This window comes from Motacilla alba, chromosome 7 (genome assembly GCF_015832195.1).
Source record: "Motacilla alba alba isolate MOTALB_02 chromosome 7, Motacilla_alba_V1.0_pri, whole genome shotgun sequence".
Classification (NCBI taxonomy): domain Eukaryota; kingdom Metazoa; phylum Chordata; class Aves; order Passeriformes; family Motacillidae; genus Motacilla; species Motacilla alba.
In genome coordinates this window covers 23,879,710-24,023,888 of record NC_052022.1, presented here as the reverse complement: position 1 = coordinate 24,023,888, position 144,179 = coordinate 23,879,710, and the positions used below count along the sequence as shown (strand labels likewise).

Sequence of the window (144,179 nt, the reverse complement as noted above, 5' to 3'; positions counted from 1 at the left end):
GAGGGCAAAGGGTTGCAAATAACAGGCACAGCTCACTGCTGGAACTGCATTAACCCTCTGCAGGTACATTTCTGGACGCAGCAAGCAGGCAAACCCAGCCCACAGCAGTACCCAGAAGAAGACTACATTTCTACATTCATTAACATTTGTGGAGTCACTCATTAAATCCTGAGTCAAGTGGTGTGAACCAGTCTCATGCTTCAGCAGACAGATGATCTGTCAGCTCCTGTTCACTGGGATCCTAACACCACACAGAAAGCAAGCCTCAGGTTTTATATTCAATAAAGGACTTCTTTCCTCACCTTGCCAATTCCAGCTTTGCACTAGAAAAGGAGCCATCATCCAGACTCCTCTAATGCAAATACAGCACAGCCTGGGACTCTGTGCAGCTGTCTCTAACTGGCATCGTGCAGGCCAATTCAGCTCCAAGGCCAAAGAATCCTGCTAAGTTTTCTATTAACAATTTAATTAGCATTACTGAGTGTGCTTCTCAGGGAAACGTTCTATCAGAAAGTTACTCTGCCTTGATATAGCTGGGGGGGAATGCCACATTCTTAATTGGTAGAGCCATATCAATCACATCTCAGTGTATTCAGTCCAGATACTATTATACTAGCTACATAGAACCTGGTTTGATCAGAGAACAGATTAAAATTGTTCTGAGATAATATTCTTGAGACTGACTCAAGAGAAGCTTTAGTAACATCCAGTGAATAAAAATCATCCTAGGCCGTAGCATTCCTTTTATTTACAGGCATTGTGTTATGAGACTGAGAGAGCCAGAAACCAACAGGTTTGGCACAAAAGAAATGTTATGCCTTAACCACAGAAGAGAGGATAGGGAAGGCTCTTTGCAGCTCCTTGTTCAGCAGTGAGAGCGCTCACACAGGAAATCCAGAGTCAAAAAAATTCTTCCAGATTCAGAAAGGACCCTGTCCCTCTCTCCAGGGAGAGCACACTGCAGGAAGGTACCCGAAAGCACATTGCCTCAGTCTGCATGTGCTCCCTCGCAGATGCTTTCATCCATCAGCCAGGGACTCAGGTTCCTGGGCAGGTTGCACACAAAGGTGGTTTCTAATCCCACATGAATCAGATCATCTCATCCTCGCCAATTCTTTTCGTTTTTTGAAACAGCAACCAAAAATAAGTCCTACCAGACCCTTTCCTAAATCCCTGTTTCCCCACCTATAATCACTTACTCAGAAGAGTACACTAGTGACAGCTCTTTGGCAACTCAAAGGATGGTTGAGTTGAAGAATTACAGTTTCTAACTTCCCCCTTTTCTACTGCAGACCCAAAGTCCTCATTGTTTTAATTTAGAGGAGAGATTAGTACCAACTGTGTTTTGCCTCTTATCTTTGCTAAACAAAAAGGTTATATAATGTTTCAGGAAATGAGTTCAAGCGAATACAACCATCTTTTTCACAGTACTAAATGCTTAAAAAAGAATCTGGTTTGTCCATTCTGGCAGCTTATGTTTATTCAAGACAGACAAGGCACAGGCAGTAAAAAAGCAAAAAAATCCCTGAGCTGTAATACAAAAAGACTAAGTACAAAGTTAAAAGTAATTTTCTGGTCTAAAATTCCTGTAGCTCTGTAAAACTGCAAAAGCATGTGTCACTTAGGCTAGTGACAATTTTTGTGATAGTGCTAGTCTATTGGCATATCTGAGGAGATGCTCACAAATTCAAATTTTAGAGACAGAATTATTATTTCACAGGCATATTAAAAACAATATTAAGAACACAAGTAACCTAAAAAGAGTACTGATACACGACACAAATAGATCCTGCCATAGGGAAGATCTCGGGGTGTTTCAGGATGTATGACTAAGAGGCAAGATAGAAGAAAAGGCAGCTAAAGGCAGCACAATGAGAGCATTCCATACCATTGTTTTGAAATTAGTGTTTATCACTTTTCCATGAATCACCAACTGCACTTTGAATATCAGTGCTTGTATTTTTCAAGAGCCTATAAATACACCCAGTTTTATTTGCCTGTTCCAGAGAAAGCTGTGAAAAGTGTGACTTCTGTTCCTAATATATAGCAATGATGGAGAGTTGCTACAGGACTGCAAGAACGGGTTTTGCTTTTTTGAGATGTGAATGACAAAATAACTGCTGTATATTGTCACCTGCGTTTCTGATGGACAAGAGCCTTCTCAATCTGTTTGATAATAACTCTCTTGATGTTTTGTTTTTTTTTTTAACTAGTCTTCTTTCCCTCTAATGACTCCAGTTCTACAAAACATCACTGGTTATATTGGTTTGTGTTTTGCAATACTTGGTTACCTTGGAAGTTTAAATCTGCCTGACTCCATTTCAGCTGGTGGAGCTTTAAACCCTTTTGTTGGCTTTTAACAACCTCAGCTGCCTTGTGCTTAGAGCTGCACTCAGGTGTTTCCTCCAAGTGAGCAGAGTCAGAGTTGAGCAGCTTGTGCATGGTCACACAGCAGAACCAAGCAAGCGACTGATCCTTTCCTACACAATTTCTCACAGGAGGAAGAAGTGGGAAATCAAACTACTGAAAGCATAAACACACAGAGGAGCTGCTAAACAGCAGATTTCTGTCTTAAACACCAGGACCACTCACTTCCAGGCTTCAAAGAAAACACAAAAACCTACGGTTTGGTCTTCACTAAGAAGCCCTTTCCTTGCAGCGTGATGAACCTGGAATCCACACATCAACTATCTTATTCAAAGTTATCCAAGGATTTGGACTAAGGTTTCTTAGTCAAACTTTTAAGCAGAAAGCAAACAATTCTGTGCACAAAAGAGCACAGTTAAGGAACCTTCACATCCCAGTCCTAACAACAGGAAAAATTAACAGCAGGGGAAATAAACATGGGGCTACATTTCTGGTGTTATCTGAGGCCTGCTGATACATTTGTCTATTTTCTAAGCACTGTGAAGTGACCCTTAATATGTTTCCCTGGTCAACCTGGCACACTGTAGAGCAAATCAATAATATCACTGCACTGCAATTGTTTGATGCAGGTGAGATCTTTAAAAACCTGGAGGATACTTTGGACAGCGATGAAACAATACTGTGCCGGCCTGTGCTGAGTACAGGCACTGGACTCTAGGTGGAAATGAGAACGGAATTACAAGAAAACCCTACTGAATTGCAGATGTTTCTCTTCCATGGGTCAATACAATTTCCAAGGAATCAAAGATTTTGAAGAAAAAGCAACATACTGTATGCATACCTCTGAAAAGAGTGAGGTGGTAGTTGTATAATGCACATATTTAAAAGGCCTAAAGGAGAAAAAAGCTTCAAAGGAAGTATTTGTGCATTTTCTTTTAGATTACTTTGTAGGGAAAATAGGTTATTAAATATTTTATAGTTGTGTTCTGTACCAAACTCTATCTGTTTAGAGTTGTATTATGCCTAAAGTTTTTTGAAGAGTGGTTGTATGTATAATAAGAATGGCAACTTGACAGTATAACTGCTTTTCATGGAGACCTGTGTGGATTAAGGTGGACTTTCTGAGCACAGACCAAATGCCAACACTTTCAGGCTGCAGCTATCCCTGTTCCAGGAGATAAAGTACATGGATACCTTTCCTTCCCACTGTGGCTGCTGGAGAGTTGTGGGGTTTCTGCATTAGTCAGCACAAGTAGAACTTGTTTTTCTCATTAATTGCACCAGCAGGGTATATAATAAACAGCTGCCTCAGAGGAAATAGGAATGAGAAGGGATAATACAAAAGGAGAGTCCAGTGTAATGAGTACTGTGGTTCTGTTCCACCATGTTCAGTCTCTTGCTGGCATTTGTGAACAGAAATAAAATCTCAGTATGCATACAGCCACTAACAGACTGGTGGGCTCTAGTATTCCCGAGGCACATTATTTAGCCCACAGATGAATACTGAATGCGTGTTCCTGTCCCAAAACTTTGCAGTCTCAGTGTAAAATCTGAGGCTGTTGTTCAAGCACAGCCTTTGAGGAGGAGTTTCTAAGCTTAAGACAAGGACACAGATTCTGCCCAGAGAGATGCTTGAGTAGGGGTGTGCAGTCATGGTCCCTAAAGAAAAACACCCAAATACAGACACAGGGTAGAGGGAAATATCTTCTTTCAGGGTTACCTGCTTTAACAGGAATAAGGTTTTCCCATTTCAGAAAAGAGAAAATTTAGTATCTAGAACAGCTTAGTGGCTAAGTAAACTGAAATGCCCTTCTACCTTTGTTGTTTGTTTTCTCCCCTTTCCTTCAGCTGCCCTACTGTAAGAACTGCAGGAAATGGCAGGTTCTGCTTCATATGCATATATACTTCTCTAAACACTGATTTAAAATCCAGGCCACTCACCCTACATGCAAGGAACTTTTCCTTTATTTGAAATGAAAACTTTTAAAAGAAATGTTAATGGGGAAAAAAAACCCCATAACTTTCTCCTGGGAACCACAGGGTCTACTTACATATGAGAGTCAAACACTAAATGCATTTTGTTGATGGTATTAACCTGAAAGTTTGAAAGAGAAGTATCCAAATTAATTCAAGTGCATTAGACATCCAAATTCTAATGCAAGCCAAGTGTGCTTTAGCTGTTTCAAATAACACAGCATAAGTATACAATTCAAGACCTAAAGTACAAACTTTGTACCCATAAAGAAAGGGAATTTACTTAGGAAACCAAATTGTGTAGCTGTTCTCTGCCTTGCCATTTCTTTCCAAAATGTTGGAGAAGTTTAACTTTCCTCCTTGGTAGGGCTGTGGACAGTGCAGAGACAGAAAACCATTCAGGGCTGAGAGCAGCATTCCACAGCATCACCTAAGAAAGGAGCAATGATCTCTGGCTGTGCTTAAATAGGGCCCAGGCAGAGGGTGTGGGGTCAGAGATGTGGCTGGGCAAGGTTTTTAAGCTGGAGCAAGGCCTCTGACAGACACGCACAATTTGTGTTTGAAAAATTACATTCCATCTTTCCAGTTTTTCAGGGCATTTTCCTTGCTAATGTAGATGAAGATACTGCTTTCGTTACCATGGCAATAAAAGTCACTAAGAGGGAAATTTTCAAATAGGCTTATCAGTGAAAGTTATATTCTTTAATATATCACTTGTGCACTTCCATAAATCTCATCCAGAGTGGAAAAGTTTTCTGGAAAGGGAGATGAGAGGAAGGAACCTTAAGGACGGAACCTTATTTCTTTTCCCAGTGAAATCCCTCTGTCCTCTCTTGAGAACTTCCAAATCCCATGCCAGTTAAATGAACCAAGCTGAGCGCATATGAACAGGGCATCAGTGTGGCCACGGCAGCCAGAAAGAGTGACAGTGAAATGGTAGAAGAATTGGGAGGGAGTAATTTAAAGCAGGGAGGAAGAGGCCTTTCCCCTTGGGCAGTGATTGTGCACTACAGAACAGCCTTGTGCCCCCTCACTGTTGGTTTTGTCCTGCAGTTGGGCCACAGTGGCCAGTGGCTTTGCTGGGCGTGCTCTGGGCACAGTGCAGGGCTCGTGTGAGCAGGAGAGTCCCTGGGCTGCCTCGTGTGGTGCGTGGCAGTCCTGGCCATAATGTCCTTTGCACTGCTAAAATAAGCTATGCTGTCTCTTTTTAAAACTGTCCCTCTCTCAGTGTGTTATTAAAATTGTACCACTGTCCCTTCAGTCCATGGGTCAGTGGGTAAATCTGCTGTCAATTACCAAAGTGTGAATGAAATGAAGAACAAATGGTCTAACTTCATCAGCGTTGTTTTCTCTTCTTCCCCCAGATAATAATACCTTAAAATAGAATGCCTTATTAACCACAGACCTGAAGGTTAATAAGTACATCAACAAAACAAATGTAGTAAATTAAAACAATGCATTAACATTCATTAGTATTTCACTGTTGATTCCCAAACATGCTGCTATTGCTATTGTGCTATTATCAGGCAATAATTGTTATGTCAAAAGATAGGACCCATATGGTTCAACGAGACCCTCTGGGAGCTTCTGCCGTATGAAAGTCAATCAAAAATACAATTCTATAAGGAAAGATGTGGACACGGGAGAGTTGCTGTCAGTATATGCAACCCATATGAGAGGCCCAAGTGGCTGTTTTAAATACAAGTTTTTAAATCTAGGGGAAAAGAAGTGAGAGTTAGAAAACTAGCAGTAAAATCAATAGGTTTGTTCAGAGCATCTAAAACTCAAATGCCAGTATTTGCCACACTGGATCCTGTTATCCCATCAATAGAAAATACCCTCTAACACCTCAGGAAAATTCAAACTTTATATATATATTTTTCTGCACATAATAACAGATCCAGATGAGCTAAACCAGGCTGCTTTGAACAGCACTTATCCTCTGAAATACCCACAATTTTTAGGTGAGACCTGAATAAATAGAAGGTGGTGAACATAATGCACGGAAGATCCCAGCTGAAGTTGTCTGCCATCCAACATTAAATCCCTTCTTATGGCTCAGGTCCTTGTGGTAAACAATTAATCCACATAATTAATTTCTAACATGTCATAACATAGGAGATGGGCAAATATCTGGGCTGCCTCTTCTCCTTCAGCTGCCCTCATCCTCACGTATCTCCTGGCCATCCTTCTGGAAGAAGTCAGGACAAGCCGAAGGTGTTGTGCCTTGTCTTTCAGTGCCATCTGATGTCCACCTGGGACCAGCGTGTGCAAAAGTGCTTTTGTGGCTTGTTCCCTGCACAGCGCTGTGGCACCTGGCTGTGGCAGTCCCATCTTCACAGTTATTTGCCTCATGCTCTCTGCAGCCTCACCATCCTCCTCCTCACCCACAGCTTTGCCTCCTCACCTTTCCTGCTGTGGCTTTTCCCTGTGCCCAGAAGCAGAGCCAGGTGGTGGCTGTCCTGCTCTCTCTTCCCGTGCCTCCAGCTGAGCCTCACCCTGTGCAGCTTCCAGCAGCCCCCACTGTTACCTCTGGCTGACTTGTGCTCCCACAGAGGGCTTGTTCATACCACTGGTGGTGATTCATGGGGTTTGGGGGGCCCTACAAATGAACAGAAGCCATAACTGTAGCGTCTTGGAGCAGCCCTCAGATTACATCACCGTGTTTGCACTTTTATGTCTCCTTCAGCAGTTCATTATGAGTTTCTGTGTGCTGCTGGGGTCAGTGTTTTAAGAGCCCGGGCTGTTGTGCCCAGCTCTATCTGGCTGTTCTATCTGGCAGTTTGTATTTACCAGGCACACAGGGGCTGGGAAGGGTTGCGTAAGCTGGTTGCTATGGCAGGTTTCTATTCACCATCTGCTTGACTGAAAAAATATCTTTTTCAGTTAGCACGCTGGGTCTGGTGTTTGCATCTTTTGTTTCCTTCCAGATGCAATCTCAGAAACACAGGAGGGGCTGTGAGGCTTTGGAGGGGAGGAAAGGCCTTTTGAAACAGCTCTTTTACCCAGCTAAAAAACACATTGTCCCCACTTGGACACTGCAGGAAACTTAACGTCCTGAAAAGCCACTTTCCCTGTACCCAGCTACTTTCCATGGCACTGCTTTATCATAAAGGAGATAAAACTGCAAGCCTCTTTCTATATATACACCTTCATCCTGTTTCTGGGCTGTTTTCCTAAGGAAACCAGGATCTGTGCTCACCATCATTTTTTCTCCTTCTTCCCAAGCTGCTCTTGAGCCTCTGACTTATTTCTACCTTGTTTAGAAGAGAAGACGTAAAATTAAGTTCCTGCATTTCATAGGAAAAGGGAGAGGCCTGTTGATGACCTCAACAAGAGATGTGATTTAAGAGTCCACTCCTTGCTAGAAGCTCAGGAGGCCACTCTGGAGAGGGATGTTCTGAACGCCCTATTCACGAAAAATTGTTTTAATTGGAACTTGCAGCTCAGCACACACAAATACACACAAGTAAATCCATAGGAAACTGCTCGTGGAACTGTCCTTTTCCAGAAAGTGTCTCTGGCTAAGAATACCAAGCAGAAGCAGAGACTGGACAAGCAGAACCTCCTTAGAAGGGCCAGGATCGGCAGCAGCAACAGCAGCCCAGGTGATGTGTGGTGAGATATGTATTTCTGGAGGACACAAACCCAGAGTCCTCGGGGGTAAAGCTTCTGTTTTGCACAGCAGCTCGAGGAAAGGCATGCTGGAAAATCACAGGTTAACAGCCAGAGAAGCTGAGGTCAGGCACACATCATGTAAGTCCCCGAAGCAGCCCCAGAACTAGGATTCATCCAACACCACCGACCCTGAGCACACAGGGGAGCAGCAGAAGCAAGGGCTGCTGATTGACTCCAGTGAGAGCTCCTGAGAGCAGCCTCCTGATGGCCAGGCTGCATGAGACAGGGTGTGCACACTGCCACAGCCCCCTGCTCCAGCAGCACTGGGTGTTCCCCACACACCACCTCTTCCTTCCATTCAGCCTGGGGAAGGCATTGCCATGCGCTGGTGCCTGGCAGCCCGCTGCTGGCTCAAGGGACTTGGCAGCTTTGCCGGCCCAGCCCCTGGAGGATGAAGTTAAACCGGGCCCTAGATGTGTTTTCTGGGAGAGAATGGGACAGCTGTGGGGAGGAGAGATGCACTAGTCACAATTCCCCAAGGTGGCCCAGGTGTTGGCCCAGCAGATGTCACTGGAAGGTGACCACCAAGGTGATGCACAAAACGCTTCTGAGACCCAGGTTATGCTCTACATGAAAGAACCTGGGTGCCCCTATGCCCTTTGGCTGCTCACAGGGTGTAAGGCAGCCTCAGCTGTTCTTGAGCACATCCCACTGGCAGCTGTAATTCACTGCCATAAGTCCATAGGAACAGATCAAATTGTGTTTGCTTCTCATATGCTGTTCCCTCAGCCATGGCTCACTGTTATCTCATTTTGCTGGGAGAAATGTTGCATGCTTCAAGCACAGCACAGATAAAAGACTGAGTTTTATTTCTAAGCTATAATAAACTAAATGTTTAGAGGAGGAAAACCAAAGGTAGCATCCACTCTCGCAGCGTATGGTTTTAAAGCAGAGCAGCCATACACCTCCTGCAGGATGCATAACCCAAAATTTGCTTTGAGGGTTGTATCTTGTTTACAAGGTTCAGCCAGAGCACAAAGCACAAAGAAAGCATCTGGCCACGATCCCTTTGTGCACTTTAGCAGCCTGAAAATGAGATCTAGCATTTATATGTATTTATAAAGCAAAAATAATCAAAACAGCTTTCAAAGCAAAGTTTTCTCTCAAAAGCTTCTGGCAGCTCATCAGCAGCACTCAGACTGTGCTCTGTGTCTCACACTTACTGAAGCTGTAATATCACCTACTTCAGGAAGTTAGGTTTTAGGTTATAGGTACACAGGTAAGACAAAAGAAAGCTTGTTGGTTTTTTTTTTTTTTAAGTGAAATGGGAAAATAAAGGTGTTGCAGTTAATAGAATAATGCTCTGTAGAGATTCCCATCTGCCTTGGCACGGTCTGGAGGAGGCAAACACTGTAATCTGAGCCATACCTACTTTAGTCAAGTAAATTGCTTTACTTCCAGCCCTGGTTAGGAGCATTGTATTCAAGTAAGAGCGAAGTCTTGAGGAGCAGGACATTTTAACACCACATTTCTCCTATTTATGTGGAATAGTTTATTAAAATCAGTTCAGTCATTGATATGTGCTGAGGTTGTTGACCACGGTATGAACCATGGGGCTAGGCCAGAAATTACCTTTAAAGGAAAAAACCCCAATAACAACCAGCAACATGAAAAAAGACCTTATATCCCACAGGTATTCATTTTGCAGGAGTAAGAGGCTAGACCTTCAATCACAGTGAGGGTCTGTCAGTCAGCAGCTTCCAGAGCTGCTCCAACAGCTGAGGGTATCTCTTACACACCCATACAGGCACAGGACCTCCTACAGCATTTTCTTACATCTTTCATGGAAAGCTTGGAATGAAGTGGAATCTTAAATGTTGTGCTTTGGCAGGGGAATCACAACCTAGAGAGATGTCTGGGGGCCACAGTACCCAGGTATGCAGAAGTTCTAGAAGGGAGGATTTGGATGTAGCTAAGCTTCCTGGGAGGATCATCTGCCAGCCAGCAAAGCTTCCTCAGGGAGTGTTCATTTTGGCTCAGAATGGGATTTATCCAATTCCCACTGTCTCCTTAATACAGTGTATATATTAGAACATCTGACATGGAAGAAGATTTAGTTCTTCATTGTCAGTTTCTGCTTTGTGAGTTAGCTGGTGCTAAAACCTTCTATTCTTTTAGTTCTGCAAGAAGACTTGCACCACAATAATACTAAAATTATTTGTGTATAGATTATTACCGTGGTGTTCATGCTGAGGTCCTTCTCAAACTCCTTCTTGGTCATCTTTATTTAAAGCTGAGTGCATACATTTTCTAGTCAGTAACTACTAAGTGCTGGTTTAAGGCAAGTTTTTCTTCATTCACAATGAATCACACATTTTCATATCCAGGTCTCATTCAAAATAGGTTGAATCATTTTGGTTTTGCTATCCCAAGTCTTTGTTATCCAATAAAGATATATTTTAATATGGTTTTCACCTTATCAAATCTAAAAGCATGCAATCTTTCCCAAAGATTACTTTCTTCCCCAATATTTTTAATAATTAATTCAGTGGTATGAGCAGCAGTGTGTGCAAAACAAGGTAAACACACAATCTGCCTGCACCCAAACCCAGGTGGAGGTGCTAGCTGTCTCCAGAGCATCCCCAACCAAGACAGAGAGTAACAGCACCAGGAAAATGCAGAAGAACCTTGGCCATCTCAGGGCTCTTGCTGAGCAAGATCCTGGCAACATCCGCTTTTATTGTCTGCTGAGTTGCTTGATTTGGGATAAGATAGGTATGCACAGGGTACATGGTGTACAAATAACTATTGCTTGCTTTTCTTCATGATATTTGTGGCTTTGGTTTCCTTTGCAAGGTCCAGCTTGCATCCAACACCATGAGAGAAAAACTGCCCTGAGAACAGGGAGTGTCTCTATCAAATCCACTGGGAAGACTAAATAAGACAATCCTGAAAATGAGAAAGAAATACCTACCTGTGCCTAACAGGTATATATCTCTCTGTGAATAAAAGTAGAAGGCAAATTAAAAAAAAAACAAAACAACAAAACAAACAAAAAACCCCAAACAAACAAAAAAACTAAACAACCCAAATACTTCTTCCTGAGAAAAGTACTGGAATTAATTCTGAAAATGTATTCTTAGAGAATAGTGGTCAAATCCTCCTAGAGTTTTCCCATGACATGGTAAGGGAGTTTCAGCAGGAGTAACAGGATATCCAAATGCATCTGTAAACATGCATCTGTAAATTAATGACCTACAAGTTACTAGGTACACTGTGAACCGAAATAAGAGCTCAGGCAATGTTTGATGTTGGTTTTAAAGCAGATTTAAAATAAAAAATGGGGCACAGTTCTGAAGAAGAGTTCAGCAAAACCATTTCAGTATGTCAGACAGGCTACATTTTACTCTGTCTGTTCCCAGAAGAGTGAGGGTTTCTCTATAATTTCCAGGGGAAAATCACACGTAATATAATCCCTTGGTAAAAAGGAGAGACCTCATAGTGCAAAAGAAAACAAACTTTATTCCCCAGGAGAAGATTAAACAATTTTTTTTTCTCTTAGAAAACATATCCAGTCTTCAAGTATTAAGAAAAATGGAGAATAATAGCTACAATAAAAATAAACCAAGAAAACAAATAAAGGTACAAACATATTTTTCTTCTGGGGAAGAAAAAAAAAAGTTAAATTCTGTTCAAATTATGAAGGGAATTTCCAGCCTTTTTTCTTCCCTTTTTTTTTTTTGAGAGCTTAAGTATATGGTATATGGTGGTATATGGCATATATTCCAATTTCTCCATTCATAACTTGATAATCGCACTTTTTTTTTTTCTTTTCTTTTTTTTTTCTCTCTTTTGGTGCATAATTCCCTCTTCCTGCCCCAAATCCAAAGTCAGCACATAAAAAGAGCCTTTGTGAAGCAGCAGGTTGTGACAAGCAGCTCACTTTTACCTATCAAGACCAATGATGTATGAAGCTCACATAAAAAGCATTAAAATGTGTCCAAAACTGATCCCATACATTTTGAGGCTTTCAGCACACAGAACCACCAAGTAAGAACATATTTTCCTGCCTAAGCAGACAATTTTTTCCACATCAGCTTAGTGTCTCTGTTGTTTCAGCAGGAGCACATTCATTGTGCTCTTATTTCTTCCATCCGTGTGTGTTCACTGCAGTTTGTCTGTACAGAGTTGGCTTTTTGGAGCCTGAAACCTGAGCACTTCCCAGGAAGCCTGTAATAGCAGTCAGGCTCTAGGTCATGCTTATCATGTGTGGACCACCATTGCTTTGGGTCTTTAATACTGATTAACCAACCAAATAATAAATTAGATTGAGAGGGAAATCTTCGGGGAGGAAAGAACAGATTCAATTTAATTACAACAACATATCTTGATTATTTCTTATATTAATACTAAGATTCTGCACTTAAACAAGTAATCTTTGTCCTAATAATTAAGGTCATTTGTCCCTATGGGTTATTTTCTGTCTGAAACAGAGTCTGGAGCTGTGCAAAGGTGGTGGGCTGAGCCTGTGGCGGTGGGAGCAGAGACAGCTTTTCATCACAGCCATGCAGGAATGTACCTCCTTCCCAACAGAAAAACCTTGCTGGGATCATGCCAGGATCCTGCAGTGCCTTCCTTAATGCCATCAACACCTGTGAGGATTCTCAGGGGGAAGAGCAGTGGGCATGCCAAGCTTCTGGGGTGTCAGGAGGAAAACCTGGAGAGTCTCAGATCAAAGCAATGGAGTCCTGCAGCTCCTCTGGCCTCCACGGACTTACAGATGAACTCCACAGAAATGCTGGAACAAGCCAAAATCCCAGTTGCACTGTCCACTGGCATGTATGGGTATTTCTGGCCTCTCAGGCTGAAGCACCCAAATGCCATATGCCTCGCCTCTGCCTTCGCTCAGGAGGATCCCACGTGGGCCACGTGCGTGTAGAACACAGCAAAGCATTTGAGGTGTTCCCATAAAGCCTGCCCTGCTATTCCATAGAAAGCTGGGCAGACCTCCAGCCATCCTTGCTCCTTCACGAAGAGGATGGACTCCGTGATCTCTCGAGGTCATTTTTGGAGCTTCCCCTCTGTGCCGATGCTTATAATAACAGGACCTTGCCTGTGTTCGCTCTTCTTCCCTTGAATGATGCTTATGCATTTGGAAAGGAAACTGCACCATAAATGCAGCTGAGGTGTTATTCCCATTCTTATTATTAACTTAAGAACTGCTGAAAAATGAGTCGTAGTTCTTCAGGAATGTGAATAAAGTTTTTTCTCTGGGACCTCGACGGTGGCCCAAGCATGTCGGCAAATGGAGGAGAGGAGTAAACGCGTCACAGCAGAGAAACAGCAGCAGAACAATATGAACCTGTTAGCTGCAGCACCACCAAGTGTCAGCATTGAAAACACCACATGCCGGGAAAATATCCAATTTCTACAGGAATTGCAGGGGCAAATATTTTTAACCAGCTCATTGGCATCTAAATGAAAACAGTTTCATTTTGAAAATTTTTGAAAATAAATTTTGAAGATTTTCAGTGTCAAAGAAACCTCTAAGGCTTCTTCCAAGTGCCCAGATCCATTATGTTCTGCCAAGGTAGCATCAGTATTTTCAGAAAATAAAATACATTTCCAATTCACAAGGGAATCAATGAAATAGAAATTTAGATTTAAAACTTCTCAACAGTTTAAATGGGTTCGTGTTTGTTAACTATAGAGGCACAAGCACACCCCCAAGTACTCAGCTGCTGCCATAAGCTGCAAGGTGTGCAGGAGTCACTGCCTTCAGCACGGTGGGGACCTGCTTTGTGGTACAGGGACAGACACAGCACATGGCAACTGCCAATGGAGGCTTCTTCAGAGAAAATCTTTCTCTTTTCTGAGAGCGTTATGTTATTATGCATGTGTCAGAGATGCAGCTTGTAAATGTTGCTCCCTTCTCTGTATGAGAGAACCCAAATGCACCTGCTACGAGAGTCCATCCTCTGGCCACACGCTGTCGTGCCAGGGTGTTCCCTCCGGGCTCTGGGTCGCAGGAGATGGAGTGTGGCCAGTGGCTCCAAAGAGGAGGAACCTGCCTCTGCCTTGTCAGCAGCTGCCAGGGACTGCATATCGGTGACAGCACTGCTTTTATTTTTCAGGGTACGGCAAGCAAAAAATATAACTGATGACTTTTTTTTGTTTCCAAGCATTGTTAAATTGTCAGTCCCTTACTGCTGGCATTTATCTAAGGTGCCTTTACAGACTTCCCAAACAAACCAAAGAAGTATCCTTCTACTCCTTTGAGCTTGTTTTTCTGATCCAAAATTAAAATCTTCAGCAGGAATGAACAGCCATGGCACTTACAGCTAAAACAAAGCAACTCTCACAGCCTGTCTATTTCCATGGCACATTTTGACATGAAAGCACTGTCTATTGTTTCATGATTTTCATTTCCTAATTTGTCTTGCCTGGCTGCAGCTTCACACTGATGTTCATGCCAGTGCCAGTACTGCACGCTCCCCTGCTGAGCATCTCTTACTTGGCAGAGTGGGAGAAGGCAGAGCATCATGTTACCACGGCTTCCCAGCCAGTGCTGGGCTGGGGACTGCTCTGCCTGCCACAGGAGGCCATCCCTGTCCTTCTGATTAATTATGTCACCTTCTGAAAAGGGACATGGTCTCCCAAGTCTCTTGTGCAAGTCTGAAAACATTATCGTAGCTCATGGCAATGGAAAGGAGAGCATTGAGGTCAAACTCCCATCTCAAAAGGCTATGGCCAAGCAAGATGAGCTGGAAACCACTGTAGTCAGCACTTTTCTTGGGGTGTCCACCCCATGGATGTCCACAGGAGCCTGGAAATCCCCAGCACCCGCTGATCTTTGTGTGTGTGTGTGTGTGTGTGTGTGCTTTCTGGATGTGGATTCCCCATCCTGCTTTTCAGAGACAGGTTCAGGCTGGATGTGCCAGCAGCTTCCTGGCTGTGTGAGGCAGGGGGAGAGTTCTCTCTCCTTTATCTTCTGGTATTCCTTATCATCATCATCCTGGTCGTGATTTGCTTCTAACGCAACCACATTCACGTTCCCTCCTCCAACAAATGCCAGTTTTCCTGGTGATGTGCACAAGGACAACCCCTATAGTCACAGTCACAGTCACAGTGCTGCGGAGAGCCCCTGGTGAGCAGCGCCAGCCCCACCGCGGGGCGCGGAGTCACAGCGAGCCCTGCGGCTCACGGCCACTGCGGCATCCTGGTCACCAGGCACCGCCTGCTGCCCAAATATTTCAACTCTTTAAATCCATCATTACAGATCCCCAGCTAACTGCAACAGGCAGAATCTAATCGTCTGAAGCAACCTGCAAATCTTAACTTGCTTCTGCAGAATTTCTAACCTTAACACTAGCCCTTACCAAAGGCCAGAAACTCATGGCTACTTTGCAGTACATCACATCTATCAGCACTAGCCCTGTGTGCACTTTGAAATGCTCTCTACTTTGTAACTAGAGTCCTCAAATAGATAAGATAAACTGTTGCTAAAATGACTCCAAAATTAAAAATACCGCATTAGCTTCTTCTAACTTCAGCTTGGTATTTATTTGTATGGCTACCCAAAACCAAATCTTGACCCTAACTTCCAGGAGGGTATACAAAACTCCAGGTGAAACCTTCATTTTGTACCACACTCCCGGCCTTTGGTTCCTCTCTGAAGAGACCTTGCAAGAAGGCACAAACCTGATCCTGCAGTCCTAGTTGTCTCATATTCCCCTAAAGGCTTCACAAAAGCAGAGTAACACCACTCCTGCCTGAAAATTAAGAATAAGGCCCCAGATTCATGAGGCCAGTGCCCAATGATCTCGTGCATCTTTGCCAAACATTGCAGGGGAGATCCATCTGCAAACTCTGCTGTCCTAACTCCTTGTGCTATGCTTACTCTTGGACTTCTGAAAAGCTCAAGATCGCCTAGAATTCCTGTAAAATAGAAATACAACATTCAAACCCAGCCTTGAACTTGCTCCAGAGTATCCTGAAGATAGGAGAGAGATATGTGCTGGTCAGTATTCCATGTCCCCTTAATTCTGCCTGTAAGTGTAAGCCCATAAGAGGGAACATAAGACTTAAGTGGAAATTAGGAATAAAGGTATTCAATTATTTTCCTATGTGACTGTTTGGGAGGACATCTCAAGTCACCACAGGAAACCGCTGCTAAGATCTGATTTTCCATAAGTTGAACTGCCCTGTTGCTCAGGTAATTTGAATGTGACCACTACGTATTTCCAGACCTACTTTCCCCTTACCTCAGGCAGCCTTACCTTACATATAACCGGTAAGATGTCTCCAAAATACATTTCCCTAAACCTAAACTGAGTGTTAACTGCCAGCCTACGGGTATGACACGTATGGCTGCTCCGAGTTTGACAAGGCATTAACACAGGGCTATATCAATCCCATGGCTTTGCAAATCCAGCAGAAATCCTGCTGCTGCAACACTTGTTTTCCCAGATCCTAAACTGAATTTTAACCTCAAACCCTCCTTTTGCTTTATGAAACCTCAACTTTTACGAATAAATTGGTTCTCAGGGCCAGTTTCCTGCTTAATTCCGAGAAAGTTGCTGATAGCGGGAGGGAAAAGACCCTCCCGTCCCAAACTTGAGCTTTCCAATTCTCTCCGTGGTCAGATTTACAGGTTAAACCCGCCCCAAACCCAGTTTTTCAGATTTTCTGGAACGTTGTCCAGCCGCCAGGCAGTGAGCTGGCAGTCAGGGAGTGGCTGAGACCCCAAGGCGGAGGGGGCCGGCCGGAGGAGCCTCCCCCGGGGCGGCGAGGGCGAGTCCCCCCTGCCCGGGAGGGGGAGCTGCGCGCCCGCTGCTGCCCGGCTGCTCTCCCGTTCTGCCCCGGCTCCTCTCCCGTTCTGCCCCGGCTCCTCTCCCGTTCTGCCCCGGCTCCTCTCCCGGCTCTGCCCCGGCTCCTCTCCCGTTTTGCCCCGGCTCCTCTCCCGTTCTACTCCGGCTCCTCTCCCGTTTTGCCCCGGCTCCTATCCCGTTCTGCCTCGGCTCCTCTCCCACTGCTGCCCCGGCTCTTCGCCCATCCCTCTCCCGGCTCCTCTCCTGTCCTTTCCCCGGCTCCTCTCCCGTCCCTGTCCCGGCTCCTCTCCCACTCCGCTCCCGGCTCCTCTCCCGGCGGCCCCGCATCGCTCCCGAGAGGTGGCTGCACCATCCAGCAGCCCCAGTTTAAACACACCGCAATTATCTAAATCCTAATCTGACCGCTCTGTGTCGGTTCATGACTCTGCACTAATTAGCTGTGGTGCACGAAGCGCTGCGGGCCGGGAGTTAAAAAAAAGCAGCCTGTCCCTGTCCCTTCAGCCAGTGGCAGAGCTGAGAGCGACCAGAAGTAAAGCAGCAGATGAATAATACCGAAAAAAAAAAAAATCAGTTTAGAATTACCCGAAAAGTAAAGGGAAATACAGCGAGGGAAACGGAAACCTATGCAAGTTGCACACAATGATAGCAAGGAAACAAACTGTGATATTGAAATTTGAGGAAAACAGCCCAAATTCATCTAAAAATGTGACACTGATGGTTTTCAAGATGCACGCTATATGGAATACAAGATGCCAAAGTGGTTTGCTAAGCTATACATTCAGGTGCAACGCCAGAAATAAATACTAAAACCACAGGCAAAAATAATATTGTAAAAATCTCTAGAAAATAAAAGCTAAATTTGAAATGTGTTTAAGTATTTCATCAAGGCATAAATAAATTAACATATTTTAAATAAAACCAAGAAGAAAGCTGGATTACATCTTCCTGGAGCACAGAGAAAACCCCAAACAATAATAGGTAGCACATAAAAAATGAGTAACAGATGGACCAACTGGAGGATTGTGCTTAATGTAATTAACATTAGCACTTACTGGTAACGGTTAATGGTCCTATACCATCACACCTCCCAAAACAAAGCCTGATCAGGGACGCATCAAGAGACATGAAGTGAACCCTGAGGCATAAGTGCCATTTAGATCGTGTTGAAGACATTTTCATCAATCTTCACGAGAAGTAACAGCTATTGGAGAGAAAGAAATGTGAGCAAGTTTCCATCTTGTATTCTCTATATTTTCTTAAGTAACTAGACTTTTCCCCAGAAATATTATATATGGCTAATTTCTTCTCATGCCTGTGCTGCTAAATCTGAAAGATTTTCATCCCTTCAGCTGTCATTCAATAGTGGGAACCTATCTGAAATCACCGTTCTGCATTTTGAGACAGAGGTATGAATTTACTGAAATTCTTCAGGAATCCAAAGAAAGATTTGGTATATACCAGATACGTGTTTAAAAGGTGGAAATGTTCATTTCACTAGAAAATCCTTTGCATTTTTAACTAAAGTCTGAAGAAAGTTTCCACATGAAGTTGATAAAGCACCTTTTATTCAGTCATAATTATAGCTCTATTCAAAATAACTTTGAATGAACTGATTGTTCATTCAGAAAACTGGTGTTATAAATAATAATTATATGAGAAAGACCCTTTTTGCTCATAAGATCTTGTATTTGAAAGCTTATCAGTGTCGTAGGACTTACTTGAGAAAGCTACAATATGCTTTGCCAGGCAAACCCAGATGGCATTCACTAGGTACTGGGGTTGGTTTCCTTTTAGCCTCTTCTTCATCACGTTTGAGAACAAAATGAAAAAAACCTGAAGCCTTAAGTCCTTCCTAAAAACAAATACTACGGAGGAGAGATGCCTTTCGAATGATTTCGTATTCACGAGCGCAGAGCCGGTTTGTGAGTGTGCGTTTTGCCTTCTCGGGTCTGTCTGTAGGACAGGTTCTTCAGTGCCATCTTCTGGTGGCCGCGACCGGCAGGACAGCGGCTGCGGCGCCGAGCCGCATGCAGGGTGGTCTCAAGAAGAGGAAATGTCTATAGAGATATTTATTTCTGCCAATTTATTAAACAGAATGACACAATCTAGCGGCAGGTAATTTGTGTGTGTGTGTGTGTGTGTGTGTGTGTGTGTGTGTGTGTGAATTGTATCATTTGTACCATGCATTGCAATCCTCCAGTACACACATATATACATATATATTTATATATATTATTTATATATAAATATATATGAAATTACTTATATGGAAATAAATGGAGCACACAGAGCATTACTGCTTCATGTCTAGAATATGGGAGAAAGACTTTTTTTTAAATAAATGCAAATGTGAAGATAGGTTTTTGTTTTTGTTTTTGTTTTTTTTTGTTTGGTTGTTTGTTTTGGGGTTTGAGTTTTGTTTTGTTTTGTTTTGTTTGTTTTTTGAGGGGAGTGAGCTTTCTTATTTTCATCATCTAGTAACAATTTGCTCTAATGAGCACACAATAAAAGAACATCCCCATCTTCTCTGCCACAAAAACCAGGCAATTTTTGCAAAGGAGAAGAGGGTCACTGTCATTATCATCACTTTATTGCTGACTTCACAGCAACCCCTCTGTGCCATTTTCAATCATATATGTGCGAGCTGGACTGAGGACAGAGGTGGAGAAAAACAAATTTGTGCTCAGACATTAGTGCAATTCCAGAGCAGGACAGAGCACCCACAGACAGAATCCTGCAGCTGTGTGAGCATGGCATTGTCCTGGATGACAGGCAGAGGGGCCTGTTGAGGATGCAGCAGTAACTGCTGTCAGCTTCCATGGCCCCTGCAGATCACGGAGCACAGCAGTACCTCTCTGCCCATTTTAATTGTGCGAGGCAACTGGCAGCTGATGTGAGTTGGAGATATTCTTCATCTTCTCTAATTTATTTTGGAAGTTGATTGGGAATGCAGGAGGCAAATGAGCACAGAAATGGCTCTAAGTTACCTTGTTTCACGTCCTCCCCCACTCCTCCCACTCATCTGCACAGCACTGCCCCCATGGCCATCCATCTCTCGACCACAGCAGTAATACACAAAAATGAACTTCAAGCAGGTGCTCCATTTCTTCTCTGTTGGGTGTAGGAAGCAAAATATCTGATCATTTTTTTTTTGCTTCCTTTAATATTCTAATGTCTCTACATCACTAAAGGCTTGTTTTCAGTCTCTTGTAAACTACTTCACCATAATGGTCAAGAACATTTTGCATCTCTGATTTGCATCTCAATGCAAAGAAATGAAGATAAGTTCTCTTGCACTTAACTGGAAACAAAACAAAGCAAAGCCTTGCTTAAGTTGCCTTTAGCATAAAGTCCATTTAACAATTTCAATCCTTTGTAAAAAGAATTCATAGAAAATACTACATCTTTTTCTCAAATAAATGTTAGCCCTAAGGTTGTTAGAAGCAACTTCTGATGGTTGATGAAGTCCTGTGCCACTAGAGGTAGACACTGAATGCCTCCTTCTCTGAGTCTGATGTGGACTCTTGTCTGTTTCTTCCCAAATATTGCTGTGAATCCTTTTACAGAATTCCCTCCAACCTGGTCTTAGAGAACATCAGAATTTGGCTGGATATTTTCTTGCTAGTTGGTTGCTGACTAAAACAATTCTATTGGCCAGATAAATCAAAGCTCTCATCTCTTCAAACTGAAAATGTAGATCTAAGCAGGACTGTGTGTCTGTTCTTCAGAGTGATGAGCACAGGTGACACATTGGGGCTAACTTGGAGTGAGAATGAAACACATTGCAGATGAACAATGCAATGGGTACAATGACATGGGTGTAAGCCATCCAGGGAGACTTCAGCTTCACTGAAAACCTCTCAGGGATCATTTTTTTCAGAGATCCAAACTAGGATAGGCAGGACTTCCCTTCTGCCATTCCTACAAAGCTAAGAATGAAGAAAATGACAAAATACTGTAAATGTAATATGATCCTCTACTGGACCAGATCAAAGATTCATCTAGCCTGGTAATGGCGTTTTCAGCAGATCCATCCCAGATAGTTTAACAAGGAGCAGAAAATGGTGCAGTGCCACCAGTCATGATGGCTCAATGCAGAACCACATGGCAGCAGAAAAAGTGAGGGTCTCCATCTATTCCTTTCCCCCCTCTCTCCCTGTCCTTATTCTCTCCTGGCTGTGTGCTTCTGCTTCTTATCCTGCATGTGTGAAGGTGTTTGTCAGGTCAATGTAGCCAGTTCAGTGACAAAAGAGTTTTCTAAACTGAGTCCCAGAGACACCAGATCTATATCAGAGGATAGAGCAGATTACACCAACAAGAGCAAAGGGAAGAGAGAAATAGAACACTAGGCAGAGGCAGTGAGCCTCCCCCCCTGAGCAGCACCAAGCTGTTACATTTCTCCAGCTGCACAGGTGACAAACTGCCCTGCAGTATTCACACGGCTTTTACCGAGCCCTTAAGGGCTACGCGCACCTGCATTGTCACACTCATTTCCTCTGTCCTTAATCCAAGGGTGGGAATACAGCAGTGCTGCCAACCACTGGCCAGGCTGACTCCTCACGACTGCTCCCTCCTGTTCGCAGCTCCCACACGTCTGTTCGCAGCACCTACTGAATGAGCTGCCCCGAACTCTCAACAGAAAATTTGAAACCAAGGTGAGCCAAGAAACTTGTAACTGCTTGTGGACCTATAGCAGAAGAAATGGACTGTAGATTACTTGAGATAGAGTAAACCTGACTCCACCTGAAATTGCCAAACCTTTTCAATAATAAATAATTTTAGAAGTACAAATCTATCGGAGGTAGAGATGATATGAACCTTGACCCCTGCAGTTTAAAAGAAAACCGAACAAAAACAAACAACCTGCTGACAGTTGCTTTTCAATTCTGTACAACTGCAACCTTTAAATTAATTTTGGAAAGAATATGTAGTCATTCTCTTTTACTGATAGTTTTACAGAGCATCAGTAGAGATGACCTGGATACAGAACTACAGATGATAGTTTGAAATAGATCTTTAAAAAATACATCTTAATGTTATAGTCTGTATTTCTGCTTCCACCAATGCTTTTTAAAAGTCAGTTTTAAAAATGCTAGATCTCATTCTTCATTGTCTTGTCATTGGTTTTGAGGTTTTTGTGTTGTCAAAAAGATTCTGTAAATAACACAGCATGAAGTCTGAGGACAAACATACAGAAATACAAAAATCATAGATTTCTTCTCCACTGCTTCACATGGGAAATTGTCAACTACAGATCTGCAAGACACCTGAAGAGTGACCAGGTGAGAATTCCCCACTCCTGTTGGAAGGAGAGGTTTAACACCCCCTTTCAGCAGTGACCCCACTCTGCAAAGCAGGGTTATTTCTCTTGCTCAAGTGAACATAAACAACTGGATGCTCTAGCAAACTGACAATAGATTACTAAGAAAGAGACAGATGCTCTTATCCATTTGCAAGGGTGAAGAGGGACAAAATGAGTAAATATTTATATTCTCATAGTGGCATGTAACTGGAGCTCAGTTGTAGAGAAAACAGTGATTTACGAGCATGTTCCCCCTCTCTTGGGAATCCACATAAACCAAGCAAAGGTTCAGCACGGAGAAAAAAACTGACAGAAGGACTAAGCCAGATGAGAGAGCTACAGGTTTTTAGGACATACTGGGCATACATCTCTGGGCTCAGATGATGATTTGCAAAGAGAAATGTTTTCCTGGGAACAACTCATCACAAATTAACAGGAAGGATCTACCTGGTTCAGAAGAGAAGTGAGTGTGCGTTGTGGCACACAACTTCAGTCCCAGCACCCCAGAAATAGTGCCACCCAGAGCTTTGGGCTGAAACTCAGCATTAAGGGTGTCTCTCTGCAAGATTACTCCAGCCAGAGCATCCTTAACTGTTGCATCACTGCCTGCCCATGCCAGAACTCCACTACAGCCAGCCTTTTCCCAAAGGGTGCCTGACAGGCTACAATGTGGAGACCATTCCTCATCTACTGCTTTCTTCAAGCTTGTCCACACTTCTCCCACAGCCACTGAGAGCCACAGCCATCAGTTCTCCAACACTGAGCATCTCAACAAGACTTGCATCTTCCCTCTTGAAAGATCACAGAAAGTTAATTTTGCACAAGAACTTACAAGAAACTATTTTGGGGTTTGGACATATTTTTGACCCTCATGGACATTTGCCTTTGCAAGTCCTTGGAACATGATTGCAGTTTATTTATGTCTAGGTTGTGCTTGGTTTCAGCCCTAGGGCCTTGATATATCCATACCTCCTGTAGGTGAATTTTAAGATTTCCCTCAGACAATGAAGGGCAATAAAATCACACTCCGCAGGAAGCGATATAAGAACAAAAATGCTTTTTTGGATGACAAGACACCATCTTTTCTGTGAATCTTTGCAGTGAAAGAGGGCAAAGCAACAAAGTGCACTATCTAACGCTTATCCTGTCCTTTGTGGATTAGAGGTTGAGAGACCTCCTCAAGAAACAGAGAAGAAGAACATCATGTCAGTGTAGTTTTGGGATAATCACACTCATAGCTGGGATAGTTAATGTCCCAGGAGCATCTCTGAAAAGCAGTCACGTGTGGTGACACACACTCCTAGGCATTTGACACAATGTTGTGAGCTAACAGTGATAGTCATGGGGGTAAAAAGGGAGTGGTAACAGGAATGGCAGAGGAAGGCAATCTCTTAAAATGCGGTGATGTGTATAACTGAGAATATCCTCATATACACTTAAAGTGCTTAGCAAGACTTTCAGCTGTGGAAGTTACACTGTACTGTGATGGGAAATGATTCTCCACTGTGCTCAGCTCACTGTGGAGCACTTAAAGCACAGATCCAGGTGTGAACTCACTCCGAGAGGTAAAAACAAAGCCGCATTATGTAATAAGATTTAATGATTATTTGAATCTCTTTTTCCATCCCTGTAGATCATTGATTTAACCTTTCTTGTTTTGTTCTCAGGATATTGCTTAAACAAGTAACCATGTTCTGAGATTAATCAGGACCATTTTTGTGTACAACCCTTTAAGAGCTTTTTGACTTTAACTTTCTTCAATAAAGGAACACTAACAGAAGGAATATCTTTGCTAGGAAGTGCAAAATGTTGGCAAAATGTTCAGATTGGATGGCCATACAACAAACTCATAAGCTTTTATGTGCACAGCCTGGGGTTCAAACACTATTTTCTCTCAGAGGAAAACAAAAGCAGACCTTTTAAAGCCACCACTAAGGAGATTTCTATTTAGAGAATATGCAATAACTCATATTGAGACAAGATTTTAATCTCAGCAAAGCTTTGGATAATCTGCTGGCACCTGTGTTTGATGCTCTTCCACCTCATTGCACTGCTTAGGCTGAGGCCAAAGGCCAGATCCTGCAAGTGTGTTTGTGGCAACAGTACTGCTTATAGGGAGAGTTTTAGCAGAAAAGAAACAAAGACTGGTCAGGATCTGCCCTTGAAAGTATCACCTGTTAGGAAATGACCGGTGCCATCATCTTTTATATTCCTTTGGAGCCTCATATTCTTTTTAACAAGCACTGCACCAACTGGCATTGTTTGTTGTGGTAAATATCATACCAAAACCTTGTGCTGCCTTGCTTGAGGACACAGCGTGAAGTATAGGCCACTCAATCTGAGGGAACCAGGGGAAAGGTAATATTTAGGATGATTTTAGAAAGAATTGGGAAAAAATTTTCACATGTAGATCTCAGCTGCTGGAGGCTGTGCATCAGCCTGTGTATGATCTAGAGAGATTTTTATAGAGGTTTCATGATACAAGCAAGCAGGGATGGGTTTGATACTGTGTAGATAGCATTAGAGATTCTGTGGAGTCTTGTTGCTGCTGAGGCCTCTGTATCCTACTGAGATGTGAGCTCCAGTTAACAAGTGTGATGTTTGTACAAATTCAGCCTCCGCAGCTCAAGGAAAGAGAAATGTACAAAATAAAAATGGGCTTGGGTTTGATAATTTGGGCGCACAGTGGATGATGCTGTAAAAGGAAATAATGTGGCCGGGCATAGGAAAGAAAAGAAAAAAAAATCTACATTGATGTATCTTACATAGATCCCTGTATCTTTCATCCCCTTAAAAAATCAGCATTATTCATTTGAAAGGGTTAAAAATAACATCAGATTTCTCTCCTTCTTTGATTCTGTGATTCATGTGTCCCATTTTAAAGTCTACACCCTGTGAAGAGGAGTGCATTATCAAGGAAAGAGGCTTGCCAGGGACAGAAGGTAATTTCCCGTAGCAGGTGCGTACAGCAGGTGGTACACAGTGTACCTGCAACCAAAAGGTAGATTTAGGCTAAGATTTTATTTAATATGGAAAACTTATTGCATCCTGAGCCACTACTGGGGATGTGCCAAAAATCGTGTCTGCAGCATGATTTATTACGTGAAAATACCACCGAACTAATCAGTGGAGTTACTAATTAATACAAATCTGCATTTTTGCATAAGCAATTAGTGCAAAGAGAGTGCAATGAAAGAGGAAGTTTGACTCATTTAATCTCAGTGTCTATTCAAGCGGAAAGACCCACTAGGGCAAGGCACTAGGATCTACATTTGGATTTTTTTTTCCTTTTGATTAGTTAAAGGAACTAAAAGGTCAAATTATCAATATTTAATTCAAATGGAAATGCATTTGTTCAAGAGGAAAGAAAACACTTTATTTAAACAAGGTGGGACTCTGGGGGTAAATGCCTGGATCAAAAATAATTAGGTTTTGCAGTTACAACAGCATCTAAATCCCTTCTGATAAGAATCCTTTTTCCTAATAACAGAGGTGGTTTGACACCGATTGCAAAGAGTGCTGATGCTATTTAAACTGTAGCTCAGGAGGTAGCCAGCCTACCAATACAATTTAGACATTTGCTTTAATGGTACGTACTTCTCTGATTTGTTTTTTTTTAATCAATTTGAATTGTATTTTAAATCTATTGTGATTTCATAATTGTGTGCACTTGACTAAAAGAGTAATTTTAAAAGCTGATAATTAAACCTTGGTGGTGATGTATTTTCCATTAACTAAATAGAAGTTTACATTTATAGAATTAAAATAACAACAGCATTTATCTAGCAGGGAAAGGCTCAATAAAATTAATACACTGAGTTTTATGGGGGGAAAGAGCAGAAAAGGCACCTTAATCAGCCGTACCAATTTTGGAGCACAGATGTGTAATGTATCCTGGAGAGACGCTACGAAGTGCGAAGCGGTCTCACCCCGCACCGAACCGGTACCGGCGCGGCTCTTCAGGGCCGCGGGTGATTCCCGAGCCACGGCGGCCGGAGCAGGCTGGCCACGGCTCGGGGTGATCCGGGCGATGGGGCTGCCCTCTCCTCCCGTCCCCTCTCGCCGCAGCGTTTGGAAACGGGCGAGCGGGGGAGCACCGCGGGCAAACCCAAGCCGGCTCTTGCCGAGCCCGATCCCCGCGCCGGCGGCGGCTCCGGCCCCACGGTGCGGGGACAGGGGGACCTGCGGTGCGCTGGGACAGGGGGACAGGGACAGCAGGGAGAGACGTTTTCCCTTCTCTGTTTTTTTATTCAGGATAACCTTCTTGTTTTGTGTGGGTGCCTCTCTGGAGAGGGAGAAAGGGAAAGCTGGCAGCGAAAGGAGAGAGCCCGGGCAGCCCGGGCAGTAAATCACTCGCTCAATTATAAGCGCGGCTTCCTCTCTCCAATAGCTCCAAGCTATTTGGGGAGGCATCTTTTCCCCGCACTCTCGCAGGTGCAATATGAATCAATTATCTTAATTAAGATAATGCCGCAAACCCAAGAGATTTCATCGGGAGCGGATTTCGCGCTCCGGACAACTGTAAGGCGTTTCCACAGCGCTGCCTCCCCCGCAGCGAACCCTCCTCCGGCCGGCTGGGACGGGGCTCGGCCCCAGCGGCGACCCGCGGAGGGGCCGCGCTGGCCGCCGCAGCGGGCCCCAGGCGGCCCCGGGCCCGCCTCCTGCCGGGGCCGGGGGCAGCAGCTGAGGCGGGAGCGGGGGGCGGCCGGGCCGCACGGAGCTTTGTTGGGACGCGTGCGGTTCGCGTGCCGCGCCGCGGGAGGAGGGGAGGGGGGCGGGAAGCTAGGGAGGGAGGGCAGAAAGGAAAAAGAAAAGGAAAAGAGAAGGGGAAAAAAAAAAAAACCAACCAAAAAAAGCAAAATAAAGAAAAAGAAAGGGGAAAAGGAAAAGAAAAGACAAAAGGGAAAAAATGAAATAATTAAAAAAAAATAGAGAGAGAAAAGAAAACCAAAGGATTCCGGAGGAAAAAATAAACAGAAGCCGAATTAGAAGCCAGATGGAGAAGGAGGAGTCTGTAGGTCAGGGAGAAAAAAATAGGCACGCTTGGAGCGATAAAATCAAGCGGCTGGGGGAAGAGGAGAAGTAGGGAAGGTGGGAAACTGGAGCCGTTGAGCCAGGGGACGGCCCGAGTAGGGGAGGCAGAGCCGACTGCCTGCGAGACCGGTAGGAGAAGCAGTGCCGAAGCAGCGGGAAGAGTGGGAAGGATGAAGGCGGAACGGCAGAGAGCCCCGGCGCCCCCGCAGCGCAGCGCTCGTCCCGGCCCCGACGGGCGGCACGGAGCAGCGACTCGTACCTGTCGGCCCGGCTCCCCCACGGCCCCCGGGTACCCTCGCCAATCACCCACTGGGACGGGACGAGCAGGGCTCGGCGGGTTTAAGCCCCTCTGTCCGACTGCCTGCTTCTTTATTTGTCTCCCTAGTTACCTGCCAATCGACAACGTGTTGATTTTATCTTGCTCCCAGGGAAGACGACTGTGTTCATCACACTCAGAAACACACGAGCACCCCAAAGTTCTCACCGCTCCCCGAAACCCAGTTTTCTGCCAGTACCCTCCTCCCAGTATTCTTGCCTAGTGTTTCCCCAGCGCCCCACATTCCCGGGTGTATTCCCAGACAGACCCATTCAACGGGATATTTCCCAGCAACCGAGGCAGGGCTGGACCAGACCCATCTCTCTCCTGCGCTCTCCAAAGCTGTTCCGACCTCCCCGCCTCCAAAACGTGTCCGGTCCCAGCAGCGCGGCTGCCCCAGCAGCTCCCGTTAACGGGGTCGCGCTCTCTCGGGAGCTGTCGGCCCGGCGGGAGGCCCGGTCCAGCAGCCCAGGGTACGGGCATGCTCCCGGACCCCGGGCCGGGGGCGCCTCTGCGGCCAGAGAAGGCTCGCCACGGGCAGGGGACATCCATCGGTGGGTCGGCGCCGGCGCTTCCCTCCCCTCTGTGCCCCAGGGAAGGGCCGCAGCCGCCGGCGACCCGAGGGTGCCCCGTTCCAGCCCCACCCGCCGGACCCGGTGGCACACACCGCGCTGCTGGCCCTCGCTTCCCACAGAGAACCGGCCAGCTTCGGCGTAACAAAAAGTAGCCGGTTGCCCTCTGTATTTGATTACCGAGGAGGCGAACATCCCCGGAGTCTCCTCCTGCTGCCCCGGGCTATGTAGGTCACCAACAGGAGAGAAACATTTTAGAAATAACCCGACCTGGAAAATTATCTTCCAAATCCATCTCCTCAGGGCGGAATGATTTGTTTCGCATTTAAAACCTCAAGAGGTGAAAATAATTTTATTTTTATTGAATAAATATCCGGATAATGCGTGCCTCGCATGATAGATAGCACATCTATCATGCGAGGGGGCTATCTCCCTCCTTAAAGCGCATCCCTAAGGTTTGGTGGCGTTTGCAAACTCCGCCGAGGCGTTTAAAGACTCTAAAGCCGCCCCACTCGGCGTCTTTCTTCCAAACTTTCCGTTAACCGGCAGTATTCCCACCGAAAACCCGGGAAAAGCCGGCGTTTACTCCAGGCGTTAGGACAGAGCGGCAGGTGTGTGTGTGTGTGTGCGCGTGTGTCACAACAGCCCCGGGACGTCCGTTTTCCCCAGTACGGTCGAAAACTGGGGAAAGAGGAGGGGGCTTGTGGCGGCGACAGGTACACAAGGGCTGGGACCGGGAGTCTCGGGGGGTTAGAGGCGCGCGTTGGGAGATGTGGGGGGGCGGCGGGGACCCTCGGTGGCCGCACCCCAGAACAATGGGAACAATGCGGCCCGGCGGTGCGGTGGCGGTGGCGGTGCGGTGGCAGCGGCCGGCGGTGCGGTGCGTGGCGGTGCCGGTGCCGGTGGCGGTGTGGCTGGCGGTGACAGATGGCGCGGCCCGCGGGTCAGCGCGGGCGTGGCGGCTCCGCGGGCGGGCGCGCGGCCGCATACAAATAAGGGGCGTCACGTGGGGGGGGGCGCCGCGCGCCTGACGTGGGCGGCCATATGGCGCGTGCCACCGGGCGGGGCGGGGCGCGGGGCGGGGCGCAGGCGCGCGGGGCGCGGCGGCCGCGCGGGGCCCGGGTCCCGGTGCCGGCCCCCCGCCGCGCATCCTCCGTCCCGCTATATAACGGGGGGAGCCCGGCGCTGGGCAACCTCGCGGAAAAAACGCCACACGCACACACGCGCGGCGCCCTCGCACGGACAGCTGTGCCGGGGTTATGAGACCGTCACCGCGCCGGAGAGGCTGAGCGACGGAGGTAACGGGAAAGCGTGTTTTACCCCCGCGGGAAAAGGGTTCGCGGCGGCTGCCCGGGTGGGAGAGGACCCTGCGACGTCGGGGCGGACGGGATATGCCTCTGCCGGAACGGCTTCAGATTTTATTGTCACTTGCGGTCGTTCCTGCTGGTGGGTGCGGGCACACCTGTATCCGTCCATGCACACCTACGTGTGTGTATACATATATATATATGTAAATGTGTATGCGCGTCCGTACGCGCATTGAAATATGTATATGCGCGTCCGTTTGTACAGACGCATATTACATATGTTAACGTGCTTCCACCGAACTTCGGCTCCCTTTCCTCCGCGGAGCGCGATCGCCGCGGTCCCAGCGCAGGCTGTGCCTCGGCGGCCGTGCGGCATTGTTTCTTCCCGGTGTGCCCGACGCTACCGGGGAGCGGTCGCAACCCCACACGGGAAGCGGGGAACCGATGCTCGTTTGCAACAGAGGGGACGACGGAGACGGGCAGCCGGGGCCAGTCCCGCACCTGTTACCACGGGCAGGGGCCGCGCAGCCCCGCCGCGGGCACCCAGTGACAGTCCTGTGGACGAAGGCGGGACCGGGGAGCAGGTGCTCGGCGCCCGCTGGGGCGGCACAAGCCCCACGCGAGGAGGCGGCGAGGGGGAACCGCGGAGAGCGGCGGGGACAGGCGTCACAGGCGCCATCCGTCCCTGCAGGTGCCCTATGTGTGCGTGTGTCCTCTTCCCCTACTCGGTAAAAATGTTTGAGGATTTTTTCCGAAGCGAAACAAAACAAAACAGCCCACGCTTGGTCCTCTTGCGTCGTGCCGCTCGGGCTGGCTCCCGCACGCATAATCTGCTTATATTCCCTGCTAATATCGGCGAGTTACATAATGGTATTTGAACATATGTCAACTTAATTGCGAGGCAGAAACGCGGAGACAATTAAAAGTTTGCCCCGGCACGGTGGGGAATCCAGGGCTTCCCTCGGGAGGGGGCGGCGGGACCGGGGAGCGAAGCGCGGGCAACTTCTCCCCGCGGGCGGTGGCGCGGGGCCTCGGCCGCTGCTCCCGGTGCTGACACGTCTCTTTTCTGTCTCCTCCGCCATGCAGAGGCTCACCATGACCAAGTCGTACAGCGAGAGCGGGCTGATGGGCGAGCCCCAGCCGCAGGGCCCCCCGAGCTGGACGGACGAGTGCCTCAGCTCCCAGGACGAGGAGCACGAGGTGGACAAGAAGGAGGAGGACCTGGAGGCTCTGCACGCCGAGGCCGAGGAGGACTCCCTGCGGAACGGAGAGGAGGAGGACGAGGAGGACGACTTGGACGAAGAGGAGGAGGAAGAGGAAGAGGAGGAAGACGACGACCAGAAGCCCAAGAGGCGGGGCCCCAAGAAGAAGAAGATGACCAAGGCGCGCATGGAGCGGTTCAAGCTGCGGCGCATGAAGGCCAACGCCCGGGAGCGCAACCGCATGCACGGGCTGAACGCGGCCCTGGACAACCTGCGCAAGGTGGTGCCCTGCTACTCCAAGACGCAGAAGCTCTCCAAGATCGAGACCCTGCGCCTGGCCAAGAACTACATCTGGGCGCTCTCCGAGATCCTCCGCTCGGGCAAGAGCCCGGACCTGGTGTCCTTCGTGCAGACCCTCTGCAAGGGCCTGTCGCAGCCCACCACCAACTTGGTGGCCGGCTGCCTGCAGCTCAACCCGCGGACTTTCCTCCCCGAGCAGAGCCAGGAGGTGCCGCCGCACGTGGCGGCGGCGGCGGCGGCGGCGGGCGCGCCCTTCCCGGCGCATCCCTACCCCTACCAGTCGCCGGGCTTGCCCAGCCCGCCCTACGGCACCATGGACAGCTCCCACCTCTTCCACCTCAAGCCGCCGCACGCCTACGGCGCCGCGCTGGAGCCCTTCTTCGAGAGCGGGCTGGCGGAGGGCGCCAGCCCCGCCTTCGACGGGCCGCTCAGCCCGCCCCTCAGCGTGAACGGCAACTTCTCCTTCAAGCACGAGCCGGCCGCCGACTTCGACAAGAGCTACGCCTTCTCCATGCACTATCCCGCCGCCGCCGCCGCCGCCGCGCTGGCCGCCGCGCCCGCCCACGCCGCCATCTTCCCGCCCGCCGCCTCCCGCTGCGAGATCCCGGTGGACGGGCTGGCGCCGTACGAGGGCCACCCGCACCACGAGCGCGTCCTCAGCGCCCAGCTCAACGCCATCTTCCACGACTGAGCCTCCCCGCGCCGCAGGGAGGGCCGGGGCGGCCGCGCCCCGCCACCGCCTTGTTTACAGGGGGCGGCCCGGCGGGCCCCGCCGCCGCCTCGGGGCCCCGCGGCCCCCGCTCACCCGCTGTCTTTGCTGCCGCTCCTCGGAGCGACGCTGTAAATTGGGGTAGGGGCATTGGGATCGCGTCAATTACCTGATCGGGATAACAAAATCACAAGCAATAATTAGGATCTATGCAATTTTTAAACTAGCGATGGGCCAATTACAAAATATATATGAAATCTATATTTTTCAACCAACGTTTTACTACTTGTTACCTTTCCCATGCTGAATTATTTTGTTGTGATTTTGTACAGAATTTTTAATGACTTTTTATAACGTGAATTTCCTATTTTAAACCATGCAGCTTCATCAATTTTTATACATATTGGAAAGGTAGAATTATATCTAATTTATACAAAATGATTTAACTAATTTAAACCAGCAGAAAAGTGCTTAGAGAAGTTATGTTGCCTTAGCACTTCTTTCCTTTTCAAATAGATGAAGATGAAAAAAAAATGCACAATCCGGGCAATTTCTTTCCCATCCAAGTCTCTTTTTTCATTCTTTTCCTTTTTTCTTTATTTCTTTTTTCCTTTACCCCGTACAATAAGAACCAGATCCCCTAGGTCTTGAGAAGATATAAGAACGATAGACTTATTTTCTATTAAAACATATCATTTCAACACATTACTTGCACAAACTTGTATATAAAGATTATAAGCAAATGCCAACACCCTTTTTAAATCGAAAGCTGCTTGACTATCACATACAATTTGCACTGTTTCTTTTTAGTCTTTGAACCCCTTGGCATTACGTGGTTTTGGTTTGTTGGATTTTTTTTGTTTGTTTTGGGTTTGGGTTTTTTTTTTTTTAAAGATAACTTGAAGATGTTAATGTTTCCAGGCGCTATAAATGCATGATTTTATACATGTTCACACAATCCGTGGTTGTCATATGCTCATCTTATAAATCTGAACCGAAATCTAATCAGGTTGTTAAAGTCGGGCTATATACCTATTGTAGTCGATTAGTACGGTAGCTTGAAACAAATTCAAACCATTTAATCCGTAATTAGAACAATAGCTATTGCATGTACAATGCAGTCCAGAATAAGTGCTGTTTGAAATGTAACGCTGGTTCAACTGGAATCAATCTGTACTGTAATTTTGTTTGTAATCCTGTATATTATGGTGTAATGCACACTGGGATTTTAGAAAAAAAAAAAAACCATCCATCCTTTGGCAACAACATAGTATTGAACATTTGGTCGAATGTTGCATTTTTCCTTAAATGTGATTTTTTTTTTCTTAGTGTAAGTAATTCCTATGGGATTATTGTTTTATTCGGATAGCTCATGAAAGGTGCAACACTTATTATTTGTAGAATAAAATTGGTCTAAAAAAAGGACACGGATTCTTTACTTACCTTGAGAAGTACTCGGGGCGGGGGGGGGGGGGGGGGGGCGGTGGCGTTCGTTCGTTTCCAGCGAACGGTGCTATTTGCAATGCTGATTTCTTGAATGAGGGGGACGGGGCCGAAGCGCAGTTCGCCTGGGAGCTGCGGGCTGCGCCGGGCTCCCGCACCCGCCCGGGCACCTCGGCCCGCCCCTGCCGGCCCGCGGGGTGTCCGCAGCCAGCCCCGGCCCCCGGCTCTCCGCAGCCAGCCCCGGCTCTCCGCTGCCGGCCCCGGCCCGTGGGGGGACCCGCGCCCCGGGAGCGGGCGCTTCGGCCCCGGCGTGGCGGCAGCAGGTGCGCCTTCCTCCCGGCAAGGCGGACCTGGATCCGCGCTATCTATACATCGTCCCTTCTTCTTCCCAGACGGGAAACGTATTCCTTTAATCTTCACTGATTATTCTGAGGCTTAAGAAACCCGGAGACACAACCTGCGGGAGAGCAATTCCCCTAATGACCAGGAACAATTATCAACAGGTCTTTGCCTCCGACCATCAGAAACACATTTAAGACGTTACCTGAAATACTTTATATGAAGCCTGTCACAAAGCGGAGGTATTTCATAAATATTTCAGCTAAAACCAGCAGAAAGTAAACAAGCTTTCCTATGGATGAGGGCATTTTTCCCCCCCAGGAGAAATCAAGCTTCTGGCATGTATTTTAAAGGTGTTTGCATCTACGGAAATCCAACGTGTGAGCATGGCAAACCTGTCCTAGCAGTTCAGCAGCCCCTGCTGCCAGGCTTCCCCGTTAAAAACATGCTAAAATTTAATTGTGATGCCGACTGATGCATTTTGCAGCATCTCCCCGCATTTTGCCAGAGCCTGCAGCTCCACACTCAAAAACTGTTGCTGAATCTGAAATGAAAGAACGCAAAAGGCAACTTTTCAAGCACCCATTAACCTTTCCCAGTCAGTGGCAATACAGCTAAGTGTGCCCTAGATAACCGGAGGGGATAAATGAATTATGATTTTCCAGATAAAATTGAAAAAGCTGACCCAGGCTTGCTTGCCTTTTGGTTATGCGCCTTCTTCCTAAATACAAGGATTCTTCTAGTCAGTCAAGGGGCAACTCACATGCCACCATCTTTTATTCAAAGGCAGGCACAGATGTTCCTTCTGCAGGGGAGGTTTTAATTTATGAAAATGATATTGTTTATGCATGAATGCACTCTGCATAACACACAGTACTTCCATCTGATGAGAGAAATACCACAGAACCAGTGCCAATGTCAGGAACATATTCTGCAAATTTAGTCGCTTAAATGTTTAATGAATATTTGGAAGGCATTTCCAAAGCACAAGAAACCTTTTCAATTACCTTTTCTTTTTCCACTGTTGATAACAAAATTCAACTCTTCCAGCCAATGCAACCTACTTAAAAGATCTATCTGGGCTATCTCAATATTTGCTACTGTGATACTTCAGAGAAAGTAATGTTTTAAAGTTATGAGCAATCTAATAAAGAAAATTAATTAGGCATTTTGGTAACTAGAGGCCCTAATTTACAAATCACTTGCGAGTTTTCTTATTTCAATTAGTTTTGGATGTTTTTTCCCCTATCACCATCCTTATAAAATACTGGAGACCTTCCCCCCTCCCCCACTTTGCTGATGCTTCTGACGTCTCCATGAAATTTCTTTCATATTATTAACATCAAGCCAAATGTTGAAATTTCTGCTCATGACTCCCACAGGAAGGTCTATCAAGGTCTCTTTTAATGGAAAGAATTACTCACACTGTTCCTGTCCTATGAACATATCGCTAATTAACTAAGGCTGTAGTGGGATTATCCAACTTCCACATGCAGAGAAAACTCTGGGGTTGATTTGTACCCACACACACACTGGGTCAGCCAGCACAGGCCTAAAACTCTATTTTTAGGGCTAGTTGAGACCAATGGCCTTTCCCTTCTTCTTTATGACGAACTTCTGACAGCAGAAATTGCTCTGCCAGCGGTGCGTGCTTGAGGTTAACTCTACAGGTACCGTACACAAAAAACAGTCACGACTTGCAGCTGTTCCCTTCTTGCTGTTCTGGAACTACAGAAGAGGATCTGTGGAGGTTGTGGACCCATTGTTGGCTGTGACAGTCACAGCTGAGGAGTCTGAAATGGTGGAATTCCAGGTTACATCCACAAGATGCCTGGGAGACGGAGCCCTCTGGTTTTACCTGGCCCAAATGAACAATGTGCCTGAACAACGTCAGACCTTGGCCCAGTGCACTCAGAAGGAGTCTCCAGGTGAAGGGAAGTCGATTCAAGGAGAACCAAGATTCCTGAATTCACCAGAAGAAAACAGAGAGCCACTTTCTCCTAAAGATACTGTTACAGAATATTAATAAACTAACATGGAAAAGCAACATGCAATTCCAGAGGTAATAAGGATTAATAGAAATAATTCTAAACTATGTACTGAGAGCAAATAAAACAATTCTTTTCTATCTTCTGTAACAGTAAAGAAATCTTGAAATTATTTCAATATTGTAACTGATTAAATCTAGGTCTACCGTAACCTTATCAATTGCTTTTGACATATTAAAAACATGAGTCTCTTATTTTAAAAAATACAATTTTTCTGGTCAGAGAACCATGCTTTCAAATAGTTTTAAAAATTACAGAGTTACATTTCATTCTCTTTTATATATATAAAAGGTATCTTAACATTAAAAAATCAGACAAACCCACTCATTTCTCACTCATTTCTATTGAGGAAGAACAGAAATGAAACTTGGAGTTCTGCCTGGTGCTGTATCAGAGAAAATATGCAGAAATTGGTCTTTGTTTTTATTGAGCAAGATGGGTTGTATGGTAATTATTTCAGAAATTATAAATGGTCTACACTCTTAGCTGAAAATCCCATACTTTTAAATATCCTTGAAAAACATAGTACATAAATACATACTGCAACAGTGAGGTGAAGATCTACAAATACATTAATATCTACGTAAGTGCTTTTTAAATAATTCATATATGTATTTAACAAACTGTTAGAAGCTATGCAATATAAAATTAAAACTGACAATGCTCTCAAAGCATTCTCTTAAGTATTTAGGTTGCCTACAGGGTATGTAAAACATAGAATATCAGCCCTAGTTTTCAGTTCCCTAGCTTGTAGTAGTTTGCAGCATAGAGTTCACTGCATTTTACATGAAATAAAAATAGGAACACCTAATATTTACATGTTTACCAACACTGTGGCAGAGCAATAGAAAATAAGATTCAGACGGAAAAAAATACCTTAAAAAGATAGCATACCAACCTTAATGCAAAGAAAATACAATATATTCTGATCAATACAGTCTCATTTTATATTCTTCCTATTACCACATTTTTGTCTATTGTTCTGATTACGATCAATTTCAATTCATGGGAGTATCAGGGAGTGTCAACTTCAGGCTGCATTCTGCAGCTTCTTATACCTGCATAATAATTTCACTTGTTCTCTTTGCAAAGGTTTGTCCATTTCCTTACCTACTTTTCTTTCTCTGTTCTTTAAAGCTTTCTTTCTTCTGAAAATTTGAAGATGTATAGCAACAGTAATGCTCTCTTCTATAGACCATTTATACCATTTTCCTTCAGAATAATTTATGGCTTTGCTTATCATGCAAAAAATTTGGTGTTCTGCTTAATGTCACTTCTTCGTGGTAAACCAATCCAACAGAGCTGAATTAATTTTAGGAGTTACAAAAGACTATTTTCCTAAAGTAGAAATGTAAAAAGGGAGCATACTTAGGAGAGCTAATATCTGTGAATGAACAGCTGAAACATAACTGCCCATACACGAAACCCTCATTGTATAAACACACACTGTAGCCAGAAAAACATGCAAGCCAAGGGTATACTGCCAACTTCAAAATTCAGGTTTCTCCAGAAGGAAATCTCCATTAGCTACAGAAAACAAGTCACCTACCAGAAATGTTCGGTCAAAAGCTCTGGAATGGGGATAAGGTATTTTCCCCAGAGTGCCCCCTCATCGCTTCTTGTCTAAATTCCTGTTCCTTAACTTGAACATCACGCTTCTTATGAATCCAACACTGGCCTAGTTACCTCATTGCATTTTTACAGACACTTCTTTTGAGGTGGGAGGACATATATTCCGATAGCAAGCTTTACCTGCTTGCAGTCCTTCAGTTAACACTACCTGTACTTCCCTCACTCACTATTTCTGTCTCAGGTTGTTCTACCTCTTTCTGCACTTCACAAGGTTCTTCTGGAAAAGACCTCTGAGGCTCTCACTACTTAGCATCTAGAGAGGAAGGGATGATTTCCAGAAAGAGACACTGTCAGTTAAGGAGAGCTTAGCTCCTCTCCTTGTTTCCTACTACCTCTTGGTCCATAGGATGCTTCCCTCTCCTAGGCCATCTGGTTGTGCTCAAGGCCAGCACCCTGACCTGGGACAAAACCTCCCCTGGGTCCAGACTGCTGAGAACAAACTCTAAGACACCACAGGGGAGATGCCCCTTCTCTCATGCAAGATCTGTGATTTGGAAGAGGCTCTTAAGCGTGGTGTCTGCCTTCATCCTATTGCAGCCCTGTCTGTGCCATATCCAGGTCCTGACCCACAAACTTGATATTCTTGTCTGACTTCAGACCTGCCTTGATAACACAAGCTTCCCTGGTGGCTGCTGGGCTAGCACTGTCACTGGCTACTGTCACCTGACCTGACCTTATGACTCTGCTTTTCCGCTTGATGCTGGACCTACCTTGATACAAGGGTTTTGCCTGGCTGTCTGGGCTCTTGTTGAACTTAGCTACACACAGTTGTGTTTACCTTGGTCAGGTATATGGGATCCTACCTGACTTGTAATCACTCTAAACCCCATTTCATTTTTGAAGCAGCCTGCTCCTGCTGTTCCTCAGAATTCCTCCTCTTGATCTTCTGGCTGCAAAGCCCATGAAGCCACTACTGAGCCTGAAAACCGCTGAGTATCCCCACCTGCAACCCCCTCACTGACCCTACATGTGAGCCTGGAGCTCTATTCAAGTTCTGTCTGGGACTACAACTTTTTCAGTTCCAGATGCTGTGTGATGCTGGTCTGCAGCTCAGCCACAATCCAAATCCGGCTCTGAACCCTGCTGATCCAGACCTGCCTCATCATTGTAAACCTGGCTGATGATCTGGGTCTTTGATGGAGTCTAACACCCTCCCCAGACTTCCTTGCTCAGGTACTGGTGCAGGTAGGCTCAGTGCTCCATGCTGCTTCAATGCCTACTATACAATTCCTATTGATTGTCTTGCATCTTCTTTCCCTGATACAAAAACATCACAGAAGATACCACTGATTCCATCACATCAATACACACAACCATTTCTTACAAGAAACTTAAAGGGAGTTTTATGTGTGAGAGTTCCAGACATAGCCTAGAAAAATTGATAAAATTATATTGCTGGATTATTCCATGGATTGCCAAATTCAATGTGCAAATCTGAAATTTGTGATAACAAGAAAAAAAAAAATCTGTTAGAATAGACTTGTTTGGAACTTTCCCCCCCAGGAAAAATGTGTCTGTCTCAGATTTATAAAGAATTGTCGCATTGAGGATTTGTGAACAGCAGCAAAACACAATGAACAGATTTTTATGGTTTTTGTTATTACGTAGAGTTCTCTTACTATTTAATGTTTTTATCTAATACATTTAGTACCTTAACTGTTACTAATTTAATAGACTTTTCAAGTAATGCCTATAAGAAGGTGTTAGAAGTTTTAATTACATCAGTCGAAGGATATTACAAGTCTCTTAGGAGCTGCAGCAGTTTCCCACTGGTGATACTGAAAACACTATTATTTTAGGGTTCTAAGCCAGTTATTAGTTTACCCTTTCCTCTACCTTAGGAGAAAATATCTGGTGATAATATATAATATACACTAGGTGGTATAGGCTAATAAATTGTCCCAGAAACAAATACAAATGACTGCAGGGAATTACACAGGGCATATGGCCTCAAAAGAGATTTGACTACATCTAGCTTCATATTATGCTTTATCTTCCAGTTAATGATTTACCTTTCCTTTTTAATGACATCAGTGCAAACACATTAAAGATCACGGACACCAAATAATAGGCGCAAATTGAATTGGTTCGTCTACTGCTGTATCAGAATGATAAATGTTAAGGCAAGCTTGTTTGGCTCACAATTTTTCCTGCCTCATCACTTTTTTTTTTTTTTTTTTTTTTTCTTAAAGATATTTTGCACAAAACTTCTACACTCTACACATAATTTCAATTATTTATACCTTATTCTATCTGATTACTTTGCAGTTGAGATATTTATATCCCAACAAAGAAGACCTAAGGGACAAAACAAAAATTGAGATAATTACTAAAAGCTTTAAGCAAACATAAACCTTATGGGGTCATGCGGTCATGTGTTTCAGAAAGGCAAATTGGTGATAGCTGCAGTTCAGTAAAAGCTGTGTTAATGGCCCAATGCAAATTGAAAACAGGTTGCATATTTAACAAATATTTGCAATATACTTTAAACATGGCAAAGTAATAGATGGAAATAAGTATCAAAAAGTTGTATCATGATGATTTTTAAAACATGTCTTAAACCTGTCTTCTCAGCTACATAATAAGTAGCTTGCTACTGGCTTTTATGGAATTATGAAAGAAGGCAATATGCCTTGAGAACATGAATCATCTTGTGAGCTCTTGGCTGGCTTGACTGCAATCAACATTTCTCTTCTACAAGGCTAAACATCACAGGACACTCTAACATGTGGCTTAAACTGTATCTTGTATCCATCAGCAAAGGGCAATGTTTTCAATTTATTGCTTTATTTCTCAGGACATTTATGTTTGTATTGTTACAAACATTAAGATTAAATGACTGAACTTCTTGTTTAAGAATACCTTTTTCATGCCCTAGCAAGCCATCATGACATTATAAAACTTTATAAATGTACAAGTGTAGCCGTTACAGGCTCAGAAGCATCTTACAAATGCGAGTTGGCCCTGCACTCTAACATGGTTGTCATCAGTGAATCTTACAGCAGCTGCGAGTAAAACTGTTGTACTTCCAAGCAGTTTAGTCTATCATTCATAGAGCAAGAGTAAAGTGGTCTTCCTCCCCTGCATTCAAGCTTTGAGGATGAGGGATGCCTATGCAACCCTTCTGGGTATTCCTTCTGCATTGGCCCACTTGATAGTGGATCTGTTCTAGTACGAGTCAGTATCGGACTCCTGGTCACTGTTTTGCTTGAATGCAATGTTTTGCATTCTTATGAATGAAGGCTACAGCTGGATGATGTCTCCGCCTGGGTTTATGGCAATAATCTGTTTTGCAGCACAAATGCCATCATGGTATTTACATTAAGGTTATGTCAGAGTCACAACTTGTGAAAGACTCAGCCTTTTTAGTCTGGAAGGGCTATTAGAACTTTACGTCGTAGTTTCCTGAAGCTAAGTAACAGCAATATTGTTAATGATAACGGAAAAGTGGAAGACTTGGGACTCCGACGAGGAAAATTAATTTCTGTAGTGGGAGCGTTCCTTCCTTTGAGAAGTAACTGAGGAGAGCACAGCGCTGAGATGCCCGAGTGCCTTCGGGCCGCTGTTCCCCGTGGGCAGCGCACCTGACGCGGGTCCGGCCGGGGCCGCCCCGCGGTCCCGGCAGCCGAGCCCCGCTGTGCCGCCGCTGCCGGCGAACCGCGGGCGCTGTCCCGGCGCCGGCCGAGGACGCGGCTCCGGCCCGGGCCGGGCTCCCTCCCGCCGGCCCCCGGGCGGTCCGGCCCCGCCTGCGGGGCGGGGCGGGCGCTGCAGGGCCCGGCGGGCCGCGGGCGGTGTGGCGGGGCCGGAGCGAGCGGGGGTGCGGCCGCCATGCCGGGCGCCGCCGCCCCGCTCCCCCGCCCGCAGGGCCGCGCCCGGGCCGCGCCCCAGGAGCGGCGGCGGAGAGTGGTCCCGCTGGCCGCGGCCCCGCCGGCCCGGGCGGGGGACGAGCCGCTCCTCAGGGGCATCTTCGAGATCGGCAAGAGGAGCTGCGACGTGGTTCTGAGCGCCCGGCGGCTCCGCTGGAGCCCCATCCTGCCCGAGAGCCCCACAGGTGGGACGGGGCAGGGCGGGGCACGGGTGTCCCCCCGGGCCGGGGCGTGCGGCGCGGCCCAGGGCGAGCTGGGGAGAGGTGGCCGGGGCTCTCCGGGCAGCGCGGGGTAGAGTCACCCTAAACGGGAGTGCAGTAAAGTGCTTAAAGGCAGTGCTGTTCGGCACCTCTGTGCCCTTCGAAGTTACTTTGCTGACTGAAAAGAAGAAATTGTTCATAACGCTTTGAGTGTCTTGTATCTGTACCAGATCTCTCTGGCGAGAGTCTTGTCTTCTTGGTGGGTCATTCGAAAGGGACAGAAGGTAGAGAGGGTTTTTATGGCCTCTTTAGCCCCAGACAGAGCAGTAAGAGGATTTGATTTTGTTTCTGCGGCATCAACTTTTCCCGGCTTATTCTCTTTGGCAGGTACATGAACTAGAGCACAGGGAGGAGAGTATGGTTTTGCGGGATGTGCCTGATTTTTTGATGAGGTTTCTGTTCCAGGTCGTCGTTGCTCTATGGTGTTCACACGGCAACACGCTGAGAAAGTGTGGTTACAGGATTTGATCAAGTGAAACAAATTATATGCAAAAGTTTAAGAAGCAAAGGAATGCTGCTTGAACGTATCCAAATAGATCTTTTTCTCCTAGAAACTGTGGAAATATATGTGTAGTTGTAAAACTGCGTGCACACTCCTAAACGTCCTTGTTTATTTCAGTGACCTCCCAGTGTTTACATGAAAGAGAAATCAAAGTTGTATTCAGGAATGCAGTTTCCAGGCAGCGTGTTTGCCTTCCGGGATGGCATGGTTAGCTTGTCCAGGCTTAAAATACCACATTTATTTTTGAAGTATATTGGACTGAACTTACAAGTTCCTGTAGGTAAGATCTCATAGCCAGAGTCAGCATTTAGAGAAGCAAAGAAGTAGTCAGATGCTCACAGATGAAGTCATTATGGTTCATTTAATGTAACCATGTTGGGATACTGGAGCTACCAAAATTAAACAAATACACAGTCATGCCCTGCTGCTGGCTCCTCTCCTCTGCATAGTGTAACCGTGTTAATGCAGCGCTGCACTCACACTGATACACCCGCTTTTCAGCCAGACCACTGAATTCTGATCGCCCCCGCACCTGGTGTGGACACAGCCCTTCCTCTTGGGGAGCCAGTCTGGGTGCCTTAAGTAATGCTGTTACTGCTGAAGGCTCTCTTCCTTCTCATTTGGGACTATCTACAGATCTCTGTGTATGTGATCTGTAGTGTGATTTATTAATTATTTAGTTCTGTGTGTAGAGCTCTAATATGAGTGTCACTTTATGTTCTGCCTCCTTTAATGTAGGTTGATTGCCATATATCAGGAACTAGGGTCTGTAATTGTCTTGTAATTGTCATCACTGAAGGATATTAAGGTGCAGACAGGAGGAATAGATTCTGGTGTATATTGCTTCCAGAGATGGGGAGTATATTCTGTGGTTTGGGATTTGTGTATTTTTGGCTTTTTTTGTTTTGTTTGGCTGGTTTGGTTTGTTTGTTTCCCTAGGAAAAATCAATCCCTCTCAGTTGCTACTTTCATACAGACATCAGAAACTTTTCATAGCTCCCGAAAGGTAATGACGTGCCTATAGTCAGACCTACAGCAGATGGCAGGACTTTAGGAGTCCTATGCAAAGCAGCACTGACAAACTGCTGCCAATTTTATCCGGATTTGGGCTTTTACTAGACATGTATCAAATATATGCTGAAACTTCTTTCTCTGACAATTTGGTTTTATACTATGTGGCATTGAGCTGCTGAATAGTTTCATTTTTGAGAGGCTGCAGTTGCAGCAGTCAACGCAGATTCTGGAGCTTGAATGTTTTTTCTGTCCCTCATTCTTGGTTCGCAGTAGCACTTACCCTGGGTGTTCTGTACTGGTGCTGGGAGGAGCCATCTGGGGTAGGGTCTCATTCATAGATAAGTACAGCAGTGGAGTGTTCAGAGATGGCTAAAGGCTCTCTGGACAAGTCTTTCCACTGGGATTTGGCTTATGCGTGTTCTATCCAACCCAAAAGCTTCCTAATGTAGTTTGCCTGAGGCTCTAAGAGGTCAAGCCAGGTCTTCACGCTTTGCAAGTGCTGCTGAATGTCTCTTGCTTGGACTCTTATGTGGCAATTCTTCCTATTTAAGAGAAAGGTCTTTCTTCTATGGCAATTGCTACAGCCTGTCAAAATCAGAGAACTATAAGGTAGTTGCTTTGTTCCCTTTTTCCTAATCTCCCGTCCCCCATAGTTCTCCAGATGAATTCCTGTCTTGCTGAAGTTGTTGTTTGTCATCCGCAGCTCTGCGGTTCCAATTGTTTGTTCTTACACGTGGTAGTTTGTGCAGCCTTGGCTCCTCCAGATTCTACCAGAGCTCAAAGCTGCAGCTCAAAGTCCCCAAGCAGAGGGTACCTGCTGTGCCTGGGCTCAGTCAGGTCACAGTGATGTATGTGTAGTTCTGCTCCACTGTGCTGTTCCCGGGGGGCTCTAGGCAGCCTGATCATCAGGAAGACTTCCTTCTGTACTCTGTCCTGGAGTTCTGCAGCTTCCGTCTCCAAGAGGTTTTTGGCTACCCATGCTTGCTGATGACTTTCGATGGCTTCCTTTGTTGTTCACTCTACAGCCAAGTTCCTACCTCTCAAATAAGCGTGACCCATGATGAGTTTTGTGTGTTATTTGTTATAACAAAGCTTATGGCAGAAGTGTGTCTTGAGCAGGTGACTGGGTGTGGAGCCTGAGGGAGTGAATGTGTCAGGTGGAGACATGGACAAGTGTGAGGCACAGCTCAGCTGCCCCCTTGCAAAGGCTGCAGCTCCAGCTGAGCCTGTTCTGCTCCCTGGAGGCAGAACCCCTCTGACCCATAGCTGGTTGCTTGCTTTTAACCGTGCACTGGGTGCTCCAATGAGAAGCAGAGCTCACAGGCAGTAGTTGGTAGTTTTGTTCTCTAGCTTCTTTCTATGTGGCCTTCCTATGCTATAATCATGGAAATTAGGAAAAAGGCAAGACTTCTCTATGGATATTCCAGACCTGAACTGTGGAGGTTCTCATTTTGAGTGCTGCTTTGAAACTATAACAGAGGAAACTATCTTAAAAACAGATTTGAATATTGTATGTGATTTTTCTAAGTTCCTCAACGATCATTTGTATCCTCTTTATGCATATGTTGGTTTTTTTTTGTTGTTGTTAAATAAAGACTTTAATTCTGATAATTTATAAAGCCTCCAGCATCTTTTAAAAGTTTGCCACAGAGTTTCCTGATTAAAATAATTGCAAAACTGGCAATTGTCCAGTGCTTTACCAGTATGTGAAGCCTGGAGGATTTTGATCATCCTGAAAAACTTTATAAGTGTAATTTCTTGTGTGTGTAGTGTACTAAACTGAATATGAAGTTATTCTCTGACTGACAGCTTGTGGGCTGGGCTGACTATTTGGATAATAATAGTGATAATTGGATAAAGCTTGCTTTTTAAGTATAGGTAATTGAACATAATTTCTAAATTAATTATTGAACTAGAAAATAAGATCTTGGAGCAATCCAGAGGCTAATGTACTGTTGAATGTATATTTCACAAAGAATAAGATAAAAAAAAATTATAATGAATTTTAAACTAATTAACATATTAAGTATACTATTCTTATCTATAGTATGCTATAGTTCTTGTTGCTATTAATCTAAAATAGAGATTTACAGATATTCTATGTAAGTGCAGCAATAAGGAAAAAGAATCACTGGTGTATTTCAACAGAAAGAGTCAGCAATAAAGGACTTAAAATTAATTCCAAGTGCATAGTGGCCTGTTGCCAAGGCTATTTAGGAACAGATGTGGCTGAAATAGATACCAATAGTCTGTTTGGGATCTCTAAAGTAAGACATCTGTCAGTCTATCGGTCAGTCAGGAATAATGGAAATGGAAACTGGCTGTTACAAAATGTGAATTACTGAAGTTCCAAGAGGACTGAATTCAAAGCTTCTGGTTCTACTTCTGACATATAGAGAACATATTTTCTCTAAGTGGCTTATCTGTTATCCAAACAGAAAAACTATTTTAAGGAAGACACATAAAAAATATGAAGCGTAACTGAAAGTGAGGTGTTCATGTGCCACATTAATATGTGGCTTTAAGATGCAAATTGAATGAAGAAAGCATGCAGTTTTAAACAATCCCATTGTGTCTGAACTTATAAGACACTCAAATCTCTTTCCAGGAAGGCTTTAAAATTAATGTCTTTAGAAAAGCTGCATGAAGCTGCAAAATAATTTACTAATCTACAATTTATTGCAGAAATTGAAAAATATTTATAGAAATAAGATACACTAATTAAAGGAGTCTTAAAATTTGGTCTTTATTTCAGGGGACTTTTGAACATAATATCTGGACTGTCCATATGGTTTTTATTTTCCTTTATCAGAAGATCAGTTCATGTGTTTGTGGCACGACTTATGTTTTTGCATTCTTTCTGTTCTTTCTTGTATTTCACACATTTATGCACCTCTTTGCTTACATTGAAAAGGGCTGACATCCTCTGGATACCTAACAGGGCCTTTTATATGCACTTTAATTTTCTACCTCCAAAGAGAGAGATCAGATATTTAAATCTTTGTTCCAGGAAAAAAGTTTCTATGCTAGTTCTTGAAAATTGTATTCATGTGTTCAGGTTTGCGTACACATTAAGTGCTGCCTGTGTTAGTGAGTTGGATTCTGATGCTATGGGAATTTGAAATAACAGGATTTATTTAGCTTTCATGGAAAGTAAGCCATCTTTACGGCCTGTTTAATGCAAAACTTTCTGTGGATGAATTTGTGGTATCTTAAAGCTCTTGTAGGCCATTAACTCAGCAAGTTTTAGGCCTGGATAAAGGCGCTGGGTTTTGCTTTTTTGGTTGAGTTTTTTTCCTTTGTTTCTCCTGTAGCACTGTGTACTAATTAGGTCTTTTTGCCCTGTTCTATTATTACAGGTAAGGCTGTGCTTTGCTTTATTCCTCTCCCCTTGCTGCCTGGGGAGCGAGGCTGGTGCCTGGCTGGGTGCTTGGCACGGCATGTTGTGCATCATGGGCCGGTTGGCACACCAGGAACAAGCCAGGCGTGGCTGGTGCTGGGCTTTGGCCACTCTGCAGCGGGGATGAAGGTGGGGATCAGGGGGCAGTCAGGAGCACTGTGCTGGGGTGAGCTGATGTATTTTGGGTGTGTAGGGGGTTTGGGGCAGTGCCCTGTGCGTGTAGGAGGGATGTGAGTGAATGGAGGGGACGCTAGAGCTTTTGCAGGGCAGACAGGGAGTGATGCTGTGGTGTGAGGGCGTGTGTGATGCAGCGTGGGGAATCACTAGAGAGTTAGAGGAGACATAATAAGGTAATGAGTAGAATGTGAATCAATTTTAAAACAAGATACCAAGCTTCCATAATTTTCTTGTTCACAGAGTAGATGACAACTCTTGACTATGCCTTTTGGACAAAGGTGTACAAAAGTCAGTTGATGGTCCTGCTTATATAGCATGATGGAGAGAATCCAAAGGTGTATATTAAAAAAGAAGTTGATATGCTAACCAATCTTTGATGCCCATGCTAGTATATGTTCATATCCACAATGGTACTGTAAGACTGAGTCCCTTTCTCAGTGTAAATTATTGTTCTTTTTTAATTATTAAAGAATATGCTGTCAAATCCCTTATCAAAGTAGGGATATGCAGTCAAATCTCCTATCTCAGTTTCTTAATTATCCTGGTTTTTGGCCTTTCAGAAACAATAATTTTTTAGCCCCTCTTTCAGATCCTAGATACTGTTGTATTCTTTCTTTCTTTGTCATTTTACCATATCATCCCTGAATCTGTACCCCTCTATTATGCACCTTTGTCTATTTCTAGTGCATTAAATGTTGCCTGCTTATCTTAACTTTTAAGTGTAATTAATTGGAAATTGCATGACAATGCATTTTTTCTGCAGTTGCAAAATAGAAATAAAAGCAGGGAAGTTGTCATCTGCTCTTGTTGGAATCAATAAAACTAAACATAGAGAAACAATTTTCCTCTTCTTGTAAATATCTTGTTAATTATGTATGCCACAGAAGCAGCAGGTAAATAATAGATACTGTTGCAATTATGTAAAACTCAAACAAATAGATATTGGATATAAGAAATCCCTTTTTGTTTGCTGTTTCATTTAGGTATCTCTGGCTACATTATGCACTGCCTTTAGAATGAAGTTTTTGTTAAGGACGTGCAGTTGTCCAAAGGTATTTTTATCCTACGAAGACAATTTATGAAAAAGTTTAAGTGGCTGAAAATTTGAGAACATAACCTGCAGAACAGAATAGCCTGTGTACCTTAACATTTGTGGGTTGTGGAACTAATGTTTTCCTTTTGAGGAAATCAGTGGTCCTGGTTTTTATGACTTATGTTGTAACAGTATGTGCAGACAAAAAACCATAATGTGTTGAGTATCTGATACATGTATTACCATATTGCCATAAGGAACTGCTATTATGTTAGACACCAACTGATTTTGTGATAGTGTTGGATTTCTCTCACATATGCTTGTGTTTTTGTACAGATGATCCTTTAGGAACATCTGCTAGTTTTGTGGTGGTATCTGCTGTTTCCTTTCAAAATTTGACCTTTTTGTCATTTAGTGCCGTGACTGCTATAGAATTGTGTTTTACCAGGATTATTTTCTAAATTGATTCCTGTCTCATAGACATTAAATGTCAATTTTTTGGGTTGTGATTTTTTTAAAAAACTTTTTAACCTGCTGACTTGCAATAAAAGACTAGAATGTCTTCCTTTCAGTTGTTCAGGTTGTTTCAAAAATACTGATGTCTGTGGACTAAAGGTGAGGATGGTACATATCAAACTATTTCTCTAGGGAAGTAGTTTTGGAACTCTTGTCCTGCGACTTAGGAACCCTTCCCCCTTTAGTTGAAGAGCAAATTTGAGCAGTAAAACCAGGTGTTACAAAAAAAATTGAAGTTGTAAGCCTGAATTTTTGTGTGAGATTTGATGTCTGGTCGCCTACCTGTAAGGGATTTGACGAAACACAATTCACTTATGTTTAAGATCTGGTGGAACTTCCTCCTTCCCCAGTTTCTCACTTTGTTGTGAAAGGAATATATTAAATCACTGACAATAATTTTTTCAATGACTTGGTGTAGCTCACAGTTCTCTAATCCAGCATGTGGCTATTTCTCACCTGTGTGTTGCAAGTTTAAACAAATGGTCAGTTCATTAACAGAATTCAGCACTGAACTCTGAATTTCCTGGCTTTTGCCTGTTTGAGCAACGTCAGATGGTAGTTAGTTGGATGCTTTTCAGTACTGAATAGTTGCTGTAGTTGTCAGTTTATTTGAACTGTGACAGTATATCTGTTCTGCCAGTCCATACACTCAAGTGAATATAGGAAAGTATTCTTTGTGAGGCTCTCAAAATGCAAAGCAACAGATGTTATGTACTGCACAATTATAGGTGTCCTGGAAACAGATCTTTACACAGTGCAGGCAGTCTTGGAAAAACAAAATTTGACACGTGAATGATCAAGTTAAGGGTAACAGCAATAAATCCTTATTACTTAATATAATGCTGTTTTGCACATACTGATCTGAGTTTGGGTAATTAAGTGCTTATTGTTATACCACCCTCCTGTTATTTGGCAAAAGTTTAAAAAAATATCTTGTGGTTGTATTTTCTGTGTTGTTTTAGTACATCATAGTAGAAATAGAATAAATATTCTCACTTAAAAATAACATGAAAATGGCTTTTGAAAAAAAGCCTGTATAATTCTAAGGAGTGAAAATTCTTGTAAATAAATTGCTAACAGCAAATAGGAAAAAATTCAAGGTGACTTGCTAGGTTTCTATGTGAAAATAGCACATCTTTGCCTGGTTGATCCTTTGACTATTCTGAAGATGGTTCAAAATGAGATTGCTCCTGTCCAAGTCCTCTCCCTGCTTTCCTGTTTGTTCCATGGCCTTTTGGAGACTTGTCAAAATGCTCTGTCAAGAAAGGTACTGAAAGATTTCACACTTGGATGGTTTTGGGTTTCCCAAAGGCCTGCTCTGTCACATCTATGTAATTTAACTTGGAGTGAGGTGATTAGCTAGGGATCAAAATTATCATGGTGCCAGTGAATAATACACTAACAGTTAGATGGCTATAGATAGTGGTAACTGATGTGAACATCAAACTTTGAACAGATTTGTGATTTCATTCAGTGGATTCTGCAGCTGACATTCTCTGCTAAACCTTAATGTATTGTATGTTACCATGATTGGGAAAAGATCATATACAGATGTCTGTTTCTTATTTTGTATTGTTTTTATCTAAGGAAAAAGAGTACTCTGAGTATTTAATGTCAAATGTAATAATGTAATGTTTCTTGGACACTTGACTGCAACACACTCATTAAACAGGGCTGGTAGTAACTGGAGTTGGTTTGGAAAACAATGAGTTCCTGATCAATGTTTGTTTCTTTTTTTAACTGTAGTACAACTTAATTTTAAATAAGAGCTTTTTTTTTTTTTTTTTTTTTTGGATTTGCATTTGCTGAGTATTTAATTATTTAAAATGAGATGGAAACGAGCAGGTGGTGGTTTTGAAATTTTGTCCCTAGGTCTCACTTGTTTTATTGGAAACAGTTTGGGGAAGGTACACGCAGAAATTCAGTACTGAACTTACAGTGATTTATATGTATACAAATGTTTGTCTTGCTTAAAGCAGATACTGTTTTTTTCACCAGCATTTAGCAATATTGATTTTATATAGGATCAGAGCAAAAAAGTAAGTTCTTTCCTGCAGCAAAACTTCAAACCATGGCAGTTTTACAGATTTGACTAGGCAACAGGACAGTGAGTCCAAGAGGGGGAATAATTACACATAGTGTAATTATTAGTGTATCGATCTCTTACTTGAATGCCATCAGCTTGGAATAAAGATCAGGAGCCATAGCTGTACCATTCCTATGTGTATGATTATACGTTTATCATGTGGAAAATGTCATCTGTCACTTAAACAGTTGTTAGGATTATTATGTTAAGGATAATTAGAATGTAAGTAGAGGCCAAAGCAGATGTTTGTATGCTCTATAAACCAGCAGTTATTTAACCACGTCTTGGATACTGTGTGCAGTTCTGGTGTCCTCTGCAAAGGTGATGTGGGACTGGAGGACGTTCAAGGGGCGGCAATGGGTAAAGGTACATAATGGCTTCTGGGTGAGAGAGGCAGACTAGGCTGACACTTTTTTGGTCTGAAAGGAAGGTACTTGAGATGGGGTCTGGACCAAGTAGGTGGGAGTTTTGCAACATAAGAAATATGGTGCTTCTAATAAGGCTGAGCAGAACCAGGCTGAAAACCAAATGAATAGCTAAGAGAACTGTAAAACTTACTGCCAAAGGATTGTTAATGCTAAAAGATTTTGTGGATTCAGATGGAGATGGAAGACCTCATTTTACTGCTCTTCAATGTGTAGAAACCACAGTCAGCTCAGGGTGTCCCAAATGAAAACAGGTGGGGAATGGAAAAGTACTAGTGGGAAACAGAATAAATGCTTCCTTTATTCCTTCTCTTCTCTTAGCATCTGCTTATGGCTATGATTTGATATAGGATACTGGGACAGATGGACGTTTGCTCTGTCCTGGTATTGCTGCTCTTACATACCAGAAACCAGTTAAATTATATTTAAATGATATTTTGAGTAAAAGCACACACATCACTAGTCTGCAATTCCACCAGTCTCTGCAGTGCCAAGCAAGATTTAATGATAAAATTTGAACTTCAGTTTGCCTAGCCTTCCACTTACAAGGTGCTTCTTCTTATTGGTGGGACAATACAGTTTAAAGAAATGTCCTTTGCCCAACAAAATACCAAGGGGTTAATTTTATTAAATGTTGGTTAAGAATTACAGTGCAGTAGCAGACTGTATAGGAAACCTGACTTTCTTAGCCATAATTCCCTTGAAAATATTGTTCATCTGACTGCATTTAATTATTATAGTACTGGGTTTTTAAATCTATTTATTTTTGTTGTGGAGAAAGGAAAGTAAATTCCAAAGACATAGTTAGACTTGTGTAGGATAAGAGTCTGAAACAATTACAAATGTTTTAGTTTGATCAACTTCAGAATAGGGAAAAAGTGTAACTTCAATATGCTTTGATGGTATTTTTCCATAAATAAATTTGTGGAAAAAAATATTTATTTTAAAAATTATTTATGGAAAAAATATATTTATTTATGCATAAATATATTTGAGAAGATTTCTGATGTTCACAGAAGAAAACCCTTAATATAAAACATCCATTTCTGTTAGTTATGTCAGCCACTGAAAGATGTGTGCCAAGATATCAATACTGATTATTTCTTGAGCACAGGTGGTGATAATTTTCTTGCACTAATTCACATTATGGCTAAGTCAAAGATTATTGTATGATTTGTAATGTGTGGCTGGATATGTGTAAGAAAAGTAAATTTGTTAAATTTACTTTTAAATAAAAAAATAGGTTTAATGTTGTGATAGAGGAAAATATGCATGGAATAGTAACAATAACACACTGTGCAAGTGCGTGCTGAAGAGTTTGAAGATGCATCTCTCTGTCGCTGTGTGGCTGCTCTGAATGGGAATTGTTCCCTGACTGCAACCATATGCAGGATTGTGATGCTGTGAGTAAAATTCGTAGGATCTGCAAGTAAGATACTTACTTCAGCCTCATAGTGGTAATCCCTGTGCATGTTGGTGTAATGCTAGCATTTAAAAGTTTGGGAGAGTAAAAATTTGTGTGTATTATGGGAGATTTGAAGTGGATCTTTGTCATCTGACATGTTTATTCAACAGTGAAGACTGATCAGAAACTGGCTTGTTTGTTTGTTTGTTGTTATATGTCAATCAGTAATCTTTCTGTTTGATTTTAGTACTTAGTACCAGGATTAGGAATGGATATGTAAATGTGACGTGTACGTGCAGTTACCGTACTGGAGATAGGAGGATAGGAGGAGTTGGTGGTAGATGCCAAAGAACTTGCTTAAAGTACATTGGAGAGGTTTGTTGGAAGTTTTGGTGCATGCCAGGATGGAAAGCAGACATTGTGGAGCATTTTGGGATGGTTTTTTTGACAAGTGGTTCTGTTTTAAAGCAATCAGAAAATAGGTAGGTTTCTGTATATTTACTTAGTATACTAATTTACATTGATATAAAAGTGCAAGTTATCTCTATACTTAATTTTGAATTTCATGATACTCAATGTTGATCTTTTATTCAGAAAGCATTTTATGAATTCTGCATGCTCTCTGAAATGCATTAACTTATCCTATTTATGCACTGGTTATGTCACAATTCAAAATGGAGATCTCCAGGTTTTTGAGAATCTCATGAAAATTTCAAACAATATTTTAAATGACTCATTACCATTTATTAATGTAATTTCAGAACGGTATGACAACATAAATGGTTAAAACAACTCTAAAGGCTTCACCTGATAATTTTGAGTGTATTTTAATTTTCAAAATAGCATTATATGTAATTTTTATAGACTAATCAGATATTCCCTAGAATTATTTTTTCTGCGAAACATTTTGTAGATCTATCAATAGACTTTATACATGTGTGATGTAATGGACCAAAATTTAAATTAGCTCAAAGATATTTCTTATCTACAATTTTTGTTTGACACGGGTGTGTTGCAGTGTGTATGCAACAGTTCTGCTGCTCGATGTGGTGTGCCTGCCCTGAGCTCAGTGCAGATCCACAGGCACAGGTGGGTGTCCTGGTGGCACCACGCAGGGAAACACATGGCACTACACAACATGGGGCAAAGAGCATGCAGTTTGAATTCAAAATCATTTTATGGATACCTTGGAAATTTGTGCTTGTTCGTGTACGGGCTGTAATTTCTGAAAACGGTTTGTGTGTTGTTGTATTGAACATTCGTGAGACAGACAGCACTCTAATGTAGTTGCCCTTATTTTGTGCAGAGAGGAGCTATTGTATGAGCTTATTTATGTCAATATTTTAATAATTTATCTTTATAAATGCTTTTGACTATATTTATAGTAACATTGGCACCCTGTGTACAGAAGATAAAATCAGTGCTGAAAGGAAACTTGCATCCATCTGGAAGCAATAAACTTTTCTAAAAGACTGCACAGTGTTACTTAATCCTGTGATTTCTCACTGTGAGTGAAATTAAGGTTTGGTTCAGTTGTGTCACATCATATTGGTATCAAATCTTTTGTGAGAGCTATGTCATAGTGTTAAGCTACAAAAAAAATTAAAATCTATGACAGTCTGAGATTGTAATTTCCTCAGTCACAGAATTATGCATCATTGCAAATGGAGTCAATTCTATATAACAAAAATAATTGTGATACAGGAAAGCTTCTGGAGTGTTGCATTTTTAAGCTTTCTCTTTAAATGAAGTGCTGATTTGTATACTGCACAATTGACTAAGGACACCTTAAATTTGGTGTTGCATTCTGAGTAATTTTTGTATTGTACATCTGTCATGTAATAGAAATTATATTTTTGATATGACAAAATATTAATAAAGTTAGAGAAATATGAACAGTGTCCATAAGGATAAAGAGGAGAAAATATATATATTATAAAGATCATGTAATGAAATTCTGGGATTCTTTTTGGTGCTTTTCTTTTAAGTTTGTTACTAGTGTAGTATACATGAAGAAAATAGGACTCGTTCTACCCTGCAGGCAAAGTGGTGTAGCCTGCATTCTTCCCGTTCCTAAGTGGCAACTGAGCATTGGGGTGAGGGGAGGGTTTTATGCTTGTCAGAGGATTCTGGTGGTGCTATTGCCATCTCTTGCCCTTGGGCTAGTGCAGGAGATGCAGATACAATGATACAAAGGATCACAGAGTTTCCTTCATAAATCTCTGGGAAAAAAGAAATAGACCAGAGATCAATGAGGATAAAGCCAAACACGTAGAAGTTTGTGGATGAGCTCATCTAGCAGCTGATAGCTATGCTTTGATAACCAGAAGCATGACTTGCTAGGGTACATGAATTATCAACAGTTTACAGAAGGAAATTTACTTGTGTTTAGAATGGGCTGCTTGTTCTTTTTTCCTGAAGAAAATGTTTCTTGAAAACCTTTTCCAGAAGAGACTAAAATTCAAATATTTAAGACATAATGAATTCCCTGATCGCTGATGTTTAGCAATATGGATGGTTTCTAAATCTGTATTTGATGTTGAGGCAGATCTAGTGCAAGTAAGGCTCCAAGTAAAAGTAATTGTTAACTTGTATTAATCAAACTCATTAATGTTATGTGGCCATAAGAGGTAACTTGTTTCCCCACTTCCCCTTATTTTGTGAAATGACAGAAGTAATTGCTGTGGTTGTAACATAAATTGGTAGGTACGAAACACTGTGTGTGTGAGAGATGCTTTCAAGGAAATGTAAAATTAGGCTCATGTTTCCTCTTTGGGGATCCTTTAGTATGTTTCAGCTCTACTAGCCCATTCTATTAAATCATGCAAGCTACTGGATACCAGTCTTGTGCTTATTTCAGAAATCTCTCTCAAAATAATTTCCATTTTATGATGGGTGTATGGTTGGTCTGTGTAAGACCAGTCATTTTATCTGATACATATGTTTGCAGAGGTTTCAGGATGATGGAAATCAGTGATGCTTTTTACCATGTTGTTACTCTGAAGTTTCTACTGTAAGTCCTCTTACTTAATAAATAAAAAGCCTCAAAGTTTGAGCCACTAAACAAAAGGTTTGCAGCTACTTGTAAAATCATTTTATGAAATTAGGCAGTATGTGGGCCATATTCTTAATATAAAATGTAGAGCTTTCTATAGTACATTTCCAGTGACCTCTTTCTTGCTCTGGTGTTAATAAGAAAGTGTAATTATTAAAAGCAAAGCTTTTGCTTCGTGCATCCTCTCAAATGCTTCAGGATCACAATCAGTTCTTGTCTGCCTTGCTTCCTTTCAGCTTACCTTGTTGTTCTAGCATTATTCCCAATAGATCTTTATGCTATTTTTAAATTCATCATCTCCCTCAAATGTATTTGTAGAATGAAGGGGAAACTGTTCCTTAAGGTGAAGCTTTTTCTCTGGAACAGCATTAGGCCTTCTGCTAAAGCTTCAATCACACTTTTTTTTGCAGAGGTATTTATTCAATAACTATCTGACTTCTTTTCAAACTGCCAGTGTCGGTATGTTTTTCTAATGCAATTCTGCCGTTAGCTTGTAGTTAATAAGCAAGGTACTTCACTGCTCTGTGTGAGAGCTGAGTCAAGGCGCTAATGAAAGCTTGATGGATAGATGTCTGATGAGCCTCATTGCTAGAGGAAAGGCCTTTTCCATGGCCTGCTGGGCATCCAGCAGACTCGGGAGGCTGTGTCACTCTGACAAGTGACACAGTGATGAGTGACGAGCGTCACTCTGAGATCTGGTTATGCTCACAGGGGAAGACCCCAAGCTTGGCCTTTCTCCACAAGGCCTCAGCTCCAGCAAAGCCAGCCTCTGAGCTGTACTAAACTATGCTCTTACAGTATGGGACCCTCTTTTCTTTTGGTTCAGCCAGAGCAAAGTAGTTTGGTGATGATTGCCTATTGCTTTCTTTTAAAGCTGTAGTGAAACTTAACCAAATATTAAGTGCTGGAGTCTGATCCAGCTCAAGACTTCAAGGACTACATCAAACATTCCCTGAAGCTGCCCTTCTTTCAGTTGCTGTGGTAGGATGCTGTGCACAAGGGCTGTGTGTGCGACAGCCCCATGGTTTGGTGGGGGTGTTCAGAAGCTTGAGGATTAGTTTTGAACAGATATGGTGGAGAACAGGGCTGGAATCAGCTGGTTATGGTGTCTTTGGAGAAAGAACCATTTGAAAAGTGGTGAGAGACAAGAGGGGAAGATGAAAGGTAGGAGGTTACAATTTTAGATGGATTTACTCATTCGGTGACTATACTAAAATGGTTTGGAAACAACTGAAATTATTCTGTTATGTAATGTAAGTCTTTATCCCATGATTGAGATTTGCATTGGCAAATTACTTGAGTTTTGGTAGTATTGTGTTGAAAAATTGAAATCTGAATTACAAACTTGTTTTTGAATTTTATTTTTTAAGTATGTCCATATTCTTCATAAAAATATTCTTTTTACAGGTAGCTATCTGTGATACTAGTTTAAAATAAGATGACTTCTTTAAGCTAAAATAGTGGTTAACTCCTTGTCCAGTGAAGCATAACTGAATGTGTCATTATTATTTTGTAAAGTGGAATTTTATTCTGAGACTTATAATTTATTTTTTTAATGTATAAGATGTCACTACAGCTCTAAAGAATTAAGAGAAGCCATTGTGCATCTTTTCCAGCGCTCACTGACTCTTGTTGATCTGTGTGATCTTTGGGGAGTTAGCAATTGGAAGTAAAAATGCACAGCAGATTGGCTCAGGCCACATTGACTTCCTGCTGATGAAAGGAGACAGTCCCAGTTCTTCCTTCTTCCCTGCTGTGAATTTTCTTAGCACTTTGTACATCTCTAGTTTCATAGGACTTGTGTTGAACTGATTGTACAAAACAACGTGTCAGAAGACTAAGCCAGGGGAAAAGAAAAGTGGGCAAGCTCTGTTACTTTAGGAGTTGATTTGACTCAGCTGGTTTCTGCTCAGAGCCAGACTTCAGGAAAAGGGCTGGACTGCACAGTCATGGCAGGGGAGTCGAGGGTAGGTGTCTGTATTGAGAGAGGGATTAGAAGGAAGATATTGCATTTGCTTGGCAAAATACATCACTTCTCCCTAAGATTCTCTAGAGAAGGAGAATGAAAATGGGTTGTATTCCTGTCAGATGTTTTTAAGCTCAGTTTTCTGCCCTGAAGGAATACAGCTGCTGCTGCAAGTGAATAGCTGCCATTAAAAGGTGAAGTGAGTAGTTGCACCCTGCTTTTTCTCTCCAGCTCTGCAGAAACTGAGATGCATCTCTTCAGTCCCTTGTAATATTTTCTGAGCTCCTTGCTGCTCCCAAGCAGGTCGTTGCACACAGTCTGAGAAATGTATTTGTAGATTAGGGACTTGCTTGGGTTAAACTTCTCCTGTAACACCTTTTGAAAGGACTAGAGTATTGTAAAACTAATCTTCAAACAAAAACCAGCCCCTCCCCAACCTGGCCCTGGCTGTACCACCTTCTCCTCAGCTTACTGTTTGATACTTTTGGCAAGCAGAAACTGGAGTTTTGCTTTCTCTGCTTGCAGAAGAGAGTAAGAGGCATAGCATCAAATTTTGCATGACCTATCTTTTTGAAATAAGAAATCATTCAGAATTCATATGTTTTGAAATAGCTTTTCTGTCTCATGTTTAGAGTAGTTAAATAAGTGCTAAATAGCTAGAAAATCTTTACACTTTTTCTTGACTTTTCTGGCAAGAATAGTAATATCTGCTTTTCTCACTGCCAGCCCTTTTAAATCAATAAGTAGCTGAAAACTGTAGAGGTTTTATGAATCAGCTGCATGCTGCTTTCTGTGCTTTGCTGATTTACAGTGAGGGGAAAAATGGGCTTAGTAACTGATGGGCTAATAGGTGCAGGGTTTCATACATTAGACATTATACTAAATATTCCTAAACAGATTTATAGACATACTGTCAAAAATAATTTCATTTAAAAGTCTATTTATTTTCTTTTTGGATTTATATTAATATAGTTATGTTTTATTGTATGTCCCAAATTTTTATTTTGAAAGTAATGTTCATCCCGTGTAGGATGATCTGTGATCAGCTTTATAATAAAAAAGTGTTTTATAATAAAACACGTCTTCAGTTAGTACTGATCACTGTATTTTCTTTAGTGTGGTCTTGATGATTTTTTTAAATTTCTAATTATTTCTGTTAAGTTACACTGCACTCAGCTATATCAATCAATTATTAAGGAAGTAAACTTTGAGAACACAGTGGGGCAGAGAACCTAAAATGTGTAGAAGATTAATTTATTCATTATAGTCAGGAGGGCTAGGTATCTTACCAAAGGTCATAGGAAGCATTTGTGACCAAGAGAGCACAACACTCTTTGCTTTGTGTCCAGTTCTTGTTCTATTGTCACATTTTATATGTGTTTTCTGGTATTTTCCGTGTACTCCAGATATTTGTTATGGAAATCAAGTCCTTAAGTACCACATCTAGATGTTGGGCTTCCATGGTAAGGTGACAGTCCAAAAAGTGGTTCCTTGTTGAAGTGTTGGTGTTTATATTTAAATACCACATTTTCTTTAAAAGTGTTTTATTTTTCAGTTGTACTGCTTTTTTTTTGTGTATATTTTCATAACTTTTGCAGTAAACATGAGGTATTTAACACTCTTAACTAATTAAAATTTGGTTTACTATTTGCAATTAAACTCTATTTGAGTGTATTAGTTCCTTATCTTTTGATTTAGCTCAGTTGGTTGATTTAGACATAATTTTTTGTTAAATAAGAGATTCGACTGCCATAAATAGGAAAAAGGTAGAATAGTCTCATGGCTTGATATTAGTGAGATGATAAATAGGAGCATAAAACTTCCTAGAAATTCATCCAGGCAGATTTTTCTTTTTTATCATGCTGTATTTGGAAAAAAAAAAAAAAAAAAAAAAAAGTGGACATGTGCAGAAACTGTGAGTACAATTAGCGTCAAGCAGATAAATCCAACTCTAATCCTGTTTACGCTCTGCATCAGACAGATGTGCTGAGATTGATTCAGACAAGCCCTTGGCTTATAGTAACTTTTTTTTAAAGTGCCATATATTCTGGTTTTGTTAGATCTTTGTTAAATGTTAAGTGCTGTTAGTTTTGCTCTTCCCTAACGCCTGTAACCTACTTTATGCAGGTTCCCTCTCTGCTTTCATGATGACAGGGCAGCCTGGTAGAAGAGATTATCTTTATTCCTTGTAATTAAATTGACTTTTTTTTTTTTTTTTTTTCAGAAGATACAACAATGGGAAGTGGGTACTGAATTAAATAAATAGCATGATATCTAATAGATGTACACTTAAATCTCTTGCAAGAACAGATGGTACCCAATATCTTTCTGAGTAATGTGAGAGGACAGTTAATGTCCTGAAACTGCTCGCAATAACCAATATGATACTAACGAGCCAATACGGTTTTCAAAGTTTAAAAAGTGTTTACTACAATATATACTTTATTGCAAAAGTAAGCTTGGTTGCTACCTCATTCTAGAAATATTTTATAAACACAGCTCATGACTTAAGTTTTCTTTTTCTGAGTTGTTTTATAAAATTTTACTGCATTTGAGATGGTCTTATTTTCAGTAAGCAGAGAAAATGAAAATTATAGAATATGCCTGGGATTTTATGCAGATTTCTTTACAAGTTGAAAAAAATGGGCTGTCCTAATCCTACTAGCTAATTCAACATTTCTTCTAGAAATTAAAACTCAAGGATGATGTTTTTTTACAATTCAGCATTCCTAGAGTTTATATCCTTTTCCAGGATGCATCTGGAAATGTATTCCTGTAAAACCAGCAAAGTCAGATAGTGCTGCGTAGTAAGAATGTTTTATTTTAAATATCTAAAGTTTGGATATGCATCTGAGCAACATAAGAATTTGATAAATACAGAGTAAGAGGAAGATGCACAGGCAAGTAAGTAACTGGCTGAAATAGTAATGAAAATAAAATGCAGAACTTACCTGGCTTAAGACTAAATGTTATTTTATAAAAGCTAGTGGGGAATAAAAAGTGTTTTATCAGGCCTTCATTTTCCTTGACTTGTGCAGGATATTTATCTAATGTTTGTAGCTTATATGTGGTGCACATCCATAACATTGGCGTAATAAGAGTTCATGATATCCTCAACAAAAATAAGAGTTAAATGCAAAATATTATTTATTTTAAGAATTATTTATTTAAAAGTAATTAAAAAGAAAGCCCACTTAGAATATTTGTATTGGTCTGGGGAAATGAATGTTGCAGCTCAGTTATTGCTGCAGAGTGGTTGTGGTTATATTTCCTTTTTCCTAAAGCATTGAGGTTGTGTGCTGGCATTTTCAGTGTACTGTATGTCTGACAGTGAGACTTTGTGAAAAAACCTAAGCAGACCCCTCAAAAAATCTGTTTTAAAAGTTAAAACAAGTCTTTAATATAGATATTAAACTATGTACTTCTAGGTAATTTGGGACATCACCAGTCAGTTTTTCATTTCAGGCCTACAAAGACTATTTACCCCTAATGTTTTAGAAGAGCAGTACAAATTTTGACAGAAATGAAGATCTTGGGTTGGTAATGGTAGTACCAAGTTTGTTTGTACAATGTCCACTTTGAGTTTGTGTAAAATCGTAGTTCAAATGGAATCATACAGTATTATTTCTCCCTCAGTTCCCTCGTTTTTGAGGATACATTGACTGAAAATACTTTTTCACCAGTATACAGTACTTCAGGATTTATTTATTTTTTAAAAATTATTTGAGTGAGTTTTCTCCTGTTTATTTGCTGTGTACTTCTGAAAATATGCACTACAGACAGTTAGTTTCCTGTGTACTGTCTCAATGCACACCAACATTTACTTGTCACAGTATTCCTGCTAAGAGTGGAATGATTTCAGTCCAGTTTTACACCTTAGTAGCTGATTTATGGAGATATTGGGATATAAAGTATAACAAATTGGGAAAAACATGTGGGAAGTATAACAAGGTTATGCTTCCGTTTGTCACAGGTTATTTGCTACAGAACAGGAGAAAATGAATTGGTTAAGAATTATGAGGAGAAGTCATATCGGCTTGAGCCTTAGCTGTGTTAGCATGGCTGAGGATAAGTCATCCAGGATTCCTGGATAGAGAAATGATCACTGCGTAGCCTCCTTCCAGAAATGATGTTGAGAAATGACAGTATCAAACTGTTACAAGAATTGACAAAGTCATCTTTTTCCTGCCCAGAAAAAGTATATGACTTTCTGAAACCCTCATCTTCATGTGGTGCAATGAAGTAGGGGGTGCTGTCCATCCTGGGTGACAATTAAAATAGGTTTTCCCAACACTCCAGTACAGCATGTATCAACTATTCATCAAACAGAATCTGATGCAGTTTTTGCTATTGAGAAACCAGAATTGCTGCTAGATTTGGGGAAGTTTTCTGCTTTCTAGCATTTCTTGCCTTGGGCTGCACAGGGACCTTAACTGATGTGCTGTATCAGATCTGCTGTAACTACAAAGAAAGCAGGGAAATTTTTCTTTCTATGTCCAAAGAATCTGACTCCTACAGGAAGGGTGATATTTTTCCTTCCGTTTGTGCATTTGACTTTGGCTTTGAGGAATTGGAATGCAGCTCAAGAGAGCAGAAAAAGGAGAAGCCTGTACCATAGTGCCTCAGTTGATACATCTCCAAAAGGCACTTGGAATTGAAGTGGTAGCATCTGCAGCCACAACATCCATGCAAATAACAGCCCCAAGATAACAAAACCTTCCCTTAGCTAACACAAATCTCCCTTGGGATGAGGATCTCGAACTGTGACAAGAACTTTTTTGGAACTGTTTTTCTTGTCTTCTAAACTGAATTCATTAATCAAGAATGAAAGCAAAGATGGGTAACACAGTTTTGGCTCATTTGTCTATTTTTCCTTGACTGTTTTCTGATATGTTTCTGCTGTAAACACAAAAGGTAATGGTTGTATCAAATGAAAAAATATAGTGAGCACATAGTCAGCTTGGGTCATAGCACGCTTTCTGATCTATGATTTACAAGTATGACTGCTATGATTGCTGTGATTTAGGTGAATAGAAAAAAGAATTTGCTTTTTGAATACGAATTCAAAAGAAGTCTTTCTTAGAGTGTGAAATTTTATTAATTTTTTTGAACACTAGAAAGCTGAGTAAATAACCTCTTTGAAATTGTTTTGTTTGTACAGCTGGATACATAACAAAGTTGGTAAAACAAAAGACCAATGATTGAGGGAAATGATATGCCATAAGTTTCAATGCAAGCATGAACAGATGCAGGAAGTGAACCTAGAGATGAAGCCCTAGCAATATTTTCAGTTGTTACTCCCAATCACTGTAGTAATGCTTTTCTTTTAATTTTTCCCCCCTTACAGGTGATTCCAGTGTGGCTTTGCAGGCTCAAGAAGAGATTATTGAAATGAAGGATGTATTTTCAGTAAAACTGAAACGTCGTCGTTTTGCAGGGCAGAAAAAAGGTGGTACTTTGTTGGGTATCACAATTTTTAAATGCTTGTATAAAGAAGAGAACAAGCTTACAGACTGTGCTGTCCATTTAAATAACTTAAGTGAAGATCATTGTCAGTCGTGGTTTAGACATCTGAAGGAAATTTTAAATGGTAAGCATTTAATTGAGATTGCTGTCATATTTATTTCTATTGGCAATACATGAGGCTGACTGACACTCAGAAACATCTTGCCTGTGGAAATTAAAACACAGATATGAATCTTATTTCTGGCAAATGTTTACTACTGAAGTTTTACATAGTCAAGTGTTAAATCTAGGAAAGTGACAATTATTGACTAATGTATGTGTAAAAATGAAACAAATTGATGTTATTTTTGGAAGAGTTTTGGAAGCTACTGAAAAGAAGTGGTTTTCTTTATTCTGACTGAAGAGTCTTCTGGAAATCTGCTTCTGAAAGAAATAACATATTTAGCTGATATTTTCACTTGAAATTGTATCACACCTGATGGTACTACAGTAGTTGCACTTCAGGTACTTTCTGGTGATGGTTTAGGAAATCCCATTTGAGACCTCCATATTCTTTAGGAGCCTAATGGGAGAGACTTTCCTCATCTTCATAAATTCACAGGTGACAGTGCTTTTAAGGTTCTGTAGGGCTCTTGTTGCATAATTTGATACAAAATTTATTGACAATAAAGATGGGATGCAATTCTTTACTTTAAAAGTATCTTTCTGTGTTTCTCTAGGCCAATGCCAATTTCAGAATGCTTTCTTTAACCAATTGTAGTGTTGGTTGGTTGGGCTTTTAAAATTTTATTTTATGGAAACTCTATCAAAATTATGAAAAAAATATTGACAATACAGGGAAAAGAGCCTCACAAGAAATCCAAGCCTTTCACTGTAGTTTATATTTGAAAGGCACAGAATGTAGCATTTTGATTTGAATAACCAGAACAATATCCCTTCCCCAATACCAACCTCTGATTTAACTCCAAAAGATGCCTCTGTTTACAGATTATAGCAAATAATTTTGTTTATTACAGAAGAAAAGCAGTCTATCTTGTGACATATTATTAGAACTCCAGCTGAATCGTTAAGACAGAGCCAGATTACAGAATTCAAATCTTGTACATCTGTAGTGTTGGCAACAATACTTTGAATAAGAGTTTATGGTGTGCTTCTACAAAAGTTTCACAAGCAGATATTAAAGAAACAGCATGAGTTATTAATGGTACATTCTTGCATTGTTTGTTTACAGCATACTTTGGATTTTCCCAGTGAGGATATGTATTAAAAAATGCCTTCCTTTTCCCCCTTTTGTAAGACTTTATCAATCTGCACAAGTGCCAGGATTCCTGTAGATCTCCAGCTACCCATAAAGGCAAGGACATTTGCATAAGGAGCAAATGTCTGTTTTGTTCCTAGATTACTCCCCATCTATCAGGAGCAGTGATACCATATGTTCACAGAAAAAAAAAAGCTGCAGTATCTCTAGATCAGGTTGCCTTGACCTCGAGGTGCAGTCTGTGGTTTATAGCTTTGTAACTGGAAGACACCTGAACCTGAAAAAAAAAGTGTTCTGCGCAATGATGTTTCAAGTTCTTGCTTCAGTCTTTCTCCAGAAGTGCAGACCTTGTACAGATGTTTTTTGGATCTCTGATCAGTATATTTTTTTCTCCTTGCCTTCTACTTCAGGAATAAACAGGACTCAGATAAAAAAAAAACATACCAGTTGCTAATGTGTATATTTGTCTAAGTCTGAACTAAAAGCATACAATGCAGCTGAGTTCTGTTGATTTCTCAATGGCTGATATTTCTGTGTCAAACAGTTATGGGTTTTCATAGTTTTTGCTGCATTTTTTTTTTTTGTTATAGTGCTGGAGTCATTCTTGTTAATGAACCCAAATTGGCTGCTTCTGGTTTTATCCTTCTGAAGTAGTAAATATTATTTCCCTGTCCTCCCTCCTCCCCCAGTCTGTCTGATCACAAAGTAATTTTTCATTAACAGCTGCATTATTTACTTGAAGGTTTTTTTTATTGTTTCTGGGCTGGATCAAATTAAAAGCAGGTGATTTATCGAAATAGAACATACATACATATATATATATATATATATATATATATATATGTATATTTGGTCAATACTATTTAGACATTCTGACAAATGGGAGTACATGTTACTGACAGGTGTGTTTCCTCTGTAGATAAATTCAATTTCTTTCAGTTGTTTACCTTACTTCTTTTACAGGTTTTTAGGTTTTTATGCATATACCTTAATTAGGAAACAACAATAGCAAGTTTATTTGAGATAGCATGGAGGTTTCTAATGAAGATCTTATTTTTTCTGAAGTTTCATGTACACAGTTTCCTTTTTACAGTGTAATCTGTGTCTGGCATGATACATGTCATGTCATAAATGGTTTTTCCCTGTTCATTTTTATTATCTTCACAGTGAGTGTCCTCTGTTGCTTTGACTTTGTGTTCAGAGTACTTCAATTTAAAGTTTAACTGAGCTGTAATTTTTATGAAGCCTTTTATCAAGTAAGTGAGCACACACAGATATAAATGTTTAGAATTTAGTTACAGTGACTGGTATTATGGTCCTTTCTGTGTGTGTGTGACAGGGTAACAAAATATATGTACCACCATCTTCCCATATTTGAGAAAGTTCTTACTTTCTGCCTGCTGTTGCTGCATGCCAGCTAGGTACGAAGAGCTTGCTCACTGATAGAGTGTTCCTGAAATCTGACCTGTACATCACACGTGTGTTAAACTGCTTTAAGATAACCACTGCCATCTTTATGCACCTCTGGAGCCTTGGCTCTGGGCTGGCTCCTGTAAGGCCCCAAAGGACAGTTTAGAGAGGGTCTAGTGTGCTGTTATCTTGTGTCAGCCCTTGTGCACACCCCACTCTCAGTGATTTCCATTCATACATCACATCTTTTTGTACAGGATTTACAGACATGGCATGTGGGGACACTCTGTCAGTAGAATTCATTGTTTCATCTAAAACCCTCTGCACATGCAAATACACAGTGGTTCTGAAAGGGTTGAGGCGGGCTCAGAAATGAGAGAAAATGTACAGGTGTCAATGCTCATCAATTGTTTTTTATCAAGAAAAGACTTACTAACAGCTGATTTGAAAAAGCTTTACTTAAAAACTCTGTAAAATAACAAAAGACTGTAAATATGGTTAAGAATAAATGATAAAGTAGGAAAAAAAAGCACAAAGTGCATTTTATTTTTATCTGCTGTTCTGTAGTATCTATGACATGGGGATTTGATATGAAAGCCTGAAACTTCATGCATGAAGTTTTAATTAAACCATTAATGTTAAACATTAACTTCGCTTAGTTAATATTAACAGTGGTGTCTCCATAGTTACATCAACCATTCTGTCTCATATGGTTAGTTTTTATCATGTATAATATTCTTAATGTTGTATAAAGTATTTGTAAATGTAGGTGGTAATGACATGATTCCAGGCTCTTAACTTTTGTAACATAAACCCATTTTCCTGAGGCCGGGGCCTGAAAGCAGCACAGATGTATGTCTGAGCACAGCGTCTCTGCTGCCCTAGGAGCCTTTGTTTTCAGAACACCCTGATTGACCCACCACCCTTCATGGTTCACTGATTCACTTGATAGATCAAGTTTAAACTAGTGCATATTAGCACATTTGTTAGTACTAGGGGAACAGTTGGCCTTCCTGCTTTAGGCTGCTGGCTCGTTTCAAATGGAGCAGCCAGAGAAAACAATAACAGAATACCAGTTAGGGGAGCCCCAAAAGGCTGGCAGACTGGGATCAGTTGCACACAGTAGTCAATGACATTGATTCATTCATATAGATGTTGTTTAAAGACAATTAAAAGATTATTATTCAAAAACACTTTAAAGAAGCTTCACAATTATATTGTGTGAAAGTTTAATCTTTGGCTGTTACAGGATATGCTTTCATTAAATTCAGTTGTTTGGTGCGTTCTAACGTGTCCAGTGCACACCAGGAATGATAAAGTAATAAGTTTTGTCATGATCATCCTTTCATGTCTGTTGGCCATTATTTGGCACAAATAAAATTGCTTTAGTAGTTCATCATCTCTGCTCAAATGCCTTGCTTGTGAAAAATATTTCCATCAATAAAATATTTTATCTCTCTAAAAAAGTAAATTGATATTCAAATAGTCATAAAGAGAATATTTTAGTACTTTGATCCTTTGAATTCATTTGGTTCTTGAAAATCTTGCTGGGAATTATGTATTAACTCTGATATGCTTTTCAGCAATAGCCCAATATACGTAATCATAAATAGATTATGGTTTAGAATGGTTTAACAAATTAATTTTTCTTAAAAAATTAAATTCTACCATTTCCTCAAAAATTAAATTCTACCATTTCCTCAAAAATCTAGTTTAACAAATTAATTTTTCTTAAAAAATTAAATTCTACCATTTCCTCAAAAATCTAGGATGTTTTCCTCCATGAACTGAAAACTCTATTTTCTTTTGCCTCCTTGGAATTCTTTTGAAACTTTATTTTGCCACCTAGGGTTAAATTTTTACATCTCACATGCAAAAACATTGAAGTGAGATAGTGATATTTGCTTTTCTCCCTTCAGTTTTCTCCTGATGTCTGTTTCACAGAGCTGTAACTTGTACTGTCTGGGTAACAAAAGTTTTGACACTTCATCTGCTTTCTCTACTTCTACAAACTGTACTTTCCTATTCTTTCCCTCTGCTTTGTCCATTGTACTCTTATATTTGGATGTTTGGGGGTGTGGTTTTGCTTTGTTTTTTTGTAACTTTAAAGGTATACTCAGATATCCATGACTGAAGTCAGTTTTTACAGTTTTTTAGCTCTGGTTGTTGATGGGGGCTTGTTAGGAGGACCAGCTGATCACAGTTTCTTGTAAATAAGATAAGAAACATGACAGCACATTGATGAATTTGGTTAAATCTTTTCTCTTTTGAAGCAGGAGTCCTTGTAAGTTTTCCATTTAATTTTTACTGATGCTTTAGGCAAATGATAAAGTCACAGAAATGATTTTTTGGTCTTAATATTTTTATAACTTCTAAAGGACCGCAACAATACCAGTTACTAGATTTCGATTAAGACATAGTGTCTTTATGAATATTGTTGGTATGGATTAATAGTCTTTGGGGGCCTTTGTTTAGTTTTCCTTGTTTGTGTTGTAAATCCTGTAATAAGAAATTCCACTGCAGTATATACCTGCAGTGCTTCTTCCTGTTTCCAGAGAATCAAGAAGATTTTATGTTGGAATGGACCTCTGGAGATGATCTGTTCTAGCTTCCTGCTCAGGGCAGGTGAGCTTCTGATAAAGATCAGGTTGCTAAGAGCCATGTCCAGACAAGTTTTGAAAATCTCTAAGGATGGACAATGTCATCTGTGGCTTAACTGCCCTCATTGTGAAGGGTGTTTTTCTTTATTTCACACTGGGATATTCCTTGTGCCGCTTGTGTCCATGGCCCGTTTGTCCCTGCACCTGCAGGAAGCCTGGCTTGGAGGCCCGTGGCTCACACAGGCGATGCTCAAGGAAAGATTTTGGTAGATTTTGTCCTTGGGGCTGGCCAGGCCTGTTGCCGCTGACTCCTGCCCGCGGCCTGCTCCGGCCCCTTGCTATAGGGGCGGCTCTGTGTCCGACCTGCTGGCCTGCATCTCTCTTGTGCTGGGAGGCCTGGAAGTGGGGGCAGTTCTTAAGCTTCAGGCTCAGGAGAAGCTGAGAACAAGGCTGTAGTGACATCCTTTGGACTGCCGGCTGTCCTCTTGTTCCTGCAGCCCAGCGAGCCCCTGCCCTTCCTGGCTGCCCTGGCACCGTTCCCTCATGTCAGCTTCGGTCCGTCGGGAGCTGCCAGTGCCCTCAGAGGTGCTGGAGCTGCCAGTGCCCTCAGAGGTGCTCCCTGCTGGAGTTGCCAGTGCTCTGTGATAGGTGCTGCAGCTGCCAATGCCCTCAGAGGTGCTCCCTGCTGGAGCTGCCATTGCTCTGAGAGCTGCTGGAGCTGCCATTGCTCTGAGAGGTGCTGGAGCTGCCATTGCTCTGAGAGGTGCTGGAGCTGCCAGTGCTCTGTGAGAGGTGCTCCCTGCTGGAGCTGCCAGTGCTCTGTGAGAGGTGCTCCCCGCTGGGCCCGGCCCCATCTCATGCTCAGAGGGTCTTGCTGGCTCAGGTGCTGGGCTTTGGGTTTGTCTTACGGAACATCGTCAGGCTTTTCTAAGACCTTTCTTGTAGCTGATCAGGAACAGCATGAACAGCAACCCTTCCCTACAGCCCATCCACAGTCCTCACCAAGTTCTCTGTTTTCTTTTTCCTCCTTTTCAAAATAGGTGCTTTTGAACACAGGTGCTTGTTACTGCAGGCGTTTAGGATTCTCCAGGATTAATTTGCTCTGCAATGACTTGGTACTCTGTGCAATATTTTGACATAAACATGGTTATACTTTTTTTTGTGTATGATTTTGAGGTTATAGCAGTAACTGATCCAATAATTTCCTTCAGTATCCTTAAGAAATCTTCTAAATTTTCTGACACAAGAGCTATTTTTTTTCCAAGATTCTTGATGTGTTTAAATAGATGAAAATATTATCTCTGTGACTTCGTAATTATATTTTGATCTACTCTCCTCCTTAATGTTGAAATAGTATTTAGCTATAATTTCTTTGAGTGATTGTTCCTGTTCAGTTGTTGAGGTAGAGTAAGTGGAATGAGCTGCAGGAAGTCCCTGCTGACACTCTGAAGGTACATGTGGCTGCAAAAATTGAAGTAATATTCTTCATGGGGCAGGAAAATGTGCTTATGTTCTTGCCTCCCTGTGTAGCTCCTTTGGCTACTACTAATTCTGTTCTTGGATGCTGAAAGCAGTACACTTGCCAGATATTCTAGCTTTTATTTGGCTAAGAAAGTGGTAGTCTACCCTGATGCTGAAACAAAATTCAGAATTGTTCAAATCAAGTATTTTAAATAAACACCAAAGAAGAGCAGTATTGCATACTACTGCTTCCTTCTTGTAGCAAAGCGGCCTCACTGAACCATGGCAATTGTAGGAATTCTAGAAAAGGGAATTTGAAAAGTAATGTTATTGCTTTAGTATGAGTTATTTACTCTTCAACAAAATGCCATGTTTCAAATAATAAAATTACTTCACAGGATCAATGTGCAAGACACAGTTCATCTTTGCATAGCAATATTTCTCAGTGTTATTTCCTTGGATTTTGTTACTGCAAAGACCTAAATGAACAATAATTCTCAGATTTCTACATGATACTGCCAAATTTCTATTTCTCTATATTTTTGGACCTCTTTTACAATGAGAAAATTTCCTTTGGACTTTGTTTGATTTGCACTCTCAGAAAAGAAAAGTGTTGGATTGTTGTGTCAGTTTTGTTGGGTGTTACTTTCGTGTGCCTGCTGGGAGTGAGTCATTAAAATCCAACAAGGATACATATTTATGTTTGGATTTCTTTTCTTTTTTGGTGCCCAAACTTCACACTCACCCTGCTCCTGAATCAGGGTTTAACTAGGCTGTGACATATGCACTTTTTTTCTGGTTTCTACAACTGTTTATTAGCTGTACACACAGAATTAATTAATACTGTAATTTAAAGATAAGTAGTACGCATGCAAAAAGAAATTGAGACTTTTTTTAGACTGTAATTTACTTATGCTGTCAAAGTATTGTAATGGTTCTGATTTTAAAAAACCATTTAAGCTGTAAAAATAGTCAGGTTGTGTGTAATCTTGAATGTTTTGTTTTCTTTTTAGGTTTTCAAAACAGACCTAAATCCTTGAAAGTGTTTGTCAATCCAAGCAGCCACAAAAGAGAAGCCACTAACATTTATTATGAAAAAGTTGCACCTCTTTTTAAACTTGCTGACATAAAAACTGATGTCACAGGTAAGTTGCTTCAGAAGTGTAACTTAATCCTTTGTGAAACTCATAGTTAAGCATGCGAGACAATTTGAATTTACTGCTTATCCTTTTTGCCTTTGACTGCAAGTACTGCATTTGGAGCTCTAGTTAATACAACTCAATATATTTTTATTTTGTCAAAAAGTGCTTTAGTAATTCTCTTATTGATTCAGTATTTTTCACCTATAACAATCAATACTAGAAATCTAATCTTTTTTCCAATGTCTGTTGTAACTGATTTGAAAAATTATTAGTCTCAGCTTAAACAAAATAATAAGAGATCTCATCTTGCTGTTGTTCCTTAAATTTCTTATGAAATGATGACTAGTGCAGGTTGCAGTCGAAAAATTATTTTGATAAAATCTGATTTAGCCATGAGAATATACTAGTGCAATAGTGATGTATGAAAATTATCTTGCTAATTTTATTCCCTGTCTCCATGTATTTTTAAACTACTTTGCCCACAATTTAAAGTAAAATCAATTGAAGATTAGGGACACATTAGAAGAAATGTGAAAAAGATGGTCTGTATTAGAATTCTGTAGCAATAATTTCTTAACTGCCCTGAACTGAGAGGGAATGCCAGAAGCTTTATATAAATTTTAATTCTCACAGACATATTTTCCACCTGGAAGGCATGGATCATAGTGTGAACAGACTAATAATGCTGTAATATTAGACATTGACTAAGCCTTGTCGGGTCACAATTTATAAAAAAGTTTTAATACAAGTTGTGAATCTAATTTGTAGAGGTTTCAGAAACATTTTTACTAGTGGACTAAAAACAGTTTTAAGTTTATTTCTTCATTATTTGTCTTTAAAATTTTAATAGGAAACTTCTGAGTTGAGCCAGAAAAATGTTTAATGGCCTATCCTTTAATTAGGGTTATTTTGGCAATGTTGAAATACTCCTGTGCTTATTAGCTGCCTAACACTCCTCCTACAGGCAAAATGAGAAAACTACATTGCAGTTTTCAATGCTGGTAGAGAACGAAATAATTAAGAGTTTTGGTTTTTTTTTTTTTAAAGACGGTGGTGGTGGGTGCTGAGTAAAAGTCCTGTCCACTGGTACCCTATTCTAATAAAAGTAAGCACTTTATTTCAAGTAAATTGAACTGGGTTTTTTCCTCCCATAATTATTTTGGATTTTGTGAAGTTGGAGTGTGCCTCTTGCTGTTCCTGCTGTTTTGGAACATGGCCAATATTTACAAAACTTGTGGAGTACAAAGGTGTATTAGGTACTGAAACTGTGAAGGCTTTTGTGCAATTTTTGCACTAAAGATAGTTTACATTTAGACTTTTCCACATACACATCTATAAAATTCATTATTTTATGCCAAGTTAAATGCCAAGTTAATGCCAAGTTAAAATTTGTTGGGCACAAAAAGTTTGTAGCAAATTTGAACCTCTGAAGTGGCTTCTAATGAATATAAAATAAAAAATTTTCAGGTTACTAAAACCACTTCAGCACATCAAAGATTGACAGTGGAGTGCTGAAAGACAGAGCTCTCCTCAGCCAGTCTTGTACATTGGTAGCTGTTGCTTCCTCTCTGATCAGGCTTTCCAGATCTTATTCTTCATTATAGCTTCTCTTGGAATAAACTTCTTTTGTGTTTAGAAGTCTGGAGTGGAAATATTTTCTCCTACCCAAGGACATATGGCAATCTAAAGACCTGTGTGTAAATAAGTGAGTGCTGAAGTAACATTTATTTTTTCTAATTATTGTAAAATTTTGTAGAGTTTTCTTTTTTTTTTCCCTCCCCAAAATGGCTTTGTGGGCTACACTTTAATAATTTCAGTAAAAATAACCAAAGATATTCTGGAGTGGATTGTGTTTTGCTGGGTTTTTGGGTTATTTTTGTCACATGCAGTAAGCAAATCTCTAAAGTGCTTAGAGCTCTAGAAAGTGTGAGTTAGCAAATTTAAACTGAAGCAGTACTTTGAACTGTGGCTAAGGTGAAACAATAGTTAAAATATGGCCTAGTATAAGAATTAGGAAATCTTTTTGGGCTGCAGCTGGGATGTGGCTGCTAGGATAAGAACAGTGACTCTTCCAAAAATTGAGTTCTGCAAAAACTCACTCCACTGTCAAATTGTGATAACTGGAGCTAGTATTTTAGAAATACATTAGTGTCTTGCCAAATCTTACACATATTTAAAGAAAAATAACTAAAGGAAACCCTGACAGAATCCTGGCTTGTCTCACTTCTCTTCCTAGTTTTGACTCTTTTGCTTTCGTTTATACATGCTTACAACCTGGACTTTTAGGCACAAATAACAGCCTTCCAAAACTCCTATTTTTAGGGCAGAACCACAAAAGAAAAGAATGTTTGAGAGCTGGACAAATAGCATTGGCTTAGACTTACCATCTGGTAGATACCGACAGATAGCTGGTGTTGATGCTGGATGAGAAAAAGCTGTTATCAGTAACAGTTAATCCCATTGGTTTTAGTCTGTGGCAGGAGTGCCAGTATGTTTAGGTGCCACGTGAAAGCATCTCCTGTTTTGAAGTGTTGAACTAATTTTATATTGCTTTTTCTACGTGTAGAGGCCAAGCCCTTGGTTCTTGTTTGCCATGTGAAGAGGATGTTAAAGTGTTTTTGGAGTATGTGTGACTGTTCAAATGAGGTGCACCTTTGGTGTCCTTCCTTCAGAATGCTGTTATCTGACGCTTAAGGACAAAAAATTATTGAAAGAGAAAATATTTCTAAATTATGCATTAGAAATAGTAAAAAAAAAAATTAATTTTTTTTGTGATAATGATTTTGACAAATAAGAGATTTGGATCCTTCTCAAACAATGAAAGAAGCATTCTTCCTATTACCAAAATACATTGAGTAGGTTTTTTGTTTGTTTGTTTTTCCCCTCAAATTGGAACAGTGCCAAATATTCAAACACTTAGCTTTTTTTCCAGCTATCAGATTGATTTATACATGCCCTTCTGGAGGTTGTCAAGCCTGCAGAAAACTTTTTATGTCTGTGTTGTATTTTTCTAGGTTCTTTTTCTACTTGAATTATTCTCCATAGGTTCTCACCAAGTTTTTCCTGAAAACCTCATTTTTTTCACTGTCTTTTTGTCATGATGTGTCAAAATAGATCCTCTGTCATTCTCTCATCAAATTTTAAATTTCTTGTAATTCCCCAATCTTAAGCCTTGAGCAGTTCTTCTACACAATTTCCAAACTTAAGCTATTAGATGCAAAGAGGATGGATTTGCTCTCAATCTGGCTAACATTAGTCATTTTTACTGCCTTTATTGACTTCTCTGTAGACATGAGCCCTCTTTATTTTCATGTCCTTGTTCTTTGAGTGAATTAATTCTGTAACAGTAGACATAACTTGCATTACATTAGGAAAGCACTAAGCATGTTTTCTGTTACAAAATAAATCTTATTTACTGTTCCATTTTAATTAGACTGTACTCATAACTTTCTAAATGTCATCGTGTTCATTTAAAAAGGCATGTAACCTGGTAACCAACTGTATTTTCATGGGAAGAGTTTCTTTCACAGCTATGCAATGGTAAGACATTTGAACCTTTCTGCATTTTTGCATGATGCACACTTTTATTAGTCACTTTTCATACAGCCTGCAGATATTGATAAAAGCATTGTTCCTCTTGGCAATGCAAGGCTGAATATGGTAGCTTATATAATGTGCTTTGATATTCCAGAGAGGCCCTGCATGAAAATAAATTCTGTAAATAATACCCAAAAGTTATTACAGTGATAGGTGTTTCTGCAGCAAAATGATAAATCTCTGCCTTCCATATAATCAAAACAACTCTGTTTTTTTAAATTAAGAATTTTCAAAACACCAAGCATTAGAAATTTGCTGGTGCTGATTGGGGGATTTTGAACTTAAAGGCAATAGAAACATTTTTTTAGTGTGAACTGGAAAAATTTTATAATCTTTGTTTTGATTTTGTTTTCTTTCCTATTTTTTGGGAGAAAATATATATATATATACTCACTATGTCCACACATATACTTGTGTGTTTAAATAGGAAGAGATAGGGATATTTTCAATTCTTGTAAGCAGCCTTTGAATAGTCTGTAGAAATACTGTTGGAACAGGTACAGCTATGGAATGATTGTTTTAGACATCCAGACTAATAATTTTAGCAGTATTTAGGAACACTGGAGAAAAGCCTTGAACTATGTGAGCACCAGGGACAGACAAGCATGAAAGATTAATGTAATTTTGCATATAATGATGCACATTCTTACACAAAAAATCCATCTGCAAGTGTCATGTCAGTCAGCAAAAATCTTTGATGGGTGGCTGCAGCTGGGCTGTCTCTTCTGGCAAAGCTGCCCTAGAAAATGCTAAATGTAGTTATGATGCTTCGTGCCATCTGTAGTATGCCAGTTTATCCTGTCTTCACTGGCATTTACAGTACTATATAGGGTATCAGCAAACACAGAGACATCAATGTGGAGTGACAGATTCATTTCCTCCAGAGGCTATGAACTCTGGTGTATACTTGTGCCACCTTCCTCTGTGTGTTATATGCTGTTGTCACTGGTATTTGGCTTGATTTCATACTTCTGTGTTTAACTCCTCTTATTTTTGATTTAGCAATTTGCATATCCTAACACAAAGGCAATTAACTTTGATTGATCCTGAAGTAATTCAATCTTAACTGAGGATATGCTTATTTTTCTGAAGTTTACCAACTGTGTCAGTGCTAGAACTTGCATTTTGATGCAACAAACATCTTGAATTACCTGAATTTAAATGCATGAAATAGCCATGTATCTGATAGCAGCTGAAATTTAGTGTTTGGCCTTTTCGCTAGCATAACTGTAAAATATAACTTCTCATACTTTTAATGCATTAATGACTTAAAAATAATCTGAATCAAATTACTCTTGTGTTCCTTATGCTGGATGGACAAAATAATTTAGAATTATCTAATCTGCAGTTAATTGATGTTTTCCACAGTGACTGAATATGAAGGACATGCCCTCTCAGTACTTAAAGAATGTGAACTGCAGGCATTTGATGGGTAAGTTGGTTAGTGACTATGAAGGTTAGTAAATCTCATCATGTTTTTTATTTGTATTCCAATAAAAATTATGTCAGTGGGTATTTAACGAGTTGCACTGTTTCTCATATATATGAAACCTGTGAAATTCAGTTCTCATTAAATAATTTGGTATTTATTAATTACTGACAATAGAAATGTATCTTGGATTAAAAAACAATGGTAAATATAAAAAAAGCTCTCTGAAATATGCTTCATGAGGGTTTCAGTCCCTGTATTTGTAAGAATACAAAGATACAGAAGAAAAAGCCTGGATTATATCTTCTTTCACAAATATCTTCTACACTGAGACATATTTGACTTGTTTCATCTTTGATCTTTGGGTGGACACTGAGAACTTCCCTTGTAAGGCTTTCTCCAGTAACCAGATCTAAGCTGGAAGAACAGAACCCTTTTGAAAGACCATAGGCATTTGTACCTCTACCTTTTTTCCTATTCATTTTTTGGAGACACAAAAATATAGAAATAGCAAGACAACATGGGTTTTTTATTCATTGTAGTATGTAAACAATATAGCAACGCACTTTTTGAGCTTGATTTGCTCTCTGGGAGAGTTATGGTTCCTTCCATGTTAACAGCATATGAAGTAAACTGAAGTTTATGATTTGCAGTAGAAAACTGGAAGTTTATATCTCAGTGCTTTCTGAAAGTGGCACTCCTATGTGTTACTTCTTTGTCAAAGCTGTTTGTCTGTATTTAAAATTTCTCTGATTTCCCCAATCACTATTCTATCTTGAAAGACCACAGGCAGATGTCTTATATACTCTACATTTTTTTGCTATCCACTTTTTTTTTAAAAAGTGCCTCCACTGAAAATTGAGGCACTTTGTTAATTTGGCTTTTTACCCCTGCCTGACTTGTGGCTGAGCTTTGGTGACAAATAGAGAGACTGCATTTGTGATGCTGCTATCTCAGCTGGGTTTTCCTATCTGTACAGAGACAGAGATAGGCAATGCCCATGCATGTATTTCTCCCCTAGTCAGGAGCCCAAAGTATCAAGGATATTTAGAGTAGCCTGGGTTAGTCGGTCCTCAGTGAATAGTTGATTAGGAAAGTTGCATCTGATGATTAAATAGATGTTTCTTTTTCTCAGAAAGATGTTTCTTTCTCTTTTCTTCTTCAAGATCTAAGTAAAATTTGTTTGCTCAATACTTTCTACTCCTTATGTATAGCGGGTTCTCACTGATTAGCATTGGAATCCCAGGTGCCTGATGGTATCTCTGTTTCCAGCCAAAAAGGCAACTCTTGATGATTAATGCTAAAATAGTAAGAATCAAAATTAGCAGCATTTTAATGTTATTCCTTGGACTCTATCTACACAGCACTCCAAAATCAGAGAAAAATATATCTGTTTTCAAAAATTTCAATAGCCAGAAGACAATCAACACTAGTCCTCCTGGGTATACAGGTTTTCAGACTTCAAAGATTAACTGGTTTTGCTACTGTGATGGAGAATTTTAAGCCTTGGAATAAACAAAAAATGAGTCAAAAGAAAGGCAATGACTCCTGATTGCAAGCAGGAAGAAAATGTGCTTCAAACTTTTATATTTTATTCTTCAAGCTATATATTGTATTTTTTTATTTAATGTGGCAGTGTTTAGCTAGATAGAGGAAATATTCCTAAAAATTAGAGACTAAAAATCAGCTTGGAGATAGTAATAGAAACTGAAGAAAAATGTTAAAGGAGATGAGGTAATTGAATATAAATATTTGATAATATTAATAACATAATGAGCGTTTTCTTATAAAGATCTGACCAGTTTTACCTGATTGAATGATTGGACATAGTTTCACAAATGCATTCATACAGATACTTGAGAAGAATATAATTTAGGTGAATTCCTCCCAAAGTAACTATGATGTTTCTGTCATAAATGCTTGGAAGGTATTATTACTATTCTTATCATTAAAATATGTTTACTAATTTGTAGAATCACTGTAATATGTACTTAAATAAACAAAAACAAGGAAAAAAAGGTTTGCTGTAACAGAGCTTTTAGAGACAAATGCATTCCCCTCTATAGCCACAGCAGGTGGGAGTTTAATTACGTGCTCCAGAAGCAGTGATTAAGTACCTTTGTGCAAAGGATTGCTGGCACTAGGATTTTATACTTTGCTAAATCCCTCAACTGCCTGCATAGTGTATGAAAATAGCTGTTTTCAAGTGGTTTTTTTTTAATTTTATTGCAATATTTGGTGAGTTGTTATTGTAAGGGCAATTAAAAGGCATTGGAATGTTTGTATGGGTCAGCATTGAAAGATGTAAAGAGCTTTTCCACTGAGGCACTTAAACATGTGTTTGGTTCTTCCATCTGATCAGTTTATGTGCATGATGTGTGGTAAGAAAAACTTTGTAAGTTTTTAAGTACATTCACTCCTACTCAGACAGAAAGCAGACATAAGAATGCTTGAGGAGCATTCAGGTAACTGATCTGACACTGAAGCCCAAGCTTGTTGTTAAAAAAATAATGTTTTTTAGCTTTTTGAAATATCTTTATGTATATTGTGTGGGGTAGCTGCCTTCCACTTGTTTGTTCAGCTATGAAAGAGTTTGTTTTGAGCTGTTTGGCATTTCTGTTTTGTAATAGGGTGGTTTGTGTTGGTGGAGATGGATCTGTCAGTGAAGTTGCTCATGGGCTGCTGCTCAGAGCCCAGATAGATGCTGGGAAAGACACAGAATATGTATTGAAGCCTGTCAGAGCACCGGTTCCTCTAGGAGTAATACCAGCAGGTGAGAATGAAAGGTACTGTTACCTTTTGTTAGTCATCTGGTTTTAGTCCTTCTGGCATGTTTTACAGTTTTGGCTACTGAAGGCAGTTCTTGATGCTAAAGCTTCTCTTATGTTTGGGAGCTACTGAATAGATGTCCTAAATTAGTGATTTATATTGATTACAAATGACTTGATTTTAAATTGTAATGATAATTTATAGTAATGACACAGATGAGCTCTTTGCCTGAAGGAAGAAGCTGAGAAAGAATAAAAAAAAATAATTTTGAGCTGATCTATACAAGACCAAGTTTCAGTCTTATTTCCTGACAGAAATGATACCAAATGAAAACTTTATTTTCTAGATTTTCCTTTTTTGCATCTCTAGTTTTCTTGTCAGAATTCTCAGTTGGATTCATGGTTAAGGTCTATTTTTAAATGGTGTCCTAGAAATACCTGGTGTGCGTTATATTAAAAAAAAAATGTGTGCAAAAAACTACTTTCTTCTTTACAGACATGAAAATCTGTCTCTCTTAAAAAGTCATCTTGCTCTTTTATTAACTTTATCTGGTGGTGTGGTTTTGTTTGTGTGTGGGTGTTTTTTGTGTCCCTTCTCCTCAGTGTTTGTATTGGCAAACACACAGTGTAGCTGTGCCCAGCAGGAAGGTTTTAGCAAGAGCTGTTGGGGTTTAAGCCCAGACAGCAGCCCAGCCCCATGCAGTTGTTTGATCACTGCCCCACCTGTGGGATCAGGGGAGAATCAGAAGGGTAAAAGCTGAAAAACTCTTGGCTTCGGATAAAGACAATTTAATAGGAAAAGGAAAAGCTGCATGCACCAGCAATCCAAACAAGGAATTCGTTCCCTGCTTCCCATGTGTTCAGCCATCTCCAGGAGAGCAGGGCCCCCATCACACGTAACAGTGGCTTGGGAAGACAAATGCCATCTCCTCAAATGCCTCACCCTTCCCCCATTTTATATAGCGGATATACTGAGCATGGTGTCATTAGTTGCTTGTAAAGGAGCAAGATTACATTAGCTTTCTCTCAGGTTAAAAAAGAGACAGCAATGTCAGAGACATGAAGGTAATGAATTTGAGTCCAGAAGTTGGGCCATCACTTACCAGCTCAGTTACTGTGAATATCTCGATGGTGCTGAGACAGAATCTCTGCAGCCCCTGACTCCATGTTGTGTGTAGGTCACTGTGCCTCTCATTGGTGCTTTCTCTCCTCTCCCGGTTTAAGACAAAGAACTTGTAAACCCAAAAGAATTTTGTAGGGTTTCTTACACAGAATGGCATAGATTTTGTGAAAGAGGATCAGAACAATTTATAAAATGATATTGTGAGAAACTCCTAATGCGTTCTTAAAAATAATCTGTTGTTTGTTTTCCATACTCCTGATATTCCATGAGGTATTCAGTTAGGAAACAGGTAAGTGGATGCAACTCTGGTTAGTTAACTTTTTTTCCCCCACCAGAAATCCATTGTACAAAATTATTAGGGTTTTCCAGCCAAGTAGAATCAACAACTGAATCACAGGATAGTATTATGTGGGTGGCTTAAAATCTGGTTTTAGCCTCTATAATAAGTACTTAAGGCAGCATTTTGAACTTTCAGTCTTCTCGATGGGAAGAAGATGCTTTTGAAACAATTTACCTCCTGAAGAGAGAGGTCCAGAGGGGAGTATGTTTTTACTGAAATACTCTACCGAGCTGCCTTATTGTGGTCCAAATCAAATGGATGAGATGTGGGGAAGCCTGCAGTTGTACTGCTGGCCATTAGCAAGAGTGTTTGTTGCTATGGGAACTACTGCTAAGAAACTGTATGGAGGGGGAAACAGAGAAAGGGGAGGGGGAACTGTGGAAGGACATTAAAAAAGCTATCCAGTTGTTACAGAACAAGAGACAATCTATATCTGATGCCCGTGAACCTTTTGATCCAAAGTGGTTCATATAAATAAATTCATGATTCCCAATTAATTCAGGAAATAAAATATTACTGAGGGACTGTTAATTTCTGTGATATTTCAGGCAAAGAACCAAAATGTTGGTGCAGTTTTCATCAGAATTTTAGCTATGCTTGACTAGGAAGTCATTACATCACATTTATCTGTTTGGATGGGGGAGACATTAACAGCCTTATGAATATTCATGTCGTCTGGTTAATTAAGTTAATTGTACTGCAGAAGTGCTTGCACTTCCAAGGACAATTTTTTTCTCTATGATTTCTGTTTGGTACCTTCATCAGTCATGCTTTACATGACCTGCAGATATTCTGTTCTTACTGAGATGCTTTTGCACTTTTGGTGGAAAGGAGGTGGTAGGAAGTTGTTTGTAATGTCAGGAAAATCGGTTGATGTTTTTGAACAGAATTGCATTTTGGAGTAATAAAATCTTTGTTTCTGTAAAAGAATGCTAATGATAGAAATGCTGGAATTGTGTGGATAAAACCTTTTCACATTAAATTGAGTAGCTGAAGTGGGAACTAAAAATGTGACTTATTAATATGTGAGCAGTGCGAGTCATGGACATCAAAGGATTTTAGTCTCTGAAGTAATATGATAGTGTTCGGGGAACAGTTGTTATTGGTAAATAATATCTTGAGCTTGCATAGGGGAAAAGAGATTACTTGGGTGTATGAATAATGGCATTAAAACCATTATTGAATCACCATTTAAATCAGAAAGGCTTGTGTCATTATTTTTGTATAACTTTTATAGTTTCTACTTTGTTTATAGGCTGCAGGTTTTGGGTTTGCTCGCTTGTTTTGGTTTGGATTATTTTGTCTGTCATCCTGCTTGTATAGGACTTAGTTAATAAGGCACATTATTCAGTCATTATTGGGATCAAAACTGCTGGTAGGCATGTACTAAGTGGAGTTTTTAGAGAATACGATGGTGCTTGCTCCCACAAAACTGTGCTTGGTCTAGTTCTTCAACTTGTGGAAGGGTGGATGGAGTGCTTTTGGTTTTGAACACAGAAGTTGTTTTATCTTCCTCGGAGTCCTGAAAGGGTGGGATTTTGCCTTGTTTACTTCTGCAAATGTTAATGAGCTCCAAAGATTTAAGAGAAGGATGCAATTACTTGTGCCTATCCTGTTTAGTAGGAATGAGATTTAAGTCTCATTAAAGTCAGTTTGAAGATTGGTACTGACTTCAGCTGTGATTGTTTGGTATCTTGCTGCCATCTGCATTGATAAATTACTCTTAAATCAGGATTGCAGCTTAAACTCATACCAAGCTTGATCTTCCAAACTATATTCCACCTTGTGCTCATTAATTAGCTTGATCTTACAGCGAGAAGTGAAACGTTTTTTTTTTAGAATAACAACTGCCCTATTTTGACATACAGGAAGTAAGCATGGTTTGCCTGACTTGTAACAATCTGCTGCTTGTATGTGTGATTTCCTCTGTTTTGGAGACATGACAGTTGATAAGAGCTGTATAATACTGATTGAAGGAAATATTTTAGTATTTTTGAGTTACATCTTTAGCTATCTTCACCGGCAAGGCAGAACTAGTTGGATCTGGAAGTTAAATCAAACATGAAGTCATTCAAACATGAAATAGTGTTGAGCATATACTTGTAGTATTCTGGGAAGAATTGCTTTTTAGGTCAAAGGTAGGGTTTTTTTAGGTTTTGGGTATCTGTTACCTTAAAACATGTACCTCACTTTCTTCATATATCAGGAACACAGAGCTTCTCTCTCTGAGGTTGTGGCAGCTATCCATGAAGTTCTGAATTACTTTCAGAGGCTAAGGTGCTCTAAGGACTTAACAGGTGATCTGTGAGAGTCACAATTATACTAAAATTTTTTATTTCGAGAAATTATTGGAAAAAATCAAACATATATTCCTGAATAAGAATGGCATGATGCCTTTAGAGCTTTGTAATTATGCACATCAGTCTTTGCAAATTCAGTATTTTTTTTCTACACTCTGCATGACATAAAGCAGAATTTGGGGATAAACAAAATATTTCAATCTGGTACATTGTGCTTTAAAAGTGCTTCTTTAAATATTGAGTGCCTTTTGCTTGACATGTGGTAGTCTTTCTCTTTCTTCTTTCCCCTACTTTAGAAAGACAAGTAATTCTTCCATAAAACTTAGGGCAAATTTAACATCTAGAATTGTCTATTGCTGCTCTAGCTTATTAAATAATTGAAACAAGAAAATTATTTGAAAATCTATGTGAGCTCATTTTCATATGGGAATGTTAGGTTCTAAACTGTTCTTATGTAATTTTTGTTCTTTTAATTAAACTTTTTAAAAAATTATTCATCCCTCAATCAGTGATATGAAGAAGTCAGTATTCTGCCTGTTGGGTGGCGCAGGCCTTTATTTTTCCAGAGGTGAATTCTTTTGCTCTGCTGCTTGGCTAAGTAATGCCAGAAGTGAAAAAAATCAAATTGAAATTTTTTTAAAAACTGTACTTATTTAGCAAAGACACAGCTGCTCCTTCTTCATGATTTAAAAAAATATATATTAAAAAGTCAGCTGATGCACAGTATTTTATGTCCTAGGCATTAAAGCAGAAGGGCAGAATTTACATATATATTTCCATGTTTCTTACCCAGGTAAAGTGCCTTGACGTATCAATCACCTCCAGTTATGGACCTTCAGAACTCTGCTTCTTTCTTTTACAAACTGACAGCTGATTTTCCACTCCCTCTTTCAACTCTGTGCTGACATTGCTGGGTTTTGACTTTTTCTTCTATTTACCACCTGATTCATTCACTCCCTTGTTTCAAAATCTGTTCTTCTCTTCTCTCTGGTGGCTGGTAGAATGACTGGCTGCCAGTGTCCAGGCAGTGACAAATAAAAGTGAGATGGATCAGTTTTGGTGCAATGAGAGCAAGTCACCTCTTTGTCAGATGTCACATTCTGCCTTCCCTGTTTTTCAGTCATTGAGTTCTTACTTTTGAAGCTGATGTGCACTAATTAATTTTATTCACTATTCCAGGAGTCTAAAATGTAGCCTGCAAGAAGCACAGCAGCTATCTTTGACTAATTTAAATATCATTTGGCTTGAAAAAATGTACAGTTTTACACTGTCTGGGTATTATTTTACCAACCTAAAAGTATTCCCCAAATACATCTTATTAGATAATCTACCCTCCAGTTCCTAAGTACAGCACTTGTGTATGTAAGAAGTGATGATTAAGGAGATGGTTTAAAAAAAATCCAAGCAGGCAATATTTTGAAAAGCTTATTTCTCTCACTGCTTTGTTTTTATGGCACTTATGAATGAATTTGCAGAGAAGATTTTCTAGACCTCTGGAAGTTTTAAAGGTTTTAATTTAATACTATTCAGCATTTCTGCTGTTAACAAGACAATTTATGGGCAGGCTTTATATTTTTGAAAATGCAGTTATTAAAAATGCTGTGTATATTTGTTCTGGCTATTCTGTATCTCTCATGTTTTTTTACAGCAGGTTTTTTTTTTTTTTCATTTTTACAGGTACTACAAATATTTTGGCCCATACACTCTATGGTATTAAACATGCAGTGACAGCGACACTGCACATTGTAATGGGTAAATATTTTTACATTCACTACTGGAGTACAAATAATAAAGCAGTGTGTAGGAGTTTGTCATAACCTGTTGCTCAGTAAAGACATAGCATTTTGCTGTGTAACTGTAACCTATATTGCAGGCTTTTAAGCCCAAATGATTCTATCCTGGTTTTAGCTCCAGGTGAATTTTTTAAAAAATACTAACAGTTTCTATAAGAAAGCTTTATTCATAGAAAAAACTGTATCATTTACCACTGGGTCTGCACAATAAATGAGTTTTGAATGTGAAAATGTAATTATGCTAAAAGGGATTTTTGCTAGTGCAAATCTCACTTTTGGGTCTCAGAAATAGCAAATACTTTGTCAGAAAATGTTAATTTTACTCTTGAAGCAGTCTTTTTTAGAAATTTTATTTTACATTTAAAAAAAAAAGAGAAAAAAGATTAAAGTCCCTCTTGAGGATCTCTTCTCTTGGTCTTGCAGTCTGCAGTGGAAGAGTCTTTGCTCTGTTTCTCAAGTCGTATACAAAACCCTTTACAGGCAAAATCTAAACCTGATTTTCTTTAAAAATCAGAGACACTGAATGCAATGGAAGATGCCCAAGGTCTATTAAAAAAAGTGTATATATCCTATCTTGAACAGAATGATATGTTTATAACTGTAAAGATGAATGCATTTAAAACCTATGTTTAGGAGTTCCCATATATCCTCCAGTACAATGTGCAGTCATGACATATATTTGGTGAAATGGTTGCAGAGATTTATGCAAATATTAGCAATATTATATTTTCCTTGATTCTACTTGTTGAAAATGTGGATAGAATTAAGAGTCAGACCCTTTGCAGCATAATGAAGTAGCTGAATGTTTTTCCATAGCTTTAACATTTTCAAGCATTTGAAATTACTGCTTTGATAGAGTCTTAATTTTATCTAGATTGATTCTGGTTTTGATTAGTAAAATTCATTTCTTAGAGAGAGGGGAGTCTGGAGGGGTTTTTGCCCCAGCTAAAGTAGGTGAAAAAGAAATGGTAAATTGCATGTCATTTGAAAAATAGATTTCTTTTTTTTCTCTTTTCTCTCTATGAAACTTAGGACACATTCAAGCCGTAGATGTGTGTACTTTCAGCACTCCAAGCAAGCTGCTGCGCTTTGGGTTCTCGGCCATGTTTGGGTTTGGGGCGAGGACGCTGGCTTTGGCAGAGAAGCACCGCTGGATGCCCTCCAGCCAGAGGAGGGATTTTGCTTTTGTCAAAACCCTGGCAGATCTCAAGTATGCCAAGAGATGTTACGTTTTTCTAGAATTTGTTATTTTCTTGAGGAAAAGGAAATAATAAATCTCATAAAGACAGAGCAGTAGTTTATGTTAATTGCAGACAGATTTAACTCAGATGTGATGCATATCCCTCTTACAAGTTAAAGAGGAGGTATTCTGTACATTCAGAATCTCCTAAACCATCTTAACTTGGATAAAAGTGTATCTAACAGTCAGAATACTGGTTTCCATCCTAGTAAATGTTATTACTTTTCTAGGCCAGAGGAATGTGAATTATCATTTCTCCCTCTACAAATTCCACAGGAAGACACTCATGAGAAGGACAGGTAAGTAAAACTCACTCAAGCAATTCCAAAGCTACAGAAATGTGTCTTTGAAGAAATAAAATTGTACAGATTCTTTACTTTGTTCAAATTTAATCCACAGGTGCTATAATATTTAAAAATATTTATTTTGACAACTGCAAACTTGTACATATTGTAAAGTGTTTCCTGTAGACTGTTATAGAGGATCTTGTTTCAAGGTAGTCTCCCACTCAGTATTATTGATTTTTTCAGTTCCACTAATATGATACTTTTTTTTATAAAGTATATTTTGCCTAAATGTGCAAATGACTTCAATTTTTTTTACCTACATGCTTCCACCCTTTTAGAAAGAAGAAAGAAAGACTGAAAAAAGGTGAGTTTCTGCTTTTAGGATTTTTTAAAAGTGAACCATGGCTGATTAACTGGAGTAATATAGAATTACTCTGTTATATTTAGGTAGCAAGGATCAATGGCAGAAAATTCAGGGTCACTTCCTGAATGTGAGCATTATGGCAATCCCTTGTCTGTGTTCAATGGCACCAAGAGGCTTGGCACCTAATACGAGGTCAGTATGGGTTTAGAGAATTAGTCATGTCTATAAATTCTGACATCTTACCTTAAGACCTTGGCTTTTCCGAGAATATGAGCCTATGTTTAGGTAGTCTAGTCCCTCTGGACTGGGGGAGGGAGCGTAGACTGCAGCAGACTCGATAATCCCAGGAATTGTAATCAGTTTTTGGATCAGGCAAATAAGGTCAAGCAGTCTAACTAGAATTATGAGTGGATAATTGCTGTGATTAAATTAGTTGGCAAGTCTGACTTAAGTAGTAGTCATGGAGCAGTCATCTGTCATAGGATTTGGCTTTATGGGGAAACTTCGCCCTTAGATTTACTTTTAGTTTTTCAAATGTAAAAGTGGCCCTTGTCTTCTGCTCTACAGCCAGCAAAAATGAAATATGAGTCTTTCTCATGTCATTAAGGACTAAAGTTCACACTTGTCTTTTTCTTATCATTATTTTTTGTTTGATTGCCCTCAGAACTTGAGAAATGAAGCTTCTACATGCAGGGTTTGGGGAAACAAAGGAGTATGTAACCTGGTTGTTGACATTGACTCATTTTGCCTTTAGCTTCTTGTTGAGAGCCTGCTTTGTGCTGACCAAAGCAGTTCTTAGGTGGTAAATATTTGTACCTGTTGTATCCAGTTGGCAGTTGAGCAGAATAGCAGGTACAAACTTTGTAGTTGTATGCAAAGTACAAAATGCTCCCTCAGAAAAAGAATGCAGAGTGAGTGTGCATTAATGTACCAAAAAACCCCCCAACACTCAGGGAAATTTGTGAAATGAGTCTCTTTCCTTTCCTTGCATTGTCACTAGCTGAAATTAGAGAAGAATTTATGAGGTATTTTTCTTCAAAATTACTGGCTTATTTAGTAGAATTTGACTTCTTGGAAACAATGTAGAACCAAATTATTTATGATTAAACTCTTGAGATGTTTTCTTTGAAAGTTTTCTTTGCTCCCAGGGTCCTGCTAATCTCACAGTCCTCAAGAGAGTGTTCTGATGCTATCCCATCTAAGGAACTTTGTTCTGCATTTAGTGTTTTTATACTCCAGTCAGTTGGAAAATTCTGATGAGAATTTTGGCTTGCTTTCTCTTTTTATCTGTTCTTCCCCATTTCTCGGTGACAGGGAATTTTGTGACAACTCCATGCAGTTATTGCAGGTTTGAACGAGCCAGTTTCTCTCCTAGTGTAGCTGCTCAGTGGATCTCCCTATTTTTTTGTAAGAATACCCTTTGTTCTTTCATCTCTTTTTAAAAATAGTCTTGAAGTGTGGTCAGCTAGTAAAGTAGGAAGGGTATAGACTCAAACAGGAGCTTCCTTTGTCATAGTGAATAACATATTGACTGTAATCTTTTCAATATGGAAAACAAAAACGTGGCACTGATTGTTAGAGACTCGAGACCCACTATGGAAGGAACTCATGTAGGTTTCCTCTCTCTCCTTTTTTGCCAGGAGGTTTCTGCCATGTGAAGACATTTGAGGTGGGGTGCAAGCTTTGGCTGCTGCCTGTAACTCCAGTTACACTGGTCTAAATTTGCAGAAACCTGTCCAGATACATTTAACTGTCTGTGCTGTGTGAGCCCTGTGGGATGTCTTTTTCACAGCATAGATGTTGTGCTTCACTGCAGATGGGGCTTTTTAGAGAATTAATGAGAATTCTTAGTCATTTCTAAAGATGAAAGGTCCTAGTGCTGAATGCCCAGTAGTCTGCTGTGCCCTTTTATTGAAACAAATATCATAAGGAGGCAACTTTTTAAATGTCATCATCACTCTTTCCTGAATCAGCTAAGTACTGCTGGGCCAGGTGACTTGCTTAATGTTTATGTAACAATTACCCTCCCAGACAGTGCTGTTACCATAGTCAGAGAACATTCCTGATGCAGCTGTTCAGTAGCTATCTGAACTATCCCTTTCAGCGCTGGTAGGCTGGAAGTAATTTTTTTTTTAAACACCCTTAAGATATTTTCCTAACATAGATGCTGAATAAATAAATAAATAAATAGATATACGTGCAGAAAACAGGAAATACACCATGTCTCTCCAGAAGGCAGTCTCAGCAGGGGTTGCCCTGTTCATCACATACTCTTGTTGAACACTGATCAGTCTCTGTAACTCAAATGGGACTTAGGCATGTTTGCATGCATATTCCAGTTGTTAGTTTCTGTGCCCAGGTACATTCCATTAAGGAATGGGGGAATGGACACTGGTTCACAGTCTGACCCCATTTCTCAAAGATGCTAAAATACCCATGGCGACTGGATACTGAGAGCCACTGAGCATCTGCCCTGTGGGGGCTCTTCTTGTTTAATCTCTAGTACATGACTGTTTTATCTCGTACAAAACTCTAGTCCTTAACTTTTATTTTGTTTTGTGAAATGCATAAATAGAACTGTACTAAGAACTGCTATGAGAGTGTGAGTTGGAGATGGAAGCCTTTGTTAGGGCAGCACGGGTGTTGGTGGAGGGGTGGGGGAGTCCATCTGCCCTGGGTCTGTGCTGGGGGGGCTTCCATGCACCATGGCACTGTTTTCTGGGTACAACTCTGCCTCAAACCACTTATGGTAACTGTAATTTGTTGCTGGAGAGAAAAGTAAAAAGAGAAGTTTGTGATCCCTGATGTTTAAAAACCATCTGTTAAGTAGAAAAGCAAGCTTTTCTTAGATTATATGTATTGTATTCAAGAAATTATGGCTATTGATAAAGGATTACAAGGTATTATTACAATGTATGTTATAAATATATTGATGATGAATAACTTCAGTGCATAATTTATATTGATCTGTGGGGTGCAATTCAGCAAAATGATTTGAAAAACCATTGAGACTATCCTATTAATTCACTCTTGTAGGCTTTTAAAAATTTTTCTTTCTAATCTAGGCTATTGAAGAGCCTGCTATACTTCCAAATTAATGATGAAATATAACTATCTTTTTGGTCTGCTTTTCAGGTTGAACAATGGAAGCATGGCTCTTATTGTTGTACAAAATACTTCTCGAACAGAGTTTATAAAGCATCTGAAAAGATACACCAGTGCAAAAAATCAGGTACTGTTAATTTCTGTCTGGTGATTATAAAAAGAACAGTTAATCGTGAAAGTAGACAAGCTGCAAGAGTTAATGTTAGCATCCTCATAAGGAGACTTAGCTTCCTGTCAGAATACATTAGCCCCTTTTTATCTGATTTTTTTTTCTTTTTTTAAATCACTAGACTAATACAGATTAGCCTATTTCAGTCCATCTGTTGTGGTTTAAATTGTGTTTGTGTTGTACCATAGTTCTATGGGTGTAAAGCCCTTCCACCACAATAAGGAAATACATGCTGTGTCTGAATTTGTGCAGAACACAGATGAAGAATGCAGAACTCTGGGGGCATCACACAGCTCTGTCAGAAATTGGTAAAGCTGGTAATTTCAGCAGGTCATGGCATGCTGTGCTGGTAGCAATGGGTTGTGAGCACTGATTTTTAGCAGGTATTCATCCCATCTAGTTGCAGAACTGTATTTCAAAATTGTAGTCATAATTCTGTCGTGGAAGAGAAGAATGAAGCTTCAAACACAGACCTTATTGCTGTCTAGAGCCCCACTGCGTGGCCCAAGCACACTGCTTCTCATTCAAGAGTTCTGGGATTATGTGAAATCACTGTAACAGGAAGGTTTGGGTTTGAATTAATCTACAGCCAGTGAGTCTGGGGGGAGAGATGAGTGACAATTCCAGATGACAGCACAAATGGCTGAATTGAGGAAATAACTTAAGCTTTCCAGTTATGCTTTTTGAGGAATGTCTTGTTTTTCTCTCTGCCTTTGTAGTTACAAATCAGACAAGGAGATGTAGGCCCTCCTTCAAGCTTAAGACAACCATTTACTAGAATTCTAACTAGCCGTGTTTAGGACAAGATGACTGGTAAAGATGAACAGAGCACAGGAAACAATCTGCTTGGACTTTTCACATATTCTGAAAGTATTTGTTATGTGCAAAATATACCCCCTTATCTGCAGGTTGATTGAATCCAATACAGGAATACAAATGGAACACTATTTTTTTTTTTTTTTCTGAGGCACTATTTAGCATAAAACCACCACATTAATCTATAAACACTAGCTGGAATGTATAAGGGCTCATGTGGTCAGAGCTTGAGTTAAATGTTCCTACTTGGAAAAAAAAATTTCCAGCTTTTTGATTTCAAGTAACCCGTTTTGTTTTAAGCTACCACGTTGTATCTTTAATTTTCATTTGCTGTCTATCTGTGTTTGGTTTAGTTCAATTTTCCCTTTGTTGAGACCTACACAGTTGAAGAAGTAAAAGTACAGCCAAGGCTTAAAAGTGGACCTGATGCCAAGGAAAATGTGTGTCTGAATGTAGAAGGAAACTACCCTTGGAATATAGATGGAGACTTAATGAAGGAAGCATCAGAAGTTCATGTCCGGTAAGGTTCAGTATCCCATTTAGGGACCAAATACCCCTAACAGATTAGTGCTGCAATCCCAGATGTGTTACATCTCTGTAGAGCACAGATGGTACCAGAGTCAGGTGTTCTAAATGCTCCTACATGGAACTGCTTGCACTGCAGGGTCTGGCCCTTCCACCATCGTTTGGGCCTCTGCCTTGGCTGCCTTGCGTTCATCTTTGGAAAGGTTTGTCATAACTCACATGGCCTTTCCATCCTGGTGCTTCATCAGCTTCTCTTCTTTTTTGTTGCTTTACTACTTCTTGTTTCTTCTTTCCTGCTACTTTACCCTCCCAGTTCTTGGAGAACAGATGTATATAATGTGTCTCCATGAGGAGCTCCTTTTGGGATAAGGATTCGAGAGCAGCATGTGTAAGGTTAAGAAAAACATGTAGTACTTCATTTGTGGAAAACTTAATGCTGCTTGAGAATAGTCTCCATATCCAGCATCTTAGAATGAGACTACAAATACATAGCAAATAGGAGGATTATCAGTGGAATTAAGTGGGCAGCAGCTCATTTTTCTGCAATGCACACAGGATTAGTTGAAGGCACACAGCTCAGAGTAAGTCTGGTCTGTAAAATAAAAGGCAGATCATGTTGTAGGGTATATAATATATTCTTCTAAAGATGAACCTATAGGAATTATCAAAATGTAACCCACCCTGATTTATTTCCATATAAAAGCTCGTGCCTATTCATTCTCCTTGCCAACCTCAAGAATCAGCACACCCATTGCAAGAGTTGATGACACTTGATTGATAAAGTTTGACTTCCTTGCTTCACAGGGTGCATCCTCAACTTATTGATCTCTATGGAGTGAACACTGATGTCCTGGAGAGCTCCCAAGTGACGTGCAACTGCATATAGAAGGGACACACTCGAAATTCTGTAATAAAGAATCCTGTTCTCAGCCCTATGCACAGCTTTCCAAGGTCTGGACTTGTCCTGCTGTCAGTTGTAGCAGAAGCTTTATTGGTAAGAGTTAGGGTTTGTTCTAATTCTAGGTTTAAATTGTTATTAAATTATATTTTTTAGCAGGTCCTGTTTAACTATATTGAAGGTGTTAGGCTTTAAAAAGAAAAAGTGAAAATTGATTGTATTGGTCTCTTACAAATTTGGGGTTTGAGATGTGTCCATCAGAATGGAAGAAATTTCTTTTTCATTAGTCTAGATTTTTTTAGACTGAGATACTTCTAAGTCTGCTGCTGCTATCCATGTTTTCAGGTAACTCAGTTCAGCACAGGGAACAACCATACCTCTACTCACCAGCTCCAACTGAAGAATGGTGGCAAAATAAAAATGTATGCATTTATTTTTTTAAGCAAGTACTTCTATTTCTAGTTATGATTTTTTAATGTTGCCTTAATATATTTGCTCTCAAAATGTTTCTAGTCAAATAAAATAAAAGAATATGTTGATGTCCTGTAGGGCTTTCCTTTGTTAAAATATATTTTAAAAACTGCTCTTTGTATAAAATTAGTATTTTCTTCTGTCTTAGAACTGAAACATTATTCAGCATAGTTTTTGTTGTTGCTGAAACTAAAATTGTGATAAATTACTTACGAGTTGACTTAAATTTTTGTAATTTCCTTATAGGGCATGAACATAATTTTTGAGTGGTAGTTTGTTTGGTAATTTACTTAATATTGAAGACAATTATTTCAGAGGACAGCAAATGAAGACTATATTTTTTCTGGGAACTGGCTTCCTTTGAGATGAAAAGTAGCAACCATGTTTTGCTGTTTGCAGGACCATGGATAACGAATGTTTTCCTGGTCACTCCTCTGGGAGTCACTCAGAAGGCAGTACACAACCAAGGCTGCACTGGGTCAGGGCAAGAGTGAGTTGTTCTGGGTGCTTTCTTCAGGAAGCAGTCAAGTGAAATGTGAAATCCTGTCTTTGTATGATGTTGCTAAATCAAGGGCTTAAGCCTTTATAAGAGATCTGTAGCTACTATGATTTTAAAAAGTTATAAAAATTCTTATCTGTGATAAATACACAGGACTGAGCACTGCACCTAAAGTACTGCAGATGAGGATTTGGCTCCTAAACCCAAGCTGTTGCCTGTTGTCCAAGTCACAGGGAGCAGTCTCCCCTTAAAATTTATACTCTATCCCATCAAATATTTTTAACATCATAAGGCAATTCAAACTAAGATTTAAGTTGTTTAAAAAGGCATTCCAGCCACAGTTAGTAGATTTAACTTCTTTATTAAATGAAAATTAACAAAAGAATTGAATTTGCAGAACGAACAGCATTCACCTGTTAACTTGTTTGGGCCTTTTTTTAATAAAATTCAGTTGGGTAATACTTTATAATCTTACCATAAGGACATTGTACATTCATTTTTTGTCAACCTGGTTTATAAAAGCTTCATAACTTTGCTTCATATCCTAAGAAAAGGCAGCCAACGTATACATGTTAACAATCAAATCTGAATAGAAAGTGTACAATTTCCAAGGCATCATTCTCACATGTATCGACTTATGTAAACTATTTCAAAGATAAATAAAATGCTTTTGTTTCACTTCCTTGCATTGTTTGTACTTAAAAGAACATGAATGCTTCTTCCAGTATCTGAGGTATATTTTTCACAGTATGCTGTAATGTCAAGCTAATTTCTGTTCAAAGGTTTTTTGGTTAAAGTGCAAAAAATTCACTAAAGCCATTTGGAAGGTAAGCATTTTTTGCTACAGTTTTCACACAGATTTGCAAGAAAGTATTTAATCCTTGACATACTTTATTTTGACTTTTTAAAAAAATATATGCACATTCATTTGTCCTTGCACTGTAGATATTAGAGGAAAACATACTTTGGAGTGATCCACATCTTTGGCAACAATTGACGTGAAAGGAAGTTACAAAATGGTCCCGAATACCTTTGGAGTCTGTGGACAACATGGCTTTTATGGCACAAGCACTCTAGTAGCAGATGTGCTTGCTGAAGGCACTTGCTGTGGGTTTGAGCTTCAGACTAGTTCCCGTAGGATGGATGGTGCAGCTTTGAAGCATTGTACAGGTGATATTCCATTCTCAGTGCAGTTTAGAGAGACATCCAAGGCCCAGCCTCACGGCCGTACTCTGTCCTTCTGCTGCAGTAAATTCTGTTGCTGAAGAAGCTGAACCTTCTCCAGCTGTTCTGGGGAGCCAAAGAAGGTTTGTTTCCCTTGTGGCTTGTGCTGTTTCACCAAAGCTAGGTGGCAGTGCAAACTTAGCTAGCTGAAGAAACTTCCTGGAGTAGCAGAGCAGTGGTTTGAGCCATGTTTCTGGTCAGTCCTTTGCCTTTCTGCCGAGTGGTTGCTGAGGGTGCCTGTTTGGATAGTATTTATGTGACACCTTCCAAGAACCCAAGCTGGCTCTCCAAGTGACTTCCTTATTAAGTACTTTCTAAAGTACTTAATCTAAAGATAAAATTTGGCCCATTATGGTCGGCAGTTGGAATCTTTTGGGTATATGTGTCTGTTTTGTCAGCTGAAGCCTGTCTTTTTTTTTCAGGTTCTGGAAGAATGCCAGCACTAAATCCTACAATAAGTTCTATAGAAAAAATCTTCAAATAAATAAAAATAAATACTTGCTTTAAAGAAACCCACATAGAAATAATTCATTGGAGAAGTCCAAAACCTTATGGCAGCACTGTCTGAGGAAAGGATGAAACAAGTAATTCTATCGTGCTTGCAAGTACCATGTTATGGATGGCTACAAATTATAATCTCCAATACTTTAATCTTTCTACAGCTGCATCTCCAGGCTACCCCACACAATTCCCTGCTCTGAATTCACCTTTCACCTTCCTGGTTCTGGCTTGCCTGGGTGTCTGAGTACCTTCAGTGATGTGGCTGTGCCTGTGAAGCCAAAGCTTACATGGTTACCCACAGAAGCCCAGAGCTTCTGAGATCTGTTTTCTATGTCCATGTGTCCTACTTACAGTCCTATGGGTTTGAGCTAATTTGCCCTTGGTAAAATGCCAGACAAAGATGAGAGAGGATTTCTTCTTGAATGCCTGATCAAAATATTATTGGAACTTTAAAAATAATATAGTAACTCAAGTTAATGTGTTTGAGATCTTACTTTCCAGGATTGGCCACAGTTATTACTTTCTCCAAATACTTCCTTTTGGTAAGTAATTCTTCTTCTCTTTATCTTTAGTGTTCTTCTGTCTGTTTGAAACCAGATATATATGGCATTTCAAATATTTCTGGGAGACTTCAGAACAAACTGGTTTACCACTTTCATATTAGAACAGTACTGTCAGGTGTATCCTCCATACAGTTCAAGGAAATAAAACATGTTTTGATAGAGCAAGTAAGTTCAAGGCTTAGGTTTCTTGTTGCTGGTGTTTCTCCTGTGAATTAATCTGAATTTTAGTTTCTTCATTTTAAAATCAAATGTTTATTTGCTATCTTAGTCATTTTTGTTCCCACTTTTAAAACTCCAGCTGTCTCTTCTGTTCGTGTCTTGAGGGACTGATCTGTATTTCCTTTTGAAGAAGCCAATCTGAAATACATAATTTGGAGACTGTTGTCAGCAAATCTAAACCATAAAAGATTAATTAAAATAAAAACGCCCATGTGTGGCATTTATGAAGTATGGCATTTGCCAGTGCTTTGTCACACTGAGTAACCAAGTGTTACTCATCAATCAAAAAAGTAGGTTTGCTTTTCCTTCTTTTAATTTTTGGGAGGCTAATGCTCTCCTGAATGGAGTAAAGACGTGGGCTTGTGAACTTTAACAGTTCACAGAATCCAGTATTTTTAAAAATATGGTAATAAAATGTCCTGGTTAGATTAGTTTCACTTCTACATGTCCATGTAAAAATGATGGATGGAGAAAGTCTCCATGTAGGTAAAGAAGTTAACAAACTCTTAATCACTTGTGAGAGATCTGCAGACTTATTAGTGTTCTCTTAGGCACAGAATTTTTTTAGTATTGATGCTGCAGTTTGAAATCTTAAAACATTTCATACTGGTATGAAACCGTGTTTTAAACTATCAGTCATCATTTGTAAAGTGATATTAAATGTGGAGCATCATTGCACAAAAATGATCCATTTGACATCATTAAAATACATACATCATTTACAAACACGAGATACCAAATAAAACATTGTAGATGGATTTGTGGTGTTGTGGAACAGAAAATGTAGAACATGCAGAAGATGAAATGAAATGAAAAAATGGAGAAATACTTTTGAAGAACCCCAAGTTACAGGAGGAATTATCTTTCTTTGAAAGAACATGTAATAAAATGTTATTTATTCTTTAACCCAGATCCAAAAGTCCTTCAACAGTATGAATTCCTCACTTGAAGCAACTAAGGAATACTAAAAACCTACCTTCCATAATATAAATGAAAGAATCAATAACAAGGTAACACCAACTATTAAACCGAGGGAAATAATTAGCACAGTAACATGGTATTTTGGCTTTTGGTGGTGCACGCCTTCCAAATAGACCTGAAAAACAGAAAATAAGCTTAGTGCTAACTGTTGGGGGTTTTTCCCGAATAGCTACAAAAAAACCCCTAAAAATAATTAATTTTAAAAGTAATTAACACTATATTAATTGCTGGTGTATAGGTATGTACAGAATTGTGCAATATTAATTGCTATTAGTTTTTCTACTTCAACATGTTCATCACAAATTCATAAGAGAATTCTTACATATGTAATTTGCTTGTCCTTATGTAGTTCAATAACTTTTGCACTTTTTTCTGGCCAGGCCGTTGCTCTTACTTCAAACTTCAATACTGATGCATCATCCTGATTAAAAAAAAAAAAAAATCTTTTAAAAAATAACTTTAACACACTGATTCCTGCCCAGCAAAAAATGATAACGCAGCTGCTAACATAACCAGAATCTCACACAAACACACAGTGGTGCCTTTTTCTGAGCACAAAACAAATCAGTACCAGAAGCTGGAATGAAGCCAGGTTGGATTTTACTTAAGTCCATATCCACATTGCTTTTCTTAGAAAAATACAATTATGAGTTGAAATTAAATCCCCATCCTACATAACCCAGCCAGAATAGGCAAAGCAATACATACCATAAATATAAAGTGACAAACTAAAATACATATTTTTGTTTTTTCATACATCACCTTGAGCCTTAGCATTGGCAACATAAAATAGGTTAAAACCTAGAAAATTTAGATTTAATCTTGTTTGAATCATCTTTCACTGTTAGAAAACAAATACTAATACCTTGAGTTTATATGCAGGGAATACTGCAAATATGCCTTGAAAAATTTCCCTCAAGTATGAAAAGTGCATGTGTTACCATTTGTAGAAGTAAAGGCGTAGCCTCCAGATGCAAGTGAACAGTTGCTTCTTTTCCACTTTCCATGTTTCCCAGCTTGCAATGTATTTGTAAGCAAAGGCTGTCATTTTTCATGCAGTACTGTACAAGGGAGGGAAAGATTAAAACTTAACATCATCAACTATATAATCTTAGCATTAAAGACAATAGGAACTGACTAAAAAGGATTCATGTTTATTCTTGAAAACTCAGGGTATAACTTGAGGTTGTCATCCATCACTGTCAATCCAGAGGTGCTAAAGGTACAGTAAAAAGAGACCAACCTAACTGTTATACAAAACACATGTCATTTTAATTAAAAATTCTGTTATTTTAAGACTGAAAAAGAACAAGTGTCATAATTTTTTAATATATTTAGGGTTTATTTTTACACTGTTATTTCAAATTAGCTTTTATCAATAATGATGAATGACAATAACTCTTTGCTATCCAGGGCAAACAGTGGAATTGGTTGATCCTTACTTTTGTACACTGACAACTAGCACCACTTCACATGGCTTTGGAGAAGACAGAAGCACAAGGCTGTACATGATTATGCTTATTACAACTTTAACATTGTTTATCCAAGACTACCATGCTGAATACTGACTGGATATTCTAGTGCAGGCTGTATCTCAATCATTGGCTGGTATTTCCTGTAATGTGCTTACTTAAAAGTCCCAAATTAACAGTTTTTAAAAATAGGTAGGGTTTTTTTGTTTGTTTTTGTTATTTTTTAAGATGACAGATTCAATAATGTTGTACTTTATCAAAGACAAGGCGCAGGAAACAGATTTCTATGAGGACAAAGCCTCAGCAATGCAATGCTACAATAGCAGTTGTGGTTTGGACTGTGTAGTAGAGTGCCTCATCTCCAGCAGGTCTGTGAGCAGGAACAGAGGGATGAGCTGGAGCAGGCCACACATGTATGGCATTCTCCTAGCCTCCCAAACATTTTTAATTGCTTCCCAGACAAATAAGATTTCCACATATTTTGTAATTCTTGACTGCCATTAACTTGTATAGTCTTCCTTGGAATTCAGTTATTTTTAACATTCGGGTTTTTTTTTTTACCTGGCTCCTGTTAGTTATGTTTGATGGCACTGTTTTGATGAGGAAAAGACAATGAATATTTGATCTGCATACTTTATGTAATTAAAATACATGTTTTTCCCTGATGCATCATTTTCTGTTTGTTACTGAATTTCCTCTGCCATTCTGCTTGCCTACTCATTCAGTTCCATACCCCTCTGGCAGTTTTTTGTAGGTGTCTGTCATCCACCCTGACTTCAGTGATGTGTCATTAATCAACTTTCTCAGCTCAGTTCTCACCCCTTTCACTGAAGTTACTATGACTATCCTGAACTTACCACAGGTCCCACCACACATCCTTGGAAAATGGCTCTGTGACTTCATTATATAAGATACATTCTTTTCTTAAGGCTTATTCCATACAGTCCTTTCCCACTGATGCCAAAAGACAGACCTTACCATGTGCCTCTTAGTAGGCTTTGAAAAGAAAGTGATGACATCCTTTATTATGTTTTCATTTTTTTCTGCTGCAGTACAGTCTCTGGGATATTTATTATAAGAGCAGTGTCCAGCTGTTGTCTGAAAATAAATAAAACATGACTATTAACATGTAAATTTTATTTCCAGAATTCTGAAACGTGTGGGGCTGAAGATGATCCTGTTCTAGTTCACTCTGCTTCACCCTGGCGAGCAAATCAAACACAGACTGAGGACCTAGCTGACTTTGCTCTGCTTCTCTTTTTCACAGAATTCATACAGCTATTAATACATTAAGAAACCTTTGCTTACCTTGATATCCAATGGGTTGAATAATTTGGAGTCCCTGGGTGGAAAAGCATTCGGTATCATTATTTCCAAGCTGGTATTTGGAGACATGCTTGGTCCTGCACTGATAACCTTGTGGGGAAGAGGTGAAGAGTCCAACAGTTAAAACTTCAAGGGCAGCTATTCAAGGAACAAAACTGCACATATATAAATACATAAAACTGCAGAGAATGGGGTAGCAGCTGCTCTGGATGTTGTCACAAAAGTGGATTGTGCTAGGAGTGTCAACATCTTGTTCATCCATTCTGTGGGCTTACTGAGCCCTTCCCTCCTCCAAAGCTGATGAGTAAGTAGTGCTAATCTGTGATGAGTACCTGAGGACATGCAGACTGCCTGCCAGGAGAGTATGCAAAAGGAACTAGGAGAGATTTATGTCCAAACTCCTGCTTTCAATCCACTGCAGACAAATTTCATGCTATAGGTACTCTTACAAGAAGCTCCTAACTCCTTTTGCTTAACATAATTCCTTTTGAAGTGTTTCTGAAAGGAAGAACTGGCAAGTCAGAACTGCTCTGCCATTTTCAATCCTGCTTGTGTTAGGAAATTTTTATCTGATCACTCAGTGGAAGATTTGCTAGGCCAAAAAAGTTTTCTAAGAGGGATTAACAACAACTCCCCATCACTAATGCACAAAAATTACTCATGGTGCCCTTGTACTCTTAAAAGTTTCCTTATTGATTGCCTAGACTGTCTAGATGCACTAAACATTAACCTTCAAAACAAGGATGACGGGGGTTACAAAGGAAAACTCTTACATGGAAAGTGAAGTTGATATTTTCCTTCATGCATGTCACTGATGAATCTTTCTCTTCTGCTCCATAAACAAATGAGGTTGGTGACACAAACCTACAACGGTTTAGAAATTGTTAATAAACAGAATTCCTATATAACATTAGCAAAACTTTCTGCTTCTTGCTACCTCCAGTATGACTGGTTGTAAGAAAACACCCAAGTTTGCTTTTTAAGTAAATCTAGGAACACACAGTAGAAATCATCTGCCTTTGGAATACAAACCCTCTAAATTTGTACTCCTTCCTCTGAAAAAGGCAGATGAATCATAAAAAGTCATAAATCCTCACCAAAGCTATGCTTCATGAACGTCCCACAACAAACCCAGAGTATGGTTCATGTTAAGCAAGGAATCTGAGGATCTGCTATGCTCTGATTAAACACATCTTTCTGGAAAAAATATTCCACTTTTTAAAGCATGTTAGTCTGTTCAGAGACAAGTTTGAAGCACCACAGATACCAATGGTCTCATCTCACAGTAGTGAAAAAAAACTCTTACAAGTATCTAAGTCAGAGCCCAACACAGCTCTGCTAACTCAGTCCCAGGATTTTTTTAGCTACATGACACTTCTGCTTAAAAACTCAGTGAATTTAGAACAGTAACAAGACAGCAGTTCTGTGGACGTGCAGGTAATACCAATAAGTGACTCACCCATGAGTATTTAACTCGATCTCATATTTTAGAGGTATACGTAAAGTTAGCGTGTTATCCAGCAACATATCCCCATCTTCATTTTTACTACAAAAATGCAAAGAGAAAAATCTGTATTGAAGGCACCATCATAAGCTATACACTATTTCTCTAAGAAATACTAAGCAGACCTTTCAGCTTATTAAAATAAAAATATTTAATTGGTAACAACATGTCAGGCATTAATGCCCCCCACATTAGAAACCTACTTATTATTTAAATATCACCTATTTTTTTGGTAGTTTCTCTATTTGATTTGCAGCCAATTTACTTCCTTGCAATCCTGCTTTGCTGAGCCTTTCCAGTTACCTGTTTTCCAAAGCTAGCAGTATTTTTCACTGAGAAATTTTTATTAAACTTTACCAGGTAGCATTAATGATGATGTTGAGGTCCTCTTCTGCTCTGGTTAATGAGCTTGCATCCAAGAGGAAACTATAATCCAGCTGTAGAACACATAAAATTTTCCTTATATGAAATGATAGTGTATCTTGACACAGTTTCAAGGCAAATATTTTATTAAGCTCATTTAGAATTCCCTGCCCTAAAAATTTCAGAACTAAGGAAATACTTGCTTTTTGTGTCTTCTAGACCCTTTCTATTGACCTAACACATATGTCCATGGCATTAGTCAGCCCTCTTGTCTAGAAGCCAAGCACAATCAGTCAATGCATAATACAAACACTGTTGTCCCTTAATGAATTATTCCAGGGAGTGTTTAAGCAATTCATTTAAAAGTAGCAGGAGAGATACAGATACCAACATGATAAGAGATGTTAGTTGGGAATGAAGATGAGTTCAGAGATTGTTTCCCCCTATGAAAATCCTCATAACATATTTAGGGTGTTTCTAAAGCTAGGAACTTCATTTACAGCTTACCTTTGAGTTGTGATCCACATATAAATAGCCAACACTGCACTCAAGTGTCACTGCATTAATTTCTTTATCTAATACTGCACAGTGTATCTGTTTTTCTTCCTAAAATAAAGGACAAGTTACTAGTGATTTAAATAAAAAGGTGTTTTTTTCAGACACTACAAATTACATGCACACACTAAAATTGGGTGCTTTATATTCTCCTGAACCAGGTGTTTGTTATTTCACTGATGCAAATATCCAGGACACCCATGACCACTTTAAAATAACAGATTATACTGATTATTCTATCAGTTACTTCATCTGCTTTTTGCTTTTACTGAAGCAAAGGCACATGCACCAGACCCAGACCCACCCACGTTAAAAGCCAATTCACAAAGGTGGATCTGGGGAATTCTACATGGAGAACAGTTATTTTTATAAGGCAGAAAGAAAGCACAATTGGATTTATGACCTTTTATAAGCCTGTGTATCTTGGAAAAAGATTCAATGAGATCTTTGTGATCACCAAAAAGATGATCATCAGCCAAAAAAACAGCCATAACATCCTGAAAGAACTGTAAAACTTTTTTTTATTATTCATTTTAGTTGTTACTGAAATTATGTAAGTCATCTGTATTGATTAAATTGCACTTGATTTAGGTAGCTGGACATCCAAAAATGTAAAAATCGATGTTTTGGCAGCTTTTGATGAAGGGTCATAGGTTCAGTATCTAAAGAAACTCAACAACTCATAAACATAATTTGAAAAACACCAAGCTGAAAAAGAAAAATATCAAAGGATTATTGTTTGAGATTTTTTTTTCCCTTACCAATTCTAAAACTCGAATGTAATAAAGACCTTTGGGGATCTGAATGTGGAGGAGAGTTTCATATGCATCATCTCCAACATTAAGCAGAGAAATGTTCAACAATAAAGTCTTCACACTTCCAACACCAAGGTACGTTTTCTTCTCATAAGGCCTATAAAAATAATTATCATAATGTAAATGGAAAGCAATTCTAGAAACAGCCTGTAGGCAAAGCTGCTCTTTTAGGTAGTTTCAAGCTGGTTCTGACAAAGCTCAACTGGAGATGTAAGGGAAGGTTTTACTCAATTCTGTGGCTAAGGTAGGAGACCAGGGATGTGATGGTCACCCCTTAAAGCCTGGAGTGGTTAATGAGAGAGCAAGGAAACTGTCACCGGTGCAGTTGTGCTTCTGGCCTTTACAAGACCACTCCTTTCCTTTACAGGCCAGAATAGCCATGTATCACTGCTACAGTACTTTCAGACATTATTGCAACATTCACTCTTTGCACTCAAGATGTGGGATTGAGTTAATATGAAGAGGGGCATCGTGAACACGCTTCTCTTATGATCTATGTAATGTTCTATATTCATGTTACAAGTACAGACTCCCTATTGGGGGCTAAAAGTAAACTTCAGCTTGACATTAAAGTTTAATTAAGACTTGTAGAAAGGGTGCCTAGAAATAGACATTTATCAGATATTCTGGCTCGAAACCAAAGCATTAGTCACTGAACACCTTTGGGAAAGAAGCTGGCACTTATAAAAGCAACAGAAGGCAAAAGCACTGCATAAGCAGATAGGTTCCAAGACAAAAGCAAATTAAAGAAAAACACAATGTTAACATTTTGGTAGCTTGTCAAGTTTAGGTTAAATTGGAACGTTGTTTTAGCACTTATATACCCACCACTCACTCCTCTTACCCACGTTAAAGCCAAGCTCATTAACAATATGCTGTCACAAAGATGCCTCCCAGCTTAACACACGAGTACACAAAAGCACCAGGTGCACATCTGGGACTACAACAAAGCTGAACTAGAGCTTTTCCCTGGTAATCATATTTCATTCTTCATTAAAAAATGCATGATGCAGACTAGAAACTTACAGAGCAGGCCAAAATCTAAGCAATTTAAACAAAACATGATAGTGTATACATGAAGACTTGTTACTCTGTAAATAAAGCATTACATTGCCATCCCTACTTGATTTCATTCTTTTAAAGCCAAAGGTGTTTGCTTTGCTCTTCAAGGATAATGAATGCATTCTGTCAAGACAAAATAAATTATTGCTTCACAGCTAACTAGTTTTTAATCGAGATTCTAGGGGCACAAGGTAATTTAAGGTGATACTTCACACTTTATCAAGATATTTAGAATATTTATTTACACTGAAAATCTGCTACTGGGCCTAATGTCAAGCAGGTATGTTGTACCTTTCTTAGAGCTTGGAAATGCTTACAGAACTGCATTTCTAATGTCACGAATGAAAATGCAGCACAACCATTCTTTCTGAGAAGTTTATGAGAGTTTAAATAAAATAACCATCCAGCCTAAGAAAATCAAAGGGCTTAAGACTCATGCTACAGGCCACATGTTAAAGTGGGCAGAAAGATACTCATCTTACTCTGAAATCTATGAAGATGACCAAGTTTGTCCTCAGGATCACACAGGTGGGATTAATCTGCATTAGGTGACTGTCAGCATCTTTTGATACCATTTTAGGTTGTTCAACCTAGTATTTTGATTTAAGTGGAGTCGACTTCAAAAGTGATGAATGACACAAGAAAATCCAAGTTACATGTAAAATATCTAAATAGCTGAATTCACAACAGCTACAATTCCTCTTTTTGCTCATCTGCATTCCTTACTTTGAAATATAATAGTCAATAAAGGAAAAAGTTGTGATGATAAAATACAACTTAAAATAATTAAGTGGCTCTTTTATATAAGAATATTATATCTTCACAGTTTTATACTGCTGATTGAGACTTCATACAGTGCAAGGACACTATATCCAGAAAGAGCAGCAGAAATAACCAACAGCTTGTCAACTTTACAATTTTAGTTATGATGTCTGCAGATTGAGTATGCATTGTGCAGTGTTATCTTAGCCCAGTTATATATGAAGTGTAGAACACAAATTTATGTTTTTTTAAGATGTATTTTTTTAGCTGTAAAATCTTCTAATTATGCAATGACAGTTCTTCAATCATATAGACTTATGTTACATTTTCTGGAAGATTTATGGTTTACAGATAGTCTTCAATTAAGAAGCTTTACTTCTTGGTTTTTTTTCAGGGAGTCCTGAGAATTCGTAGATTACTGTGATTTATATCCAAAGACCAAAGAATAATTTAAGTAAAATCTTACTAAATCTTGTCCAAAAAAATAAAAGCCACATTATACTTACTTTGGAAAAACAACTTTTCCAGAAACTCTCAAGTCAGCTGAACAATTTTCTTGGGAGCAAAATCTTGCAAAAATAAACTGTAAAAGCCAAATTAAAAAAAAAAAATGCACTTCAGTGTCTTATGCTTCCAATAGTGAGTAACAGTATTTCCAGAGAAAGAAGCTCATCATCTAGTAACTAAGCACCAGGAAGTGTCTAATAGCTCTTACTGCTAAGGTACAATTCAATCAAGCTATGATTTTCCATTTTCCAAATACATTTTGTGCATTCACAGTAACAGTGAAGAGGCTTTCCAGACTCAGTCTGCCACAGTGAAACCTGTGGGTGTATGTTCAGACAATTTTTACAGCAGTACACAAGGAGGGCAGAATGTTTTAGAAGACCCAGAACTGATGTCTGTGCAGTCTCTCCAGTAATACTGTACATTAATTTTTGCAAGAGTTTAATTACACAACCCTTACTTATCCTACTGTTAGAAAGGTTTGATGAGAGCAGAGACACCACGAGTTGCAGGTGTCCCTGCCTTGGTTATCAGTATGTTATAGAGCACATTTCTGTCACTGCATTCAACATCACCCTCTTTCTTTCTTTCTTTCTAACTCTGAGGTTTCTAAAACAAAATTCTGAATGAAAATGAGAAGTCAAAACATGACATTTAAAAGAAGCTCTTACATATCTCAGGAGTTCTGACGGCCAACTGTATCTCAGTTACACAAATCCCAGAGAAAGCTGAGTTGGAAGGGACCCATCAGGATCACTGAGTCCAGCTCCTGGCCCTGCACAGGGCATCCCCAAGAGTCACAGCCTGTGCCTGAGAGCATTGTCCAAATACTTCTGGAACTCAGGCTTAGTGCTCTGACCACTTTTCTGGGGAACTTACCATTGTGAAAAGTTAAAAATTCAGTACATTCTGACTTTCACTAAAGTCAAAGTCTCTTAATAAGTTGGGATTTTTTGGGAAAAAAAAGTTAATTTCATAATTATTAAATTATAAAGAATATACTCTTTCTTTCCCCTCAAAAACTTTGTATTTGAAAACCTGCAATACCTTTACAGAACTAACATTTCAGCAACATCAACACTTCAAGATTAATACCAACATGATATTGTGTATTTAACACAGAAATAATTTTAAAGTACAATTTTATAGTGGAAGGTGACTCACACTGTGTAGTTGAATGGATATTTCAAAGAGTGAATTTCATATATGGGTTTTGAGATATATAGCACTATTTATGCTGGCAAGTTCTCTGCACATACCTTCTTTATTTTTAAATCATAATACAGATTGTATACAAGTTTTGCAAAGATTTTTTTAGCAAAAAATGAGGCATTTTTTAGCATTCTGGTTTATTAATTAATATCAAGACACAATCCCTAGGTGTAGGTCTGGAAAATGCAATCTTTCGCATGCTATGAATCAGTGAAGCTTTTTTTACCTGGAGATTAAAACATGAATATTTACTCATTGCATTGGAAAAAAAGAGAACTCATACACTAACCTTGCTTTTTATAACATCTTTTTCTTTCCTGCGTTGAAGAACAGGCTGAAGTGGTGAAAATTCTTGAACATTTCTTTTCTGTAGAATATGATGCCCCAGATGATAACTCGCTTCAACATGTACAGGAGTCAAGATATCCCTTACATCTTTCTATGAAAATTGGAAACCTAATGAGTTAATCATATAAGACAAAACATGTATGCTTACATTTTAAAGTTACAAGGTTGCCCAGAACTTACTAAAATAGCAAAACTTATTTCTCACATGTAAAATAATTCCATATAGCCATATGGAATATGGCTGTAATATATATTATATATATTATAATAATATATTATATATTTTATAATATAATAATATACTTTCCCAGACATCTTTGTTGCTGAAGGAGGCAATCAGAAAGGCATAAAGGCATAATATGTCCAATGACTGCATCAGCCATTTCAGAATGGATGATTCTTCTGTGAGGAGATGTCTTACTGAATAGCGAGCCTACTTCTGTCAATAACCCTGCCTCACACACCCATGAAAGGCTGCACTGCCCAAGTAGAAAATGACAAAGTGGGCTAAAATGAAGAAAGGTAACCAGTGGAATGAGGCCAGACAAACCAATGGGTATTTACATATGAAATCAAAAGGAGTTCTCCCACAGTACAATTAAATCAAGTCGTGACTGCATTTTATTTTTCTGCCCCTTTATTTCCCATTCTGTATTAAGAAGATTGAACTCCTCAATAAATGACTATTTTGTACATGAAGCCTTGCCTGTGTAGGAATGTTCAGATCAGAGTCCCAACTACCGACTTGTGAAAACTGAACAGCTTGAAGCACCAACAGTAACAAACCTGATTAAATTACTCCCTAAGTGTAGGGGATAGACAGACACTGATTGTCCTTCCACATGGCCACTATTTTAATTCTTATCTGCAAGCTTGTGTTGGCCAAATCACATATTATCTAATTTGTAATAATTTTCCACAAGGTCTTCTCTGCATCTGCTTTATATTACTTCCATTATACTAATTAGCTATTAATTAGCCTTTACTCAAAATACATAAAATTTATATTGTCTCTTGCAAAGACTGTACTTGACAGACATTCACACTTACTTAACTTTAGGAGCTTCATACAAGCACAGAAACCTCAGTGGGTGGAAGGAGATGCTTATATTGCTATTTAATTAGGAGTTGAAAAAAAAAAAAAAAAGAATTCTATGGAGGAAAAAACCCCTAATGATGGACTCTAGGAAGTGATGAGGCAAATCAATTCCTTCCTCCTACACAAATACCAGCTAATGCTGGTACAGCAATCTGCACAAGGTCAGCTGTCAATCACATCTCCGTTTACAAAACTATTAGAAAATAAGTGGCAATTTGCCATTGCTCCTGCAAGGAACATTCACTTAGGTGCAGCTATCAGTTGAGATGCATCTGGGAAATTTTCCAGTAGGTAACATAAGCTCTCCTTTCTACCCTGAAGCTTTATGATGAAGAATTGGCTTCTAATCATGTCACAAAATAAAAAGTAAGGGAAATCAAGGAAGAAGAAAAACACATTGAAGAATATTTCCCTGCAGGTTTTTCTGTAGCTGTAGAAAATAAAATTTCTTTTCCAGCCTTTGTGCAGGATCAACTGCATCAGTCACCTTGACAGATGTTTGTTTCAAAAGGTCACAGAATTGCTACCTTGAGTATTTTAAAGAAAACGTTGGGCAAACTAGTCCATTATTTTATTGCCCTTATTTCCCCTTACATCTAAATACTCCCTCTCCTCCCTCCTACATAAGGTCTGACAGGAGAGAAGTATTTTTTTCTGAGTTTAATAAAATGTGGTTCCTTTGTGTTCACTGATTTTTATTGTTTGTTGTGGTTTAGGACTTCCAAGATTTTCCAAAATTTTTGTTTTGGAGGACAAGCTTCTAAGATGTTTGATAGAATAAAAGTGATTAATTTTTTCTTGTTAATTGAATGGCCTTAAAAATATTATATCCTTGTCCTGATTACAGGTTTTATTCCTCTTTCAAGACAAGTCCCTCATTCATCTTTCAAAGGGATAGGTCATGCAAGAGTGCTCTTCCTATCCCATTTCCACCTTCAGGTTAGGGGTGAGTGCTGCATTCCTTGAAGGGAAAAAAAATCAAGCAAGCCCAAGCAATATTCTTCTTCACACCCTGACAGCCTTTGGGTCCTTGCAGCAAATTCACAAAGCACACCACACTATAAACCTTGAACTACAGACTTTGCTAGCAATCATCTTCATTTAACTTCCTATAGATCAGGAATGGGTTCCTTCCTTTTTAGCTGAGTCTACCTTATCTACTCACAATAAAAACAGAAGCAAGACCATACACGTGTTCTTTGATAGAGTGACAGATGACAAAACATAAAAATTACAAGTTTTAAGACTTTGCATTAAGGAGTACACGAGAAAGTTCCATCAGAAATGTTCAGCAGAATATGAATGTTATATATTCATGGCTGCTCCAAACCAGCCTCAATCTATACATGACCTGTCATCATCAAAAATGACTAAAATGATGAAAAATGAATAAAAAAAATTCAAGAATGCTCAAGGTCCAACTTAATCACTGTGGTTATTATTATTATTATACATCTCACCAATGTAAGAGATGGCAGAGCTACTGACTTCCTCAGAGAAAGCTGAGAAAGCATCAGAATTAAAATATTTTAACTGTGGAAGTTCTGAATACAAATATTTTTCTTCCAAAATTATGTGATGCAATTACAAACAGAATAGGTTCTTTTGCAGCAGGTCTGCTTTTCAAAGGAGAACAAAGGATTTACAAGACAATACATACTGAAAACTACATTACCCTCATAAATGCTGGATGATCTTTGCAGGCAGTAATATTGCTGTAAATCTTTACTTTGCCTGAGATTGTATCATATGTTCCATTGGAGGAAAAATAAAATCTTGCTTGTGTATCCTCTTTTCTGTTCACGTCAACACTCAGATTATAAAGCAACACTACAAAATAAAACCCAGGGAAAATAAAGGTTATAAATCTTTAAGTGTTGCGACTGTAATGAGTTTATGATAGAAATTACAATTTCTGACTCACTTCCATAAGTATATTTTGTAACATCCATTTTAAAATGCTCTGCTTAAAAACACTTACATAAATCCATACTAAGAAAAACTTCTGGTACCCTGAAAATTGCTTCATGGCTGTTCCCTAATACATGCATTTATATCAGGGATAGTTTATCAGGTTGCATTTATATTTTCTATCCAAATCTATTTATAGAAAACCCACTTCAGTTAGTTACAGGGCTGACAGTAACTTACAATAAACATTTAAGTCAACTAACACTGACAAATATTGTTTAACTTCACAGTTCTTTCTATTTAAGTTAGCATGAATTTCTATAACAAGTTGCAACCAAGTTTCAGAGCATTACAGAGCTATTACTTCTAATTTTTTGCCAAGGGTTAGGTTAACTACAATTTCTACTAGTACTTTTTTTTTTTAAATTAAAAAGTCTTATATACACGTCCAGCCAGGGTGACCCAGTCTGACTGCTCATCTTTCAAAATGAATATGAGTTTCAAAAGATCTGATAAAGATCAAAAGACACATAACTTTACAGCTCATCACTGCATGTGCTCTCTGAAACATGCTCCCTCAGGTTATTGTCTGTTCTCACACAGAAGACTTGGGCAATTTAATTTTATATCCCGTGTACTTGCAGGGCTGTTTGCAGTTTACAAATAGCACATGACAAGCAGGTTTAAAGCACTCAGGCAACACAGTCAAATCTAGACAGTAAATTGTGTTAAATTAATTCACCATGAATATTCCCTCTGAAAGACACCACTTCCAGCAATACCAGTTTTTTGCCAAAAGCAAAATACGCATTACATAAAATAAAATACAAGATTTATTTTTTACTAATTTTGGTGGGACTCCTTCTCTTTCACAAAGTGCCCCACAATGGTATGATCAGCTGCTTGAGCTGGTTTGTGAAGGAATGTTTTCTCTCTATTGCTAAGTGGAAGGCAGCATCCTCCAGCAGTCCCATCTGGTTTGGTCCATGCCTGAGAAGACTGCTGCTGGAGGACATCTAAATATCACCCTTTTAATGCTGCTGTCTCTCCAAGTAACTCCAGCAGTTCTAGCAGGGATGTGCTGTTATTCCAAATTGAACAGAAGTGTAATGGCCTGATGTTCTAGGATAATCATGATATAAAAAAGGTATCCATGTTTTCAGCTTTTCATTTTATACTGAAGCCAGATTAATGGTCTATTAAATGCCAGTAGCATTATTCTGTAAATAGGTGCACTTGAAATGAATACATATAGTGGATTATTTTTCCAGTAGCTTACCAATATAACCAGGTACCTCTCGTCCTCTATAGGTAAAGCATATCTTCAAATTCATACAGGTGGCAGGCTGCTCATTCTCCATGCAGTCTAAATTAGTTCGATTTATTGAATTAGAATGTTTTAAAGAACCTTCAACAATTATCACAGGTTTTGTTCTAAGAATAGAAAAGAGTAACACAAACGTTCAGATATAGCTCACAGAATCTCTTCAAAAACTAGCCATTCCTGAGAATGTATTTTTATATTTTAGAATTATAATTTTAAAGTTATCTGTGTTTTTCAGATAGTTTCAAACAGTTGTATGCAAATTTTTTTTACCTCAAAAAGTCACAGAATGATATTTTCATTTTTTCAATGTGTTTACTTAAATGTTTCATTTGTAGAGCCTCCTAGAGCCTAATGAGTGAAGTTCAAAATATCAAGAATATAATGAGGTTAAATGAAACTACTGAGCTTTAATAAATTCCACTAAATAATAGAATTAAATTGTATGGTCTACAAAAGTATTGAAACATAGCAATCTCACCTCAGCACCACGGCAGAGTCAGAAAAAAATGCACCAACTGCTATATCTGCACAAAAACAATGTACCAATAAGCATAATTTGTCAACAGGAATTACTTCCTAGGCGCAAGCATTCTATAGCATATTCACCTTTCGGTGTATATTAAGACACCATTTGCTCTTTATTTAATAGAAGGGATATACTAATATTCAAAAATAGCTCCTCAGATACTTGTGCACTGTCCATAAATGCTGCATGCTAATTTGCTGGACTTCCAGACATTGATAATGTGATGACTTGATTTCTGTTCTACATTTAAGTGGCTGATACTGAAGGACAACTCAGCTAAATCGGAGATACTTGCCTTTTTCTCCATTCAGATATTCAATACTGCTATACATGCACATACATACTGGTTTTTATATACATAATTGATTTGCTTATGTCCATTATATGTATGAAATTATACATAGACACAGACAGAGAGAAAGAAAAGTACTTCCTTTATTCCAAACAAACTGAAACCGATTCATGCAAGAAGAAATACAGACAGTATATTGCCTCTCAAATGAGGTTGCAAAAGTGAATAGTCAGATGACTAAATGGTATAAGGGCCTGAGGATGTGACTGCCAGGTTAGTAACCAACAGCTGACCTGTGAGCACACGACTTGTAACCTGCCCTTCAGGCCAGCATTACAAATTAACCTGGATTAACATTTCTGTGGACAGAGCCAGAACCCACAACATGGTAACTTTGTGCTTTTACATCCCCAAGGGCAGGACAGACATACCTGACCTAAGACTTATCTGCAAAACATCAAAATGTTTTGATAATATGTATAAAGCAATTAATATATACTTGGCACCAAGTTAGCACTACTTTGTCATGGCCACAAGAACTCCACAATGGTCTTACTTCGATGCCATGAGCCCTAAGTGAGGTTAAAGTATTGTTCACTCAGACTGAGAGTCAAGGAGCCCACGACTCCTGTCAGAATCCAGACTCTGGGAAGGCCAGCAATATATTTAGGTTAGTCTGGACAACAAAGCTTCCAGTGCCCAAAGCAGCTCATTGTGACATTTGTAGTGGAGATGTCTGCTTTAAAAATATTAATCACATTTCTCTTCCCCTTGTGCACTATGATCTCACTATTACATTGTTCTCAGTCCTTAAATAATAGTTAGATGACCGTGAAAACTGACTGCCTGGCCTCAGCTTTACCTCTTCTTTTTTCTTCCCAAAATATGAGATGTGACATGTCATCTCAGTAACAGATTCTGCTTCTGTTAAAAGTATCAAGTAGCACAGTAGGGTTGTTCCCTATGAATTTCCATTATTTTAAAAATTAAAAATAAACAAAATGGTTTAATTTACCTTGATAACCATTGTTATCTACATCAATGCCACTTGATATGGATTGTCCGAACATGCTTAAAGAATTACTGACTTCTTTTCCTTGTATTCTCTGAGGAGAAAAATGTAAAAGAGAAAATTATTCTTGGAAAGCTAATCTCTGAGTTACAATTTCCAATGAAAAATGTTAGCAGAACAATCCTGCTGCTGAACTAAAATCCCATAAACCATTTTAAACCTCCCAAAACAATTTTTTTCTCTCTTATAGGTTATACTATGACTGGAAATCACAGACCATGTAAAAATTTTCTGAAATCTTTTAATGTACTTCAGATGGTCAGACTGTTAAATGAAGGGAAAACCCTGTCAGATTTAAACTAGGGGTTTTTCTGGATTGGGTATTTTGCATTGAAAAAGCGTACCTGTGAAAATGATGGTGTTATTCCATCTTTCCTGCCATTGTATATATAAATAGCCCCTTTTAGATTATCTTCATGTGGAGCCCCAATTGCCACATCTGTGGAAAAACAATTCAGCAATGATCATTGTCTAGGAAATATGACCACTGAACAGCTGAAGAAATGCAAATCTTGATGCATGCAATGCCAGACCAGATTTACTTGCCTGAATTCAAAGGCAGGGTTGAACACAGATATAAAGCAAACAGAAACAATACAGACCAGCTCAGGAATCTGATTCTCCCTTAATTACTATGTGTGAAAAGCAACAATCAAATACTGCCATTTGGTTAAAGACAAAGTCTATTTCTAGCAATGCTAATTTCGACCCTTAAGTGGTTAAAAGGTTACCATGAAAGAAGGCAAAATTATCACAATCTTTAAAAAAAGAGGAAAAAGCAAGCTTTTATATTTATGGAACAGTGATGACTTTCCTGCTCTTCCCACATGGATTAAGTCACTGAAACACAAGTACTCTTATTACAGTGCCCAAAATGAACCATTTATTTTTCTATGAAATGTCCATAACAGTTAATAATAAGCTTGGAAAGGCATTTAACAAGGAAATGAAGGTAGCTGGTTGGTACAAAGGGATATGTTTCATGCCTGGATGACCTAATCCCAGAGGGGTGCGGCAACTCAAACTGAATGAATGTACCTACTAACCAATCCACCCTCAACAGCCCTCACCAAAAAGTCCCGTGGTTCAAATAGCCAGAGGCTGTTAACCAAGCAGCGCAGGGAGGGATGGGGAGATTACATACACCATCTTGAAAGTCACTATTAATAACTGGGAACTTGCATTTAACAAATAAGCAAAATCTGAACTATCTGCAAATCGGAAATACTTCATGCTGCACTGAACAAAAACCACAAGAAACGAAAAGCCTTTGACTGTTTGGTTTTACAGAGCAATTCTCTGATTGAATCCACATGGACTGAGTCCATACTGTGGTGACTAAACCACATCAAGCACATTCTACATCTCTCTACTGGTGAGATGGAAATGGGACAGTCAAGTTGTGCCTGTTACAATTACACACACGTTCTTGAGGTCAGATTCTACACCAACACACACACCATTATCTTTACAGGGCTGTTCTGATGGTTTAGGTCATTAAAGAAGTTGGCTCTGCTCTGCTATTAAATTACTATAAAAAAATGCTTTATATTACCCAATTTCTCTTTATATTTTGCTTCCAGCCTTTTTCTTACAATTTTTTCCTACTGCCACTTTCCATATTACATCCACTTTTTATTTCAGTATACCCACAGTCTCACAATGTGAAGGTTCTTTCAATATCCCCATGTATTTAGTACTTACTGGCGACAAATACACAGATATTTTGACTCAAGTTTTTTGTTTATGATTGTTACAAAATTGCCAAATTGTTCTCCAACTTTCATCTCAGATATTTGATATAGGATTAGTGATTCCATTTGAGGTCCACCACCAAAAGCTACAGATTATGTTATCACTTTATGCTCATGCTCTTTATTAGACAGAACCTAGTCCCTTGGTATTAAACATCAATGACTGTGAACCAGCTGTTTTTTAAGTCAGAAAAGTCCCAAACAAAAAGAATTCTCAGACTTCCATAACCTTCCTGTTTATCATGACATTCCACTGATCAGACAGAATTAAACCCAACGGGTTTTCTTTGTATTCTTACCTTCAAAGCCATCATTATCTATGTCTCCTAGATTGGCTATGGACTCTCCAAACCTCGCTGCATACGAGTCACTCCCACTGAGCTCTATGTTCAGCTCTACCATCTTTGCTTCCTGAAGGAAAGGAGAGTCAATGGCACATTAATGGAGTATTACTCGAAATGTTAAAACTGCCTTGGATACCAATACATAACCCTACCAAAGTTCTTGATGAAGAAGCAAGCATTTTCAAATGCATTTTATGGTATTCAGTGTAAGAATGTGATTACACTTCCACTTCTGAACCTTAGAAAGAATAAAAAGAAGCCTATTCTAATACATGAGCTGTCCAGTCATGTCATTGGTACTCCTCAGTTTTGCAAGTCTCTTTCCTGACTGGTACCAGCAACTGCGTGCAAATGTTTAATTCCTTGTTTGTTTCTGAAGGGCTGGGTAAGTTGCTCCTCAGATGGCAGTTCAGTGAGAAGCACAGTAGTGGAGGAGAGCTTGGAAAGGGGCTGCAGTGGCAGGCTGTCACCACCTACAGCTCCTAGGAGATGAACCCAGTCTGTCTGCAGCTCCAGCACTGGTGGGAGTAACTGTGCTACAGCTGACACTGCAGTCTTTGTACTCCTGTACTGTACTCCTGCTGGGGCAGTCATCACAGCTCTACTGCTGCTTTTTCCATAGCTGGAAAAATGGGATAAGAAGAGAGGAAAACTCTTCCTCTTAGCCTGTTAAACCAGAACGGCTGTGTTGCCATGTGTTTTTAAGAGAAAATACTTACAGAACCTGAATTAATATAGACATAAACTCTTCCCTCTTCTCTGATGGTACTTTGCATTGGAGCACCAACCAGTAAGTCTGACAAGCCATCTGAATTCAGGTCCACAGCACAAACTGCAGCTCCAAAGTAAGAACCAAGCTGTGTGCAGACAAGAAATCATTATTGTTTTCTAATTTTGATGAAGATGCACTAGAAGTTATGAGGTGCAGAAAAGTAATATGATAGCTTTACCTTTTTACCCTTTAGTTCAAAGAGAATAGTTAGTTGCTTCTCATTGCTAAAAATATATGCCTAAAAGGAAAAGAAAACACAAGCAGAATTCAGCAAACTCTAATCTGAAACACTTCCCAGTGCCTTCTCTACAGCATGTGCTAGAATCAGCAAAGCAATGCTCAATATCACAAAGTACAGCTATCTCCTGTTTCCTACCTGCACCTTTCTTCAACATCATAGTTCACATCAATGCTATCCAGACTGCCTACCCTAATTCCTTATTCAACTTTTCCCCCATGAGAAGTCATATCTGATACTTGTTTTTAATATATTAATCTAAACTGGAAGATCATGGGTGTTTTTGTGGGGTTACAGTCTTTAAGCCAATATTATAGACAATTCCTTACTTTACCAGTCTGCTCCTGTTGGGGAGCCCCTCCAATTACTTCTATACTGGATGGTGTCAGAAAATGTCCAGCTCCAACAGAATATCCTGCAAATCAGAAATGCACTATTCAATACTAGAAATGCTATGTAACAAAGAAAGAATGGGAGCACGCCTTACAAAAGCTGTCAACACTATAAATTATCATGAGTCTGACATTCAGACCTCATGCAAGTCAGCAATGAAAACAGAATAGAAAGTTTTTGAAGTATAAGTAAAAGGTCACTACAGACAGTAAGTTCCATCAAGCGGGATAAAGTGTCAGAAACACTCATTTCTTCCCAAGAACTCAGTTATCTGCCATACTTCAGAAGACAATAAAATAAATGGCAAACACCTTCTTTTAATGCATATTCTGCAATTGTTCAGTGAGTCCATACTATTAATACAAATAAAAATTATCCAAGTACATGCACTGGAATGTGGAAATAATTGATTCAATTGTTACTCTTTGACTATTATAACTGGATTGAAGAAAAATTAAATGTAGTGCTACTTCTATGTGCACATACACACACAGAGCACCATGGACACAGACACGAAAACATCAGGAACAAATTGCAATAGCCTCATTATGCAATAAGAAAACAATACATCAGCTTTAGTAAATAATTCTACATTACAAAGCATTTCTGTATGTGGTGAGAGATTATAAACAGGACCATATTTTGGTGCAGACATCCAGACACAGAATTGCAAACCAAAGCCTAACACCTTAACCTATAGCTGCACAAGTCATCCTTACTCTTTCCAGAGTACATTACAGCTCAGAATACAAGACAGATAACAGATTCCACTACTCTTGCATTTACTGAATGACTGCTGATGTTCACAGCATGCAGAGAAAAGGGAAAAATCATCTTGGATATATGAGAACAAGCTTTAACTTTGTGAAGATAACTGCCCAGAATTCAAGTTCTCATTAAGCCACCTTTTTCTTTTCATATTTTAAGCTAAGATGTGAAGAACAGAGCAATTTATCACTTGAAGGTCAACACCTAGTTTTTATTTACTCCACAAAAAAATTAAGGATGAACTTTAATTTACCTCCTCTGACAGTTACTTTCTAGTTATTTTTGTTTTGCTAAAGTATAAACATTACTAATTCTTACGGAATTAAAAAAAAAGCCAAACATACACAAGGATTACAGTAATCATATAGTTCTCATTTTTCTTTAATGGTATTAAAATGTTTGGCAGGGGAAGTGAAAATCACATAACTGACCCTTTAAAGGCATAGAGAAATGAAATTTTATTTCCAACTCCATAGTTTTCTCCTTTTTACCATCACTACAGTTTTTCAGTTTTCTGAAATGTTACTTGCCCTTCTCAGATTTCCAGAAGGAACTGTCTTCTACTTTAAGATTTCTTTAAGGCAGTTTAAGTACTAAGGTTACTTTTTCATCAGGGCCAGCTGATTTGAGACTGAATAACTTTGAAAATGCCTTTTATAGAAGTCAGCTATCTACTACTCTCCAAGAGACTCTGAAGTAGTCAAGAAAATATCACCTAGTGTTATGTATTACAAATGTCTAATTTACTTCTTTCAGTTGTCTGGTACATGAACACTTTTGTTTCTTCCAACTTATGGAAAATGCTACTGCACTTTCTGTAGTCTCTAGTTTCTTAATTATCATTATTTAACAGTTTAATGAAAAACATAAATAAAGATGCCAACGTCTTGGTCCCTACCAGTGGAAGAGTAGAGTGAGTAGATAACGGTATCTACTCACGTGCTTGAATTACACTCTGGTCACAATATACTTCCACCATCTGGTAGGGATAATTTTATTCATTACTTAAGGGAACAACAAACTCAGACTTCTAAAAAAAATAATTTGGTAACAGAATTAACCCTGAACAGATTTTTGTCTTCAATAATTACAAAGATGGGACAGATGCTGAGGGAGGGAAGGATAAATCCTTTCAACCACACTATGGGGTTTCAACCACACTATGAGGGAAAGGAGCAGAGGTTAAAGTAGCATGAAACTGCAGAACTCCAGGTTTATCACAGCTGCTACTGTAAAGACATACAGATGAGTTAATGGTGCCCTTCTTCACTTTCCTGTAGAAGGGCAAATTCAGAAGACATATGGCTCTGCTGAGCCAACATGCACCAGATCACTAGAGTGAAGCAAACTCCAGCTGATTTCAGGTCCTGGATGGCCAAGGCAACTAAGAGAGACCACATATGTGTGGAAAGGCCTTCCCTAACCTCTCCCCAACACAGTCCTTATGCAGGTTTTTACCCATTTGCCTGGATCTGGCTTCTGGCTGTCAATGATTTGACTCATTCATTAAAGAAATTCTCATTCTTATACTCGTAGACGCAGAAATCTGGAATGAACTTATTTTCCCTGGACAGGTACAGTGCTTTTTCTGCTGATTACTATTGGAAAACTGGAGCTTTCCATTCTCTGAAGCTCTTCTTTTGTCCTGTGAAAGGTTAGAAGTTCAACTGGTTTACCCTAGGGATCTGTGAGTCTGATCCCCTTTCAGGCAGTCTCTCTTCTGCTTGACTTTCCCACAGAGTCACTGTGGTCTTTGCAGGCCCAGAACTGAATTCTGAAGTCTTAGTTCACTGTGTTTCACAATAGCTATTTCATAATATATGCCAGCTTCCTATTGTCAGAGGAGTGGAATCAGAAACAGGAAATGTTTATCCACGTGAACCGGAACTTTGAATGGGAAAATGCAAAACCCAATGGTCACAAGCAAAAATATTCGTGCTTAGGAATTCAGGAAGGACAGATGAGCTTCTCTCAGGGTAGTGAGAAGACTGAAGCTGCTGGGTTTTTTGGCATAAACCTTTCCAAACTGTAGCACTAAATTCAGCTAGTTACTTGAATATAGGTACATGATGAGAATGGCCTGGGTTACAGTCATAAATGAGGTTTGCCTTCTCACAATTCCAGACTAAGACATGTTTGGAATACAAAAGAAAAAAAAAACAACATTGGAGGAAAGTTTGTTACTGAAGGTCACAGCATACTTCCACTTATTGACAATACAATTAAGAATTGCTTGCAGCTTTCACTGTAAAAATCTTTTCATATTTCTGTTATATGTGAAACCACTGTCTTTTTCTGTGAAAGCTCTTGGGAGCATTGCAGACTTGAGTGAAATGAAAACCAATGCTAATCAGAAGCATCCCTACCTTATAAACCAAGAAATGGTTAAGAGTCAGTGGTGCGACGATAAGAATAGAAATCTGCTGTGCAAGAAGTTTCCTCACAGAAAGAACAGAGAGGAAGCCTTATAACTGAATAATATTTAACAAAATCAGAACACATCTTTAGAACTGTTGCTTCTGGGGTTAATAGTGAAAACACTCAAAAACACTGTGCACACCCCCCAAGACCAGCTATTTAGCTTATATTTTAGCAAAGTGTTAAATACTTTAAGTACCTAGATAACTGCCAAATTTCACTTCGTTATCTGAATCTGTGAAATAGTGGATTGTATTCGCAGTTGTGTTGTATACAAACACAGAACCAGTCCAATAGAATGATCCAGGGGCTCCCATTATAATTAAGTCCTAAAAAAAAAGTAAAACAAAGCCATGTTACTCACATTGAAATAGTCACAAAAATAAGCAAAACAAGTAAAATGCTTTTCTTTAGATATCCTGTGAATCCTATGAAATCTTACTGGAGATGCATCTGGCTCAGCAATGGGGTTTTACTACTAAACTACAGATAATATCTTCCAGACTTCGTAAAAATACCATTTTAAAAAGCTTTAAACTGTAACAACAAAATACAGCAACTCAGAATATTCTCTTCTCAAAAGAGTTTTTTAGAAATTACAATCTTAAGGTGGAATGGAGATTAAATAATATAGAATATTACATTGTAAAGCAAGAAGGTAAGCATTATAATGTTACATCAAGCAGATTAAAGAGAATAATAAAATTTCATCCTCTGCTATATCCATGCCCTTTTTCCAGATGAAAAAACAACTTTGGATTTAGTAAGGTGTAAAAGTACTCTTGGGAATAAAAATTAAAGTTTTATTTAGGAATTATCATGCAAGGCATAGCAAGATTCAATTAAAATAAATTAAAAAGTGATTTTTCCCTCCCACAATAAATATAGCATTGATGTTTGCATTTACATAATCACTTTTAGATATTATACATAAAAGTAAGTATATGAACAGAGAGACTTTTGGTTTCTTTAATACACACCTCAATGTAAAAACTAGACATTCCAGCCTGACACGACCCATGGTTTTCTCCAAACTTTCGTGCATGATCTGGGAATGGCCGAGAAATATTTATAAGGATGAGAAGCATGTACTTCCAGACTTTTGTCACCAGGCTTTCAACAGAAGTTGAGACAACTTAGGGAAAAAAAACAAACCCACCTCCCCAAAATGTTGGTTTTCAGTTCTGTAATAAAACTAAAACCACTGGTTTCTACTATATAGCCTTTAGTTGCAATATTCTATTGTAACAAACTCAAAACACTATGTATCACTTGATCACACCTGCCTTTGAAATATTGTGACTTTAAAGGCTATACTATCAAAATTGTTTCGTGAACAAAACTGCCAAATACTTCGAGCACCACATCTGGATATTCTTCCACTCTGTACTTCAGGCATACTCTGACAGGCTTATGTATCTTGATTGAACTTGCTCTGTGCTCCACTGGTGACATGAAGGGCTTGTGTTATGGCAGTCTTAGACATACTGCTTTCATCCTAGCAATTCAACACTGTCCCAGCTCTGTTTTCCTGCAATTCTTTGCAGACTGCCTGCCATCAGGGTTCCCTTCATCCCATACATAGATTTGTACACCTTAAGTCTCCAAAGATAAAAAAAAACCCCCATGATTTCACCACCCCTTGTAACAATCTCCAAAGCCAGCAGTGGGACATTTGATGGCATTACTCTGTCTGCACAGAAAGATCAGATTGTCGGCTGATCCTTGCACTGGCAAGGCACAGGGGCACAAGATCGTTCTCCTGGGTGGGTGGTAGACAAGAATGGGAAAGCATGGATGGAATCATTTGATAGATTCAGGTTTTGACTCTTACTCTTTTCCTGAAGTTCTCTGAGGAAGAACTCCTGAAGGTCTCATGCCACAGCAGCAGCCTTGGCAGAAGGCAAGTAAGGGACAAGGACACGCACTGTGGCAGGCACTGCAGCACCTTTGTATCAAAGGCTAAGGAGCAGATGGCAACAATCACTTGCAGGTATTTCTGCTGCTCTGCTGTGAGACTCTCCAGAGCAATGACAAGAGTAAAGGAAGGATGAATGTCCTCTTCTGGCTTGGTTTTGAGAAGCACACATCCTTCAGCAATGCAGTCCAGGAAAAAACTACTCTGATGCCCTGTTTCAATTCCATTTTTTGCCTTTTGAAAGCAGGTTTTCTTTGAAGCGATAAAAATCTTTACATCACAAACTGGGCTTATATCATAGGCACTCAGCCTCCAAACCTTTGGCTGCAGAACACCTGCTCAGAACAACACAGGCTTTTCACCAACTCTGCACCATTCGATTGTGTATCTCACCCTTCCCTACAAAAGGACTCCAGCCTTTTGCTTACCTATATAGCACGGGCATATTCTTCTGCTCAGCTCAGTTCGAAAATCAGGAGGGATGGCAAAACAAATACCATGTGGCAGTTTGTGCTCGTTTTTGACATAAAACACATTTTTCCATCTATGTCCACAAGCCTATGGATATAAAACAAACACAGCATTCGACATGGAAGCCTAAGAAAGCTGGCTGCAGTCTGACACACAGCCCCAGTGGTTAATACATACAACGATAGATCCGCCCTCCTTTGGTTGCCTCGACAAGCTGACACCCAGCCACTGATTATCCCGCTCTTCCAAACACGTCTTCCCACAGCGCTCACCACTGGGATGGCCTAGGAGACAAAGACCAATGCTCTGAACAGAGGGACAAGGTGAAGAACAATGTGGTGGCTAACAGGAGAATTCAAGAACTCTGGGGGGACAATGCAGCAGTTTGGGTGTGGTGGATCTGATCTCTGTCTTTATCTTATGCACATCACGTAGACTTTTTACTTTCTTCTTGAGCAAAGGTATGATTGTGGGTAGCCAAAGGGAACATACTGGCTCTGAATGTGATAGGCTGGCAGTGAGGATGGGGTTCTCCATCATTACTCAGATAGAAAGTGACATTACACTCAATTCTGGTAAAGGGCTGTCTCTGTAAGTGCTTTTCAGCCTAAATGTTAGTAAGAAACACAAGTAATACCAGTGAGTGCCACCTAAACTCTAGCCTAAAGCAAACATCCTTCCAACTACGTGTCTATTGGTAGCAGACCTTAAAACAATCTCTACTGCAAATGGCTATCAAATAAAGGTTGTATAACTGGCACCTCTACTGAGGATGGCACATCACAACCTATGCATGTCCTGCATGCTTCTTTCACTGTTGCAATTATTCACTAGCAGCTCTTAGTGTTAGTTCTTAAGTAGAGTTCTTTTTTAAAACCTTGAGAAAACACACTGAAATGTCTTCTAACTCTGCCCCACAGCCCAAAAGGCTACAGTATTGCCAAGTTAGCAAACATTTGCTTTCTCCTGGAAAGCAGTAGCGATCCCCACAGCAAGGAGAAGCTACAAATTTATTTTAAGTTATATAAAGGTAGTTTTTAATTTTAAAGGTGTTTGTATGAATAATCATTAATCAAATGTTTGAGGTTTAAGGGTTAGTTCAGTTACCCAGAAGAGGATGTCAGTACAGACCACAGAGTAGTAATGCTGATGGGACATTGTTTGCATGGCAAAAAAAGTCCCATAAATCACATCCTACACCTTCTCACCCCTTGCCCCACCAAAAAGCCTGCAAAAATTAACCCACCAAACCAAACACCTGTGCTGAGAGCAGAACTGGCATTTATTACTGTTCAATGCATTAGAGCGTTTAAATGAACACATACATTACCCTATTGGCTAATGTCAGAGATGTGAACTTCCATATATTGAATATATACTGCTTTGCAGAAACAAGCATGGAATTTGGTTTTGGAACTGAATCTTGGAGTTATGTGATGGAAAACTTCTCACTTCCTAAGGGAGACATTTCCATGGTTTACATAAATTATAAAGCATATTAATCTGATTGAAATATCCTCAGAAAAGAAAACTCTATCACACTCCCATGTGTAAGAATTAGTCCTCCTTTAAATTGCACAAGGCACTTCTGGTGATTCCCTTCTAGCAATGAGTTCCATCCTCTTCTAACAATGACTTACCTGGGACTTGCTTTTATGTGGATTTGCAGGAAATGGAAAAAGTAGAGAAGACCGGGTAATAAATTTAGACCCCAAGAGACTGAGACTTTTTATCAGTAAATCAAACAAAACCAGACAATGATGATGTGAGAGATGAGTAAGTTCAGCCTATCTGACTGCTTCCTTCCTGTGCCTCTTTCAGAGGTTTGTCACAAGAAAAAGCACCACCATTCCTCAACACTCATTGGATTGCATTCCCCTTTTCCTCTGCTCCAGTGAATGTTGATTCAGGATTATTTTGGCCCTCTGCTGACATGCTGCTTTATGTTTCCTCTCTTTCTCTGACTGGCAAGTATTCAGCCACCTTGAAATTACAGACTTTTGTGGAAGAGAGAAGCGAGAACTTGACATCCCAGACACCCTGATGAGTCCCTGTCCAGGGTATGACATTATAAAAGCTTTATCAAATGAGAAAATGCAGTATTCTGCACAAGCAACAGAGCAGCACTGCATAAGCTCAAGAGGACATGGCAGCTTGGTTGCCTCAGGGAAAAGGAGCACGTGCTGTCATAAAGTCACTGAGAAATAAGTAATTGCCCATGCCTGTGTACATTACACAGCTGGAAGATACACTTCTGCTATAATCCCCTCTGAACACATCCACAGAAACAATGCAACTGCACACAAATATGGTCATAACTTATAAAGCCACTTCTGGTTTTGGCCTCAAGGATCATAATACAGATGTTTGCAATGTCATCTGAGAAACCAGTTTTATATAACTTGCCCCAGTGTTTTCCATGCCCAACAGCCTCTCATCACCCACTTTATCCTCCCATAACACCTCCGGTCCCATTGCTAACTGATGAAAACAATGAAGTCTGCTGCAAAGGCAATAAGCCTTCTGATATCCTGCTCCTAGGTGTCAGGGCCTCAGAGTCTACCTTTACTCACCCAGGAAATACTTTCTGTTTTCACAGATCTGATGGTTTTATCCTTCTTACATCCCTCAAATGACTTCAACCCAAAACATTTTAAATGATATCTGCTTCCATCTTTCTGTAACAGTCCTAGGTCCAGAAGATCCCATGTTCCTTTGAATAGTATGGCTATTTGAAAGAGGTCACTTGCAAGGTATGAGCAGTGCAAGCAAGATAAAAAAGCCACACTACCAAAACTCAAAACTTGCTGAAATCAAAGTTGAACAGACACAGCTCTGCCTTTGGGGAAAAACATCAACTGTTCACTTTTCCATTGTAGTGATTCAGCTGGGGGAGCTAGAGGGCAATTTGTTCACAGGTTAATTGTAGCAGAGACTTAAAGAAAGGGAGCAAGACTGAAACTGCAGGCAGAGCTTTCTGGCCTTATGTTAAACAGTATGCAGTGAATTTACTGCATTCATTTGTAGACAAAACTATTTTTTTCTTTAGACTGGATGGCAAATTGCACAAATTATTTCCTATATACTTTAGCCAGTCAATCACTGTTTCGAATCTGACAGCTGTGTTATTGAAGAATTTCTATAACAATTCATATGTCCAAAATTCAATAGGTCAAAACATATAAAAAACTTGGTGTAAATTCCTCTGCAACAATCTGTGACTACCCCAATATGATGTGGGCAAGGATTTGAAACTCAAGACTAGAAGATGGACACTTAGTGCTTCAACCTGAAGTACTGTATTTTGTACTTGAAGTTTTGTAATTGAACAAACGTGAAGTTTGATTACAGCCTTTGCATCTAATATAAGCCATTATTTAAAAATACTCCAAATACAAATAAATCTGCAGTCTAGAACACTTGACACCATAAACAGAAGTACTAAAACTCAAAAAGAGACTGAAAACTCTTCTATTCATCAATCAGAGAGAGATTTAAAAGTGCCAATGAGGGGCTAGGAAGACAAAGCCTTGCTGATGTATCTCATTGCTCTTTTCAGCTCTTAAACCAGCCCAGGGCCTGCAACATCTTGAAGAACATTAGAATTCTTTAAATGATGTCTGGACGAGTTAACCCAGATACTGTGATGACTGCAGCATAACACTGCTCCCAGCAGCTCTTTTGCTACTGAGGAAGCAGATAGGAACTTGTGACATATAAAAATACAACAGCAGTTTTGTGTGATCAGAGGCTTCCTAATGGTTCACAAATCCTTCATTAATTAGTTATGGCAGTTTTAAGGCTACTTTAGCAAAAAGGAGTGACAAAGTATTTTTACATATTTACGTCTCTAGGTAATTCACATCCATTTATTACAGAAGCCCAACATTTTGAAAGCCATTTCTATTGCCTGTTATCACCTCTACTTTTTTATGACTTATAATTAGAAACTTACCACCTCAAAGATATTTTTACCAGAACGAAATGAGAACTCAACTATTTAAGAGCAAGATAGAAACACTTATTTCTCACTGTGCCTGTTCAGCAGTGCAATATATTGCCACACATTTTTCTAAGGAAATCCCCTATTCTATGACATCAGAACTCAAACTTGAACGAGTTAGATGAGAGATAATTAAGTTCAGCTTTGTAATTGCAAGTTCCCCTGCATATTTCTCTGACCTCAGATACTATGCCACTTCATTCACATCCCATGTACCACATCTGCCTTTGGCTCCTTCACTGACCTCAATGACCTGTTTTACAATACAGCACTTCTTTTCAGCTTCTATTTAACTTCAGAAATATTACAGACAAACCTTAGTGATGCAAAGTTATCATCTTTGCAGTAATGGAAACCTAGTTTGCAAAAATCCCATGTAGTATAACTATTTTTTTAAAAAGTATGTTGTGTAACCTGCAGCCTTCAAGCCTGGGAATAGAGGCTGTGCTAAGATAAGCCTTTGGAACCCCAGAAACTTTTTAATATACCTGTTGTCTCATTTCACTTAGAATCCTTTAAGCTATTGAAGAAAAACCCATCATGTTATTTCCTTAGATTTTGTTTGTCCATTGGCTAAATGAGCAAACTGAGAGGCATTGCAGATGTTTGTAGTTTTCAAAGGACCTGAAACTTTCAACCCTTCCTTTTTTTCCTTCACACAGTAAAGGACTATTTTTACCACCAATCTAGGAACAGGGATTTATTGACTCTTAGCATACGTTACTTCACCCACTTTAGTTGACCTCTTAGACTTTTTGCAAGCCTTCTCATAAGAAACAGGCAGTCAAAAAAAAAGTCTTTATTATGTATAATTTTTAGTATATACAGTATTGGAATAAAATTACTCAACAAAACCCCAGAAAACTACTTGGGCTGGTATAAATTTAATTTCCACGGCTTGTCTTTTTCTTATAGGACTACACGTTACAAAAAAAAAAAACCAAAACCTCTTATATTGATTTGTAGGAAAAAAAAAAAGGATAAAACCTGGCAGTTCTAAGTTTTATGCCCAGACACGCAGAGGAATAATTGTTTTAGTATTTTTTTTGGTTACAGAATGCTGACAGCCACCAGTTCATGGTGCGCTATTGCTTTCAAATATTTTGATAGCTCTTTTCCCGCGCTTCTCCTTACTGGGCGGCGTGCTCCTAACGGATGGGATACTCAAGGTCGGAGGGTGGCAGAGTGCAAGTTGAGGAAGATTCTCTCCATTGCATATGAATAGCGTGAACAGCACCGTATGCAAGTGGGACAGGAAGACAGCCCAAAGCAATTCACACATGTTCATGGCAACCCAGTGCAAAGCCTTCCCCTTTTTAACAAGTATCAAGCGCTTGAGAGATGAGTAAGTTCAGCCAATTACACCTCCTAAGTATGGAGACCGTGGAGACAGAGGGAAGTGAAGTTAAATGCAGGACCCATAAAAACTGATTCAGTCAAAAATAACTGTTCGCCTGAAACTCCGAAAAATCTGCAAGCAGGGAGAACCCATCAGCAAGACAACTGTGATTCAGAGTTACTTTAGGGTGGCTTCTACGAAGAGAAGGCTTTGCAGGAGAAAACATTATTTAGGCACACACTTCCACCCTCCCATCCCCGAGCTTATTGCATTCACCCACTGCCCTGAAAGCTGTACCAGCTCTCCGCAGAGCAAGCTCAGACCAAACTCTCATGGGGCTTTTGACTCGGAGGCTGAAAGGTGCGAAACGGCTGTGGGAACGACATCTGTCACCCTAACTTCCCCAAATCAAGTTTTGGCGCATGATATCTCTCTTGATGCCGCCGCTGCAGTCCTTGGGCAATAGCGCTGATCTCGCCCTTTGGCGACACGCAGGGCACTCTGCAGTTTAAGGCGGAAGGGCCCAGCACGCCCCGCAAGGCAGCGGAGCAAAGCCGCGGGGCGCGCAGGGCGGCGGGCACCGACCGGCGGACACCGACCGCCGCCCCGCGCCGGGGTCTGCCCGCCCACGCCCCGCCGCCGACTCACCCAGCTGGAGCTGCTCGCACGCCCCGCTGGAGCTCCCGCCGATCCGGCACCGGAATATGGCCCCAGGGTTGACCACCGACTCGTTGGCGGGCCAGCTGGCCCGGGGCGCGCCCGCCACCAGCCTGGGGGACAGAGACGGCAGCGTGAGGAGCCGCGGCCAGGACAAGGCGCGACGGGCCCCGCGGGGGCGGCCGGCCCGGGGACTCACCATCGCTCCTCGCCGCGGCGGTGCAGGAGGACCGAGTACCCGAAGAGGGTCCCGTTGCTGCCGCGGAAGAGCAGCGCGTGCTGCGTGTCCAGGTTGTAGGGCCGCGCCGTCGGCAGGCACTGCCACAGCAGCAGCAGCGGGGCGGCCCAGCCCGCGGCGCCCCGCGCCCTCCCGCAGCTCCGCATGGCTCCGGCCGACCGGCAGCGCACCGACGCCGGCTTCCCGCCTCTCCGCTCAGCGAGAGGGCAGGGCAGCGCCGCGCCCCGCCCGGCCCTGCCCCGCCCTGGGTCACCCTCCCCGCGGCCCGGGCTGGGGGTGTCCCCGTGAGCGGAGGAGGCACACGGCCGCGCCGCCGCCCCCTCCCGCGCGGCCGCAGCCCCAGCCCCTCTCCCTGCCCGGGCGGCGGGGGTCGGGTTTCTCCCCGCCCCGTCGGCGCCCGCGGGGACGCTGCGGAAGGGACGTGGCCCCCGTGTCCCCGGGCAGAGCACGGCCATCCCGACACCGGCGGAGCAGAGAGTGCCGCGTCCCTCTCGCTTCGTCTCGAAACGCTTGGCTGGCCGGGCCGGCAAAGGGGGAAGGAGATACAGGAAAGTTATCCTAAAATCTCCCGCCGAGCAGCGGGCGGGCAGCTCCACCCAAGCAAGACCGTGTTCTGAGAAAGGCAATGTGGAGAAGATAGAGTTTTCCTTTTCAATTTTGGAAGAATCCCAGTACCCCTGTGTTGAAAGCCTTCCCCACCGTCGCTGTGCTGAGGGGGTCTTGCCTGCTGTCCCCCGGTGGGGGGTATTTCATTCCTGAAACTAGTGCTGGAGAAGTAGAGCACAGGGAGCCTGGCCTACTACCCCATGTTGCGCAAGACTGCTCACTGATGATGGCTCCTTCCTTTCACGTGTGATGCAGTCAAAACAACCCCCCATCCCTTCTTTTACATTTTAGAGTAACTTTTCACATTCCCGCTCAGTTCTTCTGTTGCTGACAAAGTTAGCGGCCGTGCCTCCAGACAGCAAAGGAACAAAGGAAAACGAGCATTGTGCAAGAGATCTGGTATTTGGCAGACCTTGTAAGGGCTCCCTTGATCCTAGCAAGGAGCTTTTCTGCGTGTGTTTTCAGCAATCAGTTGCTGACTCTTGGTTTAACTCATACTGAGTTGTGTTCATCCTGAAATCAAGTCTTTTACTTCTATCTGCAAACCTTGCCTCACTGAAGTCCTTTGAATACCAGGGCTCCCCTCTTGCTATAACAATCCCTGGATATGGATGACCTATGTATAATGGTGTTTTGAATCTGAGAAACAACAACAGAAGAACTTGGAAATGAAAATTTTAGTCACAAAGATTACTTACTGCATCTGGAATAAAGTCCAGTATGATTGCAACTATTGAATATTATACACATCAGAAATAACGGTGAGATTTCTCTAATGGAAATTTAGAACATGGCATTTTGAGCTTCTTGGGAAAATGCCCCCCTTTCATTTCCATTAAGTTAGTGGAAACGTGGAAAGTTTCACACTTCTGCAAAATGCTGAGCAACTACCAGAGCAGGGAACTGAGGCAATGCAGAGTGAAACATCTTGTCATCCTAACCACATGCAGATGTGTAGTTGCTGGAATGAGATCAGCACAGTGGAAGATCTGACAGCCAGTCAGCAGTGTATTTTTTTAAATTCCTCATCTCTTGAGCCATCAGAGGGCTTCTCCGGATGACACTGATGTGGCGCAGTGGCTGTTTCGTGCTAAGGAGTCAAACAGCTTCTCAGCTGCTATTCATCTTCCTTCCAATTACTGACATCAAAGGAGTTAAAACAATCAACAGCAGCTGTGAATCTGCATTTCTACTACTCAAGAAGTTTTCACCCTCATTTTCAAAGCAGCAAAACAAGCATGATTCAAAACTGAAATGCTAAATTGTGGTTTAGTTGGTGAAAAATTGTAACATGGTTGTACCACCATAATGCAGGAGCTATGTTGAGATGGTGGCTGGGTTCCTAGCTGACAGGAAAAGGTAGATTGTAAAGTTGTGGGATTCAATTATTGGCGCATACATAGCTGCTTATCAGCTATGATATGAAATTGAGACCTCTACATCACCTGTCAGGAGGAAATTTGTGTGTTGTCTCCTAGACTCTGCTAGAGGGGATGTGATCATGATCCACCAGGCATCAATGAAATCAGTGGAATATAAGTTACTGGAGAGTCAAAAATCCATATTTTTAGAAATATTTGCAGGTTTCAGTACCATTCAGGTACCAGGCAGAGAGCAGAATAAATGCAACTGACAATATGGAGTAATGGAGAGAGAACTTGAGTTTTATTAGGGATCAAGAGAATTTGCAGAAAAGTGGAACCAACACTGGAAGCCAAGTACCTGTATTTACAATTCAAATATCAGTTATGTATCAGTTTATATCTAAGTTATCCTGAAATAATAAAAAAAGTTCTCCCCAAAATGTCTTGCTGCTATTTATTTGCATCAGCACATCTCCCACAGTCCTCTGTGGGTTAATAACACTAGAAGCAAAATATTACAGTGACTTGCTCTTGTGCTTGAATTTGGTTCACCATCTAAGGCAATTTCAGAGGAGCCAGTGGGATGATTTGTTAATTATATTAGTCTGCAGTTTGGCAGCATTTTTTACAGCAGATGTGTGCATTTCATCTGACTGTCCTCATCTCTTGCTGCTTGTTCTTGAATCATGCTGCTGCCCCTGTTACACTGATACTGTTCAGTGTCTGAGCAGTGAAACACATCAGAGAAGTGATCTGGGTTAAAAATAACTCGGCAAAAAACGCCAAACCTAGATCAGATTTGTAGTTTTTATACTGTGTGCCTGGCCAGTTGTATTTATAGGATGGTTTATACTGATGCTGCAGCTTTAGGAGCTTTCTCAGGTAACAGCCTTAACTTTCTAGAAGTAGCAAGTCTATAGAGTTAAAACCTACACATCTAACTTAATATAAAGCAGTTTCTTTCCCTTCTTCTCACCAGTGCTGGTGAGAAGAAGGGAAAGAAAATTACTGAAGGAAGAACATCCTGATTCTGAATGTCTGTCAGCTTTCTTCTTTGGAACACATACTTTTTAATTCCCTAAGTTGGAAGGTATTTATATTAAGTTCTGTGTGTGGGCTGGTGTTGGGTAACTGATCACATGACTGCTTTTGCTGTGTTATAAATACATGAAAGCACGTGTTGCTAAAAATCTTCATGGATATGGCTGCTTTCAGCTGTCCCTGGTCTCCTGTGTGTCCTGTAAGCCTACTGCTGCTTATGGAAGAGTGTCTCAAAATCTACTCTAAATTAGAAATAAAAACAATCAGTGGTTGAGTTCTTGTTCCTAAACAGAAAGACATGAAAGTTAAATTTTTAAATTGTCTAAGTACTTAAATAGTGCAATATCAAATTTGAAGTTTCTAAATCTTTCTGATTTACTGAAACATGGAAAATCTAGGGTTTTGGTCAGACCATAACTATGTCTTATTTTTATGTAAGTTTCTCCTCCCCCACCCCTCAACAATGGCAGTGGGCCACAAAGTCCATTATTCATATGCTGTCATCTGAGAAATTATAGGAGGCAAATACACTCTTACCTCTAAGGCTGTTTTCAAGAAACTTCATCTTCCCTCTGCTGTAAGGTAAATGTGAGCTCTCATGAAGAGGTTGAATTGTCCACTGATAAGCATAATTAAGCAGAGGTGTCTGAGGCACCAAAGAAAGCAAATGTTAGCAAGGGTCTTAATTTTATCACTTTGCTTATTTTCTCTTTAGAGATCTGAATTTCATTTAGAATCAGCTAAAGAGAAGCAATCTTTTAATTTAATCAGGTTATAATATATTTACACTCATATGATGTCCTTTTAGGAAATTCTTTAAAGAAGTTTTTTTTTTCCCCTTGAAAAATTGTACTGCTGGAGTAAAGACTGATCTGCCAAAAGAGCTTTCCAGTATTTAAACATATAATAATGTCATACAGACAATGATTATGGCAACCTGACTAGAAGAAGCAAACAAAAGATAATTATAGTTAACAACAGCTTAACTAATAACTGCACTTTGATTTACAGATAGGCAGGACTGGAAATTAATCATTATATATATATATGTAATTGATGCATTAAATATCCTTTTTTATTTCTTAAAATATTGTCAAAGATTCTTGAGTTGCAAGATCAGACAGGACTAAATACCCGCTTCTGAGCAGAATTGGGCAGTAACTTCTTTTCCCATCCCAAAGGAATTGGTGAACTTTTGAAACTTTCCCATCTGAAATTCAAACAAAGAGTGTTTTCATCCACCATGTCTGTGTCTTTCTTTGTAAAAGTCTGATTCAGCACAGTTGTAGCATTTTTTGATTATTATCACTTTTTAAAACAAATGTTTTACTTAGATCTAATATTTCTGAGATAAAAAGGAAATATGTACGTTCAGAGAATTTCAACATAAAAAAGTAATTTTCTGTTTTCAAAATTAATAATTTATTTAAATCAACACTTTCCCATAATTAATTTTCCATAATTAATTAATGTTTCAACACATTAATCACTACGTAGAAAAAAATTCTGACCATTTATTGATATTGTGTTTCTATTTTTTTCATATTTCTGTTATTTCATGGGTTCCATATGTCTGCTGATGAGATTGGATGCAATGGGAATGGAACAGAATCTGAAAAGATTTTTTCTAGATTAATTTCTTTGCTGCAAAGCAATTTTAAGTTAGACATTGGTCTGTTGCATGTGCTAAGCAAAATAAACTGGAGCACAATCTAAAAGCACAAGCTGGGTTATTAAAACAAGTAGATATTAGTTTTGCTGAAAAGAAGGATCAGTTCTGTACTCATATATTTATAAATTTGGCGCTTATCAAATGTTAGTTTCAATTTGCATCAGTGTTTAAGTATGTGCATATGTCAGTAAAATGACAGTGTTATGTTGTACAGGACCGCCTTAATTGTTTTTATTTTCCAAAGGTTTCTATGTAAGAACACTTAAATGACTGAATATTTTGAGAGTAGTCCAAGGTTCTTTGTTGTCTCTCTCATTTATTTTTAAGGGTTTTTTGAAATAATTTCTAACAAAAAATAGGCATGGGTAATGATTGGTGCAAGTTGGGCAATTAATAGTTTAGAAATTGAGTCAAATCATGCCGAGGCTGAAAGCCTTTGGCTCCATAGAAACACTAAGCACTATGAAAACAGCCCCCAAATTAGAAAGGGTGGATGTGTGTGGACCGTGTTCTTCCAGCAGTGACAACAGCTAATATTTCAGATAGAAAAAATACCTCACAAGACCTCCTTATTTCTTGAAAATAATCCACCAAAAACCAAAACTGAAACAGTTGTTGGAAGAGAGCTGTTGAAAGGAAACATCTGGAGGAAATGCCATTCCAATTTCAGTCTTGTCTTCAGTATACCATAACATACATTTTTCAAGATGTGATACTGTGCTTCATCAGACAGCATCACAATGAGATCATACCTCTGAATATGGACTCCAGGTCACCTCTATGAAGGATGGTGATCATTATGTCTGCTTCTGCTTCCTGAGAGAGTATATTAAAAATATTTGTCATCAGCTGGTCATTTCTTTTATGCTAGCATGAAATCCTAGATATGCACAAAATGATTGCTGCACAAACTCCTAATCTATGTGAAGATGGAAGCAGGCATCTAAAAAGAGGAGCCAGCCCTAAAAGTTCAAGAGAGTTGCAGAGAAAAGTCTAAACCACAGCTAAATCCAGAACAACAATATGATAAGAAGGAATTATGGTGGAATGCAGTGAAAACTGGGTGATTTTGTATAGCCTTATGAACAACATGACACTTTTGGCATTCAGAAGAGATGAAAATAAAAGATTTTCCTAGATTGTTATGTTTCTTATGTATATATATAAATATTTTTCCAGTACTTCTTTCTTGGATACTCTTAGTATGATTCCAAAACCCATCCATTCCCCACACTGTATCTTCCTGAATTTATTAACCTCTTTAAAAATTAAGGAAAACAAAAATTTTCTGGCAAGCTATCAGAGCTCTAGTTGTTAAAATGTCAGCTTAAAATGCCCTTAGTACTGGCATTACATTCGTAAGTAGTCATTTGCCAGCTGTGTATCTGTGATTTCACAGTTATCAGGTCCAATAAAAGTTTAGACCCTGACAATTTAAACATTAAGAATTTTTGTTGGCTTGCAGGAACAAGATCAAATCTGTATCATTGTCATGTAATTTGCAAGATAAATTTTTTGAAGTTACACTTGCATCAAAGGAAAATGTAGTAGTATTGAGATTAGGCAGACAACAAAGTATGTAGGGGATATACTACTAAGAGTTCATCCACTTACAGGTAACCTTAGTTGTTCCTGTTATTTTGCCAAAGTTGGCTGTGTCTATTTGCCTGTTTGTTTGGCTGTTTTTTGCTCTGTGTATATAATGGGCGCTGTAAACCATGTTACATGTTGTTGCTAGAAATCTTGTAATGAAATAAACCAGTGAGATGCTGTTTTACTTGACCAAGTTTCTCTGAGTTGTCCTTGCTCTGTTTTAGAGCATTGCATGTAGTAGCTTCAATATTTTCTTTTTTAGGTTTGATTTTGATGTGTCCTAATTCTCAGTTTAGTTCTGAAATGTTTTAATTGTAGCTGGGTGTGTTTGAAATGTATGTGGCCTTTTGTGTACTTGTAAAATCTATAAACTTATTGCCCAGTATACATGTATAAACCATGTACATTTGTATTTTAGTCTCATATTCTATGGACTATGTCTTCTGTTGCAAAATGGACCAGAGAATTTATAGCATACTCATGTTTTTCCTTTCACTTTTTCTAAAAATTTACACATTCTAGATGCATTGGGATCAGGTCTGAAAAACCTTATTCCCCCTTTTCAGTGAGTGCTTATTGTACCTGAGCAGGTGCTATCTGGTGTGAGAAGAGAGTACCCTGAGTGCATTTTTTCTTCAAACAGTACTGATATTCAACTTTTGTGGCTAAAATACACCACTCCCAAAACAATTGTGTGTTAAAGCAACACAATAAATAAGATACCTTAACAAACTTCAGCAAAGGAATCTTCCCATAGAAACAACATGTTTTTCATTCCGAAATGCCAGTGATTTCTTAAGGAAGGAATAGGATCTATAATTTTATTTCCTTTTAATGAAACAGTACTTCCAAAAGTCAAGGAAAGGATATGTGTGTGTCTTGCACAAAAGTGATAGTTTGCATCCAACTATGCTTGCTGGCCTGTGTCTTTGAGGGGAGGTGTGTACAGACACATAGAGCAGTTCCTCCCTGCACACACATTTATAAAGGAGCGGAAAGCACAGTGAAACTGGCTGTTTAATAACTCCAGTGAGACAATCACTCACGTCCTGGAGGACCATGCAGGTGTGTGCTCAGCTGCAGCACGGCTCTGAATTTTAGTGAACTGAAAGTTCAGCTCATACATGAGCTCCTGGTTAGAACTCAGTGACTGAAGTTGTCCAGCTCTGTCTGAGACCTGGTCCCCAGCTGTGTTTGTTTTCTCCCAGCTGCTGCACTGGGCACCTCAGGGCTTGGCCATGTCCGCCACATGTTCCCTGTGTTCTCCCCCATCTTATCCCTAGACCGAAGAGGATCGGCTGAATCCATGACGCCTGGTAGGGAAGGCGTTGTGCCTTGAGCCTTGAGGGATTGCTGGCTGGTCGCTGAGGGCGTTCCTGCAGGCACCCTGTGGGAGAGGCTGGCGGCCGCCCTGCACTGCGCTGCACGCAGCTGGTTCAGGCCGGTTCCAGCTTGTTCTGACCGGTTCCAGTTGGTTCAGGCCGGTTCCGGCCGGTTCCAGCCGGCTCCCTCAGTAGCTCCTGAGGGCTGCGCCAGGCAGCCATGCTGAGGACACCTCTGACAGTCCCTGACAAAGGACAAAGCGCTGCTCAGGTGGTGAGGTGTGACAGGAAGAGTGAGGGACAACTCTGCAAGCACCGGGGGTAGGGCAGGAGCAGGAAAGGCGCCACAAGTGCCAGAGCAGAGACTCGCCTGCGGCCTGCAAAGACAGACGCCATTAAAGGCACCCAGGCCGCGGCTCCTCCGGGACCCCATCCTGGTCCAGTGGATATGGCCTAGAGGAGCTCCTGACTGTGGAGAGCCCATTCTGTAGCAAGCTTTCCTGAAAGAAGCTGTGGCCCTGGAGAGCTCGCACCGGTGCAGAGCTTTCCTGCCAAGAACTGTGGCCTTGAACCGCCCATGCTGGAGCTGGTTCCACTGACAGGGGCCATGGCCCCGTAGAGCACACGTCGTAGCAAGTGACAGGCATTGCACCCATGCTGAAACAGGTTTTCATGACAGCCACTGTGGCCCTGAGGAGGCTAGGCTGGAGCAGATTCTCCTGATAAGAACTGAGACCCATGGAGAGGAACTTCAGGCAGTGGACAGGAACCTGCAGCCTGTGGACAGGATCTACTCTGGAGCTGGGGAAAAATGTGAGAAGGAGGGAGAGGTAGGAAGGGGCTGTCATGTACTCATAGTGACCTCACACTCCCCATCCCCTCTGCACCTCTTGGACATGGCTGGGGGATATAGGGGACCTCAGAATGAAAGAGTGAAATTGAGTGGGTGACAGAAGTGTTGGTGTTGGGGAAGGTGGTGTTTTAATTTGGCTCCAAATCTATTAAAACTGGCATGAAATTATTTCTCCAGAACTTTATCAATATTTTCCTGATGCCAGTGACTTGTAAGTGATTTCCCTGGCTTTACCTTGACCCAAAAGCTTTTTCATAATGCTTTCTGCTCTTATCCTCTTTGAGCAGGACAGTGAGAGAGAAGCTAAGTGGCTCTCTGGCAGCCAGACAAAGTCAACCCAACACAAAGTTCCAGACCTTTTCCAATTCCAAAATATTGCTTTCAGTGTAAATAGACTGGAGCTATAAATTTTGAGCTATAACCAATATCCAGGACAATTTTCAAGGTATATTTAAATTAATTTATGTCACATCACAACTATATTCTCTATTTAACTCTCTCACATAAAACATGATTTAGTTCTTTTTTTAAAAAAACCTTTTTTTTTGTGCAGTGTTCCATGAGAGTCATGATAAACGAAGAGTTAATCAATATCTAGTACCTGCAGAAGAATCAAGCTCATAACTAAACACTAAGAAACCACACATTTTTGATTTTTACAGACTTTAAAGTGATGTTAAGTTTCTCATACAAGGTATAAGCAAAGGTTCCAGCTCTTAGTTATACAAATATCTCACTGGGGTTTACAGCTGTTACAGTCTCAGTATTACATCTTGTGATCTCCCCTCTGGTAGCCCTTTCCTACTATGTCTTCCCCATGACAATCCTTCCTGGTATTGTGCAGAGGGTTGCAGAATTTAAAAACAATTGAGGATCTTGTCCTCTATGTGTGAATTTTATCAGTTTGTGATAAGCAGATTGGAGAATCTACAGCACAGTATTTATGACATAATGCTTAGAGATATGAAATGCGCCATAATTTTAGGAACAAAAGGTTTTCTTCTTTTAGGCAGGATACAGTTATCTTTCTATGGGCATGATTTTAGAGCAGGTGAAAAGATTACTTATAAAAACCCCACACCTATATTTAAACATCATTATAAATCCTATGTGATAGCACTTTTAATTTTATATGAAAAGTTATGTTGGTATTAACCTACCACATAAGAAAACAGCAAAAATAACTTAGGCTTCTTCATTCTTGTGACATGTCTGAATCACAGTTCTCTCTTTATTCTCACAGTCAGGATTATTTCATGTACAAACTGACCATAAATGAGCATACAGTTTTCACCACAGACATGCCTGTGGGGTAATAAGACATAATATCTGTTTTGAAAAATGAGTGTTACTGATCTAAAAAAAAATTCTGCTTACTGAGATCACGGAAGGCAGTTTGGAGAAAAGTAAACCAGAGTTTAGGTGTCATCACAGATGGATAAAAATAAGATGCTGAATATGTTTTTTGTGTAGCTAAGACAAAATTGTGTGTTTCACAGAGAAACAAACTCAGATCTAGAGCTACCAGAGGCTGAACATCTTCAGCAATGGGCCGTGTCTCTGTGACCTTCTGTAGCTGTTACAGCTGTTTGGCATTTCACTTAATGAAGCAGAGATTTGCCCCTACTATTCACTATTCAAGCTTAGGCTGGGTTTGAAATTCTAGCTCTTTTAATAGCTAAGGGAGTTTTTCCATTGTTTTCAACAAGGCCACAATCTGTGAATTCGTCTGGAACTGGGTGAACACTAAAGTATGATCATTAGATGAAATCAGATTAATGTGCTTTGCAGTGTGATTTTTTTGTTGTAGTTGTTGTTGGGTTTTTAGGTTTTCGGGCTAATGAAAATTGATCTTCTAATTAAAACCCTCAAAAATTCTGGCATATTTATTTAAAATATGATTACATAAATACTCGGTACAATGTATGAAAAATGGGTTGTCTAGTTGGATGAATTTTCCTAAGATATTTGTATTTTGAAATGATTCAGTGTGTTGTAATGTCTTTACTGCATAGTATCAGTGTTATAAACCTTCTGTTTTGTGAAAAGATCCTACAATTTTGCCTTCAGAAGTAGAAGAAAGTGGAGTATTGTACATCTCTTTCTGAAAAAATTTTGTTTCTGCTATTGCAGCTGCTATGAGCACAAGTCAATCAACAGCCTTCCTCATGTCCCAGTGATTGCAAATCTTTCAAAGTCGAGTTTAAAGGTCTTTACAAACATAAAACTTATGAAAATGCAGAGTTAAAAAGGCAGCCATCAGTTTAAAAATAAACCTGTTTCAGATAATTTTGACTATTTTACCACTTAGTCATTTTCAAAGTTATTGCTTGTCTGAGACAGTGAATGAGGTATACATGAGCAAACCTGATGATCAACCAGACTTTTATGTTTTGGAAAGCTTGAGTTGGGTGTATCTCTTCATGATTACAGTAATAACCTTCTGAACCCAGCTGAGTCACGTGCATTACTTTTCTGTCTTTCTTCTTGTCTAGATCCTTTCTTTTATTTAACCTCTGGTTTTCAAGACCAGAAATGTCTACTTTTTTTTTTTGAAATTAAACTTAGATTTTTGTCATCTCAGTTTTCAGAAGCTTTTTGAGTATTCATCTCACATTGGCTGCTTCTTCTCCTTTCATGGTTTAGCTCTTGAAAATGCTATTAGACACAGTTTGTGCAGACTGTGAAATCAAATAGCTCTGTTTAGTCACATGTGTCAGTCCAGTCGTAAAATTCTGCCCCAAAACAGACACTGGGGTCCAGTGTTCACAGTTACTCAGTTTGATGTAGCCATAAAATGTTAAATATTTTTTAAAGTCTCTATAAGAAGTGCTTTTTAAACCATTAGCAACTGCAGTGACTGCTGGATTTCAGGTTTATTCTTCAGAGAAGGGTAGAACAATCCCAAAAGTTAATGGTAGTAGGGATCTGCTTTCCACAAGAGAAGAGAATTGTAGCTTTTCAAATGTCTTCAAGTTTAAATAGAACAAGTTGACTGATGGAAATCTCAGTGCAAATGTTAGTGTTCCCTGAAGTTTGTTTTATTGTAATTTTCTTCTATTAATCGTGGTTCATGTCTGCTAAGTATAAGCAATAAGTAATTTTTCACAAGAGATTTTGCTTTTCCTTCCTTGCATATTAATTTCTGTAAAGGATAAAGCAAAAAGAAGTTTTGGCATTAAAATTTCAGAGAAAAAAAAGAGTAATCTGGAAACAAAGATGTTTCACTTACAATCATGAATTGTTTGGATTGTATAACTGTAATGAGTCAAAGAATCATTGAATCTTAGAACACCAGATTTGAAGGGACTTCAAGGATCATCTGGTCCAACCTTTCCTGGCAAAAGCACAGTCTAGACAAGATGGCTCAGCACACTGTGCAGCTGAATCTTAAAATGGTGCAGTGTTGGGGAATCCATCACTTCACTGGCAAGACTATTCCAGTGGCTGGTTGTTCTCATTGTGAAAAATTTTCCTTGTGTTCAATTGGAATCTCTCCAGGATCAACTTGTAACCATTACCACTTGTCTTTTCCATATGAGTCCTTGTGAAAGGGGAATTTTCATCTTTGTATCCATCCTTTAAATATGGGAACAAGGTGATAAGGTCGGCCCTAAACCTTTCTCCAAGGCTGTACAAGCACAGCAGAACAACCAAATTCTCGCCATCTCTGTGGCCCTTCTCTGGATCCTCTTCAGCCTGTTTTCAGTGGGTTCTTTTGGTTTTTTTGTTTGGTTTTTTTTTTGTGTATCAGGGACCACAACTGAACACAGTATTCCAAGTGTGACCAGGAAGTAGCACCTTCAGGTGGAAGATAATGCCAGGATGCTGAGTGGGATAATGATTTCTGTCTCTCTGCTGGTGATGTCCTTGTTGATGCAGCCCAGTGTCCTTCCTGCTGGCTTTCTTTGCCACAGCAGCAGCAGCAGCACTGTTCACTCCCACTGAGCTGCTCGTCCAGGATCCTCAGGTCCCTTTCACAGAGCTGCTCCCCTGGGAGATCCCAGCCTGTGCTGTGCTCCTGCATTATGTTTTCCCAGGTTCAAGGCCTTTACAGTTAACTTTAGCCCACTCTTCTGGCCTATTCTGGTCTTCCTGCAATGTGGCTCTCCCTTTTGAAATATCTACTTCTCTCATCAGTTTGGTATCATCAGAAAATTTCATCAGGGCACACTTGATCCCATCATCCAGGTAATTTATGAAAATATTAAAGAGCAATGTGCTAAATATTCTTCCTTAGTGGCCTGCACTTTAAATACAGGAAGATGTAGAATGTAGATACAGATGTAGCTATAGATAGAGTTGCATACACACACATACACCTATGAAAGGGAAAATAAGTAACTTTTAAAAGGGTTAAAACTGGTGCCTATGCATCTTTAAAGTTGCATTTTAAACGTGGCAAACTGTATTTCAACAAGGGCTGTTGTAGCTGTAAAGAGAGAATGCAGCAAGCACTGTTCTACTTACAAGTAGGGAGAGTTTTGTTTAAGTCTGGGGTGATATCTGAAGCAGATTCAGAAACACAAAGGAAGTGTCATGTATAGTTCTGGTATTTAGATCAGAATTGCAGCTCTGGATCCAATCAGTTGAGCACAGGGTCTGACTTCAATAGATGCATGTGTAGGAGTAAGAGTTTGCCATCTAAGGCAGTAACAGCCTGCTGAGTTTACAGTGAGCCGTGACTTGTAGAGAAATACACTGTAGTAAATCATACAGATCATATATTAAAAACTATAACATGCAGCAGTACAGTTTGTTAAGCAGACTGCAGACTTTTATTCCATGTCTCAAAGCTAAATGGTGTGTGCCTGAGAGAGGGCTGGGGATGAGAGGTCACTGGAGTTAGACTGATTTACACCTGCTGAGAATCTGGTATGGTGAATTATTTTCAATCCCTCCTTGAGAAGTAGGTATTTATTTTTATCTTTCTAAAATATTTTCCTCCACTTGCCTCTGTTAGCAGTTCTTGCTGACATTAAATGTTTGAGAGCAATTTTGCCACAAGTAGGACCAGTTTCAGTGACAGCTGAAGTTTTCCCATAAACTTGTGCAGATTATGCAATTTAAATGGACAGAATTCAGTCTTAGCTGCCTGTCGTGGTGATCATAATCACAGTTACTTTTCAGAGAGTATTTTCGTAGTCTTTGCACATATGATCTCTGCAACTCAGAGTGTTTGCATACCACGCAGCATCTGGCTTGGTTTTTACAGGATCTTAACAGATGCAGTCAGGAACTATGCACAACTCCCTGATGTCTAAAAATACTGGTATTTCAGTAATCTCTTGTGCTATAATCACTGTCCCATACAAATGTAATAATCATAAACCATTGGAAATTACTCCAAAAAATCAGAGCAAATGCCCACAGCATGCAGCCACTGAATCTTTTCTTTAACAAAAAGAACTATTGGAGATAGAGAATACTGAAGAAAATACTGACTTAAAGAGCTTACTTAAGGAAATACATTGAAATCTTTGTGTCAGGACAGTTTTAACTTAAATCTTATTAGAAATACTTTGAATATCATATTGACCCCCCCATATAAAATATATAAATCAGATATTTTCTTAAACTATTACTAGTATTTGGCCTGCACAATTTCATGTTAAGGAACCTACACAATTTCTTCTATTTTCTTTATGTCAGAAAGAAAGAAAACTGTGTTTAGTTGCTGTCTGAAATATAGATACACCATTGTAACATAGTGGAGGGAAATCTTGGGCTCACACTTTTAGTTCTTCCATAAAAGTATGACTGAAATGAATGTTTTGCCTGAATAGAAAGTCAGAGACCAGGGTGAAACGCCAGATGAAACAGACTGCTTATAGTAACTTTAACATAAATATAATGTCCAACAACGGTGAGGAACTCCAAGTACAAATCATGTGTAACTCTTTCAGATCCATGCAGTAGATCTGAAGCTAAAACTCATCCTTGAGATAATTGCTGAAAAGAAGAAATAATTAGGTTCTGAAAAGACAACATAAATAGGTACTGAAAAGTTTGCAACCATTCATCAGTAAAATTGTGCTTGGGGATCTTTGGTGCAGAGAGAATCATAAAGCTAACATTTGTCTCGGTTTTCTGTCTTCTGTCCAAGTTTTCATTGGCAGGAGGAAAGGAGTATGGGTGTTGTTTGGGATTCCCAGGGTTCTAGCAGGTCTCTAGGCTACAGCCTTTGGAACTGGTAACCGTTAGTCAAGTAACCACCAGTGGGCTACACCCGCTGAACTGGTAATCACTACATGGAAGTTTTTTGGTTCAGGACAGGTGTAATGAGTTCTAAAATCAGCAAAGTAAGAGCAATATTAGGTATGACTCTTCAAGGTAATACAAGGGGCAAAAGTTTTAAGCCAAGGACGAAACAGGTGTCTGAAATGGTGTGTCATTGAGGAGGGATAGAGTGAGATCAGCATGCACATATAGGTAATCAGAGTGAGAGCAGGGTCTGTGAACAGTGTGACATATGAATGACATCAAGCACGTCTCTCCTATTACTTGAGACTTGTATGTCAAGGAAAAAGGAAATGAAAACTTGTTAGGCAGATTACTCAGACCAGAATGAGCTTTGAAATCTGACTTCTCCATATATTACCAGGAAAGATGTCTGTAGTTAGTCAGATTATACCTTCAGCCCAAAAAACCCACAAAAAACCAAACAAAAAACCCAAATAAACAAATAAAAACCAAACCAAACCAAACCTCCAACAGCAAACCCAGGAATAACTTAGGGATTCTAAAGGTAAGTGATTTTCAGGTATGCTCACTTTTACAGAACAGAGATCAACTAATTAACAGCTAAATAACATGTGACTTCAGTGATCTATCACATATAATTATGTGCAAATAATAGCCTTACATTTCAGATAATCCATAGGCAGTAATTTGTTTGGACAAGTGTCAGTGAGCAGTGATGAATAGCAAGCAAATTTTGTAAAATCATTGTTGGTTTGTGGTTCAGTTCTAACAGGAAAAATGACATGTAGTAAACAGGGTTAATTTTGAATGTTCGTCTAATTCTGCTAGAAGGGTAAAGATGACAAGGTTTCAATTCTCATTTTCATCCATTCATTTCTGTGTTGCAAATAAGTCAAGAATGTGCTCCTTACAACATGAGCAATTCTAGCTGTATGTACAATAAAACATTCTTTGGTGATGGTGTTAATCCAAAAATGCCAGATGTATAATATTTTCATGTATGCTTTTCTTGTGAGTTTCATGTTCCAGTTTTCGTCTCCTACAGGTTTTTGTTTTCAGGAGCCAAGGTACCCTGGAGAGAACGCCAAATGATCTGACATCTTTTAAGTATGAAATTTAGAAATTTAGAATGAAAATTATGGGATCTGAGAGATGTAGAGTAGCATAAATTATTTGTTAACATTCTTTAATTATTATGGGTACTGGATCCAGCCTTCAGCCAACAGCTAGTGATGCTGCTTGTCCTTTTTTTAGTGATTTTTGTACCCTAGTATAAATTTCATGCACTTTTAAAGCAGAATGAATCTGGGAAAATTCCTCTCAAAGAAAAAGGACCACTTCTGCTAGTAAATGGTACTTTTTGTTAAGGCATTCCTCTGCACTGAAACATTCTTCTGTTTTGTGATCTTCTTTCAATGCAGATTAGGATGCTTTTGAGCTGAAAGTAAAGCATAAAATAGAAAACAAAGCAGATTTCCTTTTTATTATATTCTATGATGCATATTTTTCTCTTCACTGCAAATTTATTGTTTTCCTTACTAACTGAAATATGTTGTTATTCACTCATTCTCATAGCACATAGCTTAAAACAGCAACACCAGGGCAGCAAGGCATTTTGGATTTTTTATCAACTACAGTAAGTAGCATGCATGCAGGAAACATGAAAAGACTCAGTATCTTAACTCTGTATCTAAGCTTAGTCTCTTATCTTCTATCTTCTGTTTGCTCAATACAACACTTCTCTTATCTGTTATTATGCAGAGTATATTTGAAGCAACCAAAGCTAGGCACTTACTGAATTGATTTCTAAACGTCAGCAAAAGCAGGTCCATCAGGAGGATGTAATGCCAAAATGTTCATCCTTCTTTTTGTCTTTCTGAAAGTGATTAAAGCGAGAGCAATTTTTGCTGTGGGGCTTATGGAAAAATAAAGCTTGCTCACTGCTTGGATTTTAGATTCTTGAGCTAATTTCTTCTTAACTAGAATTTTTGTAACATGAGTTTGCCAAGTACTTTAACCATCTCAGAGGACAATGAAGTGACACAGCAGCTAAAATGAACTATTTGGATAGGCCTTTCTGGTCTGCTTCAAACATGTAGTTTGACTTCATCTATCTCCGTATGCTCAAATAAGCACAGATACTAGCTAGTTTATGTTTCCAGGGATGGGCAAGAAAAAAGTCTTCTGTCCTGCAAAGACCTTATAGTAAATGGTATAAAATGCATGAAGGAAGGTACAAACAAACCAGCAGCTCAGCCTGTAAAAAGCAGGGAAAATTGTGAAGGAATTTGGAAGACTGAGCATTTTCATCCCTATATACCTTGGCAGTGGATAAAATTCTGTGAAGGGGCTTGGATGTAACTGAGAGATTTTAGTTATAAACAACAATAAAGATGACTTAAAATTCTTTAAATACTACTGAGCAGAAGCAGTGCTTATAAATGAAAGTTATATCTGATTTCAAGTGAAGACCAAAGAGATTTATTTTATATAAATGGTAAAGTGGGCTGATTGCTGAAGGACACAATAAAATGGGTGGAAGAATGGCGCTAAGGAAGAAGTTCAGGATTGCTGGTACATGGTATTTTTGGTGTATTCAGATGAAGGTTTTGTCAGCATTGTTGTTAGATATGATTATGTTTGCTATCAACAGAAATTAAAATGAAGTTATGTGGGCTGAAAACACAGGAATAAGTTTCTAACTAAAAGGTTTGATCAAGTCATGTACCCCTGGGTTAGATATGAAGCCAGGTGGAAGTAGTTCAAGATAAAAAATTCAGTACCACCAGCTCCCTCGAAAATGTAGGGAG

General features: G+C 39.8%; 3 protein-coding genes across 4 annotated transcripts; 2 read left to right on the top strand and 1 right to left on the bottom strand.

Annotated features, from left to right (window-relative positions):
- Nucleotides 1-29,173: 29,173 nt before the first annotated feature.
- Nucleotides 29,174-31,665, top strand: NEUROD1 (neuronal differentiation 1). 2 transcript variants are annotated; one of them, XM_038143508.1, is made up of 2 exons: nt 29,174-29,312; nt 30,408-31,665. In XM_038143508.1, the coding sequence occupies exon 2, from the start codon at nt 30,417-30,419 to the stop codon at nt 31,512-31,514; it is 1,098 nt and encodes a 365-aa protein (XP_037999436.1). In that variant the 5' UTR covers nt 29,174-29,312; nt 30,408-30,416; the 3' UTR covers nt 31,515-31,665. The 2 variants fall into 2 exon arrangements, with proteins under 2 accessions (XP_037999436.1, XP_037999432.1); XM_038143504.1 differs by lacking the exon at nt 29,174-29,312 and having other exon boundaries at nt 30,402-31,665.
- Nucleotides 31,666-40,773: 9,108 nt separating this feature from the next.
- CERKL (ceramide kinase like) lies at nt 40,774-92,438 on the top strand. The gene is made up of 13 exons (XM_038142165.1): nt 40,774-41,045; nt 62,047-62,289; nt 69,908-70,039; nt 75,002-75,065; nt 77,693-77,835; nt 83,271-83,345; nt 84,419-84,596; nt 84,857-84,925; nt 85,252-85,277; nt 85,361-85,469; nt 88,413-88,509; nt 89,721-89,887; nt 90,697-92,438. The coding sequence occupies exons 1-13, from the start codon at nt 40,823-40,825 to the stop codon at nt 90,776-90,778; spliced, it is 1,608 nt and encodes a 535-aa protein (XP_037998093.1). The 5' UTR covers nt 40,774-40,822; the 3' UTR covers nt 90,779-92,438.
- ITGA4 (integrin subunit alpha 4) lies at nt 92,106-128,925 on the bottom strand. Its single transcript, XM_038142163.1, has 28 exons — nt 126,676-128,925; nt 126,468-126,589; nt 120,655-120,761; nt 120,435-120,564; nt 119,069-119,136; nt 118,288-118,417; nt 114,839-114,924; nt 114,450-114,509; nt 114,219-114,356; nt 113,455-113,566; nt 111,746-111,840; nt 111,345-111,435; nt 109,990-110,035; nt 109,464-109,618; nt 107,949-108,103; nt 105,116-105,265; nt 103,614-103,690; nt 101,230-101,380; nt 100,421-100,519; nt 99,908-99,987; nt 99,506-99,592; nt 98,820-98,910; nt 98,029-98,136; nt 97,699-97,818; nt 96,190-96,309; nt 95,571-95,669; nt 95,244-95,363; nt 92,106-94,405 (listed from the first exon to the last, which is right to left on the bottom strand). Exons 1-28 carry the CDS (start codon nt 127,167-127,169, stop codon nt 94,313-94,315), a joined length of 3,384 nt encoding a protein of 1,127 aa, XP_037998091.1. The 5' UTR covers nt 127,170-128,925; the 3' UTR covers nt 92,106-94,312.
- Between the last annotated feature and the right edge of the window lie 15,254 nt (nt 128,926-144,179).

Excerpts from the sequence above, each read along its gene's own strand:
- CERKL (XM_038142165.1), top strand. The coding sequence starts at position 40,823 with ATGCCGGGCGCCGCCGCCCCGCTCCCCCGCCCGCAGGGCCGCGCCCGG. Across the intron at positions 75,066-77,692 it reads GAACTGCAGGCATTTGATGG|GGTGGTTTGTGTTGGTGGAG; the intron begins GTAAGTTGGTTA and ends GTTTTGTAATAG. Across the intron at positions 85,470-88,412 it reads GGCTTGGCACCTAATACGAG|GTTGAACAATGGAAGCATGG; the intron begins GTCAGTATGGGT and ends TCTGCTTTTCAG.
- NEUROD1 (XM_038143504.1), top strand. The coding sequence starts at position 30,402 with ATGCAGAGGCTCACCATGACCAAGTCGTACAGCGAGAGCGGGCTGATG.
- ITGA4 (XM_038142163.1), bottom strand. The coding sequence starts at position 127,169 with ATGGCCGTGCTCTGCCCGGGGACACGGGGGCCACGTCCCTTCCGCAGC. Across the intron at positions 110,036-111,344 it reads AGATAACAATGGTTATCAAG|ATATAGCAGTTGGTGCATTT; the intron begins GTAAATTAAACC and ends GTTTTTGTGCAG. Across the intron at positions 108,104-109,463 it reads AGAGGTACCTGGTTATATTG|TGTTGCTTTATAATCTGAGT; the intron begins GTAAGCTACTGG and ends TTTATTTTGTAG.